Source organism: Telmatherina bonti, assembly GCF_933228915.1.
Source record: "Telmatherina bonti genome assembly, chromosome: 14".
Lineage (NCBI taxonomy): Eukaryota > Metazoa > Chordata > Actinopteri > Atheriniformes > Telmatherinidae > Telmatherina > Telmatherina bonti.
The window spans coordinates 3,277,568-3,421,746 of record NC_136612.1 but is presented as its reverse complement, the minus strand read 5'-3'; the positions used below and the strand labels follow the sequence as shown (position 1 = coordinate 3,421,746).

Genomic DNA, 144,179 nt, shown 5'->3' with positions numbered 1-144,179 from the left:
GAAACATGAACAGATTAACAGATGGAACATGAACAGATTAACAGATGGAACATGAACAGATTGAACAGTTGGAACATGAACAGATGGAACATGAACACATGAACAGATGGAACACGAACAGTTGGAAGAGATGAAACATGAACAGATGGAACAGTTGAAACATGAACAGATGAACAGTTGGAAGATGAACAGATGGAACATGAACAGATAGAACAGTTGAAACATGAACAGATTAACAGATGGAACATGAACAGATTAACAGATGGAAAATGAACAGATGGAACAGTTGGAACATGAACAGATGGAACATGAACACATGAACAGATGGAACACGAACAGTTGGAAGAGTTGAAACATGAACAGATGGAACATGAACAGATTAACAGATGGAACATGAACAGATACACAGATGGAACATGAACAGATGGAAAAGTTGGAACATGAACAGTTGGAACATGAACAGATGGAACATGAACAGATGGAAAATGAACAAATAAAAAGATGGAACATAAACATATGGAACATGAACAGTTGGAACAGATGGAACATGAACAGATTAACAGATGGAACATGAACAGATGGAACATGAACAAATGAAAAGATGGAACATAAACATATGGAACATGAACAGAATAACAGATGGAACATGACTAGATGAACAGATGGAAAATGAACAGATGGAACATGGACAGATGAACCGATGGAACATGAACAGATGGAACAGTTGGAACATGAACAGATGAACAGATGAACAGATGGAAAATGAACAGATGGAACATTTAACAGATGGAAAAGTTGGAACATGAACAGATGAACAGATGGAACATGAACAGATGGAACAGTTGGAACATGAACAGTTGGAACAGTTGGAAAATGAACAGATCGAACATGAACAGATGGAAAAGTTGGAACATGAACAGATGAACAGATGGAACATGAACAGTTGGAATAGTTGGAACATGAACAGATGGAACATGAACAGATGGAACATGAACAAATGAAAAGATGGAACATAAACAGATGGAACATGAACAGATTAACAGATGGAACATGGACAGATGGAACAGTTGGAACATGAACAGATGGAACATGAACACATGAACAGATGGAACACGAACAGTTGGAAGAGATGAAACATGAACAGATGGAACAGTTGAAACATGAACAGATGAACAGCTGGAACATAAAAAGATGGAACATGAACAAATGAACAGATGGAACATAAACAGATGGAACATGAACAGATTAACAGATGGAACATGGACAGATGGAACAGTTGGAACATGAACAGATGGAACATGAACACATGAACAGATGGAACACGAACAGTTGGAAGAGATGAAACATGAACAGATGGAACAGTTGAAACATGAACAGATGAACAGATGGAACATGAACAGATGAACAGCTGGAACATAAACAGATGGAACATGAACAAATGAACAGATGGAACATAAACAGATGGAACATGAACAGATTAACAGATGGAACATGGACAGATGGAACAGTTGGAACATGAACAGATGGAACATGAACACATGAACAGATGGAACACGAACAGTTGGAAGAGATGAAACATGAACAGATGGAACAGTTGAAACATGAACAGATACACAGATTGACCATGAACAGATGGAAAAGTTGGAACATGAACAGATGGAACATGAACAGATGAACAGATGGAACATGAACAGATGGAACATGAACAGATAAAAAGATGGAACATAAACATATGGAACATGAACACATTAACAGATGGAACATGAATAGATGAACAGATGGAACATAAACAGATGGAACATGAACAGATGTAACAGTTGGAACATGAATAGATGGAACAGTTGGAACATGAACAGATGGAACAGTTGAAACATGAACAGATGGAACATGAACAGATGGAACAGTTGGAACATGAACAGATAGAACAGCAGGAACATGAACAGTTGGAACATGAACAGATGGAACATGAACAGATGGAACATGAACAGATGAACAGATGGAACATGAACAGATAGAACAGTTGAAACATGAACAGATAGAACAGCAGGAACATGAACAGTTGGAACATGAACAGATGGAACATGAACAGATGAACAGATGGAACATGAAAATATAGAACAGTTGAAACATGAACAGATGAACAGATGGAACAGTTGGAACATGAACAGATGGAACAGTTGAAACATGAACAGATAGAACAGCAGGAACATGAACAGTTGGAACATGAACAGATGGAACATGAACAGATGAACAGATGGAACATGAACAGATGAACAGATGGAACATGAACAGATGGAACAGTTGAAACATGAACAGATGAACAGATGGAACATGAACAGATGAAAAGATGGAACATGAACAGATAGAACAGTTGAAACATGAACAGATGAACAGATGGAACAGTTGGAACATGAACAGATGGAATATGACCAGATGAAAAGATGGAACATGAACAGATGAACAGATGGAACATGAACAGATGAACAGATGGAACATGAACAGATGAAAAGATGGAACATGAACAGATAGAACAGTTGAAACATGAACAGATGAACAGATAGAACAGTTGAAACATGAACAGATGAACAGATGGAACAGTTGGAACATGAACAGATGGAACATGAACAGATGAACAGATGGAACATGAACAGATGAAAAGATGGAACATGAACAGATAGAACAGTTGAAACATGAACAGATAGAACAGTTGAAACATGAACAGATGAACAGATGGAACAGTTGGAACATGAACAGATGGAACAGTTGGAACATGAACAGATGGAACATGAACAGATGGAACAGTTGAAACATGAACAGATGGAACAGTTGGAACATGAACAGTTGGAAAATGAACAGATGGAACATGAACAGATGGAACAGTTGGAACATGATCCGATGCAACATGAACCGATGAAAAGATGGAACATGAACAGATGACCAGATGGAACATGAACAGATGAACAGTTGGAACATAAAAAGATGGAACATGAACAAATGAACAGATGGAACATAAACAGATGGAACATGAACAGATTAACAGATGGAACATGGACAGATGGAACCGTTGAAACATGGACAGATTAACAGATGGAACAGTTGGAACATGAACAGATGGAACATGAACAGATGAACAGAGGGAACATGAACAGATGAAACAGTTGGAACATGAACAGATGAACAGTTGGAAGATGAAAAGATGGAACATGAACAGATGGAAAAGTTGGAACGTGAACAGATGGAACATGAACAGATAGAACAGTTGAAACATGAACAGATTAACAGATGGAACATGAACAGATTAACAGATGGAACATGAACAGATGGAACAGTTGGAACATGAACAGATGGAACATGAACACATGAACAGATGGAACAGAACAGTTGGAAGAGATGAAACATGAACAGATGGAACAGTTGAAACATGAACAGATGAACAGTTGGAAGATGAACAGATGGAACATGAACAGATGGAAAAGTTGGAACGTGAACAGATGGAACATGAACAGATAGAACAGTTGAAACATGAACAGATTAACAGATGGAACATGAACAGATTAACAGATGGAAAATGAACAGATGGAACAGTTGGAACATGAACAGATGGAACATGAACACATGAACAGATGGAACACGAAAAGTTGGAAGAGTTGAAACATGAACAGATGGAACATGAACAGATGGAAAATGAACAAATAAAAAGATGGAACATAAACATATGGAACATGAACAGTTGGAACAGATGGAACATGAACAGATTAACAGATGGAACATGAAAAGATGAACAGATGGAACATAAACAGATGGAACATGAACAGATGAACAGATGGAACATGAACAGATGGAAAAGTTGGAACATGAACAGATGGAACGTGAACAGATGAACAGATGGAACATGAACAGATGGAACATGAACAAATGAAAAGATGGAACATAAACATATGGAACATGAACAGAATAACAGATGGAACATGACTAGATGAACAGATGGAAAATGAAAAAATGAACAGATGGAACATAAACAGATGGAACATGAACAGATGAACAGATGTAACATGAACAGATGGAACATGGACAGATTAACCGATGGAACATGAACAGATGGAACAGTTTGAACATGAACAGATGAACAGATGAACAGATGGAAAATGAACAGATGGAACATTTAACAGATGGAAAAGTTGGAACATGAACAGATGAACAGATGGAACATGAACAGATGGAACAGTTGGAACATGAACAGTTGGAACAGTTGGAAAATGAACAGATGGAACATGAACAGATGGAAAAGTTGGAACATGAACAGATGAACAGATGGAACATGAACAGTTGGAACAGTTGGAACATGAACAGATGGAACATGAACAGATGGAACATGAACAAATGAAAAGATGGAACATAAACAGATGGAACATGAACAGATGAACAGATGTAACCTGAACAGATTGAAAAGTTGGAACATGAACAGATGGAACATGGACAGATGAACCGATGGAACATGAATAGATGGAACAGTTGGAACATGAACAGATGAACAGATGAACAGATGGAAAATGAACAGATGGAACATGAACCGATGAATGATGGATTATGAACAGGTGAACAGATGGAACATGAACAAATGGAACAGTTGGAACATGAACTGATGGAACATGAGCAGATGAACAGATGGAACATGAACAGTTGGAACATGAACAGTTAAAACATGAACAGATGGAACATGAACAGATGAACAGTTGGAACATGAACAGATGGAACATGAACAGATGGAACAGTTGAAACATGAACAGATGGAACCTGAACAGTTAAAACATGAACAGATGGAACATGAACAGATGAACAGATGGAACATGAATAGTTAAAACATGAACAGATGGAACATGAACAGATGAACAGATGAAACATGAACAGATGGAACAGTTGGAACATGAACAGATGGAACATGAACAGATGAACAGATGGAACATGAACAGATGAACAGTTGGAACATGAACAGATGGAACATGAACAGATGGAACAGTTGAAACATGAACAGATAGAACAGCAGGAACATGAACAGTTGGAACATGAACAGATGGAACATGAACAGATGAACAGATGGAACATGAACAGATGAACAGATGGAACATGAACAGATGGAACAGTTGAAACATGAACAGATGAACAGATGGAACATGAACAGATGAAAAGATGGAACATGAACAGATAGAACAGTTGAAACATGAACAGATGAACAGATGGAACAGTTGGAACATGAACAGATGGAATATGACCAGATGAAAAGATGGAACATGAACAGATGAACAGATGGAACATGAACAGATGAACAGATGGAACATGAACAGATGAAAAGATGGAACATGAACAGATAGAACAGTTGAAACATGAACAGATGAACAGATAGAACAGTTGAAACATGAACAGATGAACAGATGGAACAGTTGGAACATGAACAGATGGAACATGAACAGATGAACAGATGGAACATGAACAGATGAAAAGATGGAACATGAACAGATAGAACAGTTGAAACATGAACAGATAGAACAGTTGAAACATGAACAGATGAACAGATGGAACAGTTGGAACATGAACAGATGGAACAGTTGGAACATGAACAGATGGAACATGAACAGATGGAACAGTTGAAACATGAACAGATGGAACAGTTGGAACATGAACAGTTGGAAAATGAACAGATGGAACATGAACAGATGGAACAGTTGGAACATGATCCGATGCAACATGAACCGATGAAAAGATGGAACATGAACAGATGACCAGATGGAACATGAACAGATGAACAGTTGGAACATAAAAAGATGGAACATGAACAAATGAACAGATGGAACATAAACAGATGGAACATGAACAGATTAACAGATGGAACATGGACAGATGGAACCGTTGAAACATGGACAGATTAACAGATGGAACAGTTGGAACATGAACAGATGGAACATGAACAGATGAACAGAGGGAACATGAACAGATGAAACAGTTGGAACGTGAACAGATGGAACATGAACAGATGGAACAATTGAAACATGAACAGATGAACAGTTGGAAGATGAAAAGATGGAACATGAACAGATGGAAAAGTTGGAACGTGAACAGATGGAACATGAACAGATAGAACAGTTGAAACATGAACAGATTAACAGATGGAACATGAACAGATTAACAGATGGAACATGAACAGATGGAACAGTTGGAACATGAACAGATGGAACATGAACACATGAACAGATGGAACAGAACAGTTGGAAGAGATGAAACATGAACAGATGGAACAGTTGAAACATGAACAGATGAACAGTTGGAAGATGAACAGATGGAACATGAACAGATGGAAAAGTTGGAACGTGAACAGATGGAACATGAACAGATAGAACAGTTGAAACATGAACAGATTAACAGATGGAACATGAACAGATTAACAGATGGAAAATGAACAGATGGAACAGTTGGAACATGAACAGATGGAACATGAACACATGAACAGATGGAACACGAAAAGTTGGAAGAGTTGAAACATGAACAGATGGAACATGAACAGATTAACAGATGGAACATGAACAGATGGAAAATGAACAAATAAAAAGATGGAACATAAACATATGGAACATGAACAGTTGGAACAGATGGAACATGAACAGATTAACAGATGGAACATGAAAAGATGAACAGATGGAACATAAACAGATGGAACATGAACAGATGAACAGATGGAACATGAACAGATGGAAAAGTTGGAACATGAACAGATGGAACGTGAACAGATGAACAGATGGAACATGAACAGATGGAACATGAACAAATGAAAAGATGGAACATAAACATATGGAACATGAACAGAATAACAGATGGAACATGACTAGATGAACAGATGGAAAATGAAAAAATGAACAGATGGAACATAAACAGATGGAACATGAACAGATGAACAGATGTAACATGAACAGATGGAACATGGACAGATTAACCGATGGAACATGAACAGATGGAACAGTTTGAACATGAACAGATGAACAGATGAACAGATGGAAAATGAACAGATGGAACATTTAACAGATGGAAAAGTTGGAACATGAACAGATGAACAGATGGAACATGAACAGATGGAACAGTTGGAACATGAACAGTTGGAACAGTTGGAAAATGAACAGATGGAACATGAACAGATGGAAAAGTTGGAACATGAACAGATGAACAGATGGAACATGAACAGTTGGAACAGTTGGAACATGAACAGATGGAACATGAACAGATGGAACATGAACAAATGAAAAGATGGAACATAAACAGATGGAACATGAACAGATGAACAGATGTAACCTGAACAGATTGAAAAGTTGGAACATGAACAGATGGAACATGGACAGATGAACCGATGGAACATGAATAGATGGAACAGTTGGAACATGAACAGATGAACAGATGAACAGATGGAAAATGAACAGATGGAACATGAACCGATGAATGATGGATTATGAACAGGTGAACAGATGGAACATGAACAAATGGAACAGTTGGAACATGAACTGATGGAACATGAGCAGATGAACAGATGGAACATGAACAGTTGGAACATGAACAGTTAAAACATGAACAGATGGAACATGAACAGATGAACAGTTGGAACATGAACAGATGGAACATGAACAGATGGAACAGTTGAAACATGAACAGATGGAACCTGAACAGTTAAAACATGAACAGATGGAACATGAACAGATGAACAGATGGAACATGAATAGTTAAAACATGAACAGATGGAACATGAACAGATGAACAGATGAAACATGAACAGATGGAACAGTTGGAACATGAACAGATGGAACATGAACAGATGAACAGATGGAACATGAACAGATGAACAGTTGGAACATGAACAGATGGAACATGAACAGATGAACAGATGGAACATGAATAGATAGAACAGTTGGAACATGAACAGATGGAACAGTTGGAACATGAACAGATGAACAGATGGAACATGAACAGATGGAATATGAACAGTTGGAACAGTTGGAACATGAACAGATGGAACAGTTGGAACATGAACAGTTGAAACATGAACAGATGGAACATGAACAGATGAACAGATGAAACATTAACAGATGGAACAGTTGGAACATGAACAGATGGAACATGAACAGATGAACAGATGGAACATGAACAGATGAACAGTTGGAACATGAACAGATGGAACATGAACAGATGAACAGATGGAACATGAACAGATAGAACAGTTGGAAAATGAACAGATGGAACAGTTGGAACATGAACAGATGAACAGATGGAACATGAACAGATAGAACAGTTGGAAAATGAACAGATGGAACAGATGGAACATGAACAGATGGAACATGAACAGTTGGAACAGTTGGAACATGAACAGATGGAACAGTTGGAACATGAACAAATGGAACATGAACAGATAGACAGATGGAACATCAACAGATGGAACATGAACAGTTGGAACAGTTGGAACATGAACAGATGGAACATGAACAGATGAACAGATGGAACAGTTGGAACATGAACAGATGGAACATGAACAGATGAACAGATGGAACATGAACAGATGGAAGAGTTGGAACATGAACAGATGGAACATGAACAGATAAACAGGTGGAACATGAACAGATGAACAGATGGAACATGAACAGATGAACAGATGGAACATGAACAGTTGGAACAGTTGGAACATTAACAGATGGAACATGAACAGATAAACAGATGGAACATGAACAGATAGAACAGTTGGAACATGAACAGATAAACACATGAAACATGAACAGATGGAACAGTTGGAACATGAACAGATGGAACATGAACAGATGAACAGATGGAACATGAACAGATGAACAGTTGGAACATGAACAGATGAACAGATGGAACATGAACAGTTGGAACAGTTGGAACATGAACAGATGGAACAGTTGGAACATGAACAGTTGAAACATGAACAGATGGAACATGAACAGATGAACAGATGAAACATGAACAGATGGAACAGTTGGAACATGAACAGATGGAACATGAACAGATGAACAGATGGAACATGAACAGATGAACAGTTGGAACATGAACAGATGGAACATGAACAGATGAACAGATGGAACATGAACAGATAGAACAGTTGGAACATGAACAGATGGAACAGTTGGAACATGAACAGTTGAAACATGAACAGATGGAACATGAACAGATGAACAGATGAAACATGAACAGATGGAACAGTTGGAACATGAACAGATGGAACAGATGGAACATGAACAGTTGGAACAGTTGGAACATGAACAGATGGAACAGTTGGAACATGAACAGTTGAAACATGAACAGATGGAACATGAACAGATGAACAGATGAAACATGAACAGATGGAACAGTTGGAACATGAACAGATGGAACATGAACAGATGAACAGATGGAACATGAACAGATGAACAGTTGGAACATGAACAGATGGAACATGAACAGATGAACAGATGGAACATGAACAGATAGAACAGTTGGAACATGAACAGATGGAACAGTTGTAACATGAACAGATGAACAGATGGAACATGAACAGATGGAACATGAACAGTTGGAACAGTTGGAACATGAACAGATGGAACAGTTGGAACATGAACAACTGGAACATGAACAGATAAACAGATGGAACATCAACAGATGGAACATGAACAGTTGGAACATGAACAGATGGAACATGAACAGATGAACAGATGGAACATGAACAGATGAACAGATGGAACAGTTGGAACATGAACAGATGGAACATGAACAGATGAACAGATGGAACATGAACAGATGGAACAGTTGGAACATGAACAGATGGAACATGAACAGATAAACAGGTGGAACATGAACAGATGAACAGATGGAACATGAACAGATGAACAGATGGAACATGAACAGTTGGAACAGTTGGAACATGAACAGATGGAACATGAACAGATAAACAGATGGAACATGAACAGATAGAACAGTTGGAACATGAACAGATAAACAGATGGAACATGAACAGATGGAACAGTTGGAACATGAACAGATGGAACATGAACAGATCAACAGATGGAACATGAACAGATGAAACAGTTGGAACGTGAACAGATGGAACATGAACAGATAGAACAATTGAAACATGAACAGATAGAACAATTGAAACATGAACAGATGGAACATGAACACATGAACAGATGGAACACGAACAGTTGGAAGAGATGAAACATGAACAGATGGAACAGTTGAAACATGAACAGATGGAACATGAACAGATTAACAGATGGAACATGAACAGATACACAGATGGAACATGAACAGATGGAAAAGTTGGAACATGAACAGATGGAACATGAAAAGATGGAAAATGAACAAATAAAAACATGGAACATAAACATATGGAACATGAAAAGATGAACAGATGGAACATAAACAGATGGAACATGAACAGATGGAAAAGTTGGAACATGAACAGATGGAACATGAACAGTTGGAACAGATGGAACATGAACAGATTAACAGATGGAACATGAATAGATGAACAGATGGAACATAAACAGATGGAACATGAACAGATGAACAGATGGAACATGAACAGATGGAAAAGTTGGAACATGAACAGATGGAACGTGAACAGATGAACAGATGGAACATGAACAGATGGAACATGAACAAATGAAAAGATGGAACATAAACATATGGAACATGAACAGAATAACAGATGGAACATGAATAGATGAACAGATGGAACATGAAAAAATGAACAGATGGAACATAAACAGATGGAACATGAAAAGATGAACAGATGTATCATGAACAGATGGAAAAGTTGGAACATGAACAGATGGAACATGGACAGATGAACCGATGGAACATGAACAGATGAACAGATGTAACATGAACAGATTGAAAAGTTGGAACATGAACAGATGGAACATGGACAGATGAACCGATCGAACATGAACAGATGGAACAGTTGGAACATGAACAGTATGAACAGTTGGAACATGAACAGATGAACAGATGAACAGATGGAAAATGAACAGATGGAACAGTTGGAACATGAACTGATGGAACATGAGCAGATGAACAGATGGAACATGAACAGTTAAAACATGAACAGATGGAACATGAACAGATGGAACAGTTGAAACATGAACAGATGGAACATGAACAGTTAAAACATGAACAGATGGAACATGAACAGTTAAAACATGAACAGATGGAACATGAAAAGATCAACAGTTGGAACATGAACAGTTGAAAGATGAACAGATGGAACATGAACAGATGAACAGATGAAACATGAATAGATGGAACAGTTGGAACATGAACAGATGGAACATGAACAGATGAACAGATGGAACATGAACAGATGAACAGTTGGAACATGAACAGATGGAACATGAACAGATGAACAGATGGAACATGAACAGATGAACAGATGGAACATGAACAGATGGAACATGAACAGATGAACAGATGGAACATGAACAGATGAACAGATGGAACATGAACAGATAGAACATTTGGAACATGAACAGATGGAACATGAACAGATGAACAGATGGAACATGAACAGATGGAACATGAACAGTTGGAACAGTTGGAACATGAACAGATGGAACAGTTGGAACATGAACAAATGGAACATGAACAGATGAACAGATGGAACATGAACAGTTGGAACAGTTGGAACATGAACAGATGGAACATGAACAGATTAACAGATGGAACAGTTGGAACATGAACAGATGGAACATGAACAGATGAACAGATGGAACATGAACAGATGGAACAGTTGGAACATGAACAGATGGAACATGAACAGATAAACAGGTGGAACATGAACAGATGAACAGATGGAACATGAACAGATGAACAGATGGAACATGAACAGTTGGAACAGTTGGAACATGAACAGATGGAACATGAACAGATGAACAGATGGAACATGAACAGATGGAACATGAAAAGATAAACAGATGGAACATGAACAGATAGAACAGTTGGAACATGAACAGATAAACAGATGGAACATGAACAGATGGAACATGAACAGTTGGAACAGTTGGAACATGAACAGATGGAACAGTTGGAACATGAACAGATGGAACATGATAAGATGAACAGATGGAACATGAACAGATGAAACATTTGGAACGTGAACAGATGGAACATGAACAGATAGAACAATTGAAACATGAACAGATAGAACAATTGAAACATGAACAGATGAACAGATGGAGCATGGACAGATGGAACAGTTGGAACATGAATAGATGGAACAGTTGGAACATGAACAGTTGGAACATGAACAGATGGAACAGATGGAACATGAACAGATGAACAGATGGAACATGAACAGATGGAACATGAACAGATGGAAAATGAACAGATTAACAGACGGAACATGAATAGATGAACAGATGGAACATAAACAGATGGAACATGAACAGATGAACAGATGGAACATGAACAGATGGAAAAGTTGGAACATGAACAGATGGAACGTGAACAGATGAACAGATGGAACATGAATAAATGAAAAGATGGAACATAAATAGATGGAACATGAACAGATTAACAGATGGAACATGAACATACGCACAGATGGAACATGAATAGATAGAACATGAACAGATAAACAGATGGAAGATGAACCAATGGAACATGAATCGATAAACAGATGGAACATGAACAGTTGGAACAGATGGAACATGAACAGATGGAATAATGAATAGATAAACAGATGGAACATGAACAGATGGAACAGATGGAACATGAACAGATGAACAGATGGAACAGTTGGAACATGAACAGATGGAACATGAACAGATGAAACAGTTGGAACATGAATAGATGGAACAGTTGGAACATGAACAGATGGAACATGGACAGATTAACAGATGGAACATGAATAGATGAACAGATGGAACATAAACAGATGGAACATGAAAAGATGAACAGATGGAACATGAATAGATGGAACAGTTGGAACATGAACAGATGGAACGTGAACAGATGAACAGATGGAACATGAACAGATGAACAGATGGAACAGTTGGAACATGAACAGATGGAACATGAACAGATGAACAGATGGAACATGAACAGATGAAACAGTTGGAACGTGAACAGATGGAACATGAACAGATAGAACAATTGAAACATGAACAGATAGAACAATTGAAACATGAACAGATGAACAGATGGAGCATGGACAGATGGAACAGTTGGAACATGAATAGATGGAACAGTTGGAACATGAACAGTTGGAACATGAACAGATGGAACAGATGGAACATGAACAGATGAACAGATGGAACATGAACAGATGGAACATGAACAGATGGAAAATGAACAAATAAAAAGATGGAACATAAACATATGGAACATGAACAGATTAACAGACGGAACATGAATAGATGAACAGATGGAACATAAACAGATGGAACATGAAAAGATGAACAGATGGAACATGAACAGATGGAAAAGTTGGAACATGAACAGATGGAACGTGAACAGATGAACAGATGGAACATGAACAGATGAACAGATGGAACATGAATAGATGAACAGATGGAACATAAACAGATGGAACATGAACAGATGAACAGATGGAACTTGAATAGATGGAACAGTTGGAACATGAACAGATGGAACGTGAACAGATGAACAGATGGAACATGAACAGATGGAACATGAACAAATGAAAAGATGGAACATAAACAGATGGAACATGAACAGATTAACAGATGGAACATGAACAGATGCACAGATGGAACATGAATAGATGGAACATGAACAGATAAACAGATGGAAGATGAACCAATGGAACATGAATCGATAAACAGATGGAACATGAACAGTTGGAACAGATGGAACATGAACAGATGGAATAATGAATAGATAAACAGATGGAACATGAACAGATGGAACAGATGGAACATGAACAGATGAACAGATGGAACAGTTGGAACATGAACAGATGGAACATGAACAGATGAAACAGTTGGAACATGAATAAATGGAACAGTTGGAACATGAACAGATGGAACATGAACAGATGAACAGATGGAACATGAACAGATGAACAGATGGAACATAAACAGATGGAACATGAACAGATGTAACAGTTGGAACATGAATAGATGGAACAGTTGGAACATGAACAGATGGAACATGAACAGATGAACAGATGGAACATGAACAGATGGAACAGTTGGAACATGAACAGATGGAACATGAACAGATGGAACAGGAGGAACATGAACAGTTGGAACATGAACAGATGGAACATGAACAGATGAACGGATGGAACATGAACAGATGAACAGATGGAACATGAACAGATGAACAGATGGAACATGAACAGATAGAACAGTTGAAACATGAACAGATGAACAGATGGAACAGTTGGAACATGAACAGTTGGAACAGTTGGAACATGAACAGATGGAACAGTTGAAACATGAACAGATGGAACAGTTGGAACATGAACAGTTGGAAAATGAACAGATGGAACATGAACAGATGGAACAGATGGAACATGATCCGATGCAACATGAACCGATGAACAGATGGAACATGAACAGATGACCAGATGGAACATGAACAGATGAACAGTTGGAACATAAAAAGATGGAACATGAACAAATGAACAGATGGAACATAAACAGATGGAACATGAACAGATTAACAGATGGAACATGGACAGATGGAACCGTTGAAACATGAACAGATTAACAGATGGAACAGTTGGAACATGAACAGATGGAACATGAACAGATGAACAGATGGAACATGAACAGATGAAACAGTTGGAACGTGAACAGATGGAACATGAACAGATGGAACAATTGAAACATGAACAGATGAACAGTTGGAACATGAACAGATGGAACATGAACAGATGGAAAAGTTGGAACGTGAACAGATGGAACATGAACAGATAGAACAGTTGAAACATGAACAGATTAACAGATGGAACATGAAAAGATTAACAGATGGAACATGAACAGATGGAACAGTTGGAACATGAACAGATGGAACATGAACACATGAACAGATGGAACATGAACAGATGGAAAATGAACAGATGGAACATTTAACAGATGGAAAAGTTGGAACATGAACAGATGAACAGATGAACAGATGGAACAGTTGGAACATGAACAGATGGAACATGAACAGATGGAACAGATGGAACATGAACAGATGAACAGATGGAACAGTTGGAACATGAACAGATGGAACATGAACAGATGAAACAGTTGGAACATGAATAGATGGAACAGTTGGAACATGAACAGATGGAACATGAACAGATGAACAGATGGAACATGAACAGATGAACAGATGGAACATAAACAGATGGAACATGAACAGATGTAACAGTTGGAACATGAATAGATGGAACAGTTGGAACATGAACAGATGGAACATGAACAGATGAACAGATGGAACTTGAACAGATGGAACAGTTGGAACATGAACAGATGGAACATGAACAGATGGAACAGGAGGAACATGAACAGTTGGAACATGAACAGATGGAACATGAACAGATGAACAGATGGAACATGAACAGATGAACAGATGGAACATGAACAGATGGAACATGAACAGATAAACAGATGGAACATGAACAGATAGAACAGTTGGAACATGAACAGATAAACAGATGGAACATGAACAGATGGAACATGAACAGTTGGAACAGTTGGAACATGAACAGATGGAACAGTTGGAACATGAACAGATGGAACATGATAAGATGAACAGATGGAACATGAACAGATGAAACATTTGGAACGTGAACAGATGGAACATGAACAGATAGAACAATTGAAACATGAACAGATAGAACAATTGAAACATGAACAGATGAACAGATGGAGCATGGACAGATGGAACAGTTGGAACATGAATAGATGGAACAGTTGGAACATGAACAGTTGGAACATGAACAGATGGAACAGATGGAACATGAACAGATGAACAGATGGAACATGAACAGATGGAACATGAACAGATGGAAAATGAACAGATTAACAGACGGAACATGAATAGATGAACAGATGGAACATAAACAGATGGAACATGAACAGATGAACAGATGGAACATGAACAGATGGAAAAGTTGGAACATGAACAGATGGAACGTGAACAGATGAACAGATGGAACATGAATAAATGAAAAGATGGAACATAAATAGATGGAACATGAACAGATTAACAGATGGAACATGAACATACGCACAGATGGAACATGAATAGATAGAACATGAATAGATAAACAGATGGAACATGAATAGATGAACAGATGGAACATAAACAGATGGAACATGAACAGATGAACAGATGGAACTTGAATAGATGGAACAGTTGGAACATGAACAGATGGAACGTGAACAGATGAACAGATGGAACATGAACAGATGGAACATGAACAAATGAAAAGATGGAACATAAACAGATGGAACATGAACAGATTAACAGATGGAACATGAACAGATGCACAGATGGAACATGAATAGATGGAACATGAACAGATAAACAGATGGAACATGAACAGTTGGAACAGATGGAACATGAACAGATGGAATAATGAATAGATAAACAGATGGAACATGAACAGATGGAACAGATGGAACATGAACAGATGAACAGATGGAACAGTTGGAACATGAACAGATGGAACATGAACAGATGAAACAGTTGGAACATGAATAGATGGAACAGTTGGAACATGAACAGATGGAACATGAACAGATGAACAGATGGAACATGAACAGATGAACAGATGGAACATAAACAGATGGAACATGAACAGATGTAACAGTTGGAACATGAATAGATGGAACAGTTGGAACATGAACAGATGGAACATGAACAGATGAACAGATGGAACATGAACAGATGGAACAGTTGGAACATGAACAGATGGAACATGAACAGATGGAACAGGAGGAACATGAACAGTTGGAACATGAACAGATGGAACATGAACAGATGAACAGATGGAACATGAACAGATGAACAGATGGAACATGAACAGATGGAACATGAACAGATGAACAGATGGAACATGAACAGATAGAACAGTTGAAACATGAACAGATGAACAGATGGAACAGTTGGAACATGAACAGTTGGAACAGTTGGAACATGAACAGATGGAACATGAACAGATGGAACAGTTGAAACATGAACAGATGGAACAGTTGGAACATGAACAGTTGGAAAATGAACAGATGGAACATGAACAGATGGAACAGATGGAACATGATCCGATGCAACATGAACCGATGAACAGATGGAACATGAACAGATGACCAGATGGAACATGAACAGATGAACAGTTGGAACATAAAAAGATGGAACATGAACAAATGAACAGATGGAACATGAACAGATTAACAGATGGAACATGGACAGATGGAACCGTTGAAACATGAACAGATTAACAGATGGAACAGTTGGAACATGAACAGATGGAACATGAACAGATGAACAGATGGAACATGAACAGATGAAACAGTTGGAACGTGAACAGATGGAACATGAACAGATGGAACAATTGAAACATGAACAGATGAACAGTTGGAACATGAACAGATGGAACATGAACAGATGGAAAAGTTGGAACGTGAACAGATGGAACATGAACAGATAGAACAGTTGAAACATGAACAGATTAACAGATGGAACATGAACAGATTAACAGATGGAACATGAACAGATGGAACAGTTGGAACATGAACAGATGGAACATGAACACATGAACAGATGGAACATGAACAGATGGAAAATGAACAGATGGAACATTTAACAGATGGAAAAGTTGGAACATGAACAGATGAACAGATGGAACAGTTGGAACATGAACAGATGGAACATGAACAGATGGAAAAGTTGGAACATGAACAGATGAACAGATGGAACATGAACAGTTGGAACAGTTGGAACATGAAAAGATGGAACATGAACAGATGGAACATGAACAAATGAAAAGATGGAACATAAACAGATGGAACATGAACAGATGAACAGATGTAACATGAACAGATTGAAAAGTTGGAACATGAACAGATGGAACATGGACAGATGAACCGATGGAACATGAACAGATGGAACAGTTGGAACATGAACAGTATGAACAGTTGGAACATGAACCGATGAAGAGATGGAACATGAACAGGTGAACAGATGGAACATGAACAAATGGAACAGTTGGAACATGAACAGATGGAACATGAACAGTTAAAACATGAACAGATGGAACATGAACAGATGGAACATGAACAGATGGAACAGTTGAAACATGAACAGATGGAACATGAACAGTTAAAACATGAACAGATGGAACATATGGAACATGAACAGTTAAAACATGAACAGATGGAACATGAACAGATGAACAGTTGGAACATGAACAGATGAACAGATGAAACATGAATAGATGGAACAGTTGGAACATGAACAGATGAACAGATGGAACATGAACAGATGAACAGATGGAACATGAACAGATAGAACATCTGGAACATGAACAGATGGAACAGTTGGAACATGAACAGATGAACAGATGGAACATGAACAGTTGGAACAGTTGGAACATGAACAGATGGAACAGTTGGAACATGAACAAATGGAACATGAACAGATGAACAGATGGAACATGAACATTTGGAACAGTTGGAACATGAACAGATGAACAGATGGAACATGAACAGATGGAACATGAACAGATGGAAAATGAACAAATAAAAAGATGGAACATAAACATATGGAACATGAACAGATTAACAGACGGAACATGAATAGATGAACAGATGGAACATAAACAGATGGAACATGAAAAGATGAACAGATGGAACATGAATAGATGAACAGATGGAACATAAACAGATGGAACATGAACAGATGAACAGATGGAACTTGAATAGATGGAACAGTTGGAACATGAACAGATGGAACGTGAACAGATGAACAGATGGAACATGAACAGATGGAACATGAACAAATGAAAAGATGGAACATAAACAGATGGAACATGAACAGATTAACAGATGGAACATGAACAGATGCACAGATGGAACATGAATAGATGGAACATGAACAGATAAACAGATGGAAGATGAACCAATGGAACATGAATCGATAAACAGATGGAACATGAACAGTTGGAACAGATGGAACATGAACAGATGGAATAATGAATAGATAAATAGATGGAACATGAACAGATGGAACAGATGGAACATGAACAGATGAACAGATGAAACAGTTGGAACATGAACAGATGGAACATGAACAGATGAAACAGTTGGAACATGAATAGATGGAACAGTTGGAACATGAACAGATGGAACATGAACAGATGAACAGATGAACAGATGGAACATAAACAGATGGAACATGAACAGATGTAACAGTTGGAACATGAATAGATGGAACAGTTGGAACATGAACAGATGGAACATGAACAGATGAACAGATGGAACATGAACAGATGGAACAGTTGGAACATGAACAGATGGAACATGAACAGATGGAACAGGAGGAACATGAACAGTTGGAACATGAACAGATGGAACATGAACAGATGAACAGATGGAACATGAACAGATGGAACATGAACAGTTGGAACAGTTGGAACATGAACAGATGGAACATGAACAGATAGAACAGTTGAAACATGAACAGATGAACAGATGGAACAGTTGGAACATGAACAGTTGGAACAGTTGAAACATGAACAGATGAACAGATGGAACAGTTGGAACATGAACAGTTGGAACAGATGGAACATGAACAGATGGAACAGTTGAAACATGAACAGATGGAACAGTTGGAACATGAACAGTTGGAAAATGAACAGATGGAACATGAACAGATGGAACAGATGGAACATGATCCGATGCAACATGAACCGATGAACAGATGGAACATGAACAGATGACCAGATGGAACATGAACAGATGAACAGTTGGAACATGAACAGATGGAACAGTTGGAACATGAACAGATGCAACATGAACAGATGAACAGATGGAACATGAACAGATGGAACAGTTGGAACATGAACAGATGGAACATGAACAGATAAACAGGTGGAACATGAACAGATGAACAGATGGAACATGAACAGATGAACAGATGGAACAGTTGGAACATGAACAGATGGAACATGAACAGTTGGAACAGTTGGAACATGAACAGATGGAACATGAACAGATGAACAGATGGAACATGAACAGATGAACAGATGGAACAGTTGGAACATGAACAGATGGAACATGAACAGATGAACAGATGGAACATGAACAGATGGAACAGTTGGAACATGAACAGATGGAACAGTTGGAACATGAACAGATGGAACATGAACAGATAAACAGGTGGAACATGAACAGATGAACAGATGGAACAGTTGGAACATGAACAGATGGAACATGAACAGATAAACAGATGGAACATGAACAGATAGAACAGTTGGAACATGAACAGATAAACAGATGGAACATGAACAGATAGAACAGTTGGAACAGTTGGAACATGAACAGATGGAACATGAACAGATGAACAGATGGAACATGAACAGATGGAACATGAACAGTTGGAACAGTTGGAACATGAACAGATGGAACATGAACAGATAGAACAGTTGAAACATGAACAGATGAACAGATGGAACAGTTGGAACATGAACAGTTGGAACAGTTGAAACATGAACAGATGAACAGATGGAACAGTTGGAACATGAACAGTTGGAACAGATGGAACATGAACAGATGGAACAGTTGAAACATGAACAGATGGAACAGTTGGAACATGAACAGTTGGAAAATGAACAGATGGAACATGAACAGATGGAACAGATGGAACATGATCCGATGCAACATGAACCGATGAACAGATGGAACATGAACAGATGACCAGATGGAACATGAACAGATGAACAGTTGGAACATAAAAAGATGGAACATGAACAAATGAACAGATGGAACATGAACAGATTAACAGATGGAACATGGACAGATGGAACCGTTGAAACATGAACAGATTAACAGATGGAACAGTTGGAACATGAACAGATGGAACATGAACAGATGAACAGATGGAACATGAACAGATGAAACAGTTGGAACGTGAACAGATGGAACATGAACAGATGGAACAATTGAAACATGAACAGATGAACAGTTGGAACATGAACAGATGGAACATGAACAGATGGAAAAGTTGGAACATGAACAGATGGAACATGGACAGATGAACCGATGGAACATGAACAGATGGAACAGTTGGAACATGAACAGTATGAACAGTTGGAACATGAACAGATTAACAGATGGAACATGAACAGATTAACAGATGGAACATGAACAGATGGAACAGTTGGAACATGAACAGATGGAACATGAACACATGAACAGATGGAACATGAACAGATGGAAAATGAACAGATGGAACATTTAACAGATGGAAAAGTTGGAACATGAACAGATGAACAGATGGAACAGTTGGAACATGAACAGATGGAACATGAACAGATGGAAAAGTTGGAACATGAACAGATGAACAGATGGAACATGAACAGTTGGAACAGTTGGAACATGAACAGATGGAACATGAACAGATGGAACATGAACAAATGAAAAGATGGAACATAAACAGATGGAACATGAACAGATGAACAGATGTAACATGAACAGATTGAAAAGTTGGAACATGGCTGTCATGGTTTGCTGTTTGAGTCTGTGCAGGTTGCCATGGGGACTCAAGGCGGAGTCTGGAGCTTCAATTACAACCACCTGGAGCTCATCTTCCTGATTTATCCTGCTATTTAAGGACAAGCTGGAGCTCCAGTCTTTGCCAGATTGTCTCTCTTTACTGCGTGCACGTCAAGACCATTACGGACATCCTCCTGGATCAAGATCATTTTCCTCAGCCAACTTCCCCAACTGCTTGTGCCTGCCTGCTTCTGCCTCAAACCAAGGCCAACCACCACAACCAGAGGCCACCCCCCCCAGCAACCTCCACTATCATCAGAATTCCAATTATCTGAGAAGTTCTTCCCTGGACCAGACCAACAGGATCTGAGTACTAAATAAATACTTCATTTACCTCTTCATCTGTACGTTCTGCTTTTGGGTCCACCCCTCCACCCCGGTCTCTGACCGTGACAATGAACAGATGGAATATGGACAGATGAACCGATGGAACATGAACAGATGGAACAGTTGGAACATGAACAGTATGAACAGTTGGAACATGAACCGATGAAGAGATGGAACATGAACAGGTGAACAGATGGAACATGAACAAATGGAACAGTTGGAACATGAACAGATGGAACATGAACAGTTAAAACATGAACAGATGGAACATGAACAGATGGAACATGAACAGATGGAACAGTTGAAACATGAACAGATGGAACATGAACAGTTAAAACATGAACAGATGGAACATATGGAACATGAACAGTTAAAACATGAACAGATGGAACATGAACAGATGAACAGTTGGAACATGAACAGATGAACAGATGAAACATGAATAGATGGAACAGTTGGAACATGAACAGATGAACAGATGGAACATGAACAGATGAACAGATGGAACATGAACAGATGAACAGATGGAACATGAACAGATAGAACATCTGGAACATGAACAGATGGAACAGTTGGAACATGAACAGATGAACAGATGGAACATGAACAGTTGGAACAGTTGGAACATGAACAGATGGAACAGTTGGAACATGAACAAATGGAACATGAACAGATGAACAGATGGAACATGAACATTTGGAACAGTTGGAACATGAACAGATGGAACATGAACAGATGAACAGATGGTACAGTTGGAACATGAACAGATGGAACATGAACAGATGAACAGATGGAACATGAACAGATGGAACAGTTGGAACATGAACAGATGGAACATGAACAGATAAACAGGTGGAACATGAACAGATGAACAGATGGAACATGAACAGATGAACAGATGGAACATGAACAGTTGGAACAGTTGGAACATGAACAGATGGAACATGAACAGTTGGAACAGTTGGAACATGAACAGATGGAACAGTTGGAACATGAACAAATGGAACATGAACAGATGAACAGATGGAACATGAACAGATGGAACATGAACAGTTGGAACAGTTGGAACATGAACAAATGGAACATGAACAGATGAACAGATGGAACATGAACAGATGGAACATGAACAGATGGAACAGTTGGAACATGAACAAATGGAACATGAACAGATGAACAGATGGAACATGAACAAATGGAACATGAACAGATGAACAGATGGAACATGAACAGATGAACAGATGGAACAGTTGGAACATGAACAGATGGAACATGAACAGATGAACAGATGGAACATGAACAGATGGAACAGTTGGAACATGAACAGATGAACAGATGGAACAGTTGGAACATGAACAGATGGAACATGAACAGATGAACAGATGGAACAGTTGGAACATGAACAGATGGAACATGAACAGATGAACAGATGGAACAGTTGGAACATGAACAGATGGAACATGAACAGATGAACAGATGGAACATGAACAGTTGGAACAGTTGGAACATGAACAGATGGAACATGAACAGATGAACAGATGGAACAGTTGGAACATGAACAGATGGAACATGAACAGATGAACAGATGGAACATGAACAGATAAACAGATGGAACATGAACAGATAGAACAGTTGGAACATGAACAGATAAACAGATGGAACATGAACAGATGAACAGATCGAACATGAACAGATAAACAGATGGAACATGAACAGTTGGAACAGTTGGAACATGAACAGATGGAACATGAACAGATGAACAGATGGAACATGAACAGATGGAACATGAACAGATAAACAGATGGAACATGAACAGATAGAACAGTTGGAACATGAACAGATAAACAGATGGAACATGAACAGATGGAACATGAACAGTTGGAACAGTTGGAACATGAACAGATGGAACATGAACAGATGAACAGATGGAACATGAACAGATGGAACATGAACAGTTGGAACAGTTGGAACATGAACAGATGGAACATGAACAGATGAACAGATGGAACAGTTGGAACATGAACAGATGGAACATGAACAGATGAACAGATGGAACATGAACAGATGGAACAGTTGGAACATGAACAGATAAACAGGTGGAACATGAACAGATGAACAGATGGAACATAAACAGATGAACAGATGGAACAGTTGGAACATGAACAGATGGAACATGAACAGATGAACAGATGGAACATGAACAGATAGAACAGTTGGAACATGAACAGATAAACAGGTGGAACATGAACAGATGAACAGATGGAACATAAACAGATGAACAGATGGAACAGTTGGAACATGAACAGATGGAACATGAACAGTTGGAACAGTTGGAACATGAACAGATGGAACATGAACAGATGAACAGATGGAACATGAACAGATGAACAGATGGAACAGTTGGAACATGAACAGATGGAACATGAACAGATGAACAGATGGAACATGAACAGATGGAACAGTTGGAACATGAACAGATGGAACAGTTGGAACATGAACAGATGGAACATGAACAGATAAACAGGTGGAACATGAACAGATGAACAGATGGAACAGTTGGAACATGAACAGATGGAACATGAACAGATGAACAGATGGAACATGAACAGATAAACAGTTGGAACATGAACAGATGAACAGATGGAACAGTTGGAACATGAACAGATGAAACATGAACAGATGAACAGATGGAACATGAACAGATGGAACAGTTGGAACATGAACAGATGGAACATGAACAGATAAACAGGTGGAACATGAACAGATGAACAGATGGAACATGAACAGATGAACAGATGGAACAGTTGGAACATGAACAGATGGAACATGAACAGATGAACAGATGGAACATGAACAGATAGAACAGTTGGAACATGAACAGATAAACAGTTGGAACATGAACAGATGAACAGATGGAACAGTTGGAACATGGACACATGGAACAGAAATCTTTCTGTGGAACCTGTCTATGTTCTCTGTGGATCAGACCCAGGAACAATTGGAACATGTTAGCGGTCGCTGCAGAGTCATTAAGAAACCTGATAACATCTAAAATGTCTTTGATACAGACTGAAAATGTCAAGAAAAATTACTTAAATTACTTACTAAATTTTTCCATTTATTATCTTCATTATGAAATAAATGTGGATTAATCAACAAATGAAATTAAACCTTTTTTCAAACTGAATTTAATAAATTCAAACTCAGAATTAGAAAATATTGTCTGAAATTAACTTTAGAAAAAAAATCTTTCCCCTAAACAGATGTAGAGACACACACACACCTCCACACACAGCATCGGCTGATAGCTGGCCACTGTCTGCCACCTAGTAGAGGAAAGAGGCCGCTGCTTTGAGCTCCACACTCTGGACACTCCGCTTGTCACAATTTTGCGATTTTGGTGCTTAAAGAGTTTAAATGTGTGAAATTGATTAAATCTGAATTACATTGTATTAATAAAATGACTTAGAGATGGACTTCAAAACATATTTTGTTCACAAAATTGTATTTCCTCCAGTTCCACTCCAATAAAGAACAATACCTTTTTGATTTATGGATTATTTTAACCAATTTTTTCATTAAAATGTACATTCATAAAGACACTAAACTGCTGTTTTGTACTCAAACATTTTTTTCTATCTTGAAAGTTATTTAACTGAAACAACGAGAAATTGACCAGGAACACTATTAGGACCATAATCATTGTTTGTTTTTATGTTTATTTATCTTCAGACGTTATTGTTAATATTTATTTACAGAAAACTCTGTTAAAATAACATTTCCATGTCTTTCTTTCACGAAACGTAGGAGTAAGTGGAGCTGCAGTTCATAACTACGCCTGCAGGGGGGGGTAGGTGAAGCTTCTGTGAAGAATCAGCAGCAGAAGAAGCAGCGTGGTATTTAATATGGGTTAAAACCTGTTTATGTACAGTCTGTGGTTAAAACCTGTTTATACAGTCTGTGGTTAAAACCATAGACTGTATAAAGTCTTTATTATACAGCCTGTGGTTAAAATGCAGACAGGAGACGGGATGGATTTCCACATCAACCTGAAGGTCAATTTCAGAGGAAATTGTAAGAATTTCCTCCTGTCGGGATCAGAGACAAGGAGCTGGGAGTCGATGGAGGCCATGGTAAGTCGGACAAGCCGCATACGGTTCGGTTCGGTTCTGGTGGATCTGGATCGTTTATTCACACCCAGACAGCATGTTTTCTGAGAACAGGTGGAATTCGCTTCTTTGCGGCTTTCAGTTTTCATATTGATCTGAAATCATTTTTTTCCTGCAGTTAAACCTTAAAGTTCTAAAGTCTGTTTCAGACGTAAACAGTCCAAATGGACCGGTTCCGCTCAAGTTGCATACTTGTCTTTATAATTTGGTGGTAAAATTCCTTCTATCTCGGATTTTCTTTTCTGAAGAATTATCGCTTATTTCTCCTCGCTGTGGTGGGCGGGGCTTAGACTCCTCTTGGGCTGTGATTGGCTCCTCTTGGCTGTGATTGGCTCCTCCTGGCTGTGATTGGACAGCCGGTCTGTTTTGCTGTTTTATACAGGAAGTAAGGACACTGCTGCGTTGTGTTGTAGTTTAGTTGATCTGAGCCTCTAATTCCATCCCAGGTCACTCTTCTTTTCTTTGTGAGGGGGAGTTAATAGGTGACTTTCACACCTGCACAGGTAACCAATCAGAAACCTGACGTTCTCAGATCTGGATCTGGACGATGAACTGCTGACATGGAGGACTTCAAGCTGGAGGAGGAGGTTTCAGCTGAAAGCAGCCTGACATCAGAGCAGAATCCTCTGGTTGGACCGCTGCGGGTTTCAGCTGAAAGCAGCCTGACATCAGAGCAGAATCCTCTGGTTGGACCGCTGCGGGTTTCAGCTGAAAGCAGCCTGACATCAGAGCAGAATCCTCTGGTTGGAGCGCTGCAGGTTTCAGCTGAAAGCAGCCTGACATCAGAGCAGAATCCTCTGGTTGGAGCGCTGCAGGTTTCAGCTGAAAGCAGCCTGACATCAGAGCAGAATCCTCTGGTTGGAGCGCTGCAGGTTTCAGCTGAAAGCAGCCTGACATCAGAGCAGAATCCTCTGGTTGGAGCGCTGCAGGTTTCAGCTGAAAGCAGCCTGACATCAGAGCAGAATCCTCTGGTTGGAGCGCTGCAGGTTTCAGCTGAAAGCAGCCTGACATCAGAGCAGAATCCTCTGGTTGGAGCGCTGCAGGTTTCAGCTGAAAGCAGCCTGACATCAGAGCAGAATCCTCTGGTTGGAGCGCTGCAGGTTTCAGCTGAAAGCAGCCTGACATCAGAGCAGAATCCTCTGGTTGCTGCGGGTCTGTATGTAAAACCTTGGTCGAGCTGGCTTGAACTCTGAATTTCCCCTCGGGGATGAATAAAGTATCTTTGATTTGATTTGATTTGAACACCATCAGTACCGTCAGTACAATTGGTACTGGTGTTGACGGTATTGACGGTGTTGACGATACTGACAATAGAGTTGACAGTACTGACAGAATTGACAGTATTGACGGAGTTGACGGTAATTACTAAGGATGCACCGATCCGATACTGGCATCGGATATCGGAGCCGATCCAGGGGAAAATACTGGATCGGGTTCTGCCTAGAAGAGCCGATCCATAGCGTCATTCAGGTGCAGCCACGTTGCGCGTGTTATACGTCACTACTACGTGTATGCTGCTCAGTCACACAACGAAAATATGGAGTGGGCAAAGGGATCAGCTGTGTGGAGATTTTATACTCTTTCTTCGGCAACAAGTCAGACAGCTTCATGTAATATATGTAAAGACGAGGTTTCAAGAGGCGGCGGTAAGCTGGCAAAATATAACACCACCAACTTAATAAAGCATTTGCAAAAGCACCACGTGGAGGAAAGGAGAAAGTTCGGTTAAACAATGACTCAAATGGACACCTTGCAATGACATGACAAGTTACCAGCTAACAGCCGAAAAGCAATAAAGATAACAGAAAGTTGGTGGAATTTATTATCTTGGATTCGCAACCGCTTTCCGTCGTCGACAACATCGGCTTTCGGCGCCTTCTTGACCATTTGGAACCCAGGTACAGCATGCCGTCACGTAAATACATTACTAAAACTGCTTTGCCTGAATATTATGATAAGATCTGCAAAGGCATATCAGATCAGTTAAAGGATGCTAAAGTCGTGAGCTTTACGACAGACATCTAGTCATCAGATGTGTTGCCAATGCCGCTGCTGAGCCTAACTGCACTGGAACGACAGCAGCTGTAACCATCACAGTGCAATGCTAGGTGCTAAAAACTTCAGTGGTTCCCACACGGGAGACTCCATTGCAAATGCGCTGTTGGACATTTTACATCAGTGGAAAATCCCACTTGAAAATGTGCACATTGTGGTGCTGGATAATGCTGCTAACATGAAAAAAGCAATGGAAACCTTGGGAGTGCGTAGCTTGGGCTGTTTTGCACACTCTATGCAACTTGTTGTGAACGAAGGATTATTGTCACAGCGCAGTAATAATGATGCTCTGGCAAAATGTAGGCAGATTGTTGGACATTTCAAACATTCTCCGTTGTCTTACTCACGCCTGCATGACATCCAGCAGCAAATGCAAACACAGCCAAAACGCCTAATACAGGATGTAAAAACAAGGTGGAACAGCACCTATTACATGATACAGAGCCTTTTGGAGCAAAAACGCGTTCTCAGTGCCTGTGTTGCTGACCATGACCTGCCTGCAACCCTGACTGCTGTCCAGTGGGCCTTGCTGGAAAAAACAGTGACTGTTCTGGCATCATTTGAAGATCTAACAAGGAAGATCAGCTCCTCTGCTGCATCAGTAGCTGATGTCATCCCAGCTGTCACTGTCCTCAAACGTCTGTTGGCTAAAGAAGAAGATACAGACGCTGGGATGAAAACCATGAAAACCAATTTACTGCAAGCAGTGACCAGTCGCTTCAGTTCTGTGGAGGATGAACCACTCTACGCAACTTTGTTGGATCCCCGCTATAAAGACAGGTACGAATATAAAAGCACTATTTTACTTAGGCACAAACAACATGTGTTATAGAAAATATTTACCACTCGTGAAAAATGTGATTCATGTATAATTTTGTTCATAATTGTGTTTCAGATATTTCACAAGGGCAGATTCTGTCAACAAGGCGAAGGATGCACTGACCACAGAACTAGAAGAAGAGAGACGTGTCATGTGTGAAGAGGGGTCAGAAGGAGAGCCCCCTGAAAAGATGACTCGTGTTGCTTCCACAGCTGCAGAACCTGATATTTCTGCAGCGTCACCAGCAGTTCAACGAAAGAGCAGCTTCTTAATGGAGTTTGAACAAATTCTGGAAGAGAATGAAGATCCTGAAGCACCAAGCATCACAAGCTCAACTGTCCATCTACAGACTGAAAAAACTGTGAACACTACACTGCATACGAGTACTGGGAAAACCACAAGGAGAGATTTCCTGCTTTTGCTGATGCTGCCACAAAATATCTGTGTGCCCCCTGTACCAGTGTTGAAAGTGAGAGGCTGTTCAGCACCATCGCCAACATCTTGGATGAGAAAAGAAATAGACTCACTGCAGAAAGGATGGAAAGGCTTGCCTTCTTGAACAAGATCATGTTATTAGTACTTAACTGAGGGGAAGCATTGCACAATGTTCTGGTCTGCACTAAATGCTTATTTTGTTTGTTGGTCAAATAACATTTGAACAGTTTTCATTTTGACCTTGACTATGCTGCTTTTGTTTATATTTGGTTTATTTAATGTTTTTTTTACTGGTTTGATTTGTGTAAGTTTGAGTTTGGTAACATTTGAGTAAGTTGTTTATTTATCCTGACCGAATGCTGCAGAATGCACGTTTTTTTACACTGCCTTTTTTTTTTAATACGAGCACATAAATGGTAACAGTGTTTCAACTTTCATCTTTATGGTAAATGCTGCTGTTTTTTTAAATGCAAAAATGTTTACAATGTTTGCAATTTTTTTTTACCTTTCTGCAGCACCTTATGCAGCATGGCAAATTTTTTCTATTTAAAATATTGCCACTTTGTCTGATGCTGTTGCAGTTAGTTGAAAAATAAATAGTTCAGAAGTTGTTTGGATCTGTTTTAGCTGATTGATTTCCAATATCTGCAAATATTGGGTATCGGCAGGTATCCACAGCTCAAATATCCTTATCGGTATCGGGACTGAAAAAGCTGGATTGGTGCATCCCTAGTAATTACGGTACTGACGTGCTGACGTGCTGACGTGTTGACGTGCTGACGGTACTGACGTGTTGACGTGCTGACGGTACTGACGTGCTGACGGTACTGACGTGCTGACGGTACTGACGTGCTGACGTGCTGACGGTGCTGACGGTACTGACGTGCTGACGGTACTGACGTGCTGACGGTACTGACGTGTTGACGTGCTGACGGTGCTGACGGTACTGACGTGCTGACGGTACTGACGTGTTGACGTGCTGACGGTACTGACGGTACTGACGTGCTGACGGTACTGACGGTGCTGACGGTACTGACGTGTTGACGGTACTGACGTGTTGACGTGCTGACGGTACTGACGTGTTGACGTGCTGACGGTACTGACGTGTTGACGGTACTGACGTGTTGACGGTACTGACGTGCTGACGGTACTGACGTGCTGACGGTACTGACGTGCTGACGGTACTGACGTGTTGACGTGCTGACGGTACTGACGTGCTGACGGTACTGACGTGTTGACGGTACTGACGTGTTGACGGTACTGACGTGCTGACGGTACTGACGTGTTGACGGTACTGACGTGTTGACGTGCTGACGGTACTGACGTGTTGACGGTACTGACGTGCTGACGGTACTGACGGTACTGACGTGTTGACGGTACTGACGTGTTGACGGTACTGACGTGTTGACGTGCTGACGGTACTGACGTGCTGACGGTACTGACGTGTTGACGGTACTGACGTGTTGACGGTACTGACGTGCTGACGGTACTGACGTGTTGACGGTACTGACGGTACTGACGTGTTGACGGTACTGACGGCACTGACGTGTTGACGGTACTGACGTGCTGACGTGTTGACGTGTTGACGGTACTGACGTGTTGACGTGCTGACGGTACTGACGTGTTGACGTGCTGACGGTACTGACGTGTTGACGGTACTGACGTGTTGACGGTACTGACGTGCTGACGGTACTGACGTGCTGACGGTACTGACGTGCTGACGGTACTGACGTGTTGACGGTACTGACGTGTTGACGGTACTGACGTGTTGACGGTACTGACGTGCTGACGTGTTGACGTGCTGACGGTACTGACGTGCTGACGTGCTGACGTGTTGACGGTACTGACGTGTTGACGGTACTGACGTGTTGACGGTACTGACGTGTTGACGGTACTGACGTGCTGACGTGTTGACGTGCTGACGGTACTGACGTGCTGACGTGTTGACGGTACTGACGTGTTGACGTGCTGACTTGTTGACGGTACTGACGTGCTGACGGTACTGACGTGTTGACGGTACTGACGTGCTGACGGTACTGACGGTACTGACGTGTTGACGGTACTGACGTGTTGACGGTACTGACGTGTTGACGTGCTGACGGTACTGACGTGCTGACGGTACTGACGTGTTGACGGTACTGACGTGTTGACGGTACTGACGTGCTGACGGTACTGACGTGTTGACGGTACTGACGGTACTGACGTGTTGACGGTACTGACGGCACTGACGTGTTGACGGTACTGACGTGCTGACGTGTTGACGTGTTGACGGTACTGACGTGTTGACGTGCTGACGGTACTGACGTGTTGACGTGCTGACGGTACTGACGTGTTGACGTGCTGACGGTACTGACGTGTTGACGGTACTGACGTGTTGACGGTACTGACGTGCTGACGGTACTGACGTGCTGACGGTACTGACGTGCTGACGGTACTGACGTGTTGACGGTACTGACGTGTTGACGGTACTGACGTGCTGACGTGTTGACGTGCTGACGGTACTGACGTGCTGACGTGCTGACGTGTTGACGGTACTGACGTGTTGACGGTACTGACGTGTTGACGGTACTGACGTGCTGACGTGTTGACGGTACTGACGTGTTGACGGTACTGACGGCACTGACGTGTTGACGGTACTGACGTGCTGACGTGTTGACGTGTTGACGGTACTGACGTGTTGACGTGCTGACGGTACTGACGTGTTGACGTGCTGACGGTACTGACGTGTTGACGGTACTGACGTGTTGACGGTACTGACGTGCTGACGGTACTGACGTGCTGACGGTACTGACGTGCTGACGTGCTGACGTGTTGACGGTACTGACGTGTTGACGGTACTGACGTGTTGACGGTACTGACGTGTTGACGGTACTGACGTGTTGACGTGCTGACGGTACTGACGTGCTGACGGTACTGACGTGTTGACGGTACTGACGTGTTGACGGTACTGACGTGCTGACGGTACTGACGGTACTGACGTGCTGACGGTACTGACGTGTTGACGGTGCTGACGTGTTGACGGTACTGACGGTGCTGACGTGTTGACGGTGCTGACGTGTTGACTGTACTGACGTGTTGACGGTACTGACGTGTTGACGGTACTGACGTGTTGACGGTACTGACGTGTTGACGGTGCTGACGTGCTGACGGTACTGACGGTGCTGACGTGCTGACGGTACTGACGTGCTGACGGTACTGACGTGCTGACGGTGTTGACGGTACTGACGTGTTGACGGTACTGACGTGTTGACGGTACTGACGTGCTGACGTGTTGACGTGTTGACGGTACTGACGTGTTGACGGTACTGACGTGCTGACGGTACTGACGTGCTGACGTGTTGACGGTACTGACGTGCTGACGGTACTGACGTACTGACGTGCTGACGGTACTGACGTGCTGACGGTACTGACGTGCTGACTTGTTGACGGTACTGACGTGTTGACGGTACTGACGTGTTGACGGTACTGACGTGTTGACGGTACTGACGTGTTGACGGTACTGACGTGCTGACGGTACTGACGTGCTGACGTGTTGACGGTACTGACGTGTTGACGGTACTGACGTGTTGACGTGTTGACGGTACTGACGTGTTGACGGTACTGACGGTACTGACGTGTTGACGGTACTGACGGTACTGACGTGTTGACGTGTTGACGGTACTGACGTGTTGACGGTACTGACGGTACTGACATGTTGACGGTACTGACGTGTTGCCGTGCTGACGGTACTGACGGTACTGACGTGTTGACGGTACTGACGTGTTGACGGTACTGACGTGTTGACGTGCTGACGGTACTGACGTGTTGACGTGCTGACGGTACTGACGTGTTGACGTGCTGACGTGTTGACGTGCTGACGTGTTGACGGTACTGACGTAATGACGGTACTGACGTGTTGACGGTACTGACGTGCTGACGTGTTGACGGTGCTGACGGTACTGACGTGCTGACGGTACTGACGTGCTGACGTTACTGACGTGCTGACGTTACTGACGTGCTGACGGTACTGACGTGTTGACGGTACTGACGTGCTGACGGTACTGACATGTTGACGGTACTGACGTGCTGACGTTACTGACGTGCTGACGGTACTGACGTGTTGACGGTACTGACGTGCTGACGGTACTGACATGTTGACGGTACTGACGTGTTGACTTGTTGACGGTACTGACGTGTTGACGGTGCCGACGGTACTGACGTGTTGACGGTACTGACGTGTTGACGGTACTGACGTGTTGACGGTACTGACGTGCTGACGGTACTGACGTGCTGACGGTACTGACGTGCTGACGGTACTGACGTGCTGACGTGTTGACGGTACTGACGTGTTGACGGTACTGACGTGTTGACGGTACTGACGTGTTGACGGTACTGACGTGTTGACGTGTTGACGGTACTGACGTGTTGACGGTACTGACGTGTTGACGTGCTGACGGTACTGACGTGCTGACGTGCTGACGGTACTGACGTGCTGACGTGTTGACGGTACTGACGTGCTGACGTGTTGACGGTACTGACGTGCTGACGGTACTGACGTGCTGACGTGTTGACGGTACTGACGTGCTGACGGTACTGACGTGCTGACTTGTTGACGGTACTGACGTGTTGACGGTACTGACGTGTTGACGGTACTGACGTGCTGACTTGTTGACGGTACTGACGTGTTGACGGTACTGACGTGTTGACGGTACTGACGTGCTGACGGTACTGACGTGTTGACGGTACTGACGTGCTGACGGTACTGACGTGTTGACGTGCTGACGGTACTGACGTGTTGACGTGCTGACGGTACTGACGTGTTGACTTGTTGACGGTACTGACGTGCTGACGTGTTGACGGTACTGACGTGCTGACGGTACTGACGTGTTGACGGTACTGACGTGCTGACGGTACTGACGTGCTGACGGTACTGACGTGCTGACGGTACTGACGTGTTGACGGTACTGACGTGCTGACGGTACTGACGTGTTGACTTGTTGACGGTACTGACGTGTTGACGGTACTGACGTGCTGACGGTACTGACGTGTTGACGGTACTGACGTGCTGACGGTACTGACGTGTTGACGTGCTGACGGTACTGACGTGTTGACTTGTTGACGGTACTGACGTGCTGACGTGTTGACGGTACTGACGTGCTGACGGTACTGACGTGTTGACGGTACTGACGTGCTGACGGTACTGACGTGCTGACGGTACTGACGTGTTGACGGTACTGACGTGCTGACGGTACTGACGTGTTGACAGTACTGACGTGTTGACGGTACTGACGTGCTGACGGTACTGACGTGCTGACGGTACTGACGTGCTGACGTGTTGACGGTACTGACGTGCTGACGGTACTGACGTGTTGACGGTACTGACGTGCTGACGGTACTGACGTGTTGACGGTACTGACGTGTTGACGGTACTGACGTGTTGACGTACTGACGGTACTGACGTGTTGACGTACTGACGTGTTGACGTACTGACGTGTTGACGGTACTGACGTGTTGACGTGCTGACGGTACTGACGTGTTGACGGTACTGACGGTACTGACGTGTTGACGTACTGACGGTACTGACGTGGTGACGTGCTGACGGTACTGACGGTACTGACGTACTGACGGTACTGACGTGTTGACGTACTGACGTTACTGACGTGTTGACGGTACTGACGTGTTGACGTACTGACGGTACTGACGTGTTGACGTAGTGACGGTACTGACGTGTTGACGTACTGACGTGTTGACGTACTGACGGTACTGACGTGTTGACGTACTGACCGTACTGACGGTACTGACGTGTTGACGTGCTGACGGTACTGACGTGTTGACGGTACTGACGTGTTGACGGTACTGACGTGCTGACGGTACTGACATGTTGACGGTACTGACGTGTTGACGTGTTGACGGTACTGACGTGTTGACGGTACTGACGTGCTGACGGTACTGACGTGTTGACGTGTTGACGGTACTGACGTGTTGACGGTACTGACGTGCTGACGGTACTGACGTGTTGACGTGTTGACGGTACTGACGTGTTGACGGTACTGACGTGCTGACGGTACTGACGTGTTGACGGTACTGACGTACTGACGTGTTGACGGTACTGACGTGTTGACGGTACTGACGTGTTGACATGCTGACGGTACTGACGTGTCGACGGTACTGACGTACTGACGTACTGACGTGCTGACGGTACTGACGTGTTGACTTGCTGACGGTACTGACGTGTTGACGGTACTGACGTACTGACGTGTTGACGGTACTGACGTGTTGACGGTACTGACGTGCTGACGTGTTGACGGTACTGACGTGCTGACGGTACTGACGTGTTGACGGTACTGACGTGTTGACGTGTTGACGGTACTGACGTGTTGACGGTACTGACGTGTTGACGTGCTGACGGTACTGACGTGTTGACGTGCTGACGTGTTGACGGTACTGACGTAATGACGGTACTGACGTGTTGACGGTACTGACGTGCTGACGTGTTGACGGTGCTGACGGTACTGACGTGCTGACGGTACTGACGTGTTGACGGTACTGACGTGCTGATGTTACTGACGTGCTGACGGTACTGACGTGCTGACGGTACTGACGTGTTGACGTGTTGACGGTACTGACGTGTTGACGGTACTGACGTGCTGACGGTACTGACGTGTTGACGTGTTGACGGTACTGACGTGTTGACGGTACTGACGTGCTGACGGTACTGACGTGCTGACGGTGCTGACGTACTGACGTGTTGACGGTACTGACGTGTTGACGGTACTGACGTGTTGACGTGCTGACGGTACTGACGTGTCGACGGTACTGACGTACTGACGTGCTGACGGTACTGACGTGTTGACGTGCTGACGGTACTGACGTGTTGACGGTACTGACGTACTGACGTGTTGACGGTACTGACGGTACTGACGTGTTGACGTGCTGACGGTACTGACGTGTTGACGGTACTGACGTGCTGACGTGTTGACGGTACTGACGTGCTGACGGTACTGACGTGTTGACGGTACTGACGTGTTGACGGTACTGACGTGTTGACGTGTTGACGGTACTGACGTGTTGACGGTACTGACGTGTTGACGTGCTGACGGTACTGACGTGTTGACGTGCTGACGTGTTGACGGTACTGACGTAATGACGGTACTGACGTGTTGACGGTACTGACGTGCTGACGTGTTGACGGTGCTGACGGTACTGACGTGCTGACGGTACTGACGTGTTGACTTGTTGACGGTACTGACGTGTTGACGGTACTGACGTGTTGACGTGCTGACGGTACTGACGTGCTGACGTGTTGACGGTACTGACGTGTTGACGGTACTGACGTGCTGACGGTACTGACGTGCTGACGGTACTGACGTGTTGACTTGTTGACGGTACTGACGTGTTGACGGTGCTGACGGTACTGACGTGTTGACGGTACTGACGTGTTGACGGTACTGACGTGCTGACGGTACTGACGTGTTGACGGTACTGACGTGCTGACGGTACTGACGTGCTGACGTGTTGACGGTACTGACGTGCTGACGGTACTGACGTGCTGACGGTACTGACGTGCTGACGTGTTGACGGTACTGACGTGCTGACGGTACTGACGTGTTGACGGTACTGACGTGCTGACTTGTTGACGGTACTGACGTGTTGACGGTACTGACGTGTTGACGTACTGACGGTACTGACGTGTTGACGGTACTGACGTGTTGACGTGCTGACGGTACTGACGTGTTGACGGTACTGACGTGTTGACGTACTGACGGTACTGACGTGTTGACGTACTGACGTGTTGACGTACTGACGTGTTGACGGTACTGACGTGTTGACGTGCTGACGGTACTGACGTGTTGACGGTACTGACGTGTTGACGGTACTGACGGTACTGACGTGTTGACGTACTGACGGTACTGACGTGTTGACGTGCTGACGGTACTGACGGTACTGACGTACTGACGGTACTGACGTGTTGACGGTACTGACGTGTTGACGGTACTGACGTGCTGACGGTACTGACGTGTTGACGTGCTGACGGTACTGACGTGTTGACGGTACTGACGTGTTGACGTGCTGACGTGTTGACGTGCTGACGGTACTGACGTGTTGACGGTACTGACGTGTTGACGGTACTGACGTGTTGACGTGTTGACGGTACTGACGTGTTGACGTGCTGACGGTACTGACGTGCTGACGGTACTGACGTGTTGACGGTACTGACGTGTTGACGTGTTGACGGTACTGACGTGTTGACGTGCTGACGGTACTGACGTGTTGACGGTACTGACGTGTTGACGTGTTGACGGTACTGACGTGTTGACGTGCTGACGGTACTGACGTGTTGACGGTACTGACGTGTTGACGGTACTGACGGTACTGACGTGCTGACGGTACTGACGTGTTGACGGTACTGACGTGTTGACGGTACTGATGGTACTGACGTGTTGTCGGTACTGACGTGCTGACGGTACTGACGTGCTGACTGTACTGACGTGTTGACGGTACTGACGTGTTGACGGTACTGACGTGCTGAAGGTACTGACGTGCTGAAGGTACTGACGTGCTGAAGGTACTGACGTGTTGACGGTGCTGACGTGTTGACGGTGCTGACGGTGCTGACGTGCTGACGGTACTGACGTGTTGACGGTACTGACGTGCTGACGGTACTGACGTGTTGACGGTACTGACGTGTTGACGGTACTGACGTGTTGACGTGTTGACGGTACTGACGTGTTGACGGTACTGACGTGTTGACGGTACTGACGTGTTGACGTACTGACGGTACTGACGTGTTGACGTACTGACGGTACTGACGTGTTGACGTACTGACGGTACTGACGTGTTGACGGTACTGACGTGTTGACGGTACTGACGTGTTGACGTGCTGACGATACTGACGTGTTGACGGTACTGACGTGTTGACGGTACTGACGTGCTGACGGTACTGACGTGTTGACGGTACTGACGTGTTGACGGTACTGACGTACTGACGTGTTGACGGTACTGACGTGTTGACGTGTTGACGGTACTGACGTGCTGACGGTACTGACGTGTTGACGGTACTGACGTGTTGACGTGTTGACGGTACTGACGTGTTGACGGTACTGACGTGCTGACGGTACTGACGTGTTGACGGTACTGACGTGCTGACGGTACTGACGTGTTGACGGTACTGACGTACTGACGTGTTGACGGTACTGACGTGTTGACGTGCTGACGGTACTGACGTGTTGACTGTACTGACGTACTGACGTGTTGACGGTACTGACGTACTGACGTGTTGACGGTACTGACGTGTTGACGGTACTGACGTACTGACGTGTTGACGGTACTGACGTGTTGACGGTACTGACGTGTTGACGTGCTGACGGTACTGACGTGTTGACGGTACTGACGTGTTGACGGTACTGACGTGCTGACGGTACTGACGTGTTGACGGTACTGACGTGTTGACGTGCTGACGGTACTGACGTGTTGACGGTACTGACGTGTTGACGGTACTGACGTGTTGACGGTACTGACGTGTTGACGGTGCTGACGTGTTGACGTGCTGACGGTACTGACGGTACTGACGTACTGACGGTACTGACGGTACTGACGTGTTGACGTGCTGACGGTACTGACGTGTTGACGGTACTGACGTGCTGACGGTACTGACGTGTTGACGGTACTGACGTGTTGACGGTACTGACGTACTGACGTGTTGACGGTACTGACGTGTTGACGTGTTGACGGTACTGACGTGCTGACGGTACTGACGTGTTGACGGTACTGACGTGCTGACGGTACTGACGTGTTGACGGTACTGACGTGTTGACGTGCTGACGGTACTGACGTGTTGACGGTACTGACGTGTTGACGGTACTGACGTGTTGACGGTACTGACGTGTTGACGGTGCTGACGGTACTGACGTGTTGACGGTACTGACGTGTTGACGGTACTGACGTGTTGACGGTACTGACGTGCTGACGGTACTGACGTGTTGACGGTACTGACGTGTTGACGGTACTGACGTGTTGACGTGCTGACGGTACTGACGTGTTGACGGTACTGACGTGTTGACGGTACTGACGTGCTGACTGTACTGACGTGTTGACGGTACTGACGTGTTGACGTGTTGACGGTACTGACGTGTTGACGTGCTGACGGTACTGACGTGCTGACGGTACTGACGTGCTGACGGTACTGACGTGCTGACGGTACTGACGTGTTGACGGTACTGACGTGCTGACGGTGCTGACGTGTTGACGGTGCTGACGTGTTGACGGTGCTGACGGTACTGACGTGCTGAAGGTACTGACGTGCTGACTGTACTGACGTGTTGACGGTACTGACGTGCTGAAGGTACTGACGTGTTGACGGTGCTGACGTGTTGACGGTGCTGACGGTACTGACGGTGCTGACGTGCTGACGGTACTGACGTGTTGACGGTGCTGACGTGTTGACGGTACTGGCGTGTTGACGTGTTGACGGTACTGACGTGCTGACGGTACTGACGTGTTGACGTGTTGACGGTACTGACGTGCTGACGGTACTGACGTACTGACGTACTGACGTGTTGACGGTACTGACGTGTTGACGGTACTGATGTGCTGACGGTACTGACGTGTTGACGGTACTGACGTGTTGACGGTACTGATGTGCTGACGGTACTGATGTGCTGACGGTACTGACGTGTTGACGGTACTGACGTGTTGACGGTACTGACGTGTTGACTTGTTGACGGTACTGACGTGTTGACGGTACTGACGTGCTGACGGTACTGACGTGTTGACGGTACTGACGTGTTGACGGTACTGACGTACTGACGTGTTGACGGTACTGACGTGTTGACGGTACTGACGTGCTGACGGTACTGACGTGTTGACGTGCTGACGGTACTGGCGTGTTGACGGTACTGACGTACTGACGGTACTGACGTGTTGACGGTACTGACGTGCTGACGGTACTGACGTGTTGACGTGTTGACGGTACTGACGTGTTGACGGTACTGACGTGCTGACGGTACTGACGTGTTGACAGTACTGACGTGTTGACGGTACTGACGTGTTGACGTGCTGACGGTACTGACGTGTTGACGGTACTGACGGTACTGACGTGTTGACGGTACTGACGTGCTGACGGTGCTGACGTGTTGACGGTGCTGACGTGTTGACGGTGCTGACGGTACTGACGGTGCTGACGTGTTGACGGTACTGACGTGCTGACGGTACTGACGTGCTGACGGTACTGACGTGTTGACGGTGCTGACGTGTTGACGGTACTGACGGTGCTGACGTGTTGACGGTGCTGACGTGTTGACTGTACTGACGTGTTGACGGTACTGACGTGTTGACGGTACTGACGTGTTGACGGTACTGACGTGTTGACGGTGCTGACGTGCTGACGGTACTGACGGTGCTGACGTGTTGACGGTGCTGACGTGTTGACGGTACTGACGTGTTGACGGTACTGACGTGTTGACGGTGCTGACGTGTTGACGGTGCTGACGTGTTGACTGTACTGACGTGTTGACGGTACTGACGTGTTGACGGTACTGACGTGTTGACGGTACTGACGTGTTGACGGTGCTGACGTGTTGACTGTACTGACGTGTTGACGGTACTGACGTGTTGACGGTACTGACGTGTTGACGGTGCTGACGTGTTGACTGTACTGACGTGTTGACGGTACTGACGTGTTGACGGTACTGACGTGTTGACGGTGCTGACGTGTTGACGGTGCTGACGTGCTGACGGTACTGACGGTGCTGACGGTACTGACGTGTTGACGGTACTGACGTGTTGACGGTGCTGACGTGCTGACGGTACTGACGGTGCTGACGTGTTGACGGTACTGACGTGTTGACGGTGCTGACGTGTTGACGGTGCTGACGTGTTGACGGTGCTGACGTGTTGACTGTACTGACGTGTTGACGGTGCTGACGTGTTGACGGTGCTGACGTGTTGACGGTGCTGACGTGTTGACGGTGCTGACGTGTTGACGGTACTGACGTGTTGACGGTACTGACGTGTTGACGGTACTGACGTGTTGACGGTGCTGACGTGCTGACGGTACTGACGGTGCTGACGTGTTGACGGTGCTGACGTGTTGACGTGTTGACGGTACTGACGTGTTGACGGTGCTGACGTGTTGACGGTGCTGACGTGTTGACTGTACTGACGTGTTGACGGTACTGACGTGTTGACGGTACTGACGTGTTGACGGTGCTGACGTGCTGACGGTACTGACGGTGCTGACGTGTTGACGGTGCTGACGTGTTGACGGTACTGACGTGTTGACGGTACTGACGTGTTGACGGTGCTGACGTGTTGACGGTGCTGACGTGTTGACTGTACTGACGTGTTGACGGTACTGACGTGTTGACGGTACTGACGTGTTGACGGTGCTGACGTGCTGACGGTACTGACGGTGCTGACGTGTTGACGGTGCTGACGTGTTGACGGTACTGACGGTACTGACGGTACTGACGTGCTGACGGTACTGACGGTATTGACGGTGTTTACTATACTTACGGTATTGACGGCATTTACAGGAGGTCATGGCTCAGACCTGTGCTTGAGAGCAGGGTATTGGTGTCTGCATGTAAACAGCAGCAGAGTGCAGAAGCTGAGGCTAGCGAGGGTTTTGGGGAGAAAGCCAAGCTCGAAGACCCTCTTCTGTCGTTAAAATCTCCTATTTGGGAGAACTTTGGCTTTCAGGTGAAGTGTGTAAATGCAGCTACAAGTGGATGAGGTGAAAGCAGTCTTCTGGTCTTGTGCCAAGCTGGGCTCTAGACCCCCCGTACTCCCACCCCTCCATACCCCCAGTTTTACTGTCAATAGAAAACATGATGTGTGGATTAAAATATTTGTACGGATTATTTTTCTCCCTCCTGCAGGATATTTCCGTGCAGATGATGCTGTCTATTAGAGACATTTCTGACACATTTTCAGTCATTTAAGAATCTTTATTGGAGCATTTCCTACAAGCAGTTTCTCTTCCTGTTTGTACCAAAGTAAAGTAGTTTGATGTTTTACTGCATGGAAAAAGCAGCGAAGCGTGACCGTAAAGCCTTACAGGTGCTGAAGCTGCTGTGTTGTCTGCAGGTGAAGCGGTCCTTCGGCCTCAGCAGCCTTCAGCTGACCTACTTCGATGAGGAGAATGAGGAGGTAAGACACTCATCTCCTGCAGTTTGATGTTCCCAGTGAAGTCATCTCATCAGGCCACACCCACATCACCCATTCTGATCCCGATCCGAGTCTGTTTACTGGGAATGTCGCTTCGTTAGGGGAAACTGGAATGCATGCAACAAATTCTGATCTAAGAAGTGATTCGGTCCACCTACAAACACAGGTTTCGGTCCGTTTCAAGCGCACCAAATACAGGAAGCGGATTACAAACCAAGTCCCTTCTTGCATGTGGCGTAGCGTTGCATTGTGGGTAAATCCATAGCGATGGCGTTAAGGGTCCTCTGCCTCATCTGGTGTTCATACTGCGTCCATTGTTGCAGTGGATTTCTGCTGTATACTTGCATAAGACACAATAAAAACCCAAAACAGCCATAGTTTGGTCTCCATGGACGTGTCCGAGCACTCAGAGACTATCATGTGTCCCATGAACGCCGTAACAGAAGAGCATCAGTACATCAGCCCCAAATAGATTTCTAAAATGAGTTTTTATATTGGTTTACCAAGAAGCAGCATCATGAATGTGTTCCCTACGTAACATGTAACATGTCGCACGTAACAGGTAACACCTAACATGTAACACATGCAACACGTAACATGTAACACAAACAACATGTAACACGTAACATGGAACACTAAACACGTAACATGTAACACGTAACATGGAACACTAAACACGTAACATGTAACACGTAACATGGAACACTAAACATGTAATATGGAACACGTAACATGGAACACGTTACAGGTAACATGTAACACATAACTAGTAACACGTAACACTAACACGTTACACGTAACACGTGGCGGTCCATGTTAGAGTCATATATGACAGAATGCAGGTTTTTTGGTTGCAAGCGATATGAGTGTTGGACTGTCAGTTTCAGATTGGGCTTTTTTCCCTTTGTCCTGCAGGTGTCCATTAACAGCCAAGGTAAGTCAGCAATGTGCAGTCATCACGTCCATGTTGGGCTCCGTCCTCTTAAACATGCCTGCTTTGTGTTGCACAGCTGAATACGAGGAGGCTCTGAAGGTAAGCTGATGGCACTTTCACTCCTTTTAGTTCACATCTCACCCCACGTTGACCTCCATCCACCCATTGTCCTGTAAGTGGTGTGTTACGGTTTAGCAGGAAGCAGACGTAGCCTTCCTCCCTGACAGCTCAGCTGTCCTCTTAGTTCTGTCCTTCAGTGCAGGCTGACTTGTGTCCAATCCTTACTGGTTTGTTCAGAGTGCAGCAAGGCAGGGCAACCGACTGCACATGAACATCTGCGAGACCAGAGGACAGCCGGCACGAGGCTCTGCCACCAAGACCAGCGTGACTGAACCGAAGAGGGGCTTCAGACCCCCGCAGCACTGTCCCACTCTGGCTCAGGTGGTCAGCCGGAAGGTCCAGGCTGCAGTACCGGAGCAGAGCTTGGTGAGATCCCAGGATTTCACACCTGAAAACATGCAGTTACTAGATGTTGCCATGACGATGTGACGTGCCTTATGAACAGACATTTTGGTGTTAAAACACATAAACTTCTTCTACAACCTGATCTGCAAAAACTCTGGATGTAAAACCAGATCCCATCAGGACATCTGTTCTTCCCATAGAGACAAACATCGTGTCACATGATGGAGATCAGAGCAGACAGAATCTGATGCAGCAGCACATCTGTAAGAAGCAGTTGTACACGTACATGTTTAGCATTCTGTAGCATCCCCTCTTCCCAGATGTGGAAGCTGCCCACGCCATCGGCACTAATGCAACCCCATCCCATCAGAGATGCAGGCTGATAACAAGCTGGATGCTCCCTCTCCTCTTTAGTCTGCAGGACACGCCGTCCATGCTGTCCACAAACTATTCCACATCTTCATCCAGGTTTCCACTCAGAACATTTTAAATGAGCTTTGGTCCAGAGAAGACGGCGTGTTTCTGGATCCTCTTCACATATGATGGAGCTTTAACCTGCATGAACTGGGTTCACACTGGTTTCTGGAAGCTTCCTGGGTCCATGCACTGGTTTCCAGTAGAGAATCATGGTATAATGCAGAAGCTCACCAGCATCCAGCCTTTTCCCCATTATACAGAGACTCCTCCAGAATCTTGTGATGATTTTCTCCAAAGTAGATGGAGGATCTTCAAAGTCTAAATAACATGAATGTCTCCAGCCTGTCTCAGACTGGTCAACATCTGTCCAGCTTTTCATCTGACAGACTCTGAAACATACCGATTACCCGTTGGTTACCAGTTTAATTGGTTATGTTACCGACCTGTTTCCAGTTAACCCAGACATGTTACCGACCAGTTTCCAGTTAACCCAGACATGTTACTGACCTGTTCCCACTTAACCCAGACATGTTACTGACCAGTTTCCAGTTAACCCGGTCATTTTACCAACCTGTTCCCAGTTAACCCAGACATGTTACCGATCAGTTTCCAGTTAACCCAGACATGTTACCGACCTGTTCCCAGTTAACCCAGACATGTTACCGATCAGTTTCCAGTTAACCCAGACATGTTACCGACCTGTTTCCAGTTAACCCAGACATGTTACCGACCAGTTTCCAGTTAACCCAGACATGTTACCGACCTGTTTCCAGTTAACCCAGACATGTTACCGACCAGTTTCCACTTAACCCAGACATGTTACTGACCAGTTTCCAGTTAACCCGGTCATTTTACCAACCTGTTTCCAGTTAACCCAGACATGTTACCGATCAGTTTCCAGTTAACCCGGACATTTTACCGACCAGTTTCCAATTAACCCAGAAATGTTACCGACCAGTTTCCAGTTAACCCAGACATGTTACCGACCAGTTTCCAGTTAACCCAGACATGTTACCGACCAGTTTCCAGTTAACCCAGACATTTTACCGACCAGTTCCCAGTTAACCCAGACATGTTACCGACCAGTTTCCAGTTAACCCAGACATGTTACCGACCAGTTTCCAGTTAACCCAGACATGTTACCGACCAGTTTCCAGTTAACCCAGACATGTTACTGACCTGTTCCCACTTAACCCAGACATGTTACCGACCTGTTCCCACTTAACCCAGACATGTTACCGACCTGTTCCCAGTTAACCCAGACATGTTACTGACCAGTTTCCAGTTAACCCAGACATGTTACTGACCAGTTTCCAGTTAACCCAGACATGTTACTGACCTGTTCCCACTTAACCCAGACATGTTACTGACCAGTTTCCAGTTAACGCAGACATGTTACTGACCAGTTTCCAGTTAACGCAGACATGTTACTGACCAGTTTCCAGTTAACCCAGACGTTACTGACCTGTTCCCACTTAACCCAGACATGTTACCGACCTGTTCCCACTTAACCCAGACATGTTACTGACCAGTTCCCAGTTAACCCAGACATGTTACTGACCTGTTCCCAGTTAACCCAGACATGTTACCGACCTGTTCCCAGTTAACCCAGACATGTTACTGACCAGTTCCCACTTAACCCAGACATGTTACTGACCAGTTTCCAGTTAACCCAGACATGTTACTGACCTGTTCCCACTTAACCCAGACATGTTACCGACCAGTTTCCAGTTAACCCAGACATGTTACCGACCAGTTTCCAGTTAACCCAGACATGTTACTGACCAGTTTCCAGTTAACCCAGACGTTACTGACCTGTTCCCACTTAACCCAGACATGTTACCGACCTGTTCCCACTTAACCCAGACATGTTACTGACCAGTTCCCAGTTAACCCAGACATGTTACCGACCTGTTCCCAGTTAACCCAGACATGTTACCGACCTGTTCCCAGTTAACCCAGACATGTTACTGACCAGTTTCCAGTTAACCCAGACATGTTACCGACCAGTTTCCAGTTAACCCAGACATGTTACCGACCAGTTTCCGGTTAACCCAGACATGTTACCGACCAGTTTCCAGTTAACCCAGACATGTTACCGACCTGTTTCCAGTTAACCCAGACATGTTACCGACCAGTTTCCACTTAACCCAGACATGTTACTGACCAGTTTCCAGTTAACCCGGTCATTTTACCAACCTGTTTCCAGTTAACCCAGACATGTTACCGATCAGTTTCCAGTTAACCCGGACATTTTACCGACCAGTTTCCAATTAACCCAGAAATGTTACCGACCAGTTTCCAGTTAACCCAGACATGTTACCGACCAGTTTCCAGTTAACCCAGACATGTTACCGACCAGTTTCCAGTTAACCCGGACATTTTACCGACCAGTTCCCAGTTAACCCAGACATGTTACCGACCAGTTTCCAGTTAACCCAGACATGTTACCGACCAGTTTCCAGTTAACCCAGACATGTTACCGACCAGTTTCCAGTTAACCCAGACATGTTACTGACCTGTTCCCACTTAACCCAGACATGTTACCGACCAGTTTCCAGTTAACCCAGACATGTTACTGACCAGTTTCCAGTTAACCCAGACATGTTACCGACCAGTTTCCAGTTAACCCAGACATGTTACCGACCAGTTTCCAGTTAACCCAGACATGTTACCGACCTGTTCCCACTTAACCCAGACATGTTACCGACCTGTTCCCACTTAACCCAGACATGTTACCGACCTGTTCCCACTTAACCCAGACATGTTACCGACCTGTTCCCACTTAACCCAGACATGTTACCGACCTGTTCCCAGTTAACCCAGACATGTTACTGACCAGTTTCCAGTTAACCCAGACATGTTACTGACCAGTTTCCAGTTAACCCAGACATGTTACTGACCTGTTCCCACTTAACCCAGACATGTTACTGACCAGTTTCCAGTTAACCCAGACATGTTACTGACCAGTTTCCAGTTAACGTAGACATGTTACTGACCAGTTTCCAGTTAACGCAGACGTTACTGACCTGTTCCCACTTAACCCAGACATGTTACCGACCTGTTCCCACTTAACCCAGACATGTTACTGACCTGTTCCCAGTTAACCCAGACATGTTACCGACCTGTTCCCAGTTAACCCAGACATGTTACTGACCAGTTCCCAGTTAACCCAGACATGTTACTGACCTGTTCCCACTTAACCCAGACATGTTACCGACCAGTTTCCAGTTAACCCAGACATGTTACTGACCAGTTTCCAGTTAACGCAGACATGTTACCGACCAGTTTCCAGTTAACCCAGACATGTTACTGACCTGTTCCCACTTAACCCAGACATGTTACTGACCAGTTTCCAGTTAACCCAGACATGTTACTGACCTGTTCCCACTTAACCCAGACATGTTACTGACCAGTTTCCAGTTAACCCAGACATGTTACCGACCAGTTTCCAGTTAACCCAGACATGTTACTGACCTGTTCCCACTTAACCCAGACATGTTACTGACCAGTTTCCAGTTAACCCAGACATGTTACTGACCTGTTCCCACTTAACCCAGACATGTTACTGACCAGTTTCCAGTTAACGCAGACATGTTACCGACCAGTTTCCAGTTAACCCAGACATGTTACTGACCTGTTCCCACTTAACACAGACATGTTACTGACCAGTTTCCAGTTAACCCAGACATGTTACCGACCAGTTTCCAGTTAACCCAGACATGTTACCGACCAGTTTCCGGTTAACCCAGACATGTTACTGACCTGTTCCCACTTAACCCAGACATGTTACCGACCAGTTTCCAGTTAACCCAGACATGTTACTGACCAGTTTCCAGTTAACCCAGACATGTTACCGACCAGTTTCCAGTTAACCCAGACATGTTACTGACCTTTTCCCACTTAACCCAGACATGTTACCGACCAGTTTCCAGTTAACCCAGGCATGTTACCGACCAGTTTCCAGTTAACCCAGACATGTTACCGACCAGTTTCCGGTTAACCCAGACATGTTACTGACCTGTTCCCACTTAACCCAGACATGTTACTGACCAGTCTCCAGTTAACCCAGACATGTTACTGACCAGTTTCCAGTTAACGCAGACATGTTACCGACCAGTTTCCAGTTAACCCAGACATGTTACTGACCTGTTCCCACTTAACCCAGACATGTTACCGACCAGTTTCCAGTTAACCCAGACATGTTACCGACCAGTTTCCAGTTAACCCAGACATGTTACTGACCTGTTCCCACTTAACCCAGACATGTTACTGACCAGTTTCCAGTTAACCCAGACATGTTACTGACCTGTTCCCACTTAACCCAGACATGTTACTGACCAGTTTCCAGTTAACGCAGACATGTTACCGACCAGTTTCCAGTTAACCCAGACATGTTACTGACCTGTTCCCACTTAACCCAGACATGTTACCGACCAGTTTCCAGTTAACCCAGACATGTTACCGACCAGTTTCCAGTTAACCCAGACATGTTACCGACCAGTTTCCAGTTAACCCAGACATGTTACTGACCTGTTCCCACTTAACCCAGACATGTTACCGACCAGTTTCCAGTTAACCCAGACATGTTACCGACCTGTTTCCAGTTAACCCAGACATGTTACCGACCAGTTTCCACTTAACCCAGACATGTTACTGACCAGTTTCCAGTTAACCCGGTCATTTTACCAACCTGTTTCCAGTTAACCCAGACATGTTACCGATCAGTTTCCAGTTAACCCGGACATTTTACCGACCAGTTTCCAATTAACCCAGAAATGTTACCGACCAGTTTCCAGTTAACCCAGACATGTTACCGACCAGTTTCCAGTTAACCCAGACATGTTACCGACCAGTTTCCAGTTAACCCAGACATTTTACCGACCAGTTCCCAGTTAACCCAGACATGTTACCGACCTGTTCCCAGTTAACCCAGACATGTTACCGACCAGTTTCCAGTTAACCCAGACATGTTACCGACCAGTTTCCAGTTAACCCAGACATGTTACTGACCTGTTCCCACTTAACCCAGACATGTTACCGACCAGTTTCCAGTTAACCCAGACATGTTACTGACCAGTTTCCAGTTAACCCAGACATGTTACCGACCAGTTTCCAGTTAACCCAGACATGTTACCGACCAGTTTCCAGTTAACCCAGACATGTTACCGACCTGTTCCCAGTTAACCCAGACATGTTACCGACCTGTTCCCACTTAACCCAGACATGTTACCGACCTGTTCCCACTTAACCCAGACATGTTACCGACCTGTTCCCACTTAACCCAGACATGTTACCGACCTGTTCCCAGTTAACCCAGACATGTTACTGACCAGTTTCCAGTTAACCCAGACATGTTACTGACCAGTTTCCAGTTAACCCAGACATGTTACTGACCTGTTCCCACTTAACCCAGACATGTTACTGACCAGTTTCCAGTTAACGCAGACATGTTACTGACCAGTTTCCAGTTAACGCAGACATGTTACTGACCAGTTTCCAGTTAACGCAGACGTTACTGACCTGTTCCCACTTAACCCAGACATGTTACCGACCTGTTCCCACTTAACCCAGACATGTTACTGACCAGTTCCCAGTTAACCCAGACATGTTACTGACCTGTTCCCAGTTAACCCAGACATGTTACCGACCTGTTCCCAGTTAACCCAGACATGTTACTGACCAGTTCCCAGTTAACCCAGACATGTTACTGACCTGTTCCCACTTAACCCAGACATGTTACCGACCAGTTTCCAGTTAACCCAGACATGTTACTGACCAGTTTCCAGTTAACGCAGACATGTTACCGACCAGTTTCCAGTTAACCCAGACATGTTACTGACCTGTTCCCACTTAACCCAGACATGTTACTGACCAGTTTCCAGTTAACCCAGACATGTTACTGACCTGTTCCCACTTAACCCAGACATGTTACCGACCAGTTTCCAGTTAACCCAGACATGTTACCGACCAGTTTCCAGTTAACCCAGACATGTTACTGACCTGTTCCCACTTAACCCAGACATGTTACTGACCAGTTTCCAGTTAACCCAGACATGTTACTGACCTGTTCCCACTTAACCCAGACATGTTACTGACCAGTTTCCAGTTAACGCAGACATGTTACCGACCAGTTTCCAGTTAACCCAGACATGTTACTGACCTGTTCCCACTTAACACAGACATGTTACTGACCAGTTTCCAGTTAACCCAGACATGTTACCGACCAGTTTCCAGTTAACCCAGACATGTTACCGACCAGTTTCCGGTTAACCCAGACATGTTACCGACCAGTTTCCAGTTAACCCAGACATGTTACCGACCTGTTTCCAGTTAACCCAGACATGTTACCGACCAGTTTCCACTTAACCCAGACATGTTACTGACCAGTTTCCAGTTAACCCGGTCATTTTACCAACCTGTTTCCAGTTAACCCAGACATGTTACCGATCAGTTTCCAGTTAACCCGGACATTTTACCGACCAGTTTCCAATTAACCCAGAAATGTTACCGACCAGTTTCCAGTTAACCCAGACATGTTACCGACCAGTTTCCAGTTAACCCAGACATGTTACCGACCAGTTTCCAGTTAACCCGGACATTTTACCGACCAGTTCCCAGTTAACCCAGACATGTTACCGACCAGTTTCCAGTTAACCCAGACATGTTACCGACCAGTTTCCAGTTAACCCAGACATGTTACCGACCAGTTTCCAGTTAACCCAGACATGTTACTGACCTGTTCCCACTTAACCCAGACATGTTACCGACCAGTTTCCAGTTAACCCAGACATGTTACTGACCAGTTTCCAGTTAACCCAGACATGTTACCGACCAGTTTCCAGTTAACCCAGACATGTTACCGACCAGTTTCCAGTTAACCCAGACATGTTACCGACCTGTTCCCACTTAACCCAGACATGTTACCGACCTGTTCCCACTTAACCCAGACATGTTACCGACCTGTTCCCACTTAACCCAGACATGTTACCGACCTGTTCCCACTTAACCCAGACATGTTACCGACCTGTTCCCAGTTAACCCAGACATGTTACTGACCAGTTTCCAGTTAACCCAGACATGTTACTGACCAGTTTCCAGTTAACCCAGACATGTTACTGACCTGTTCCCACTTAACCCAGACATGTTACTGACCAGTTTCCAGTTAACCCAGACATGTTACTGACCAGTTTCCAGTTAACGCAGACATGTTACTGACCAGTTTCCAGTTAACGCAGACGTTACTGACCTGTTCCCACTTAACCCAGACATGTTACCGACCTGTTCCCACTTAACCCAGACATGTTACTGACCAGTTCCCAGTTAACCCAGACATGTTACTGACCTGTTCCCAGTTAACCCAGACATGTTACCGACCTGTTCCCAGTTAACCCAGACATGTTACTGACCAGTTCCCAGTTAACCCAGACATGTTACTGACCTGTTCCCACTTAACCCAGACATGTTACCGACCAGTTTCCAGTTAACCCAGACATGTTACTGACCAGTTTCCAGTTAACGCAGACATGTTACCGACCAGTTTCCAGTTAACCCAGACATGTTACTGACCTGTTCCCACTTAACCCAGACATGTTACTGACCAGTTTCCAGTTAACCCAGACATGTTACTGACCTGTTCCCACTTAACCCAGACATGTTACTGACCAGTTTCCAGTTAACCCAGACATGTTACCGACCAGTTTCCAGTTAACCCAGACATGTTACTGACCTGTTCCCACTTAACCCAGACATGTTACTGACCAGTTTCCAGTTAACCCAGACATGTTACTGACCTGTTCCCACTTAACCCAGACATGTTACTGACCAGTTTCCAGTTAACGCAGACATGTTACCGACCAGTTTCCAGTTAACCCAGACATGTTACTGACCTGTTCCCACTTAACACAGACATGTTACCGACCAGTTTCCAGTTAACCCAGACATGTTACCGACCAGTTTCCAGTTAACCCAGACATGTTACCGACCAGTTTCCGGTTAACCCAGACATGTTACTGACCTGTTCCCACTTAACCCAGACATGTTACCGACCAGTTTCCAGTTAACCCAGACATGTTACTGACCAGTTTCCAGTTAACCCAGACATGTTACCGACCAGTTTCCAGTTAACCCAGACATGTTACTGACCTGTTCCCACTTAACCCAGACATGTTACCGACCAGTTTCCAGTTAACCCAGACATGTTACCGACCAGTTTCCAGTTAACCCAGACATGTTACCGACCAGTTTCCGGTTAACCCAGACATGTTACTGACCTGTTCCCACTTAACCCAGACATGTTACTGACCAGTCTCCAGTTAACCCAGACATGTTACTGACCAGTTTCCAGTTAACGCAGACATGTTACCGACCAGTTTCCAGTTAACCCAGACATGTTACTGACCTGTTCCCACTTAACCCAGACATGTTACCGACCAGTTTCCAGTTAACCCAGACATGTTACCGACCAGTTTCCAGTTAACCCAGACATGTTACTGACCTGTTCCCACTTAACCCAGACATGTTACTGACCAGTTTCCAGTTAACCCAGACATGTTACTGACCTGTTCCCACTTAACCCAGACATGTTACTGACCAGTTTCCAGTTAACGCAGACATGTTACCGACCAGTTTCCAGTTAACCCAGACATGTTACTGACCTGTTCCCACTTAACCCAGACATGTTACCGACCAGTTTCCAGTTAACCCAGACATGTTACCGACCAGTTTCCAGTTAACCCAGACATGTTACCGACCAGTTTCCAGTTAACCCAGACATGTTACTGACCTGTTCCCACTTAACCCAGACATGTTACCGACCAGTTTCCAGTTAACCCAGACATGTTACCGACCAGTTTCCAGTTAACCCAGACATGTTACCGACCAGTTTCCGGTTAACCCAGACATGTTACTGACCTGTTCCCACTTAACCCAGACATGTTACCGACCAGTTTCCAGTTAACCCAGACATGTTACCGACCAGTTTCCAGTTAACCCAGACATGTTACCGACCAGTTTCCAGTTAACCCAGACATGTTACTGACCTGTTCCCACTTAACCCAGACATGTTACTGACCTGTTCCCACTTAACCCAGACATGTTACCGACCAGTTTCCAGTTAACCCAGACATGTTACCGACCAGTTTCCAGTTAACCCAGACATGTTACCGACCAGTTTCCAGTTAACCCAGACATGTTACCGACCAGTTTCCGGTTAACCCAGACATGTTACCGACCAGTTTCCGGTTAACCCAGACATGTTACTGACCTGTTCCCACTTAACCCAGACATGTTACTGACCAGTTTCCAGTTAACCCAGACATGTTACTGACCAGTTTCCAGTTAACCCAGACATGTTACTGACCAGTTTCCAGTTAACCCAGACATGTTACCGACCAGTTTCCAGTTAACCCAGACATGTTACTGACCTGTTCCCACTTAACCCAGACATGTTACCGACCAGTTTCCAGTTAACCCAGACATGTTACCGACCAGTTTCCAGTTAACCCAGACATGTTACCGACCAGTTTCCGGTTAACCCAGACATGTTACTGACCTGTTCCCACTTAACCCAGACATGTTACTGACCAGTCTCCAGTTAACCCAGACATGTTACTGACCAGTTTCCAGTTAACGCAGACATGTTACCGACCAGTTTCCAGTTAACCCAGACATGTTACTGACCTGTTCCCACTTAACCCAGACATGTTACCGACCAGTTTCCAGTTAACCCAGACATGTTACCGACCAGTTTCCAGTTAACCCAGACATGTTACTGACCTGTTCCCACTTAACCCAGACATGTTACTGACCAGTTTCCAGTTAACCCAGACATGTTACTGACCTGTTCCCACTTAACCCAGACATGTTACCGACCAGTTTCCAGTTAACCCAGACATGTTACCGACCAGTTTCCAGTTAACCCAGACATGTTACCGACCAGTTTCCAGTTAACCCAGACATGTTACTGACCTGTTCCCACTTAACCCAGACATGTTACCGACCAGTTTCCAGTTAACCCAGACATGTTACCGACCAGTTTCCAGTTAACCCAGACATGTTACCGACCAGTTTCCGGTTAACCCAGACATGTTACTGACCTGTTCCCACTTAACCCAGACATGTTACCGACCAGTTTCCAGTTAACCCAGACATGTTACCGACCAGTTTCCAGTTAACCCAGACATGTTACCGACCAGTTTCCAGTTAACCCAGACATGTTACTGACCTGTTCCCACTTAACCCAGACATGTTACTGACCTGTTCCCACTTAACCCAGACATGTTACCGACCAGTTTCCAGTTAACCCAGACATGTTACCGACCAGTTTCCAGTTAACCCAGACATGTTACCGACCAGTTTCCAGTTAACCCAGACATGTTACCGACCAGTTTCCAGTTAACCCAGACATGTTACCGACCAGTTTCCGGTTAACCCAGACATGTTACTGACCTGTTCCCACTTAACCCAGACATGTTACTGACCAGTTTCCAGTTAACCCAGACATGTTACTGACCAGTTTCCAGTTAACCCAGACATGTTACCGACCTGTTCCCAGTTAACCCAGACATGTTACTGACCAGTTCCCAGTTAACCCAGACATGTTACTGACCTGTTCCCACTTAACCCAGACCTGTTACCGACCTGTTCCCACTTAACCCAGACATGTTACTGACCAGTTTCCAGTTAACCCAGACATGTTACTGACCAGTTTCCAGTTAACCCAGACATGTTACTGACCAGTTTCCAGTTAACCCAGACATGTTACCGACCAGTTTCCAGTTAACCCAGACATGTTACTGACCTGTTCCCACTTAACCCAGACATGTTACTGACCAGTTTCCAGTTAACCCAGACATGTTACCGACCAGTTTCCAGTTAACCCAGACATGTTACCGACCTGTTCCCACTTAACCCAGACATGTTACCGACCAGTTCCCAGTTAACCTAGACATGTTACCGACCAGTTTCCAGTTAACCCAGACATGTTACTGACCAGTTTCCAGTTAACCCAGACATGTTACTGACCAGTTTCCAGTTAACCCAGACATGTTACCGACCCGTTTCCAGTTAACCCAGACATGTTACCTACCTGTTCCCACTTAACCCAGACATGTTACCGACCAGTTTCCAGTTAACCCAGACATGTTACCGACCTGTTCCCAGTTAACCCAGACATGTTACCGACCTGTTCCCAGTTAACCCAGACATGTTACTGACCAGTTCCCAGTTAACCCAGACATGTTACCGACCAGTTTCCAGTTTACCCAGACATGTTACCGACCAGTTTCCAGTTAACCCAGACATGTTACCGACCCGTTTCCAGTTAACCCAGACATGTTACCTACCTGTTCCCACTTAACCCAGACATGTTACCGACCAGTTTCCAGTTAACCCAGACATGTTACCGACCTGTTCCCAGTTAACCCAGACATGTTACCGACCTGTTCCCAGTTAACCCAGACATGTTACTGACCAGTTCCCAGTTAACCCAGACATGTTACCGACCAGTTTCCAGTTTACCCAGACATGTTACCGACCAGTTTCCAGTTAACCCAGACATGTTACCGACCTGTTCCCAGTTAACCCAGACATGTTACCGACCTGTTCCCAGTTAACCCAGACATGTTACTGACCAGTTCCCAGTTAACCCAGACATGTTACCGACCAGTTTCCAGTTAACCCAGACATGTTACCGACCTGTTCCCACTTAACCCAGACATGTTACCGACCAGTTTCCAGTTAACCCAGACATGTTACCGACCAGTTTCCAGTTAACCCAGACATGTTACCGACCAGTTTCCAGTTAACCCAGACATGTTACCGACCAGTTTCCGGTTAACCCAGACATGTTACTGACCTGTTCCCACTTAACCCAGACATGTTACTGACCAGTTTCCAGTTAACCCAGACATGTTACTGACCAGTTTCCAGTTAACCCAGACATGTTACTGACCTGTTCCCACTTAACCCAGACCTGTTACCGACCTGTTCCCACTTAACCCAGACATGTTACTGACCAGTTTCCAGTTAACCCAGACATGTTACTGACCAGTTTCCAGTTAACCCAGACATGTTACCGACCAGTTTCCAGTTAACCCAGACATGTTACTGACCTGTTCCCACTTAACCCAGACATGTTACTGACCAGTTTCCAGTTAACCCAGACATGTTACCGACCAGTTTCCAGTTAACCCAGACATGTTACCGACCTGTTCCCACTTAACCCAGACATGTTACCGACCAGTTCCCAGTTAACCTAGACATGTTACCGACCAGTTTCCAGTTAACCCAGACATGTTACTGACCAGTTTCCAGTTAACCCAGACATGTTACTGACCAGTTTCCAGTTAACCCAGACATGTTACCGACCCGTTTCCAGTTAACCCAGACATGTTACCTACCTGTTCCCACTTAACCCAGACATGTTACCGACCAGTTTCCAGTTAACCCAGACATGTTACCGACCTGTTCCCAGTTAACCCAGACATGTTACCGACCTGTTCCCAGTTAACCCAGACATGTTACTGACCAGTTCCCAGTTAACCCAGACATGTTACCGACCAGTTTCCAGTTTACCCAGACATGTTACCGACCAGTTTCCAGTTAACCCAGACATGTTACCGACCTGTTCCCAGTTAACCCAGACATGTTACCGACCTGTTCCCAGTTAACCCAGACATGTTACCGACCTGTTCCCAGTTAACCCAGACATGTTACTGACCAGTTCCCAGTTAACCCAGACATGTTACCGACCAGTTTCCAGTTAACCCAGACATGTTACCGACCTGTTCCCACTTAACCCAGACATGTTACCGACCAGTTTCCAGTTAACCCAGACATGTTACCGACCTGTTCCCAGTTAACCCAGACATGTTACCGACCTGTTCCCAGTTAACCCAGACATGTTACTGACCAGTTCCCAGTTAACCCAGACATGTTACCGACCAGTTTCCAGTTTACCCAGACATGTTACCGACCAGTTTCCAGTTAACCCAGACATGTTACTGACCTGTTCCCACTTAACCCAGACATGTTACCGACCAGTTTCCAGTTAACCCAGACATGTTACCGACCAGTTTCCAGTTAACCCAGACATGTTACCGACCAGTTTCCGGTTAACCCAGACATGTTACTGACCTGTTCCCACTTAACCCAGACATGTTACCGACCAGTTTCCAGTTAACCCAGACATGTTACCGACCAGTTTCCAGTTAACCCAGACATGTTACCGACCAGTTTCCAGTTAACCCAGACATGTTACTGACCTGTTCCCACTTAACCCAGACATGTTACTGACCTGTTCCCACTTAACCCAGACATGTTACCGACCAGTTTCCAGTTAACCCAGACATGTTACCGACCAGTTTCCAGTTAACCCAGACATGTTACCGACCAGTTTCCAGTTAACCCAGACATGTTACCGACCAGTTTCCAGTTAACCCAGACATGTTACCGACCAGTTTCCGGTTAACCCAGACATGTTACTGACCTGTTCCCACTTAACCCAGACATGTTACTGACCAGTTTCCAGTTAACCCAGACATGTTACTGACCAGTTTCCAGTTAACCCAGACATGTTACCGACCTGTTCCCAGTTAACCCAGACATGTTACTGACCAGTTCCCAGTTAACCCAGACATGTTACTGACCTGTTCCCACTTAACCCAGACCTGTTACCGACCTGTTCCCACTTAACCCAGACATGTTACTGACCAGTTTCCAGTTAACCCAGACATGTTACTGACCAGTTTCCAGTTAACCCAGACATGTTACTGACCAGTTTCCAGTTAACCCAGACATGTTACCGACCAGTTTCCAGTTAACCCAGACATGTTACTGACCTGTTCCCACTTAACCCAGACATGTTACTGACCAGTTTCCAGTTAACCCAGACATGTTACCGACCAGTTTCCAGTTAACCCAGACATGTTACCGACCTGTTCCCACTTAACCCAGACATGTTACCGACCAGTTCCCAGTTAACCTAGACATGTTACCGACCAGTTTCCAGTTAACCCAGACATGTTACTGACCAGTTTCCAGTTAACCCAGACATGTTACTGACCAGTTTCCAGTTAACCCAGACATGTTACCGACCCGTTTCCAGTTAACCCAGACATGTTACCTACCTGTTCCCACTTAACCCAGACATGTTACCGACCAGTTTCCAGTTAACCCAGACATGTTACCGACCTGTTCCCAGTTAACCCAGACATGTTACCGACCTGTTCCCAGTTAACCCAGACATGTTACTGACCAGTTCCCAGTTAACCCAGACATGTTACCGACCAGTTTCCAGTTTACCCAGACATGTTACCGACCAGTTTCCAGTTAACCCAGACATGTTACCGACCCGTTTCCAGTTAACCCAGACATGTTACCTACCTGTTCCCACTTAACCCAGACATGTTACCGACCAGTTTCCAGTTAACCCAGACATGTTACCGACCTGTTCCCAGTTAACCCAGACATGTTACCGACCTGTTCCCAGTTAACCCAGACATGTTACTGACCAGTTCCCAGTTAACCCAGACATGTTACCGACCAGTTTCCAGTTTACCCAGACATGTTACCGACCAGTTTCCAGTTAACCCAGACATGTTACCGACCTGTTCCCAGTTAACCCAGACATGTTACCGACCTGTTCCCAGTTAACCCAGACATGTTACTGACCAGTTCCCAGTTAACCCAGACATGTTACCGACCAGTTTCCAGTTAACCCAGACATGTTACCGACCTGTTCCCACTTAACCCAGACATGTTACCGACCAGTTTCCAGTTAACCCAGACATGTTACCGACCAGTTTCCAGTTAACCCAGACATGTTACCGACCAGTTTCCAGTTAACCCAGACATGTTACCGACCAGTTTCCGGTTAACCCAGACATGTTACTGACCTGTTCCCACTTAACCCAGACATGTTACTGACCAGTTTCCAGTTAACCCAGACATGTTACTGACCAGTTTCCAGTTAACCCAGACATGTTACTGACCTGTTCCCACTTAACCCAGACCTGTTACCGACCTGTTCCCACTTAACCCAGACATGTTACTGACCAGTTTCCAGTTAACCCAGACATGTTACTGACCAGTTTCCAGTTAACCCAGACATGTTACCGACCAGTTTCCAGTTAACCCAGACATGTTACTGACCTGTTCCCACTTAACCCAGACATGTTACTGACCAGTTTCCAGTTAACCCAGACATGTTACCGACCAGTTTCCAGTTAACCCAGACATGTTACCGACCTGTTCCCACTTAACCCAGACATGTTACCGACCAGTTCCCAGTTAACCTAGACATGTTACCGACCAGTTTCCAGTTAACCCAGACATGTTACTGACCAGTTTCCAGTTAACCCAGACATGTTACTGACCAGTTTCCAGTTAACCCAGACATGTTACCGACCCGTTTCCAGTTAACCCAGACATGTTACCTACCTGTTCCCACTTAACCCAGACATGTTACCGACCAGTTTCCAGTTAACCCAGACATGTTACCGACCTGTTCCCAGTTAACCCAGACATGTTACCGACCTGTTCCCAGTTAACCCAGACATGTTACTGACCAGTTCCCAGTTAACCCAGACATGTTACCGACCAGTTTCCAGTTTACCCAGACATGTTACCGACCAGTTTCCAGTTAACCCAGACATGTTACCGACCTGTTCCCAGTTAACCCAGACATGTTACCGACCTGTTCCCAGTTAACCCAGACATGTTACCGACCTGTTCCCAGTTAACCCAGACATGTTACTGACCAGTTCCCAGTTAACCCAGACATGTTACCGACCAGTTTCCAGTTAACCCAGACATGTTACCGACCTGTTCCCACTTAACCCAGACATGTTACCGACCAGTTTCCAGTTAACCCAGACATGTTACCGACCTGTTCCCAGTTAACCCAGACATGTTACCGACCTGTTCCCAGTTAACCCAGACATGTTACTGACCAGTTCCCAGTTAACCCAGACATGTTACCGACCAGTTTCCAGTTTACCCAGACATGTTACCGACCAGTTTCCAGTTAACCCAGACATGTTACCGACCTGTTCCCAGTTAACCCAGACATGTTACCGACCTGTTCCCAGTTAACCCAGACATGTTACCGACCAGTTTCCAGTTTACCCGTTCATGTTCCCTCCATGTTTCTGCATGAGACGGTAAAGCGTGTCATCATGTGACGTGACGTTTATCTTCAGCTGGGAAGGTGTTGCGTTGTCTACGGCGACATGGCTTTTAGCAACGAGTTAACATGCTAGTATGATGAGCTAACACTGACAATGATGTCACATTTCTAAATCTACCGTTTATACAGATTAATTTTCATTTCTACTTTCATTCAGTTTAACTTGAAAGAAGCAAGAGGGAGTAAAGAAGAGGACAAAACTCCTCCGGCCTGGTTCACCTCGTACATGGAGAAGGTGAGAAGACCCTGATCAGACTTACCTCCATCATCATGTCTGCAAATCGGCTGAAAATAAGCTTCCAGGCTTCTCGGTTATTCTGTGGAGACACCAGCCAGGAGTCGGGCTCAGAAGCCTCAGGCTGTGTCTGAACGTCCACGCTGTCCCCCCACACAGCTCTTTGTTGCTTATATTCAGTAAAAAGTCATGTGTACTTTTATACTAGTTACTATACAGCCATTTTATCCCTTTTTACCCGCTTTGATGTTTGCACCACTCACACTTTTAAGCGCCTGCCTGCAATGCATTGTGGTCCAAGTGACCATTGATGCTCTGGCATTGCACGGCCTGGTTCCTCCTGGCATGGCCTGGTTAATCCTGGCACGGGACTAATTGTGTCCTCCAGCAACTCAACTTTATTTATATAGCGTCAAATCACGGCAAAGCCATCTCAAGACGCTTTACAGACAGAGGGGAAAACATAATGAAGGCCAATTCATAACAGCCTATATAAGGAAACCAACAGATTGAGTTGAGTCCAACTCAGTCTCCCATCCTGAGCAAGCACACTGGCGACAGACAACAACAGGAACTGCTACTCCCGGCCAGGGAGACCTGCTGAGACAGGAGACATACATGTTAATGATGCTACACTGTTATTGGGGGGGGGATAAAAGAAAGAGATAAAGAGAAAGAGGCTCCGTGTATCAGGAAATGTCCCAGCCGGGAGCAAGCAGTTGTTTTAATTGTAATTCATGTAGAACTTTATTTGTACTGATCAGCTTATTGATCAGCAGTGTGAACATTATAACATACATTAATCTATCAAGAATACTTTATTCATCCCCGAGAGGAAATTCTAGGTTCCAGTACAACCCGTCCCAGTTCTGATAGACACAGAACAAGAGTACATCAAATCACAGAACCGGCCAGCCTGAGGCCTCGCCGCCACCTTTATCCGCCTCGCCGCCACCTTTATCCGCCCGCCTCGCCGCCACCTTTATCCGCCTCGCCACCACCTTTATCCGCCTCGCCTCCACCTTTATCCGCCTCGCCACCACCTTTATCCGCCTCGCCACCACCTTTATCCGCCTCGCCACCACCTTTATCCGCCTCGCCACCACCTTTATCCGCCTCGCCACCACCTTTATCCGCCTCGCCGCCACCTTTATCCGCCTCGCCGCCACCTTTATCCGCCTCGCCGCCACCTTTATCCGCCTCGCCGCCACCTTTATCCGCCTCGCCGCCACCTTTATCCGCCTCGCCGCCACCTTTATCCGCCTCGCCGCCACCTTTATCCGCCTCGCCGCCACCTTTATCCGCCTCGCCGCCACCTTTATCCGCCTCGCCGCCACCTTTATCCGCCTCGCCGCCACCTTTATCCGCCTCGCCGCCACCTTTATCTGCCTCGCCTCCACCTTTACCCGCCTCGCCGCCACCTTTATCTGCCTCGCCACCACCTTTATCCGCCTCGCCGCCACCTTTATCCGCCTCGCCGCCACCTTTATCCGCCTCGCCGCCACCTTTATCTGCCTCGCCACCACCTTTATCCGCCTCGCCACCACCTTTATCCGCCTCGCCACCACCTTTATCCGCCTCGCCACCACCTTTTTCCACCTCGCGCCACCACCTTTATCCGCCTCGCGCCACCACCTTTATCCGCCTCGCCGCCACCTTTATCCGCCTCGCGCCGCCACCTTTATCCGCCTCGCGCCGCCACCTTTATCCGCCTCGCGCCGCCACCTTTATCCGCCTCGCGCCGCCACCTTTATCCGCCTCGCCACCACCTTTATCCGCCTCGCCGCCACCTTTATCCGCCTCGCCTCCCCCTTTATCCGCCCGCCTCGCTGCCACCTTTATCCGCCTCGCCACCACCTTTATCCGCCTCGCGCCACCACCTTTATCCGCCTCGCGCCGCCACCTTTATCCGCCTCGCGCCGCCACCTTTATCCGCCTCGCGCCGCCACCTTTATCCGCCTCGCGCCGCCACCTTTATCCGCCTCGCGCCGCCACCTTTATCCGCCTCGCCGCCACCTTTATCCGCCTCGCGCCGCCACCTTTATCCGCCTCGCGCCGCCACCTTTATCCGCCTCGCGCCGCCACCTTTATCCGCCTCGCGCCGCCACCTTTATCCGCCTCGCGCCACCACCTTTATCCGCCTCGCGCCGCCACCTTTATCCGCCTCGCGCCGCCACCTTTATCCGCCTCGCGCCGCCACCTTTATCCGCCTCGCTGCCACCTTTATCCGCCTCGCGCCGCCACCTTTATCCGCCTCGCGCCACCACCTTTATCCGCCTCGCGCCGCCACCTTTATCCGCCTCGCGCCGCCACCTTTATCCGCCTCGCGCCGCCACCTTTATCCGCCGCCACCTTTATCCGCCTCGCGCCGCCACCTTTATCCGCCTCGCGCCGCCACCTTTATCTGCCTCGCGCCGCCACCTTTATCCGCCTCGCGCCACCACCTTTATCCGCCTCGCGCCACCACCTTTATCCGCCTCGCCGCCGCCTTTATCTGCCTCGCGCCGCCACCTTTATCCGCCTCGCGCCGCCACCTTTATCCGCCTCGCGCCGCCACCTTTATCCGCCTCGCGCCACCACCTTTATCCGCCTCGCCGCCGCCTTTATCCGCCTCGCGCCACCACCTTTATCCGCCTCGCCGCCGCCTTTATCCGCCTCGCGCCACCACCTTTATCCGCCTCGCGCCACCGCCTTTATCCGCCTCGCCGCCGCCTTTATCCGCCTCGCGCCACCACCTTTATCCGCCTCGCCGCCACCTTTATCCGCCTCGCCGCCACCTTTATCCGCCTCGCCGCCACCTTTATCCGCCGCCCCGGCTTTATCCGGCGTCGCCTTTCAGCAGACAAGAACAGAGGCACAGGAATCTGGGTAGAGGGTAAAAACGGGTACCACCAGACCGTGGCTCATGGGCAGTCTGGAGAGACAGAACACACCCCATGTACACATAAGCATGAATTCATACAATCGACAAGACAGAGTCGAGCAGGCGGTGAGTCAGGCCGTGTGCGGACCACAGCCAGGTGCCACAGTCCATGTGGATACGGGGACGTGGTGGGCAGAGCGGCAGTGAACATCACATTCCTTTCCCAGGGGTCATGCCGGCCCCATGGCCTTCAGGGAGCCCAATCCAGATAAGATGGATTATTTGGGTTTCAGGCCAGGAAAATATTTTGCTCCCAACTTTGACTGGTCTCACTGGCAGCTCCAAACATCCTGGTGGTGGGGGGTCAATTTCCAGCCATTCGAGCTGACATCCACTCCATGCTGGAATCGATTCAGTGGACCAGCTCTAGAACTAGCACCAGTTTGGACCAGGTTGGCATCCTGTTTGCGATCCATCTTGGTCAACGCTTGAGTCTGTGCACCGCCCGCTCTGTAAAGTCCGCCTGTCCACCGTCGCTAAAAGCAAGAGAAGAAACATGTAGAACTACCTTGTTCCACGACAGAACATGTTCTACTGGTTGACGTTCTTTAATATAATTAATAATATATATGTTGTTGTAAATTGTGATTTTCAAATATCAAATATTTATTTTTCCTCATTTCTGCAGATAATTTTTGTTCTATTCTATTCTATACTATTCTATTCTACAGTCATTTAGACGCTTTTATCCAAAGCGACTTACATCAGAGTGAGAACAACACAAGCAGGAAATCAAACAGTAGAGGACATGGTAGGAAGGTGCTGGTGGACTGGGTCCTTCCATGAGGCTACAGGCTTTTGTTTTGGTTTTGGTTTTTTTTGTTTACTTCCTTTCCACCCCATAATACCACCTATGTTAAAATGCAAAGAATCAATATCATAAAGTTTGTTGCAAAGAACTGGGCTAAGTTCTCCAACTTTCCAATAAATATAGTTATACTATGTGTTGAAGTTCTCCTTGAAGAGCTGAGTCTTCAGCACATTAAAAGTAGACAGGGACTCTGCAGAGCGGACAGAGTTTGGGAGATCATTCCACCATCGTGGAACAACAGAGGAAAAGAGTCTGGCTGGTGATTTAGTCCCACGTTGTGGTGGTAACACGAGGCGTCTTTCACTGGTGGAACGTAGCTGTGGAGAGGGAGTGTAGGTCTGGATTAGGGAGTGAAGGTAGACGGGAGACGTTTCAGTTATTGTTTTGTAAACCAGAAGCAAAGCTTTAAATGTGATGCGTGCTGCAACCGGAAGCCAGTGAAGAGCGATTAGCAGTGGAGTGACATGAACCCGTTTGGGTTGGTTGAAAACCAGACGTGCTGCAGCGTTCTGGATCATCTGCAGAGGTTTAACCAGCATGCAGGCAGACCTGCCAGTAGGGAACTGCAGTAATCCATGTGTGAGATGACCAGAACCTGAACCAGAAGCTGAGTCATGTGTTCTGTCAGGTACGTCTGATTCTCTTGATGTTGTAGAGAGCATATCGGCAGGTACGGGCAACCGAGGCAACATGGACCTTAAAGGTCAACTGGTCATCCACCATGACATCCAGATTCCAGGCAGCAAGCGTAGGAACAAGTGTTATAGAGTCAAGCTTCACACTTAATTGTGGATGTAAGGAAGGATTGGCTGGGCAGAACATGAGCTCTGTCTTGGACAGATTGAGCTGACAGTGGCGAGTCTTCATCCATGCAGAGATATCAGCAAGGCAAGCTGATATTCTCATTGAACTGGTGAAATTTAGTACATGTGACGGCTTTAGAAAGGACACGTCTGAGAAAAACCCCGTAAAGTGTCCGCGAACACCTGGAGTGTTCGGGTGCAGTGACCGTCTGCTCTTCTTCTCCTCAGTTTAAGGACCAAGTGGTTCGCGAGGCGGTGGAGAAGATATGTCGGGAGTTCTCCGGCCAGTGCTGCATCCATAAACCAGTGGGAGGAGGAGCAGGAGGTGGCAAGGTGGAGGCGATGAGAGGAGCAGAGACCCATCAGGGCTCTGAGATGTCTTCCTCCACCCTGCCTGGAGCTCCCACCTCCTGTACGCCTCCCTGCTCCTCCTGCAGGGGGCAGACCACCGGAGGAGGCTACCAGTGCAGGTAGCAGCACCTCATCAGGCCTGATCACATTTATCATGTGGATCAATGCTGTTCATCATTGATCTGTGGACATATGAAGACATGTAGACGTAGATCATGTTTATACTCACATGTCTACATTTTGCATCCGCTTACTTTGTCTTCTCTTCTGTGTCCTCCTCCCCGTGTCCTCCTCCCCCCCCCGTCCTCCCCGTGTCCTCCTCCCCATGTCCTCCTCCCCCATCCCTCCCCCCCCCCCAGCGTCTGTACGTCCTGTACTCTGTGTGAGCCCTGCAGCTTCTCCCATGATCCCAGCCACAGCCTGGTGAGGGCCAGGACTCCGCTGTCCATCCCGGAACATGGATCCCCGGCTCCAGACCACAGCAGGTGTTCATGCTGACTCAGCGTTTCTTTCCATCCATCCAGCATGTCAGAGTAATGGCTGCATTGATTATAGAAAGCCAGCGAGCTGTGATGGATGTTTCATATCACACATAGAAAACTGTACCTACAGCAAGTTCAGCTCTCTCTCTCTCTTTTCTTTATTAATCCACACCTGAAGGAGGTGTTCGGGGTGCAGATGTGGGATTTTGGGACAGTTTGTCAGCAGTGCTTTCTAGTGGGAGCAAAACTATTCTAACCAGATTACTGAAGATGTTCCCAGATGTCCTGTAATCTGGCACATATGCTCTGGTCATGCATGACCATTGCTTTTAAAGCCATACTCCAGGTGTTTTTATTAGTCCTTCTCCACTGCTGGACGTGCAGCCACATCTATACAGCTGCTACGTCCCTGAGAAAACCAGGCTCCGCCTTAACATGCTAGGTACAGTGAACCTGGATGGAAAGTTAGTGAGATGGAGGGTCAGAGTACTACATACTACTACTACGACATAGATCTGGGTATGTTTCATCTCTCTGTTTCTAGATTCTACAGAAGAGGTGACCGCAGCTTCCGGAAGGCAGAGAAGCAGCGGCTAAAGGCAGAAAAACGCTTACTGAAGGCTGAGGTCAAAGAGATCCGGAAACAGCTGAGGATGGAGAGGCGGGGCATACAGTGGAGCTCCTCCCACACAGACGGCAGCTCGCCCCCCGTCCTCCTGCAGCCTCGAGCCACACAGCACAACAGCCCTGAGTAGGTCTCGAATGTCTGGCGATAAGACCAGGACGTCACAGGAGCATGAACTCATTCTGTTTCTTGTCCAGGCGTCCAAAGTGTCCCTGTCCTCTGGTGGTTCCTGCCATGACGGCTGCTTTCCTGGATGAAAACCTCCCTGATGGAACCAAACTACGTCCTGGAACCAAGTTTATCAAGTACTGGAAGCTGAGGAACACTGGATCCATCAGCTGGAGCTCTGATACCAAGGTAACCATGATGATGACAGAGATGGTGGAGGAAACTGTCCGCACCATGCAACATTATTCTAAGTATGTTGTTTCTCTTCATTCTTCTTACATAATCATTGGGAATATGGTCTATTACCCCTTAAGATCAGACCTCCCTCAGGTCTTGATCCTTCATCATAGGAACTGTAGTGTGTAACTGTGATGGATATCTTACCCTTAAGGTGATCTACAGAAGTTTTCTGTACCATGGTCTGGCTGAAAACTGAATTCTGATTGGCTGCAGGGTCTCCATTCAAAAGTGTTGTAGGACACCTGTAGAAAAGCTCTGGTCAATTAAACTGATTTCTCTGAATTATTGCGCTGGCTCAAACGTTAGTTAGTAACCATGGCAACGGTTACCAGCGTCGATCTGGAGACACACCAAACCACTTCTGTGACGGGGCATTGCTGTGAAAGTAGCCTGCAGGCTTATTGGGCTCCGCCAGTCCAGGAGGGACGAGAATGGAGAAACATTTTGTCGTCCTGCAACGTCCCAACCAGCAGTGGTCCAAGTCCACAGGCCTTAAATCTCCATCCTTCAAATGCCACTAGGATGCATATGTTGATATCTCCATCAAATTTCACCATTAATGTTGCATTTGATCGTAAATCTCCTGACTTTCTGACTTTATCTCTGGATAATATTTATAAAGAGCTGGTTACTATGGCAACATGTCACAATGAAAGATAATCAATAGTTCACTCAGCCGCTTATTGTGAAAAACTTGTGATTTTAATGGTCAAAAACAACATTAAAGTATTAATAGAATGAACATTTCTTTAGTAAGGGACCATGGTCTAGGCGAGATAATAGCCTTCAAGTGTCCATCATCAGATTTATATGGACTTCGAATGAGCAACACAAATGCCTCTATGTTGTCTATTAATTTCTGATAATGGACACCTCGTTGGGCACTATCCCGTACTTATATCACTTTACTTAGGAGGTTTATAATCTACTCCAACATGTAGCGTTTATTCAGATGCTGTATGGTCTGCTGGAGGTTTAAAGTTGAACTGCAATCCTACATGAAGGACCATCTGGAAGCTTCTTAGACAGACTATCTGCAAATAAGACATTGACTTGTCTTACTGCAGCTCAAATTCATGTGGGGGAACCTGGGGACCGGATCTGGGGACCGCTGGAGAGAAGTGTCTGTTCCCTTGCTCCAACCAGGACAGGTAGGTTCCTGACGTTTTGTCTTTGGGGAAGCATCCTAAACGTCCTTCCTCACGTGGACCTGACTGCTCCCTGGTTTTGTCCAGGTGGGCATAGTGAGTGTCGCGCTATGTACTCCAGCTGTTGAGGGTTCCTACACTTCCCATTGGCGCCTGGCCCATGATGGAGAGCAGTTTGGACCCAGGGTGTGGTGCAGCATTGTGGTAGACCCTTTGGCACCGGCTCCCATGTTGGCTGATGGGATATTGGTGTCACCCTGTGTTACACCGCAGGTATGACGATGATGGTTTGGACAGAAACCTGGAAACATTTCATTGCCATGATGTTCCATGTGTGTGCCAGCAGGGGAAAAACCCAGCAGTGAAAGAGGGAAAAAGCTCTGCTGGAGAACAGCCTCTAATGTCTGAGGACCAGGAAGAGTTCTACATCCCCTCGGTAGACCTGCTCACTGCCCAGGTATCCCACATCACCTGCAGTTAGTGTAGTCTGTAAACACTAAACCACCAAACCTAATCTATTAAATCCTCAAACCTCAAACACTCAATCAACAAACCTAAACCACTAAATCACCAAACCTAAACTACTAAATCACCAAACTTAAACCATTAAATCTCCAAATTTAAACCACTAAATCACTAAACCTAAACTACTAAATGGCAAAACTTAAACTGCAAAAACACCACACCTAAACTACTAAATCACCAAACATAATCTATTAAATCACCAAACCTAAACGATTAAGTCACAAAACTTAAACTACTAAATCACAGAACCTAAACAACTAAATGACCAAACTTAAACCTCTAAATCACAAAATTTAAATTACTAAAACACCAAACCTAAACTACTAAATCACCAAACTTAAACCACTAAATCACTAAACTTAAACTACTAAAATATCAAACCTAAACTAGTAAATCACCAAACTTAAACTATTAAATCACCAAACCTCAAACACTCAATCACCAAAACTAAACGATTAAGTCACCAAACTTAAACTACGAAATCACCAAACTCAAACCACTAAATCACTAAACTTAAACCACTAAATCACTAAACTTAAACCACTAAATCACAGAACATAAACTACTAAATGACCAAACTTAAACTACTAAATCACCAAACTTAAACCAACTCACTAAAATTAAACTACTAAATCACCAAATTAAAAACTCTAAAGCACTACACTTAAACTACTAAATCACCTAACCTAAACTACTAAATGACCAAACTTAAACCAATAAGTCACAAAATTTAAATCACTAAATCACTAAAATTAAACTACTAAATCACCAAACTTAAACTACTAAAACACCAAACTTAAACTACTAAATCACCAAACTTAAACTACTAAAACACCAAACCTAAACCACTAAGTCACCAAACTTAAACCACTAAATCACTAAACTTATACCACTAAATCACTAAACCTAAACTACTAAATCACTGAACTTAAACTACTCAATCACCAAACTTAAACTACTAAAACACCAAACCTAAACGACTAAGTCACCAAACTTAAACCACTAAATCACTAAATTTAAATTACTAAATCACCAAAGCTAAACTACTAAATCACAGAACCTAAACTACTAAATGACCAAACTTAAACTAATAAAAAACCAAACTTAAACTACTAAATCACCAAACTTAAACCACTAAATCACTAGATTTGAACTACTAAATCACCAAACTTAAACTACTAAAGCTCCAAACTTAAACCACTAAATCACTAAACCTAAACCACTAAATCACTAAAATTAAACTACTAAATCACCAAACTTAAACCACTAATTCACTAAACTTAAACTACTAAATCACAGAACCTAAACTACTAGATCACCAAACTTAAATTTCTAAATCACCAAACCTCAAACACTCAATCACCAAACCTACATTACTAAGTCACCAAACTTAAACCACTAAATCACTAAACTTAAACCACTAAATCACTAAACTTAAACCACTATATCACCAAACTCAAACCACTAAATCACTAAACTTAAACTACTAAAACACCAAACTTGAACTACTAAATCACCAAACTTAAACCACTAAAACACTAAATTTAAACCACTAAATCACCAACCTTAAACTACTAAATCACAGAAACTAAACTACTAAATGACCAAACTGAAACTACTAAAACACAAAACCTAAACTACTAAATCACCAAATCTAAACTAATAAATCACCAAACCTAAACCACTAATATCACCAAACCTAATTTACTAAACCACCAGACCTAATCTATTAAATCCGTAAACCTCAAACACTCAATCACCAAACTTAAACCACTAAATCACTAAACTTACACCACTAAATCACCAAACTTAAAGTACTAAATCACCAAACCTAAACTTCTGAATGCCTAAACCTAACCTAATATATCACCAAACCTAATCTACTCAATCCCCAAACCTCAAACACTCAATCACCAAACCTAACCTACTAAGTCACCAATTTCAACCACTAAATCACTAAACTTAAACTACTAAATCACATAAGCTAAACTACTATATGACCAAACTTAAACTACTAAAACATCAAACTTAAACCACTAAATCACCAAACTCAAATCACTAAATCACTAAACTTAAACTACTAAAACACCAAACTTGAACTACTAAATCACCAAACTTAAACCACTAAAACACTAAATTTAAACCGCTAAATCACTAAACTTAAACTACTAAATCACAGAACCTAAACTACTAAATGACCAAACTTAAACTACTAAAACACCAAACCTAAGCTACTAAATCACCAAACCTAATCTATTAAATCCCCAAACCTCAAACTTAAATACTTAAATCACCAAACTTAAACTACTAATTCACCAAACTTAAACCACTAAATCACCAAAACTAATTGACTAAACCACCAAACCTAATCTATAAAATCCATAAACCTCAAATACTCAATCACCGAACCTAAACGACTCAATCACCAAACCCAAACGATTAAGTCACCAAACTTAAACTACTAAAACACCAAACTTAAACTACTAAATCACAGAAACTAAACTGCTAAATGACCAAACCTAAACTTCTAAATCACCAAACCTAATCTATTAAATCCCCAAACGTCAAACACTCAATCACCAAACCTAAACTACTAAGTCACCAAACCTAAACTACTAAATCACCAAACTTAAACCACTAAATCACTTAAATTAAACTACTCAATCACAGAACCTTAATTTCTAAATGACCAAACTTAAACTACTAATTCACCAAACTTAAACCACTAAATCACTAAATGTAAACTACTAAAGCACCAAACTTAATCTATTAAATCACCAAACTTAAACCACTAAATCACTAAACCTAAACTAATAAATCACCAAACTTAAACCACTAAATCACCAAACCTGAACTTCTAAATCACCAAACCTAATCTATTAAATCCCCAAACCTCAAACACTCAATCACCAAACCTAAACTACTAAGTCACCAAACTTAAACCACTAAATCACCAAACTTAAACCACTAAATCACTAAAATTAAACTACTAAATCACAGAACCTAAATTACTAAATGACCAAACTTAAACTACTAAAGCACCAAACTTAAACTACTAAATCACCAAACTTAAACCACTAAATCACTAAACCTAAACTAATAAATCACCAAACGTAAACCACTAAATCACCAAACCTGAACTTCTAAATCACCAAACCTAATCTATTAAATCCCCAAACGTCAAACACTCAATCACCAAACCTAAACTACTAAGTCACCAAACTTAAACCACTAAATCACCAAACTTAAACCACTAAATCACTAAAATTAAACTACTCAATCACAGAACCTTAATTTCTAAATGACCAAACTTAAACTACTAAAACATCAAACTTAAACTACTAAGTCACCAAACTTAAACCACTAAATCACTAAACTTATACCACTAAATCACTAAACCTAAACCACTAAATCACTAAACTTAAACTACTAAATCACTGAACTTAAACTACTCAATCACCAAACCTAAACGACTAAGTCACCAAACTTAAACCACTAAATCACTAAATTTAAATTACTAAATCACCAAAGCTAAACTACTAAATCACAGAACCTAAATTACTAAATGACCAAACTTAAACTACTAAAACATCAAACTTAAACTACTAAGTCACCAAACTTAAACCACTAACTCACTAAACTTAAACCACTCAATCACCAAACTTAAACTACTAAAACACCAAACCTAAACCACTAAGTCACCAAACTTAAACCACTAAATCACTAAACTTATACCACTAAATCACTAAACCTAAACCACTAAATCACTAAACTTAAACTACTAAATCACTGAACTTAAACTACTCAATCACCAAACCTAAACGACTAAGTCACCAAACTTAAACCACTAAATCACTAAATTTAAATTACTAAATCACCAAAGCTAAACTACTAAATCACAGAACCTAAACTACTAAATGACCAAACTTAAACTAATAAAAAACCAAACTTAAACTACTAAATCACCAAACTTAAACCACTAAATCACTAGATTTGAACTACTAAATCACCAAACTTAAACTACTAAAGCTCCAAACTTAAACCACTAAATCACTAAACCTAAACTAATAAATCACCAAACTTATACCACTAAATCACTAAACTTAAACCACTAAATCACTAAAATTAAACTACTAAATCACCAAACTTAAACCACTAATTCACTAAACTTAAACTACTAAATCACAGAACCTAAACTACTAGATCACCAAACTTAAATTTCTAAATCACCAAACCTCAAACACTCAATCACCAAACCTACATTACTAAGTCACCAAACTTAAACCACTAAATCACTAAACTTAAACCACTAAATCACTAAACTTAAACCACTATATCACCAAACTTAAACCACTAAATCACTAAACCTAAACTATTAAATCACCAAACTTAAACCACTAAATCACCAAACCTAATTCCATACAGACATACAGATTCAGTTATGATTTTGTCTGGATGAAATCCATACAAATTGAAAATGTTGGTTAAACTTGGGTGCAGTCAGTGGTATCTCTGGAAGATGTCCTTTAGAACGAACAAGGATTTATTTCCTTATTTTTTATTGTATCAGCAAAATTTCGTTGTTTTTTTTTTGTTTGTTTTTTTTAATTTTTTTTATTCTTTTCAAAAGTCATTAAACAGACGCTTTTATCCAAAGCGACAGCTGTAAATCTAAATCTGTTTACAAGTTTTCTTTTCCCCTGTGGAGATGGTGGATGGCCAATATCTAACACCTGACATATTTAATCTTAAAATAGTTTAAATTCTCACTTGCTTGTTGTTCTTTCCTCAGGATCTTTTGTCTTTCGAGCTGCTGGACATCAACATTGTTCAAGAGTTGGAGTGTGTCCCAAACAACACACCTGCTGGTAAGATTACTTTGAACACTGGTTTTTGGGTTCTGAAACCTTGACTCAATGGGAGTTCTGGCTCTGAGACAAAAGAGTAGAATGTTTATAAGGAACACATCCATCTTAATGTTGCAACAGCCTTAAAACATTCCTACTCACCTGGATAAAGACTTTGTCAAGTCTCTGACACTGAAATGATTAAATCTGCAAAACAAGACGGCTGAATCAGTGATGCTGCTAAATGCTTAGAAGAAGTGACTGGAAAATTAATGCCTGTTGTTCAGCATCTACACATGGAGTTCCCCAAGGCTCATTGGTGGGCCCATAATTGTTCAGCCTCTATACATGGAGTTCCCCAAGGCTCTGTGGTGGGCTCCTTATTGTTCAGCATCTACACATGGAGTTCCCCAAGGCTCATTGGTGGACTCCTGTTTGTTTAGCCTCTACGCATGAAGTTCCCCAAAGCTCATTGGTGGACTCCTTATTGTTTAGCCTCTACACATGGAGTTCCCTAAGGCTCCATGGTGGGCTCCTAATTGTTCAGTCTCTACATATGGAGTTCCCCAAGGTTCCGTGGGGGGCTCCTTATTGTTCAGCCTCTACACATGGAGTTCCCTAAGACGTAGTGGTGAGCTCCTTATTGTTCAACATCTACACATGAAGTTCCCCAAGGCTCATTGGTGGGCTCATTATTGTTCAGCCTCTATGCATGGAGTTCCCCAAGGCTCTGTGGTGGGCTCCTTATTGTTCAACATCTACGCATGGAGTTCCCCAAGGCTCATTGGTGGGCTCCTTATTGTTCAGCATCTACACATGGAGTTCCCCCAGGGCTCATTGGTGGACTCCTGTTTGTTTAGCCGCTACGCATGGAGTTCCCCAAAACTCATTGGTGGACTCCTTATTGTTCAGCCTCTATGCATGGAGTTCCCCAAGACTCATTGGTGGGCTCCTTATTGTTCAAACTCTACACATGGAGTTCCCTAAGCTCATTGGTGGGCTCCTTATTGTTCAGCCTCTACACATGGAGTTCCCTAAGGCGTAGTGGTGGGCTCCTTATTGTTCAGCCTCTACACATGGAGTTCCCTAAGGCGTAGTGGTGGGCTCCTTATTGTTCAACATCTACACATGGAGTTCCCTAGGCTCTTTGGTAGGCTCCTTATTGTTCAGCCTCTATACATGGAGTTCCTAAGGCTCTGTGGTGGGCTCCTTATTGTTCAGCATCTTCAAGCTTCTTGTAGCTCTGATCGTGAACAGAAACCAAATATAAGGATGGTGTTGAAACAGAAATGTGTTCATTCAACAGCAATGTTGACTCTTGTCTATCCATTGTGTGTAATTACAGTGTTTTTACAACATCCTGGGAAAGAAAGTTGGTTTAAGATGGCTAACTGTGACCCTCTGAAAAAGACCAAAGTTTGGGTAAATTAGCCTTTTTTTTCTTCGTCCAGATGTAACTCCCTGCATATCCCCTCTGCCCCAAGATGGCCCCCCGCTGGACACCTGCAGCCCTTCCCTGGGTCTAATCCAGGAAGAGGCTGAAGTCATTAACAGCATCATGGGTAATGGCATTTCCTCTGTGCTTTTAGAGAGCTGGAAAGTTAATTATTGTTCTTGAAAGAAAATACCTTTTCCAGCTCTATGGATCTGGAACATCTACAGACAGATGCATGTTTATCCCAGATGTTAACATTGCAAGTTGGTTTATCAAATTAGCCATATTTATTCATTTATTTGTGAAGAAATAAATGTAATGCTAAACATTATAAGTATTTGGAGCAAAAAGTAACTTTTTGATATTTGTTTTTATTTTTTAATTAATTAGGTTTTTTATTTTTTGGTTTTATTTTTTTACTTTAGTTGTCTGTTTTTTCTCTTTTCTGTTTTATTTCTTTCTGCTTGTTAAAATCCTGTAAAACACATGATTTAGTTAAAAGCAGGCGGAAACCTCCGGTGGTTAGAAGTAAAGCCTATGCGGAAGTGTATAAAACTGCAGTTCCCCATTCATCCACTAGGGGCTCCAAAACAGAGCAAATCCCCATAGACTCCCATGTTAAAAAGACCAACTTCACAGCAGCAATAAACATGTTTACAGCAGAAATAAACATGTTTACAGCAGAAATAAACATGTTTACAGCAGAAATAAACATGTTTACAGCGGAAATAAACATGTTCACAGCAGGAATAAACATGTTTACAGCAGAAATAAACATGTTTACAGCAGGAATGAACATGTTTACAGCAGGAATAAACATGTTTACAGCAGGAATGAACATGTTTACAGCAGGAATAAACATGTTTACAGCCTGGTAAAAACATTTTAGGTTTATAGCTCAGGTTTACCTTCATGACAACTGTGGGTGGAGTGAAATTTTTTCTAACTCGCCCGTTTAAAAGTAATTTAATCTCGAAGTTCTGCATATTTAGAGGCGGATCCTTTTGATTGACAGGTACCCGATCTCCCGCTTCAAGTCAGACGAATGTAGAACAACCGTGGTTTTTAGCCGGTTAACAACGTGACTTAGCTTTAGCCCACTTACCTCCGTTAGCTGGTTAGCTCCTGTTATCTCTGGGTTAGCTCGGTTAGCTCTTAGCTAAAGAAAGCTCGGAGTTCGCTCGATGTCAATCATCCACCATGACGCTCACAGCCCCCCTCTCAGCTCCACCTCTTTGCTCCACCTCTTTGCTCCACCTCTTTGCCCATATTTGTATTTTCCGGGTGAGACGACACGCATGTTGCTGCCAAGATGGTGATGGTAGGAACCGCCCACCGAGCTTCAATTCAGCTCATCAAAAACCTACGGGTGACATCACAGAGGCTCCGCCCCCTCTTTAATGTATTTACCTGGATTATTTGTCGGATTTATTCCCAGAGTTAATGTTGGACGTTATAATTCCAGTTATCTATGAAGGCCTGGAAGTTGTTCCGGCTTATTCAACGTGTAATGGGAATGCTGGTGCTCAGACTGGAAGGGTCTGGAAACCACTTCTTCTGAAAACATGTGTCCTCAATGCTGTCCTCAGATGTCCCTGGTGCAGAGGGATGTGGAGCTGAAGGGGACAGGGTCCCAGCTCAGGAGGACGGGAAGCATGGTGATGATGTGGCCCTGGGGGGGGGGCCGCCCCACACCCCCCTGCAGGAGGCTTCTTCAAAGACAAGCAAAGGTCAGTTAGATCCAGTTCTAGGTCTGAAGAGGGGTCATGTCCTGTGAGTGGAGCAGCTCAGAGGAGACGTACAACAAAGAGTCTGAGGTGGGATTTGAACCCACGACCCAGTGCATCACAGCCGCTGTACCCCCGTCCTCTGATGAAGCCTGGTAGACACCCAGCAGCACCTGCTGGAGATGACGTAACGCTCTTCCTCCTCTTGGCTTGCAGTGATGGAGCAGGGGTCTCCGTCCTCCTACCCCCGCGTCATGAGTCCAACCGGGAAAACGGCGAAGACGCCGGACACCGCCCCCCGGCTATCCCTCCCCTCCGCGCTGGCAGCCCCCCAGTCGCTGGCCCTCGCACCCGCCCCCCTTCGGCAGGCAGCCGAAGCCTCCACGGAGAACACAGGTGATGGAGCGAACTGGGAATAGTCAGGACCAATTTACATCCCCAACATGGTCAGATCCTATTCCAGTAGAAGCTCAGTAAATTGACTGGTTTACCGGGTAACAGCCGGTTTAACTAGGAACAGGTCGGTGATGTGACTGGTTTAACTGGGAACAGCCAGTTTAACTGGGAACAGGTCGTTGATGTGACTGGTTTAACTGGGAACAGCCAGTTTAACTGGGAACAGGTCGTTGATGTGACTGGTTTAACTGGGAACAGCCGGTTTAACTAGGAACAGGTCGGTGATGTGACTGGTTTAACGGGGAACAGCCAGTTTAACTAGGAACAGGTTGGTGATGTGACTGGTTTAACGGGGAACAGCCGGTTTAACTAGGAACAGGTCGGTGATGTGACTGGTTTAACTGGGAACAGCCAGTTTAACTGGGAACAGGTCGTTGATGTGACTGGTTTAACTGGGAACAGCCGGTTTAACTAGGAACAGGTCGGTGATGTGACTGGTTTAACGGGGAACAGCCAGTTTAACTAGGAACAGGTTGGTGATGTGACTGGTTTAACTGGGAACAGCCAGTTTAACTGGGAACAGGTCGTTGATGTGACTGGTTTAACTGGGAACAGCCGGTTTAACTAGGAACAGGTCGGTGATGTGACTGGTTTAACTGGGAACAGGTCAGTGATGTGACTGGTTTAACTTGGAACTAGTTGGTAATGTGTCTGGTTTAACTGTAAACTGGTTGGTAATGTGACTGGTTTAACTGGAAACAGGTAGGTAAAGTGACTGGTTTAACTGGAAACAGTTCAGTAAAGTGACTGGTTTAACTGGAAACAGATGGGTAAAGTGACTGTTTTAACTGGGAACAGCCGGTTTAACTACGAACAGGTCAGTGATGTGACTGGTTTAACGGGGAACAGCCAGTTTAACTAGGAACAGGTCAGTGATGTGACTGGTTTAACAGGGAAAAGCCGGTTTAACTAGGAACAGGTCGTTGATCTGACTGGTTTAACAGGAAACAGCCGGTTTAACTGGGAACAGGTCAGTGATGTGACTGGTTTAACGGGGAACAGCCGGTTTAACTGGGAACAGGTCAGTGATGTGACTGGTTTAACGGGGAACAGCCGGTTTAACTAGGAACAGGTCAGTGATGTGACTGGTTTAACTGGGAACAGGTCGGTGATCTGACTGGTTTAACGGGGAACAGCCGGTTTAACTAGGAGCAGGTCGGTGATGTGACTGGTTTAACGGGGAACAGCCGGTTTAACTAGGAACAGGTCGGTGATGTGACTGGTTTTACAGGGAACAGCCGGTTTAACTAGGAACAGGTCGGTGATGTGACTGGTTTAACTGGGAACAGGTCGTTGATGTGACTGGTTTAACGGGGAACAGCCAGTTTAACTATGAACAGGTCGGTGATGTGACTGGTTTAACGGGGAACAGCCGGTTTAACTAGGAACAGGTCGGTGATCTGACTGGTTTAACTGGAAACAGCCAGTTTAACTAGGAACAGGTCGGTGATGTGACTGGTTTAACGGGGAACAGCCGGTTTAACTAGGAACAGGTCGGTGATGTGACTGGTTTAACTGGAAACAGCCAGTTTAACTAGGAACAGGTCGGTGATGTGACTGGTTTAACGGGGAACAGCCGGTTTAACTAGGAACAGGTCGGTGATGTGACTGGTTTAACGGGGAACAGCCAGTTTAACTAGGAACAGGTCGGTGATGTGACTGGTTTAACTGGGAACAGCCGGTTTAACTAGGAACAGGTCGGTGATGTGACTGGTTTAACGGGAAACAGACAGTTTAACTAGGAACAGGTCGGTGATCTGACTGGTTTAACTGGAAACAGCCAGTTTAACTAGGAACAGGTCGGTGATGTGACTGGTTTAACGGGGAACAGCCAGTTTAACTAGGAACAGGTCAGTGATCTGACTGGTTTAACGGGGAACAGCCGGTTTGACTAGGAACAGGTCGGTGATGTGACTGGTTTAACGGGAAACAGACAGTTTAACTAGGAACAGGTCGGTGATCTGACTGGTTTAACTGGAAACAGCCGGTTTAAATAGGTACAGGTCGGTGATGTGACTGGTTTAACTGGAAACAGCCGGTTTAACTAGGAACAGGTCGGTGATGTGACTGGCTTAACTCGAAACAGCCGGTTTAACTAGGAACAGGTCGGTGATGTGACTGGTTTAACGGGGAACAGCCGGTTTAACTAGGAACAGGTCGGTGATGTGACTGGTTTAACTGGGAACAGCCGGTTTAACTGGGAACAGGTCGTTGATGTGACTGGTTTAACTGGGAACAGCCGGTTTAACTAGGAACAGGTCGGTGATGTGACTGGTTTAACGGGGAACAGCCAGTTTAACTAGGAACATGTTGGTGATGTGACTGGTTTAACTGGGAACAGCCAGTTTAACTGGGAACAGGTCGTTGATGTGACTGGTTTAACTGGGAACAGCCGGTTTAACTAGGAACAGGTCGGTGATGTGACTGGTTTAACTGGGAACAGGTCAGTGATGTGACTGGTTTAACTTGGAACTAGTTGGTAATGTGTCTGGTTTAACTGTAAACTGGTTGGTAATGTGACTGGTTTAACTGGAAACAGGTAGGTAAAGTGACTGGTTTAACTGGAAACAGTTCAGTAAAGTGACTGGTTTAACTGGAAACAGTTCAGTAAAGTGACTGGTTTAACTGGAAACAGATGGGTAAAGTGACTGTTTTAACTGGGAACAGCCGGTTTAACTAGGAACAGGTCAGTGATGTGACTGGTTTAACAGGGAAAAGCCGGTTTAACTAGGAACAGGTCGTTGATCTGACTGGTTTAACAGGAAACAGCCGGTTTAACTGGGAACAGGTCAGTGATGTGACTGGTTTAACGGGGAACAGCCGGTTTAACTGGGAACAGGTCAGTGATGTGACTGGTTTAACGGGGAACAGCCGGTTTAACTAGGAACAGGTCAGTGATGTGACTGGTTTAACTGGGAACAGGTCGGTGATCTGACTGGTTTAACGGGGAACAGCCGGTTTAACTAGGAGCAGGTCGGTGATGTGACTGGTTTAACGGGGAACAGCCGGTTTAACTAGGAACAGGTCGGTGATGTGACTGGTTTTACAGGGAACAGCCGGTTTAACTAGGAACAGGTCGGTGATGTGACTGGTTTAACTGGGAACAGGTCGTTGATGTGACTGGTTTAACGGGGAACAACCAGTTTAACTATGAACAGGTCGGTGATGTGACTGGTTTAACGGGGAACAGCCGGTTTAACTAGGAACAGGTCGGTGATCTGACTGGTTTAACTGGAAACAGCCAGTTTAACTAGGAACAGGTCGGTGATGTGACTGGTTTAACGGGGAACAGCCGGTTTAACTAGGAACAGGTCGGTGATGTGACTGGTTTAACTGGAAACAGCCAGTTTAACTAGGAACAGGTCGGTGATGTGACTGGTTTAACAGGGAACAGCCGGTTTAACTAGGAACAGGTCGGTGATGTGACTGGTTTAACGGGGAACAGCCAGTTTAACTAGGAACAGGTCGGTGATGTGACTGGTTTAACTGGGAACAGCCGGTTTAACTAGGAACAGGTCGGTGATGTGACTGGTTTAACGGGAAACAGACAGTTTAACTAGGAACAGGTCGGTGATCTGACTGGTTTAACTGGAAACAGCCAGTTTAACTAGGAACAGGTCGGTGATGTGACTGGTTTAACGGGGAACAGCCAGTTTAACTAGGAACAGGTCAGTGATCTGACTGGTTTAACGGGGAACAGCCGGTTTGACTAGGAACAGGTCGGTGATGTGACTGGTTTAACGGGAAACAGACAGTTTAACTAGGAACAGGTCGGTGATCTGACTGGTTTAACTGGAAACAGCCGGTTTAAATAGGTACAGGTCGGTGATGTGACTGGTTTAACTGGAAACAGCCGGTTTAACTAGGAACAGGTCGGTGATGTGACTGGCTTAACTCGAAACAGCCGGTTTAACTAGGAACAGGTCGGTGATGTGACTGGTTTAACGGGGAACAGCCGGTTTAACTAGGAACAGGTCGGTGATGTGACTGGTTTAACTGGGAACAGCCGGTTTAACTGGGAACAGGTCGTTGATGTGACTGGTTTAACTGGGAACAGCCGGTTTAACTAGGAACAGGTCGGTGATGTGACTGGTTTGACGGGGAACAGCCAGTTTAACTAGGAACATGTTGGTGATGTGACTGGTTTAACTGGGAACAGCCAGTTTAACTGGGAACAGGTCGTTGATGTGACTGGTTTAACTGGGAACAGCCGGTTTAACTAGGAACAGGTCGGTGATGTGACTGGTTTAACTGGGAACAGGTCAGTGATGTGACTGGTTTAACTTGGAACTAGTTGGTAATGTGTCTGGTTTAACTGTAAACTGGTTGGTAATGTGACTGGTTTAACTGGAAACAGGTAGGTAAAGTGACTGGTTTAACTGGAAACAGTTCAGTAAAGTGACTGGTTTAACTGGAAACAGATGGGTAAAGTGACTGTTTTAACTGGGAACAGCCGGTTTAACTACGAACAGGTCAGTGATGTGACTGGTTTAACGGGGAACAGCCAGTTTAACTAGGAACAGGTCAGTGATGTGACTGGTTTAACAGGGAAAAGCCGGTTTAACTAGGAACAGGTCGTTGATCTGACTGGTTTAACAGGAAACAGCCGGTTTAACTGGGAACAGGTCAGTGATGTGACTGGTTTAACGGGGAACAGCCGGTTTAACTGGGAACAGGTCAGTGATGTGACTGGTTTAACGGGGAACAGCCGGTTTAACTAGGAACAGGTCAGTGATGTGACTGGTTTAACTGGGAACAGGTCGGTGATCTGACTGGTTTAACGGGGAACAGCCGGTTTAACTAGGAGCAGGTCGGTGATGTGACTGGTTTAACGGGGAACAGCCGGTTTAACTAGGAACAGGTCGGTGATGTGACTGGTTTTACAGGGAACAGCCGGTTTAACTAGGAACAGGTCGGTGATGTGACTGGTTTAACTAGGAACAGGTCGTTGATGTGACTGGTTTAACGGGGAACAGCCAGTTTAACTATGAACAGGTCGGTGATGTGACTGGTTTAACGGGGAACAGCCGGTTTAACTAGGAACAGGTCGGTGATGTGACTGGTTTAACAGGAAACAGACAGTTTAACTAGGAACAGGTCGGTGATCTGACTGGTTTAACTGGAAACAGCCAGTTTAACTAGGAACAGGTCGGTGATGTGACTGGTTTAACGGGGAACAGCCGGTTTAACTAGGAACAGGTCGGTGATGTGACTGGTTTAACTGGAAACAGCCAGTTTAACTAGGAACAGGTCGGTGATGTGACTGGTTTAACGGGGAACAGCCGGTTTAACTAGGAACAGGTCGGTGATGTGACTGGTTTAACTGGGAACAGCCGGTTTAACTAGGAACAGGTCGGTGATGTGACTGGTTTAACGGGAAACAGACAGTTTAACTAGGAACAGGTCGGTGATCTGACTGGTTTAACTGGAAACAGCCAGTTTAACTAGGAACAGGTCGGTGATGTGACTGGTTTAACGGGGAACAGCCAGTTTAACTAGGAACAGGTCGGTGATGTGACTGGTTTAACGGGGAACAGCCGGTTTGACTAGGAACAGGTCGGTGATGTGACTGGTTTAACGGGAAACAGACAGTTTAACTAGGAACAGGTCGGTGATCTGACTGGTTTAACTGGAAACAGCCGGTTTAAATAGGTACAGGTCGGTGATGTGACTGGTTTAACTGGAAAAAGCTGGTTTAACTAGGAACAGGTCGGTGATGTGACTGGCTTAACTCGAAACAGCCGGTTTAACTAGGAACAGGTCGGTGATGTGACTGGTTTAACTGGAAACAGCCGGTTTAACTAGGAACAGGTCGGTGATGTGACTGGTTTAACGGGAAACAGACAGTTTAACTAGGAACAGGTCGGTGATGTGACTGGTTTAACTGGAAACAGCCGGTTTAACTAGGAACAGGTCGGTGATGTGACTGGTTTAACTCGAAACAGCCGGTTTAACTAGGAACAGGTCGGTGATGTGACTGGCTTAACTCGAAACAGCCGGTTTAACTAGGAACAGGTCGGTGATGTGACTGGTTTAACTGGAAACAGCCGGTTTAACTAGGAACAGGTCGGTGATGTGACTGGTTTAACTGGGAACAGCCGGTTTAACTAGGAACAGGTCGGTGATCTGACTGGTTTAACTGGAAACAGCCGGTTTAACTAGGAACAGGTCGGTGATGTGACTGGTTTAACGGGGAACAGCCGGTTTAACTAGGAACAGGTCGTTGATGTGACTGGTTTAACGGGGATCAGCCGGTTTAACTAGGAACAGGTCGGTGATGTGACTGGTTTAGCGGGCAACAGCCGGTTTAACTAGGAACAGGTCGTTGATGTGACTGGTTTAACGGGGAACAGCCGGTTTAACTAGGAACAGGTCAGTGATGTGACTGGTTTAACGGGGAACAGCCGGTTTAACTAGGAACAGGTCGGTGATCTGACTGGTTTAACGGGGAACAGCCGGTTTAACTAGGAACAGGTCGGTGATGTGACTGGTTTAACTGGGAACAGCCGGTTTAACTAGGAACAGGTCGGTGATGTGACTGGTTTAACTGGAAACAGCCGGTTTAACTAGGAACAGGTCGGTGATGTGACTGGTTTAAGTCGAAACAGCCGGTTTAACTAGGAACAGGTCGGTGATGTGACTGGTTTAACTGGAAACAGCCGGTTTAACTAGGAACAGGTCGGTGATGTGACTGGTTTAACTGGAAACAGCCGGTTTAACTGGGAACAGGTCGGTGATGTGACTGGTTTAACTGGAAACAGCCGGTCTAACTGGGAACAGGTCGGTGATGTGACTGGTTTAACGGGGAACAGCCGGTTTAACTGGGAACAGGTCGGTGATGTGACTGGTTTAACGGGGAACAGCCGGTTTAACTAGGAACAGGTCGGTGATGTGACTGGTTTAACGGGGAACAGCCGGTTTAACTAGGAACAGGTCGGTGATGTGACTGGTTTAACTGGGAACAGGTCAGTGATGTGACTGGTTTAACTTCGAACTAGTTGGTAATGTGTCTGGTTTAACTGTAAACTGGTTGGTAATGTGACTGGTTTAACGGGGAACAGCCAGTTTAACTAGGAACAGGTCGGTGATGTGACTGGTTTAACTGGGAACAGCCGGTTTAACTAGGAACAGGTCGGTGATGTGACTGGTTTAACGGGAAACAGACAGTTTAACTAGGAACAGGTCGGTGATGTGACTGGTTTAACTGGAAACAGCCAGTTTAACTAGGAACAGGTCGGTGATGTGACTGGTTTAACGGGGAACAGCCGGTTTAACTAGGAACAGGTCGGTGATGTGACTGGTTTAACGGGAAACAGACAGTTTAACTAGGAACAGGTCGGTGATCTGACTGGTTTAACTGGAAACAGCCGGTTTAACTAGGTACAGGTCGGTGATGTGACTGGTTTAACGGGGAACAGCCGGTTTAACTAGGAACAGGTCGGTGATGTGACTGGCTTAACTCGAAACAGCCGGTTTAACTAGGAACAGGTCGGTGATGTGACTGGCTTAACTCGAAACAGCCGGTTTAACTAGGAACAGGTCGGTGATGTGACTGGTTTAACGGGGAACAGCCGGTTTAACTAGGAACAGGTCGGTGATGTGACTGGTTTAACTGGGAACAGCCGGGTTAACTGGGAACAGGTCGTTGATGTGACTGGTTTAACTGGGAACAGCCGGTTTAACTAGGAACAGGTCGGTGATGTGACTGGTTTAACGGGGAACAGCCAGTTTAACTAGGAACATGTTGGTGATGTGACTGGTTTACCTGGGAACAGCCGGTTTAACTAGGAACAGGTCGGTGATGTGACTGGTTTAACTGGGAACAGGTCAGTGATGTGACTGGTTTAACTTGGAACTAGTTGGTAATGTGTCTGGTTTAACTGTAAACTGGTTGGTAATGTGACTGGTTTAACTGGAAACAGGTAGGTAAAGTGACTGGTTTAACTGGAAACAGTTCAGTAAAGTGACTGGTTTAACTGGAAACAGATGGGTAAAGTGACTGTTTTAACTGGGAACAGCCGGTTTAACTACGAACAGGTCAGTGATGTGACTGGTTTAACGGGGAACAGCCAGTTTAACTAGGAACAGGTCAGTGATGTGACTGGTTTAACAGGGAAAAGCCGGTTTAACTAGGAACAGGTCGTTGATCTGACTGGTTTAACAGGAAACAGCCGGTTTAACTGGGAACAGGTCAGTGATGTGACTGGTTTAACGGGGAACAGCCGGTTTAACTGGGAACAGGTCAGTGATGTGACTGGTTTAACGGGGAACAGCCGGTTTAACTAGGAACAGGTCGGTGATGTGACTGGTTTAACTGGGAACAGGTCGGTGATCTGACTGGTTTAACGGGGAACAGCCGGTTTAACTAGGAGCAGGTCGGTGATGTGACTGGTTTAACGGGGAACAGCCGGTTTAACTAGGAACAGGTCGGTGATGTGACTGGTTTTACAGGGAACAGCCGGTTTAACTAGGAACAGGTCGGTGATGTGACTGGTTTAACTAGGAACAGGTCGTTGATGTGACTGGTTTAACGGGGAACAGCCAGTTTAACTATGAACAGGTCGGTGATGTGACTGGTTTAACGGGGAACAGCCGGTTTAACTAGGAACAGGTCGGTGATGTGACTGGTTTAACAGGAAACAGACAGTTTAACTAGGAACAGGTCGGTGATCTGACTGGTTTAACTGGAAACAGCCAGTTTAACTAGGAACAGGTCGGTGATGTGACTGGTTTAACGGGGAACAGCCGGTTTAACTAGGAACATGTTGGTGATGTGACCGGTTTAACTGGGAACAGCCAGTTTAACTGGGAACAGGTCGTTGATGTGACTGGTTTAACTGGGAACAGCCGGTTTAACTAGGAACAGGTCGGTGATGTGACTGGTTTAACTGGGAACAGGTCAGTGATGTGACTGGTTTAACTTGGAACTAGTTGGTAATGTGTCTGGTTTAACTGTAAACTGGTTGGTAATGTGACTGGTTTAACTGGAAACAGGTAGGTAAAGTGACTGGTTTAACTGGAAACAGTTCAGTAAAGTGACTGGTTTAACTGGAAACAGATGGGTAAAGTGACTGTTTTAACTGGGAACAGCCGGTTTAACTACGAACAGGTCAGTGATGTGACTGGTTTAACGGGGAACAGCCAGTTTAACTAGGAACAGGTCAGTGATGTGACTGGTTTAACAGGGAAAAGCCGGTTTAACTAGGAACAGGTCGTTGATCTGACTGGTTTAACAGGAAACAGCCGGTTTAACTGGGAACAGGTCAGTGATGTGACTGGTTTAACGGGGAACAGCCGGTTTAACTGGGAACAGGTCAGTGATGTGACTGGTTTAACGGGGAACAGCCGGTTTAACTAGGAACAGGTCGGTGATGTGACTGGTTTAACGGGGAACAGCCGGTTTAACTAGGAACAGGTCGGTGATGTGACTGGTTTTACAGGGAACAGCCGGTTTAACTAGGAACAGGTCGGTGATGTGACTGGTTTAACTAGGAACAGGTCGTTGATGTGACTGGTTTAACGGGGAACAGCCAGTTTAACTATGAACAGGTCGGTGATGTGACTGGTTTAACGGGGAACAGCCGGTTTAACTAGGAACAGGTCGGTGATGTGACTGGTTTAACAGGAAACAGACAGTTTAACTAGGAACAGGTCGGTGATCTGACTGGTTTAACTGGAAACAGCCAGTTTAACTAGGAACAGGTCGGTGATGTGACTGGTTTAACGGGGAACAGCCGGTTTAACTAGGAACAGGTCGGTGATGTGACTGGTTTAACTGGAAACAGCCAGTTTAACTAGGAACAGGTCGGTGATGTGACTGGTTTAACGGGGAACAGCCGGTTTAACTAGGAACAGGTCGGTGATGTGACTGGTTTAACTGGGAACAGCCGGTTTAACTAGGAACAGGTCGGTGATGTGACTGGTTTAACGGGAAACAGACAGTTTAACTAGGAACAGGTCGGTGATCTGACTGGTTTAACTGGGAACAGCCGGTTTAACTAGGAACAGGTCGGTGATGTGACTGGTTTAACTGGGAACAGGTCAGTGATGTGACTGGTTTAACTTGGAACTAGTTGGTAATGTGTCTGGTTTAACTGTAAACTGGTTGGTAATGTGACTGGTTTAACTGGAAACAGGTAGGTAAAGTGACTGGTTTAACTGGAAACAGTTCAGTAAAGTGACTGGTTTAACTGGAAACAGATGGGTAAAGTGACTGTTTTAACTGGGAACAGCCGGTTTAACTACGAACAGGTCAGTGATGTGACTGGTTTAACGGGGAACAGCCAGTTTAACTAGGAACAGGTCAGTGATGTGACTGGTTTAACAGGGAAAAGCCGGTTTAACTAGGAACAGGTCGTTGATCTGACTGGTTTAACAGGAAACAGCCGGTTTAACTGGGAACAGGTCAGTGATGTGACTGGTTTAACGGGGAACAGCCGGTTTAACTGGGAACAGGTCAGTGATGTGACTGGTTTAACGGGGAACAGCCGGTTTAACTAGGAACAGGTCAGTGATGTGACTGGTTTAACTGGGAACAGGTCGGTGATCTGACTGGTTTAACGGGGAACAGCCGGTTTAACTAGGAGCAGGTCGGTGATGTGACTGGTTTAACGGGGAACAGCCGGTTTAACTAGGAACAGGTCGGTGATGTGACTGGTTTTACAGGGAACAGCCGGTTTAACTAGGAACAGGTCGGTGATGTGACTGGTTTAACTAGGAACAGGTCGTTGATGTGACTGGTTTAACGGGGAACAGCCAGTTTAACTATGAACAGGTCGGTGATGTGACTGGTTTAACGGGGAACAGCCGGTTTAACTAGGAACAGGTCGGTGATGTGACTGGTTTAACAGGAAACAGACAGTTTAACTAGGAACAGGTCGGTGATCTGACTGGTTTAACTGGAAACAGCCAGTTTAACTAGGAACAGGTCGGTGATGTGACTGGTTTAACGGGGAACAGCCGGTTTAACTAGGAACAGGTCGGTGATGTGACTGGTTTAACTGGAAACAGCCAGTTTAACTAGGAACAGGTCGGTGATGTGACTGGTTTAACTGGGAACAGCCGGTTTAACTAGGAACAGGTCGGTGATGTGACTGGTTTAACTGGGAACAGCCGGTTTAACTAGGAACAGGTCGGTGATGTGACTGGTTTAACGGGAAACAGACAGTTTAACTAGGAACAGGTCGGTGATCTGACTGGTTTAACTGGAAACAGCCAGTTTAACTAGGAACAGGTCGGTGATGTGACTGGTTTAACGGGGAACAGCCAGTTTAACTAGGAACAGGTCGGTGATGTGACTGGTTTAACGGGGAACAGCCGGTTTGACTAGGAACAGGTCGGTGATGTGACTGGTTTAACGGGAAACAGACAGTTTAACTAGGAACAGGTCGGTGATCTGACTGGTTTAACTGGAAACAGCCAGTTTAACTAGGAACAGGTCGGTGATGTGACTGGTTTAACGGGGAACAGCCAGTTTAACTAGGAACAGGTCGGTGATGTGACTGGTTTAACGGGGAACAGCCGGTTTGACTAGGAACAGGTCGGTGATGTGACTGGTTTAACGGGAAACAGACAGTTTAACTAGGAACAGGTCGGTGATCTGACTGGTTTAACTGGAAACAGCCGGTTTAAATAGGTACAGGTCGGTGATGTGACTGGTTTAACTGGAAACAGCTGGTTTAACTAGGAACAGGTCGGTGATGTGACTGGCTTAACTCGAAACAGCCGGTTTAACTAGGAACAGGTCGGTGATGTGACTGGTTTAACTGGAAACAGCCGGTTTAACTAGGAACAGGTCGGTGATGTGACTGGTTTAACGGGAAACAGACAGTTTAACTAGGAACAGGTCGGTGATGTGACTGGTTTAACTGGAAACAGCCGGTTTAACTAGGAACAGGTCGGTGATGTGACTGGTTTAACTCGAAACAGCCGGTTTAACTAGGAACAGGTCGGTGATGTGACTGGCTTAACTCGAAACAGCCGGTTTAACTAGGAACAGGTCGGTGATGTGACTGGTTTAACTGGAAACAGCCGGTTTAACTAGGAACAGGTCGGTGATGTGACTGGTTTAACTGGGAACAGCCGGTTTAACTAGGAACAGGTCGGTGATGTGACTGGTTTAACTGGGAACAGCCGGTTTAACTAGGAACAGGTCGGTGATGTGACTGGTTTAACGGGAAACAGACAGTTTAACTAGGAACAGGTCGGTGATCTGACTGGTTTAACTGGAAACAGCCAGTTTAACTAGGAACAGGTCGGTGATGTGACTGGTTTAACGGGGAACAGCCAGTTTAACTAGGAACAGGTCGGTGATGTGACTGGTTTAACGGGGAACAGCCGGTTTGACTAGGAACAGGTCGGTGATGTGACTGGTTTAACGGGAAACAGACAGTTTAACTAGGAACAGGTCGGTGATCTGACTGGTTTAACTGGAAACAGCCAGTTTAACTAGGAACAGGTCGGTGATGTGACTGGTTTAACGGGGAACAGCCAGTTTAACTAGGAACAGGTCGGTGATGTGACTGGTTTAACGGGGAACAGCCGGTTTGACTAGGAACAGGTCGGTGATGTGACTGGTTTAACGGGAAACAGACAGTTTAACTAGGAACAGGTCGGTGATCTGACTGGTTTAACTGGAAACAGCCGGTTTAAATAGGTACAGGTCGGTGATGTGACTGGTTTAACTGGAAACAGCTGGTTTAACTAGGAACAGGTCGGTGATGTGACTGGCTTAACTCGAAACAGCCGGTTTAACTAGGAACAGGTCGGTGATGTGACTGGTTTAACTGGAAACAGCCGGTTTAACTAGGAACAGGTCGGTGATGTGAGTGGTTTAACGGGAAACAGACAGTTTAACTAGGAACAGGTCGGTGATGTGACTGGTTTAACTGGAAACAGCCGGTTTAACTAGGAACAGGTCGGTGATGTGACTGGTTTAACTCGAAACAGCCGGTTTAACTAGGAACAGGTCGGTGATGTGACTGGCTTAACTCGAAACAGCCGGTTTAACTAGGAACAGGTCGGTGATGTGACTGGTTTAACTGGAAACAGCCGGTTTAACTAGGAACAGGTCGGTGATGTGACTGGTTTAACTGGGAACAGCCGGTTTAACTAGGAACAGGTCGGTGATGTGACTGGTTTAACTGGGAACAGCCGGTTTAACTAGGAACAGGTCGGTGATGTGACTGGTTTAACGGGAAACAGACAGTTTAACTAGGAACAGGTCGGTGATCTGACTGGTTTAACTGGAAACAGCCAGTTTAACTAGGAACAGGTCGGTGATGTGACTGGTTTAACGGGGAACAGCCAGTTTAACTAGGAACAGGTCGGTGATGTGACTGGTTTAACGGGGAACAGCCGGTTTGACTAGGAACAGGTCGGTGATGTGACTGGTTTAACGGGAAACAGACAGTTTAACTAGGAACAGGTCGGTGATCTGACTGGTTTAACTGGAAACAGCCAGTTTAACTAGGAACAGGTCGGTGATGTGACTGGTTTAACGGGGAACAGCCAGTTTAACTAGGAACAGGTCGGTGATGTGACTGGTTTAACGGGGAACAGCCGGTTTGACTAGGAACAGGTCGGTGATGTGACTGGTTTAACGGGAAACAGACAGTTTAACTAGGAACAGGTCGGTGATCTGACTGGTTTAACTGGAAACAGCCGGTTTAAATAGGTACAGGTCGGTGATGTGACTGGTTTAACTCGAAACAGCCGGTTTAACTAGGAACAGGTCGGTGATGTGACTGGTTTAACGGGGAACAGCCAGTTTAACTAGGAACAGGTCGGTGATGTGACTGGTTTAACGGGGAACAGCCGGTTTGACTAGGAACAGGTCGGTGATGTGACTGGTTTAACGGGAAACAGACAGTTTAACTAGGAACAGGTCGGTGATCTGACTGGTTTAACTGGAAACAGCCAGTTTAACTAGGAACAGGTCGGTGATGTGACTGGTTTAACGGGGAACAGCCAGTTTAACTAGGAACAGGTCGGTGATGTGACTGGTTTAACGGGGAACAGCCGGTTTGACTAGGAACAGGTCGGTGATGTGACTGGTTTAACGGGAAACAGACAGTTTAACTAGGAACAGGTCGGTGATCTGACTGGTTTAACTGGAAACAGCCGGTTTAAATAGGTACAGGTCGGTGATGTGACTGGTTTAACTCGAAACAGCCGGTTTAACTAGGAACAGGTCGGTGATGTGACTGGCTTAACTCGAAACAGCCGGTTTAACTAGGAACAGGTCGGTGATGTGACTGGTTTAACTGGAAACAGCCGGTTTAACTAGGAACAGGTCGGTGATGTGACTGGTTTAACTGGGAACAGCCGGTTTAACTAGGAACAGGTCGGTGATGTGACTGGTTTAACTGGAAACAGCCGGTTTAACTAGGAACAGGTCGGTGATGTGACTGGTTTAACGGGGAACAGCCGGTTTAACTAGGAACAGGTCGTTGATGTGACTGGTTTAACGGGGATCAGCCGGTTTAACTAGGAACAGGTCGGTGATGTGACTGGTTTAACGGGGAACAGCCGGTTTAACTAGGAACAGGTCGTTGATGTGACTGGTTTAACGGGGAACAGCCGGTTTAACTAGGAACAGGTCAGTGATGTGACTGGTTTAACGGGGAACAGCCGGTTTAACTAGGAACAGGTCGGTGATCTGACTGGTTTAACGGGGAACAGCCGGTTTAACTAGGAACAGGTCGGTGATGTGACTGGTTTAACTGGGAACAGCCGGTTTAACTAGGAACAGGTCGGTGATGTGACTGGTTTAACTGGAAACAGCCGGTTTAACTAGGAACAGGTCGGTGATGTGACTGGTTTAAGTCGAAACAGCCGGTTTAACTAGGAACAGGTCGGTGATGTGACTGGTTTAACTGGAAACAGCCGGTTTAACTAGGAACAGGTCGGTGATGTGACTGGTTTAACTGGAAACAGCCGGTTTAACTGGGAACAGGTCGGTGATGTGACTGGTTTAACTGGAAACAGCCGGTTTAACTGGGAACAGGTCGGTGATGTGACTGGTTTAACGGGGAACAGCCGGTTTAACTGGGAACAGGTCGGTGATGTGACTGGTTTAACGGGGAACAGCCGGTTTAACTAGGAACAGGTCGGTGATGTGACTGGTTTAACTGGGAACAGGTCAGTGATGTGACTGGTTTAACTTGGAACTAGTTGGTAATGTGTCTGGTTTAACTGTAAACTGGTTGGTAATGTGACTGGTTTAACGGGGAACAGCCAGTTTAACTGGGAACAGGTCGGTGATGTGACTGGTTTAACTGGGAACAGCCGGTTTAACTAGGAACAGGTCGGTGATGTGACTGGTTTAACGGGAAACAGACAGTTTAACTAGGAACAGGTCGGTGATGTGACTGGTTTAACTGGAAACAGCCAGTTTAACTAGGAACAGGTCGGTGATGTGACTGGTTTAACGGGGAACAGCCAGTTTAACTAGGAACAGGTCGGTGATGTGACTGGTTTAACGGGGAACAGCCGGTTTAACTAGGAACAGGTCGGTGATGTGACTGGTTTAACGGGAAACAGACAGTTTAACTAGGAACAGGTCGGTGATCTGACTGGTTTAACTGGAAACAGCCGGTTTAACTAGTTACAGGTCGGTGATGTGACTGGTTTAACGGGGAACAGCCGGTTTAACTAGGAACAGGTCGGTGATGTGACTGGCTTAACTCGAAACAGCCGGTTTAACTAGGGACAGGTCGGTGATGTGACTGGCTTAACTCGAAACAGCCGGTTTAACTAGGAACAGGTCGGTGATGTGACTGGTTTAACGGGGAACAGCCGGTTTAACTAGGAACAGGTCGGTGATGTGACTGGTTTAACTGGGAACAGCCGGTTTAACTGGGAACAGGTCGTTGATGTGACTGGTTTAACTGGGAACAGCCGGTTTAACTAGGAACAGGTCGGTGATGTGACTGGTTTAACGGGGAACAGCCAGTTTAACTAGGAACATGTTGGTGATGTGACTGGTTTTACAGGGAACAGCCGGTTTAACTAGGAACAGGTCGGTGATGTGACTGGTTTAACTAGGAACAGGTCGTTGATGTGACTGGTTTAACGGGGAACAGCCAGTTTAACTATGAACAGGTCGGTGATGTGACTGGTTTAACGGGGAACAGCCGGTTTAACTAGGAACAGGTCGGTGATGTGACTGGTTTAACAGGAAACAGACAGTTTAACTAGGAACAGGTCGGTGATCTGACTGGTTTAACTGGAAACAGCCAGTTTAACTAGGAACAGGTCGGTGATGTGACTGGTTTAACGGGGAACAGCCGGTTTAACTAGGAACAGGTCGGTGATGTGACTGGTTTAACTGGAAACAGCCAGTTTAACTAGGAACAGGTCGGTGATGTGACTGGTTTAACGGGGAACAGCCGGTTTAACTAGGAACAGGTCGGTGATGTGACTGGTTTAACTGGGAACAGCCGGTTTAACTAGGAACAGGTTGGTGATGTGACTGGTTTAACGGGAAACAGACAGTTTAACTAGGAACAGGTCGGTGATCTGACTGGTTTAACTGGAAACAGCCAGTTTAACTAGAAACAGGTCGGTGATGTGACTGGTTTAACGGGGAACAGCCAGTTTAACTAGGAACAGGTCGGTGATGTGACTGGTTTAACGGGGAACAGCCGGTTTGACTAGGAACAGGTCGGTGATGTGACTGGTTTAACGGGAAACAGACAGTTTAACTAGGAACAGGTCGGTGATCTGACTGGTTTAACTGGAAACAGCCGGTTTAAATAGGTACAGGTCGGTGATGTGACTGGTTTAACTGGAAACAGCTGGATATAACTAGGAACAGGTCGGTGATGTGACTGGCTTAACTCGAAACAGCCGGTTTAACTAGGAACAGGTCGGTGATGTGACTGGTTTAACTGGAAACAGCCGGTTTAACTAGGAACAGGTCGGTGATGTGACTGGTTTAACGGGAAACAGACAGTTTAACTAGGAACAGGTCGGTGATGTGACTGGTTTAACTGGAAACAGCCGGTTTAACTAGGAACAGGTCGGTGATGTGACTGGTTTAACTCGAAACAGCCGGTTTAACTAGGAACAGGTCGGTGATGTGACTGGCTTAACTCGAAACAGCCGGTTTAACTAGGAACAGGTCGGTGATGTGACTGGTTTAACTGGAAACAGCCGGTTTAACTAGGAACAGGTCGGTGATGTGACTGGTTTAACTGGGAACAGCCGGTTTAACTAGGAACAGGTCGGTGATGTGACTGGTTTAACTGGAAACAGCCGGTTTAACTAGGAACAGGTCGGTGATGTGACTGGTTTAACGGGGAACAGCCGGTTTAACTAGGAACAGGTCGTTGATGTGACTGGTTTAACGGGGATCAGCCGGTTTAACTAGGAACAGGTCGGTGATGTGACTGGTTTAACGGGGAACAGCCGGTTTAACTAGGAACAGGTCGTTGATGTGACTGGTTTAACGGGGAACAGCCGGTTTAACTAGGAACAGGTCAGTGATGTGACTGGTTTAACGGGGAACAGCCGGTTTAACTAGGAACAGGTCGGTGATCTGACTGGTTTAACGGGGAACAGCCGGTTTAACTAGGAACAGGTCGGTGATGTGACTGGTTTAACTGGGAACAGCCGGTTTAACTAGGAACAGGTCGGTGATGTGACTGGTTTAACTGGAAACAGCCGGTTTAACTAGGAACAGGTCGGTGATGTGACTGGTTTAAGTCGAAACAGCCGGTTTAACTAGGAACAGGTCGGTGATGTGACTGGTTTAACTGGAAACAGCCGGTTTAACTAGGAACAGGTCGGTGATGTGACTGGTTTAACTGGAAACAGCCGGTTTAACTGGGAACAGGTCGGTGATGTGAATGGTTTAACTGGAAACAGCCGGTTTAACTGGGAACAGGTCGGTGATGTGACTGGTTTAACGGGGAACAGCCGGTTTAACTGGGAACAGGTCGGTGATGTGACTGGTTTAACGGGGAACAGCCGGTTTAACTAGGAACAGGTCGGTGATGTGACTGGTTTAACTGGGAACAGGTCAGTGATGTGACTGGTTTAACTTGGAACTAGTTGGTAATGTGTCTGGTTTAACTGTAAACTGGTTGGTAATGTGGCTGGTTTAACGGGGAACAGCCAGTTTAACTAGGAACAGGTCGGTGATGTGACTGGTTTAACTGGGAACAGCCGGTTTAACTAGGAACAGGTCGGTGATGTGACTGGTTTAACGGGAAACAGACAGTTTAACTAGGAACAGGTCGGTGATGTGACTGGTTTAACTGGAAACAGCCAGTTTAACTAGGAACAGGTCGGTGATGTGACTGGTTTAACGGGGAACAGCCAGTTTAACTAGGAACAGGTCGGTGATGTGACTGGTTTAACGGGGAACAGCCGGTTTAACTAGGAACAGGTCGGTGATGTGACTGGTTTAACGGGAAACAGACAGTTTAACTAGGAACAGGTCGGTGATCTGACTGGTTTAACTGGAAACAGCCGGTTTAACTAGGTACAGGTCGGTGATGTGACTGGTTTAACGGGGAACAGCCGGTTTAACTAGGAACAGGTCGGTGATCTGACTGGTTTAACGGGGAACAGCCGGTTTAACTAGGAACAGGTCGGTGATGTGACTGGTTTAACTGGAAACAGCCGGTTTAGCTAGGAACAGGTCGGTGATGTGACTGGTTTAACTGGAAACAGCCGGTTTAACTAGGAACAGGTCGGTGATGTGACTGGCTTAACTCGAAACAGCCGGTTTAACTAGGAACAGGTCGGTGATGTGACTGGTTTAACTGGAAACAGCCGGTTTAACTAGGAACAGGTCGGTGATGTGACTGGTTTAACTGGGAACAGCTGGTTTAACTAGGAACAGGTCGGTGATGTGACTGGTTTAACTGGAAACAGCCGGTTTAACTAGGAACAGGTCGGTGATGTGACTGGTTTAACGGGGAACAGCCGGTTTAACTAGGAACAGGTCGTTGATGTGACTGGTTTATCGGGGAACAGCCGGTTTAACTAGGAACAGGTCGGTGATGTGACTGGTTTAACGGGGAACAGCCGGTTTAACTAGGAACAGGTCGTTGATGTGACTGGTTTAACGGGGAACAGCCGGTTTAACTAGGAACAGGTCGGTGATGTGACTGGTTTAACGGGGAACAGCCGGTTTAACTAGGAACAGGTCGGTGATGTGACTGGTTTAACTGGGAACAGCTGGTTTAACTAGGAACAGGTCGGTGATGTGACTGGTTTAACTGGAAACAGCCGGTTTAACTAGGAACAGGTCGGTGATGTGACTGGTTTAACGGGGAACAGCCGGTTTAACTAGGAACAGGTCGTTGATGTGACTGGTTTATCGGGGAACAGCCGGTTTAACTAGGAACAGGTCGGTGATGTGACTGGTTTAACGGGGAACAGCCGGTTTAACTAGGAACAGGTCGTTGATGTGACTGGTTTAACGGGGAACAGCCGGTTTAACTAGGAACAGGTCGGTGATGTGACTGGTTTAACGGGGAACAGCCGGTTTAACTAGGAACAGGTCGGTGATGTGACTGGTTTAACGGGAAACAGCCGGTTTAACTGGGAACAGGTCGGTGATGTGACTGGTTTAACGGGGAACAGCCGGTTTAACTAGGAACAGGTCGTTGATGTGACTGGTTTAACGGGGAACAGCCGGTTTAACTAGGAACAGGTCGGTGATGTGACTGGTTTAACGGGGAACAGCCGGTTTAACTAGGAAAAGGTCGGTGATGTGACTGGTTTAACGGGGAACAGCCGGTTTAACTAGGAACAGGTCGGTGATGTGACTGGTTTAACGGGGAACAGCCGGTTTAACTAGGAACAGGTCGGTGATGTGACTGGTTTAACGGGGAACAGCCGGTTTAACTAGGAACAGGTCGGTGATGTGACTGGTTTAACTGGGAACAGCCGGTTTAACTAGGAACAGGTCGGTGATGTGACTGGTTTAACTGGAAACAGCCGGTTTAACTAGGAACAGGTCGGTGATGTGACTGGTTTAACTGGAAACAGCCGGTTTAACTAGGAACAGGTCGGTGATGTGACTGGTTTAACTGGAAACAGCCGGTTTAACTAGGAACAGGTTGGTGATGTGACTGGTTTAACGGGGAACAGCCGGTTTAACTAGGAACAGGTCGGTGATGTGACTGGTTTAACTGGGAACAGGTCAGTGATGTGACTGGTTTAACTTGGAACTAGTTGGTAATGTGTCTGGTTTAACTGTAAACTGGTTGGTAATGTGACTGGTTTAACGGGGAACAGCCAGTTTAACTAGGAACAGGTCGGTGATGTGACTGGTTTAACTGGGAACAGCCGGTTTAACTAGGAACAGGTCGGTGATGTGACTGGTTTAACGGGGAACAGCCAGTTTAACTAGGAACAGGTCGGTGATGTGACTGGTTTAACTGGGAACAGGTCGGTGATGTGACTGGTTTAACGGGAAACAGCCGGTTTAACTAGGAACAGGTCGGTGATCTGACTGGTTTAACTGGAAACAGCCAGTTTAACTAGGAACAGGTCGGTGATGTGACTGGTTTAACGGGGAACAGCCAGTTTAACTAGGAACAGGTCGGTGATCTGACTGGTTTAACGGGGAACAGCCGGTTTAACTAGGAACAGGTCGGTGATGTGACTGGTTTAACTGGAAACAGCCGGTTTAACTAGGAACAGGTCGGTGATGTGACTGGTTTAACTGGAAACAGCCGGTTTAACTAGGAACAGGTCGGTGATGTGACTGGCTTAACTCGAAACAGCCGGTTTAACTAGGAACAGGTCGGTGATGTGACTGGTTTAACTGGAAACAGCCGGTTTAACTAGGAACAGGTCGGTGATGTGACTGGTTTAACTGGGAACAGCCGGTTTAACTAGGAACAGGTCGGTGATGTGACTGGTTTAACGGGGAACAGCCGGTTTAACTAGGAACAGGTCGGTGATGTGACTGGTTTAACTGGAAACAGCCGTTTTAACTAGGAACAGGTCGGTGATGTGACTGGTTTAACGGGGAACAGCCAGTTTAACTAGGAACAGGTCGGTGATCTGACTGGTTTAATGGGGAACAGCCGGTTTAACTAGGAACAGGTCGGTGATGTGACTGGTTTAACTGGAAACAGCCGGTTTAACTAGGAACAGGTCGGTGATGTGACTGGTTTAACGGGGAACAGCCGGTTTAACTAGGAACAGGTCGGTGATGTGACTGGTTTAACTGGGAACAGCCGGTTTAACTAGGAACAGGTCGGTGATGTGACTGGTTTAACTGGGAACAGCCGGTTTAACTAGGAACAGGTCGGTGATGTGACTGGTTTAACTGGAAACAGCCGGTTTAACTAGGAACAGGTCGGTGATGTGACTGGTTTAACTGGAAACAGCCGGTTTAACTAGGAACAGGTTGGTGATGTGACTGGTTTAACGGGGAACAGCCGGTTTAACTAGGAACAGGTCGGTGATGTGGCTGGTTTAACTGGGAACAGGTCAGTGATGTGACTGGTTTAACTTGGAACTAGTTGGTAATGTCTCTGGTTTAACTGTAAACTGGTTGGTAATGTGACTGGTTTAACGGGGAACAGCCAGTTTAACTAGGAACAGGTCGGTGATGTGACTGGTTTAACTGGGAACAGCCAGTTTAACTAGGAACAGGTCGGTGATGTGACTGGTTTAACGGGGAACAGCCAGTTTAACTAGGAACAGGTCGGTGATGTGACTGGTTTAACTGGGAACAGGTCGGTTATGTGACTGGTTTAACGGGAAACAGACAGTTTAACTAGGAACAGGTCGGTGATCTGACTGGTTTAACTGGAAACAGCCAGTTTAACTAGGAACAGGTCGGTGATGTGACTGGTTTAACGGGGAACAGCCAGTTTAACTAGGAACAGGTCGGTGATCTGACTGGTTTAACGGGAAACAGCCGGTTTAACTAGGAACAGGTCGGTGATGTGACTGGTTTAACTGGAAACAGCCGGTTTAACTAGGAACAGGTCGGTGATGTGACTGGTTTAACTGGAAACAGCCGGTTTAACTAGGAACAGGTCGGTGATGTGACTGGCTTAACTCGAAACAGCCGGTTTAACTAGGAACAGGTCGGTGATGTGACTGGTTTAACTGGAAACAGCCGGTTTAACTAGGAACAGGTCGGTGATGTGACTGGTTTAACTGGGAACAGCCGGTTTAACTAGGAACAGGTCGGTGATGTGACTGGTTTAACTGGAAACAGCCGTTTTAACTAGGAACAGGTCGGTGATGTGACTGGTTTAACGGGTAACAGCCGGTTTAACTAGGAACAGGTCGGTGATGTGACTGGTTTAACGGGGAACAGGTCGTTGATGTGACTGGTTTAACGGGGAACAGCCAGTTTAACTAGGAACAGGTCGGTGATCTGACTGGTTTAACGGGAAACAGACAGTTTAACTAGGAACAGGTCGGTGATCTGACTGGTTTAACTGGAAACAGCCGGTTTAACTAGGTACAGGTCGGTGATGTGACTGGTTTAACGGGGAACAGCCGGTTTAACTAGGAACAGGTCGGTGATCTGACTGGTTTAACGGGGAACAGCCGGTTTAACTAGGAACAGGTCGGTGATGTGACTGGTTTAACTGGAAACAGCCGGTTTAGCTAGGAACAGGTCGGTGATGTGACTGGTTTAACTGGAAACAGCCGGTTTAACTAGGAACAGGTCGGTGATGTGACTGGCTTAACTCGAAACAGCCGGTTTAACTAGGAACAGGTCGGTGATGTGACTGGTTTAACTGGAAACAGCCGGTTTAACTAGGAACAGGTCGGTGATGTGACTGGTTTAACTGGGAACAGCCGGTTTAACTAGGAACAGGTCGGTGATGTGACTGGTTTAACTGGAAACAGCCGGTTTAACTAGGAACAGGTCGGTGATGTGACTGGTTTAACGGGGAACAGCCGGTTTAACTAGGAACAGGTCGTTGATGTGACTGGTTTATCGGGGAACAGCCGGTTTAACTAGGAACAGGTCGGTGATGTGACTGGTTTAACGGGGAACAGCCGGTTTAACTAGGAACAGGTCGTTGATGTGACTGGTTTAACGGGGAACAGCCGGTTTAACTAGGAACAGGTCGGTGATGTGACTGGTTTAACGGGGAACAGCCGGTTTAACTAGGAACAGGTCGGTGATGTGACTGGTTTAACGGGAAACAGCCGGTTTAACTGGGAACAGGTCGGTGATGTGACTGGTTTAACGGGGAACAGCCGGTTTAACTAGGAACAGGTCGTTGATGTGACTGGTTTAACGGGGAACAGCCGGTTTAACTAGGAACAGGTCGGTGATGTGACTGGTTTAACGGGGAACAGCCGGTTTAACTAGGAAAAGGTCGGTGATGTGACTGGTTTAACGGGGAACAGCCGGTTTAACTAGGAACAGGTCGGTGATGTGACTGGTTTAACGGGGAACAGCCGGTTTAACTAGGAACAGGTCGGTGATGTGACTGGTTTAACGGGGAACAGCCGGTTTAACTAGGAACAGGTCGGTGATGTGACTGGTTTAACTGGGAACAGCCGGTTTAACTAGGAACAGGTCGGTGATGTGACTGGTTTAACTGGAAACAGCCGGTTTAACTAGGAACAGGTCGGTGATGTGACTGGTTTAACTGGAAACAGCCGGTTTAACTAGGAACAGGTCGGTGATGTGACTGGTTTAACTGGAAACAGCCGGTTTAACTAGGAACAGGTTGGTGATGTGACTGGTTTAACGGGGAACAGCCGGTTTAACTAGGAACAGGTCGGTGATGTGACTGGTTTAACTGGGAACAGGTCAGTGATGTGACTGGTTTAACTTGGAACTAGTTGGTAATGTGTCTGGTTTAACTGTAAACTGGTTGGTAATGTGACTGGTTTAACGGGGAACAGCCAGTTTAACTAGGAACAGGTCGGTGATGTGACTGGTTTAACTGGGAACAGCCGGTTTAACTAGGAACAGGTCGGTGATGTGACTGGTTTAACGGGGAACAGCCAGTTTAACTAGGAACAGGTCGGTGATGTGACTGGTTTAACTGGGAACAGGTCGGTGATGTGACTGGTTTAACGGGAAACAGCCGGTTTAACTAGGAACAGGTCGGTGATCTGACTGGTTTAACTGGAAACAGCCAGTTTAACTAGGAACAGGTCGGTGATGTGACTGGTTTAACGGGAAACAGCCAGTTTAACTAGGAACAGGTCGGTGATCTGACTGGTTTAACGGGGAACAGCTGGTTTAACTAGGAACAGGTCGGTGATGTGACTGGTTTAACTGGAAACAGCCGGTTTAACTAGGAACAGGTCGGTGATGTGACTGGTTTAACTGGAAACAGCCGGTTTAACTAGGAACAGGTCGGTGATGTGACTGGCTTAACTCGAAACAGCCGGTTTAACTAGGAACAGGTCGGTGATGTGACTGGTTTAACTGGAAACAGCCGGTTTAACTAGGAACAGGTCGGTGATGTGACTGGTTTAACTGGGAACAGCCGGTTTAACTAGGAACAGGTCGGTGATGTGACTGGTTTAACGGGGAACAGCCGGTTTAACTAGGAACAGGTCGGTGATGTGACTGGTTTAACTGGAAACAGCCGTTTTAACTAGGAACAGGTCGGTGATGTGACTGGTTTAACGGGGAACAGCCAGTTTAACTAGGAACAGGTCGGTGATCTGACTGGTTTAATGGGGAACAGCCGGTTTAACTAGGAACAGGTCGGTGATGTGACTGGTTTAACTGGAAACAGCCGGTTTAACTAGGAACAGGTCGGTGATGTGACTGGTTTAACTGGAAACAGCCGGTTTAACTAGGAACAGGTCGGTGATGTGACTGGTTTAACGGGGAACAGCCGGTTTAACTAGGAACAGGTCGGTGATGTGACTGGTTTAACGGGGAACAGCCGGTTTAACTAGGAACAGGTCGGTGATGTGACTGGTTTAACGGGGAACAGCCGGTTTAACTAGGAACAGGTCGGTGATGTGACTGGTTTAACTGGGAACAGCCGGTTTAACTAGGAACAGGTCGGTGATGTGACTGGTTTAACTGGGAACAGCCGGTTTAACTAGGAACAGGTCGGTGATGTGACTGGTTTAACTGGAAACAGCCGGTTTAACTAGGAACAGGTCGGTGATGTGACTGGTTTAACTGGAAACAGCCGGTTTAACTAGGAACAGGTTGGTGATGTGACTGGTTTAACGGGGAACAGCCGGTTTAACTAGGAACAGGTCGGTGATGTGACTGGTTTAACTGGGAACAGGTCAGTGATGTGACTGGTTTAACTTGGAACTAGTTGGTAATGTCTCTGGTTTAACTGTAAACTGGTTGGTAATGTGACTGGTTTAACGGGGAACAGCCAGTTTAACTAGGAACAGGTCGGTGATGTGACTGGTTTAACGGGGAACAGCCGGTTTAACTAGGAGCAGGTCGGTGATGTGACTAGTTTAACGGGGAACAGCCGGTTTAACTAGGAACAGGTCGGTGATGTGACTGGTTTAACGGGGAACAGCCGGTTTAACTGGGAACAGGTCGGTGATGTGACTGGTTTAACGGGGAACAGGTCGGTTATGTGACTGGTTTAACGGGAAACAGACAGTTTAACTAGGAACAGGTCGGTGATCTGACTGGTTTAACTGGAAACAGCCAGTTTAACTAGGAACAGGTCGGTGATATGACTGGTTTAACGGGGAACAGCCAGTTTAACTAGGAACAGGTCGGTGATGTGACTGGTTTAACGGGGAACAGCCGGTTTAACTAGGAACAGGTCGGTGATGTGACTGGCTTAACTCGAAACAGCCGGTTTAACTAGGAACAGGTCGGTGATGTGACTGGTTTAACTGGAAACAGCCGGTTTAACTAGGAACAGATCGGTGATGTGACTGGTTTAACTGGGAACAGCCGGTTTAACTAGGAACAGGTCGGTGATGTGACTGGTTTAACTGGAAACAGCCGGTTTAACTAGGAACAGGTCGGCGATGTGACTGGTTTAACGGGGAACAGCCGGTTTAACTAGGAACAGGTCGTTGATGTGACTGGTTTAACGGGGAACAGGTCGTTGATGTGACTGGTTTAACGGGGAACAGCCAGTTTAACTAGGAACAGGTCGGTGATCTGACTGGTTTAACGGGGATCAGCCGGTTTAACTAGGAACAGGTCTGTGATGTGACTGGTTTAACGGGAAACAGACAGTTTAACTAGGAACAGGTCGGTGATCTGACTGGTTTAACTGGAAACAGCCGGTTTAAATAGGTACAGGTCGGTGATGTGACTGGTTTAACTGGAAACAGCCGGTTTAACTAGGAACAGGTCGGTGATGTGACTGGCTTAACTCGAAACAGCCGGTTTAACTAGGAACAGGTTGGTGATGTGACTGGTTTAACGGGGAACAGCCGGTTTAACTAGGAACAGGTCGGTGATGTGACTGGTTTAACTGGGAACAGCCAGTTTAACTGGGAACAGGTCGTTGATGTGACTGGTTTAACGGGGAACAGGTCGGTTATGTGACTGGTTTAACGGGAAACAGACAGTTTAACTAGGAACAGGTCGGTGATCTGACTGGTTTAACTGGAAACAGCCAGTTTAACTAGGAACAGGTCGGTGATATGACTGGTTTAACGGGGAACAGCCAGTTTAACTAGGAACAGGTCGGTGATGTGACTGGTTTAACGGGGAACAGCCGGTTTAACTAGGAACAGGTCGGTGATGTGACTGGCTTAACTCGAAACAGCCGGTTTAACTAGGAACAGGTCGGTGATGTGACTGGTTTAACTGGGAACAGCCGGTTTAACTAGGAACAGGTCGGTGATGTGACTGGTTTAACTGGAAACAGCCGGTTTAACTAGGAACAGGTCGGCGATGTGACTGGTTTAACGGGGAACAGCCGGTTTAACTAGGAACAGGTCGTTGATGTGACTGGTTTAACGGGGAACAGGTCGTTGATGTGACTGGTTTAACGGGGAACAGCCAGTTTAACTAGGAACAGGTCGGTGATCTGACTGGTTTAACGGGGATCAGCCGGTTTAACTAGGAACAGGTCTGTGATGTGACTGGTTTAACGGGAAACAGACAGTTTAACTAGGAACAGGTCGGTGATCTGACTGGTTTAACTGGAAACAGCCGGTTTAAATAGGTACAGGTCGGTGATGTGACTGGTTTAACTGGAAACAGCCGGTTTAACTAGGAACAGGTCGGTGATGTGACTGGCTTAACTCGAAACAGCCGGTTTAACTAGGAACAGGTCAGTGATGTGACTGGTTTAACGGGGAACAGCCGGTTTAACTAGGAACAGGTCGGTGATGTGACTGGTTTAACTGGGAACAGCCAGTTTAACTGGGAACAGGTCGTTGATGTGACTGGTTTAACTGGGAACAGGTCGTTGATGTGACTGGTTTAACTGGGAACAGCCAGTTTAACTATGAACAGGTCGGTGATGTGACTGGTTTAACGGGGAACAGCCGGTTTAACTAGGAACAGGTCGGTGATGTGACTGGTTTAACGGGGAACAGCCAGTTTAACTAGGAACAGGTTGGTGATGTGACTGGTTTAACTGGGAACAGCCAGTTTAACTGGGAACAGGTCGTTGATGTGACTGGTTTAACTGGGAACAGCCGGTTTAACTAGGAACAGGTCGGTGATGTGACTGGTTTAACTGGGAACAGGTCAGTGATGTGACTGGTTTAACTTGGAACTAGTTGGTAATGTGTCTGGTTTAACTGTAAACTGGTTGGTAATGTGACTGGTTTAACTGGAAACAGGTAGGTAAAGTGACTGGTTTAACTGGAAACAGTTCAGTAAAGTGACTGGTTTAACTGGAAACAGATGGGTAAAGTGACTGTTTTAACTGGGAACAGCCGGTTTAACTACGAACAGGTCAGTGATGTGACTGGTTTAACGGGGAACAGCCAGTTTAACTAGGAACAGGTCAGTGATGTGACTGATTTAACAGGGAAAAGCCGGTTTAACTAGGAACAGGTCAGTGATGTGACTGGTTTAACGGGGAACAGCCGGTTTAACTAGGAACAGGTCGGTGATGTGACTGGTTTAACTAGGAACAGGTCGATGATCTGACTGGTTTAACAGGGAACAGCCGGTTTAACTAGGAACAGGTCGGTGATGTGACTGGTTTAACTGGGAACAGCCGGTTTAACTGGGAACAGGTCAGTGATGTGACTGGTTTAACGGGGAACAGCCGGTTTAACTAGGAGCAGGTCGGTGATGTGACTAGTTTAACGGGGAACAGCCGGTTTAACTAGGAACAGGTCGGTGATGTGACTGGTTTAACGGGGAACAGCCGGTTTAACTGGGAACAGGTCGTTGATGTGACTGGTTTAACGGGGAACAGCCGGTTTAACTGGGAACAGGTCGGTGATGTGACTGGTTTAACGGGGAACAGGTCGGTTATGTGACTGGTTTAACGGGAAACAGACAGTTTAACTAGGAACAGGTCGGTGATCTGACTGGTTTAACTGGAAACAGCCAGTTTAACTAGGAACAGGTCGGTGATGTGACTGGTTTAACGGGGAACAGCCAGTTTAACTAGGTACAGGTCGGTGATGTGACTGGTTTAACGGGGAACAGCCGGTTTAACTAGGAACAGGTCGGTGATGTGACTGGCTTAACTCGAAACAGCCGGTTTAACTAGGAACAGGTCGGTGATGTGACTGGTTTAACTGGAAACAGCCGGTTTAACTAGGAACAGATCGGTGATGTGACTGGTTTAACTGGGAACAGCCGGTTTAACTAGGAACAGGTCGGTGATGTGACTGGTTTAACTGGAAACAGCCGGTTTAACTAGGAACAGGTCGGCGATGTGACTGGTTTAACGGGGAACAGCCGGTTTAACTAGGAACAGGTCGTTGATGTGACTGGTTTAACGGGGAACAGGTCGTTGATGTGACTGGTTTAACGGGGAACAGCCAGTTTAACTAGGAACAGGTCGGTGATCTGACTGGTTTAACGGGGATCAGCCGGTTTAACTAGGAAGAGGTCGGTGATGTGACTGGTTTAACGGGAAACAGACAGTTTAACTAGGAACAGGTCGGTGATCTGACTGGTTTAACTGGAAACAGCCGGTTTAAATAGGTACAGGTCGGTGATGTGACTGGTTTAACTGGAAACAGCCGGTTTAACTAGGAACAGGTCGGTGATGTGACTGGCTTAACTCGAAACAGCCGGTTTAACTAGGAACAGGTCGGTGATGTGACTGGTTTAACGGGGAACAGCCGGTTTAACTAGGAACAGGTCGGTGATGTGACTGGTTTAACTGGGAACAGCCAGTTTAACTGGGAACAGGTCGTTGATGTGACTGGTTTAACTGGGAACAGGTCGTTGATGTGACTGGTTTAACTGGGAACAGCCAGTTTAACTATGAACAGGTCGGTGATGTGACTGGTTTAACTGGGAACAGCCGGTTTAACTAGGAACAGGTCGGTGATGTGACTGGTTTAACGGGGAACAGCCAGTTTAACTAGGAACAGGTTGGTGATGTGACTGGTTTAACTGGGAACAGCCAGTTTAACTGGGAACAGGTCGTTGATGTGACTGGTTTAACTGGGAACAGCCGGTTTAACTAGGAACAGGTCGGTGATGTGACTGGTTTAACTGGGAACAGGTCAGTGATGTGACTGGTTTAACTTGGAACTAGTCGGTAATGTGTCTGGTTTAACTGTAAACTGGTTGGTAATGTGACTGGTTTAACTGGAAACAGGTAGGTAAAGTGACTGGTTTAACTGGAAACAGTTCAGTAAAGTGACTGGTTTAACTGGAAACAGATGGGTAAAGTGACTGTTTTAACTGGGAACAGCCGGTTTAACTACGAACAGGTCAGTGATGTGACTGGTTTAACGGGGAACAGCCAGTTTAACTAGGAACAGGTCAGTGATGTGACTGATTTAACAGGGAAAAGCCGGTTTAACTAGGAACAGGTCGTTGATCTGACTGGTTTAACAGGAAACAGCCGGTTTAACTGGGAACAGGTCGGTGATGTGACTGGTTTAACGGGAAACAGCCGGTTTAACTGGGAACATGTCAGTGATGTGACTGGTTTAACGGGGAACAGCCGGTTTAACTAGGAACAGGTCAGTGATGTGACTGGTTTAACTGGGAACAGGTCGGTGATCTGACTGGTTTAACGGGGAACAGCCGGTTTAACTAGGAGCAGGTCGGTGATGTGACTGGTTTAACGGGGAACAGCCGGTTTAACTAGGAACAGGTCGGTGATGTGACTGGTTTTACAGGGAACAGCCGGTTTAACTAGGAACAGGTCGGTGATGTGACTGGTTTAACTGGGAACAGGTCGTTGATGTGACTGGTTTAACGGGGAACAGCCAGTTTAACTATGAACAGGTCGGTGATGTGACTGGTTTAACGGGGAACAGCCGGTTTAACTAGGAAAAGGTCGGTGATGTGACTGGTTTAACAGGAAACAGACAGTTTAACTAGGAACAGGTCGGTGATCTGACTGGTTTAACTGGAAACAGCCAGTTTAACTAGGAACAGGTCGGTGATGTGACTGGTTTAACGGGGAACAGCCGGTTTAACTAGGAACAGGTCGGTGATGTGACTGGTTTAACTGGAAACAGCCAGTTTAACTAGGAACAGGTCGGTGATGTGACTGGTTTAACGGGGAACAGCCGGTTTAACTAGGAACAGGTCGGTGATGTGACTGGTTTAACTGGGAACAGCCGGTTTAACTAGGAACAGGTCGGTGATGTGACTGGTTTAACGGGAAACAGACAGTTTAACTAGGAACAGGTCGGTGATCTGACTGGTTTAACTGGAAACAGCCAGTTTAACTAGGAACAGGTCGGTGATGTGACTGGTTTAACGGGGAACAGCCAGTTTAACTAGGAACAGGTCGGTGATCTGACTGGTTTAACGGGGAACAGCCGGTTTGACTAGGAACAGGTCGGTGATGTGACTGGTTTAACGGGAAACAGACAGTTTAACTAGGAACAGGTCGGTGATCTGACTGGTTTAACTGGAAACAGCCGGTTTAAATAGGTACAGGTCGGTGATGTGACTGGTTTAACTGGAAACAGCCGGTTTAACTAGGAACAGGTCGGTGATGTGACTGGCTTAACTCGAAACAGCCGGTTTAACTAGGAACAGGTCGGTGATGTGACTGGTTTAACTGGAAACAGCCGGTTTAACTAGGAACAGGTCGGTGATGTGACTGGTTTAACGGGAAACAGACAGTTTAACTAGGAACAGGTCGGTGATGTGACTGGTTTAACTGGAAACAGCCGGTTTAACTAGGAACAGGTCGGTGATGTGACTGGTTTAACTGGAAACAGCCGGTTTAACTAGGAACAGGTCGGTGATGTGACTGGCTTAACTCGAAACAGCCGGTTTAACTAGGAACAGGTCGGTGATGTGACTGGTTTAACTGGAAACAGCCGGTTTAACTAGGAACAGGTCGGTGATGTGACTGGTTTAACTGGGAACAGCCGGTTTAACTAGGAACAGGTCGGTGATGTGACTGGTTTAACTGGAAACAGCCGGTTTAACTAGGAACAGGTCGGTGATGTGACTGGTTTAACAGGGAACAGCCGGTTTAACTAGGAACAGGTCGTTGATGTGACTGGTTTAACGGGGATCAGCCGGTTTAACTAGGAACAGGTCGGTGATGTGACTGGTTTAACGGGGAACAGCCGGTTTAACTAGGAACAGGTCGGTGATGTGACTGGTTTAACGGGGAACAGCCGGTTTAACTAGGAACAGGTCGTTGATGTGACTGGTTTAACGGGGAACAGCCGGTTTAACTAGGAAAAGGTCAGTGATGTGACTGGTTTAACGGGGAACAGCCGGTTTAACTGGGAACAGGTCGGTGATCTGACTGGTTTAACGGGGAACAGCCGGTTTAACTAGGAACAGGTCGGTGATGTGACTGGTTTAACTGGGAACAGCCGGTTTAACTAGGAACAGGTCGGTGATGTGACTGGTTTAACTGGAAACAGCCGGTTTAACTAGGAACAGGTCGGTGATGTGACTGGTTTAAGTCGAAACAGCCGGTTTAACTAGGAACAGGTCGGTGATGTGACTGGTTTAACTGGAAACAGCCGGTTTAACTAGGAACAGGTCGGTGATGTGACTGGTTTAACTGGAAACAGCCGGTTTAACTGGGAACAGGTCGGTGATGTGACTGGTTTAACTGGAAACAGCCGGTTTAACTAGGAACAGGTCGGTGATGTGACTGGTTTAACGGGGAACAGCCGGTTTAACTGGGAACAGGTCGGTGATGTGACTGGTTTAACGGGGAACAGCCGGTTTAACTAGGAACAGGTCGGTGATGTGACTGGTTTAACTGGGAACAGGTCAGTGATGTGACTGGTTTAACTTGGAACTAGTTGGTAATGTGTCTGGTTTAACTGTAAACTGGTTGGTAATGTGACTGGTTTAACGGGGAACAGCCAGTTTAACTAGGAACAGGTCGGTGATGTGACTGGTTTAACTGGGAACAGCCGGTTTAACTAGGAACAGGTCGGTGATGTGACTGGTTTAACGGGAAACAGACAGTTTAACTAGGAACAGGTCGGTGATCTGACTGGTTTAACTGGAAACAGCCAGTTTAACTAGGAACAGGTCGGTGATGTGACTGGTTTAACTGGGAACAGTTTAACTAGGAACAGGTCGGTGATCTGACTGGTTTAACGGGGAACAGCCGGTTTAACTAGGAACAGGTCGGTGATGTGACTGGTTTAACGGGAAACAGAGAGTTTAACTAGGAACAGGTCGGTGATCTGACTGGTTTAACTGGAAACAGCCGGTTTAACTAGGTACAGGTCGGTGATGTGACTGGTTTAACGGGGAACAGCCGGTTTAACTAGGAACAGGTCGTTGATGTGACTGGTTTAACGGGGAACAGCCGGTTTAACTAGGAACAGGTCGGTGATGTGACTGGTTTAACGGGGAACAGCCGGTTTAACTAGGAACAGGTCGTTGATGTGACTGGTTTAACGGGGAACAGCCGGTTTAACTAGGAACAGGTCGGTGATGTGACTGGTTTAACGGGGAACAGCCGGTTTAACTAGGAACAGGTCGTTGATGTGACTGGTTTAACGGGGAACAGCCGGTTTAACTAGGAACAGGTCGGTGATGTGACTGGTTTAACGGGGAACAGCCGGTTTAACTAGGAACAGGTCGGTGATGTGACTGGTTTAACGGGGAACAGCCGGTTTAACTAGGAACAGGTCGGTGATGTGACTGGTTTAACGGGGAACAGCCGGTTTAACTAGGAACAGGTCGGTGATGTGACTGGTTTAACGGGGAACAGCCGGTTTAACTAGGAACAGGTCGGTGATGTGACTGGTTTAACTGGGAACAGCCGGTTTAACTAGGAACAGGTCGGTGATGTGACTGGTTTAACGGGGAACAGCCAGTTTAACTAGGAACAGGTCGGTGATGTGACTAGTTTAACTGGGAACAGGTCGGTGATGTGACTGGTTTAACGGGAAACAGACAGTTTAACTAGGAACAGGTCGGTGATCTGACTGGTTTAACTGGAAACAGCCAGTTTAACTAGGAACAGGTCGGTGATGTGACTGGTTTAACGGGGAACAGCCAGTTTAACTAGGAACAGGTCGGTGATCTGACTGGTTTAACGGGGAACAGCCGGTTTAACTAGGAACAGGTCGGTGATGTGACTGGTTTAACGGGGAACAGCCGGTTTAACTAGGAACAGGTCGGTGATGTGACTGGTTTAACTGGAAACAGCCGGTTTAACTAGGAACAGGTCGGTGATGTGACTGGTTTAACTGGAAACAGCCGGTTTAACTAGGAACAGGTCGGTGATGTGACTGGCTTAACTCGAAACAGCCGGTTTAACTAGGAACAGGTCGGTGATGTGACTGGTTTAACGGGGAACAGCCGGTTTAACTAGGAACAGGTCGTTGATGTGACTGGTTTAACGGGGAACAGGTCGTTGATGTGACTGGTTTAACGGGGAACAGCCAGTTTAACTAGGAACAGGTCGGTGATCTGACTGGTTTAACGGGGAACAGCCGGTTTAACTAGGAACAGGTCGGTGATGTGACTGGCTTAACTGGAAACAGCCGTTTTAACTAGGAACAGGTCGGTGATGTGACTGGTTTAACGGGGAACAGCCGGTTTAACTAGGAACAGGTCGTTGATGTGACTGGTTTAACGGGGAACAGGTCGTTGATGTGACTGGTTTAACGGGGAACAGCCAGTTTAACTAGGAACAGGTCGGTGATCTGACTGGTTTAACGGGGAACAGCCGGTTTAACTAGGAACAGGTCGGTGATGTGACTGGTTTAACAGGGAACAGCCGGTTTAACTAGGAACAGGTCGGTGATGTGACTGGTTTAACAGGGAACAGCCGGTTTAACTAGGAACAGGTCGGTGATGTGACTGGTTTAACGGGGAACAGCCGGTTTAACTAGGAACAGGTCAGTGATGTGACTGGTTTAACGGGGAACAGCCGGTTTAACTAGGAACAGGTCGGTGATGTGACTGGATTAACTAGGAACTGGTCGGTGATCTGACTGGTTTAACAGGGAACAGCCGGTTTAACTAGGAACAGGTCGGTGATGTGACTGGTTTAACTGGGAACAGCCGGTTTAACTGGGAACAGGTCGGTGATGTGACTGGTTTGACGGGGAACAGCCGGTTTAACTAGGAACAGGTCAGTGATGTGACTGGTTTAACGGGGAACAGCCGGTTTAACTAGGAACAGGTCGGTGATGTGACTGGTTTGACTAGGAACAGGTCGATGATCTGACTGGTTTAACAGGGAACAGCCGGTTTAACTAGGAACAGGTCGGTGATGTGACTGGTTTAACTGGGAACAGCCGGTTTAACTGGGAACAGGTCAGTGATGTGACTGGTTTAACGGGGAACAGCCGGTTTAACTAGGAGCAGGTCGGTGATGTGACTAGTTTAACGGGGAACAGCCGGTTTAACTAGGAACAGGTCGGTGATGTGACTGGTTTAACAGGGAACAGCCGGTTTAACTGGGAACAGGTCGTTGATGTGACTGGTTTAACGGGGAACAGCCGGTTTAACTGGGAACAGGTCGGTGATGTGACTGGTTTAACTAGGAACAGGTCGGTGATGTGACTGGTTTAACGGGAAACAGACAGTTTAACTAGGAACAGGTCGGTGATCTGACTGGTTTAACTGGAAACAGCCAGTTTAACTAGGAACAGGTCGGTGATGTGACTGGTTTAACGGGGAACAGCCAGTTTAACTAGGAACAGGTCGGTGATGTGACTGGTTTAACGGGGAACAGCCGGTTTAACTAGGAACAGGTCAGTGATGCTACTGGCTTAACTCGAAACAGCCGGTTTAACTAGGAACAGGTCGGTGATGTGACTGGTTTAACTGGAAACAGCCGGTTTAACTAGGAACAGGTCGGTGATGTGACTGGTTTAACTGGGAACAGCCGGTTTAACTAGGAACAGGTCGGTGATGTGACTGGTTTAACTGGAAACAGCCGGTTTAACTAGGAACAGGTCGGCGATGTGACTGGTTTAACGGGGAACAGCCGGTTTAACTAGGAACAGGTCGTTGATGTGACTGGTTTAACGGGGAACAGGTCGTTGATGTGACTGGTTTAACGGGGAACAGCCAGTTTAACTAGGAAAAGGTCGGTGATCTGACTGGTTTAACGGGGAACAGCCGGTTTAACTAGGAACAGGTCGGTGATGTGACTGGTTTAACAGGGAACAGCCGGTTTAACTAGGAACAGGTCGGTGATGTGACTGGTTTAACAGGGAACAGCCGGTTTAACTAGGAACAGGTCGGTGATGTGACTGGTTTAACGGGGAACAGCCGGTTTAACTAGGAACAGGTCAGTGATGTGACTGGTTTAACGGGGAACAGCCGGTTTAACTAGGAACAGGTCGGTGATGTGACTGGTTTAACTAGGAACTGGTCGGTGATCTGACTGGTTTAACAGGGAACAGCCGGTTTAACTAGGAACAGGTCGGTGATGTGACTGGTTTAACTGGGAACAGCCGGTTTAACTGGGAACAGGTCGGTGATGTGACTGGTTTAACGGGGAACAGCCGGTTTAACTAGGAACAGGTCAGTGATGTGACTGGTTTAACGGGGAACAGCCGGTTTAACTAGGAACAGGTCGGTGATGTGACTGGTTTAACTAGGAACAGGTCGATGATCTGACTGGTTTAACAGGGAACAGCCGGTTTAACTGGGAACAGGTCGGTGATGTGACTGGTTTAACGGGGAACAGCCGGTTTAACTAGGAACAGGTCGGTGATGTGACTGGTTTAACTGGGAACAGCCGGTTTAACTGGGAACAGGTCAGTGATGTGACTGGTTTAACGGGGAACAGCCGGTTTAACTAGGAGCAGGTCGGTGATGTGACTAGTTTAACGTGGAACAGCCGGTTTAACTAGGAACAGGTCGGTGATGTGACTGGTTTAACGGGGAACAGCCGGTTTAACTGGGAACAGGTCGTTGATGTGACTGGTTTAACGGGGAACAGCCGGTTTAACTGGGAACAGGTCGGTGATGTGACTGGTTTAACGGGGAACAGCCGGTTTAACTAGGAACAGGTCGGTGATGTGACTGGTTTAACTGGAAACAGCCGGTTTAACTAGAAACAGGTCAGTGATGTGACTGGTTTAACGGGGAACAGCCAGTTTAACTGGGAACAGGTTGTTGATGTGACTGGTTTAACTGGGAACAGGTCGTTGATGTGACTGGTTTAACTGGGAACAGCCAGTTTAACTATGAACAGGTCAGTGATGTGACTGGTTTAACGGGGAACAGCCGGTTTAACTAGGAACAGGTCGGTGATGTGACTGGTTTAACTAGGAACAGGTCGATGATCTGACTGGTTTAACAGGGAACAGCCGGTTTAACTGGGAACAGGTCGGTGATGTGACTGGTTTAACGGGGAACAGCCGGTTTAACTAGGAACAGGTCGGTGATGTGACTGGTTTAACTGGGAACAGCCGGTTTAACTGGGAACAGGTCAGTGATGTGACTGGTTTAACGGGGAACAGCCGGTTTAACTAGGAGCAGGTCGGTGATGTGACTAGTTTAACGTGGAACAGCCGGTTTAACTAGGAACAGGTCGGTGATGTGACTGGTTTAACGGGGAACAGCCGGTTTAACTGGGAACAGGTCGTTGATGTGACTGGTTTAACGGGGAACAGCCGGTTTAACTGGGAACAGGGCGGTGATGTGACTGGTTTAACGGGGAACAGCCGGTTTAACTAGGAACAGGTCGGTGATGTGACTGGTTTAACTGGAAACAGCCGGTTTAACTAGAAACAGGTCAGTGATGTGACTGGTTTAACGGGGAACAGCCAGTTTAACTGGGAACAGGTCGTTGATGTGACTGGTTTAACTGGGAACAGGTCGTTGATGTGACTGGTTTAACTGGGAACAGCCAGTTTAACTATGAACAGGTCGGTGATGTGACTGGTTTAACGGGGAACAGCCGGTTTAACTAGGAACAGGTCGGTGTTGTGACTGGTTTAACGGGAAACAGCCAGTTTAACTAGGAACAGGTCGGTGATGTGACTGGTTTAACAGGGAACAGCCGGTTTAACTAGGAACAGGTCGGTGATGTGACTGGTTTAACGGGAAACAGACAGTTTAACTAGGAACAGGTCGGTGATGTGACTGGTTTAACTGGAAACAGCCAGTTTAACGAGGAACAGGTCGTTGATGTGACTGGTTTAACGGGTAACAGCCGGTTTAACTAGGTACAGGTCGGTGATGTGACTGGTTTAACGGGGAACAGCCGGTTTAACTAGGAACAGGTCGGTGATCTGACTGGTTTAACGGGGAACAGCCGGTTTAACTAGGAACAGGTCGGTGATGTGACTGGTTTAACTGGAAACAGCCGGTTTAACTAGGAACAGGTCGGTGATGTGACTGGTTTAACTGGAAACAGCCGGTTTAACTAGGAACAGGTCGGTGATGGGACTGGCTTAACTCGAAACAGCCGGTTTAACTAGGAACAGGTCGGTGATGTGACTGGTTTAACTGGAAACAGCCGGTTTAACTAGGAACAGGTCGGTGATGTGACTGGTTTAACTGGAAACAGCCGGTTTAACTGGGAACAGGTCGGTGATGTGACTGGTTTAACGGGGAACAGCCGGTTTAACTGGGAACAGGTCGGTGATGTGACTGGTTTAACGGGGAACAGCCGGTTTAACTAGGAACAGGTCGGTGATGTGACTGGTTTAACGGGGAACAGGTCAGTGATGTGACTGGTTTAACTTGGAACTAGTTGGTAATGTGTCTGGTTTAACTGTAAACTGGTTGGTAATGTGACTGGTTTAACTGGAAACAGGTAGGTAAAGTGACTGGTTTAACTGGAAACAGTTCAGTAAAGTGACTGGTTTAACTGGAAACATATGGGTAAAGTGACTGTTTTAACTGGGAACAGCCGGTTTAACTACTAACAGGTCGGTAATGTGACTGGTTTAACGGGGAACAGCCGGTTTAACTAGGAACAGGTCGGTGATGTGACTGGTTTACCTGGGAACAGGTCAGTGATGTGACTGGTTTAACGGGGAACAGCCGGTTTAACTAGGAACAGGTCGGTGATGTGACTGGTTTAACAGGGAACAGCCGGTTTAACTAGGAACAGGTCGGTGATGTGACTGGTTTAACTGGGAAAAGGTCAGTGATGTGACTGGTTTAACGGGGAACAGCCGGTTTAACTAGGTACAGGTCGGTGATGTGACTGGTTTAACGGGGAACAGCCGGTTTAACTAGGAACAGGTCGGTGATCTGACTGGTTTAACGGGGAACAGCCGGTTTAACTAGGAACAGGTCGGTGATGTGACTGGTTTAACTGGAAACAGCCGGTTTAACTAGGAACAGGTCGGTGATGTGACTGGTTTAACTGGAAACAGCCGGTTTAACTAGGAACAGGTCGGTGATGGGACTGGCTTAACTCGAAACAGCCGGTTTAACTAGGAACAGGTCGGTGATGTGACTGGTTTAACGGGGAACAGCCGGTTTAACTAGGAACAGGTCGGTGATGTGACTGGTTTAACGGGGAACAGCCGGTTTAACTAGGAGCAGGTCGGTGATGTGACTAGTTTAACGGGGAACAGCCGGTTTAACTAGGAACAGGTCGGTGATGTGACTGGTTTAACGGGGAACAGCCGGTTTAACTGGGAACAGGTCGTTGATGTGACTGGTTTAACGGGGAACAGCCGGTTTAACTGGGAACAGGTCGGTGATGTGACTGGTTTATCGGGGAACAGCCGGTTTAACTAGGAACAGGTCGGTGATGTGACTGGTTTAACTGGAAACAGCCGGTTTAACTAGAAACAGGTCAGTGATGTGACTGGTTTAACGGGGAACAGCCAGTTTAACTGGGAACAGGTCGTTGATGTGACTGGTTTAACTGGGAACAGGTCGTTGATGTGACTGGTTTAACGGGGAACAGCCAGTTTAACTATGAACAGGTCGGTGATGTGACTGGTTTAACGGGGAACAGCCGGTTTAACTAGGAACAGGTCGGTGTTGTGACTGGTTTAACGGGAAACAGCCAGTTTAACTAGGAACAGGTCGGTGATGTGACTGGTTTAACTGGGAACAGCCGGTTTAACTAGGAACAGGTCGGTGATGTGACTGGTTTAACGGGAAACAGACAGTTTAACTAGGAACAGGTCGGTGATCTGACTGGTTTAACTGGAAACAGCCAGTTTAACGAGGAACAGGTCGGTGATGTGACTGGTTTAACGGGGAACAGCCGGTTTAACTAGGAACAGGTCGGTGATCTGACTGGTTTAACGGGGAACAGCCGGTTTAACTAGGAGCAGGTCGGTGATGTGACTGGTTTAACTGGAAACAGCCGGTTTAACTAGGAACAGGTCGGTGATGTGACTGGTTTAACTGGAAACAGCCGGTTTAACTAGGAACAGGTCGGTGATGGGACTGGCTTAACTCGAAACAGCCGGTTTAACTAGGAACAGGTCGGTGATGTGACTGGTTTAACTGGAAACAGCCGGTTTAACTAGGAACAGGTTGGTGATGTGACTGGTTTAACTGGGAACAGCCGGTTTAACTAGGAACAGGTCGGTGATGTGACTGGTTTAACTGGAAACAGCCGGTTTAACTAGGAACAGGTTGGTGATGTGACTGGTTTAACTGGAAACAGCCGGTTTAACTAGGAACAGGTCGGTGATGTGACTGGTTTATCTGGAAACAGCCGGTTTAACTGGGAACAGGTCGGTGATGTGACTGGTTTAACGGGGAACAGCCGGTTTAACTGGGAACAGGTCGGTGATGTGACTGGTTTAACGGGGAACAGCCGGTTTAACTAGGAACAGGTCGGTGATGTGACTGGTTTAACTGGGAACAGGTCAGTGATGTGACTGGTTTAACTTGGAACTAGTTGGTAATGTGTCTGGTTTAACTGTAAACTGGTTGGTAATGTGACTGGTTTAACTGGAAACAGGTAGGTAAAGTGACTGGTTTAACTGGAAACAGTTCAGTAAAGTGACTGGTTTAACTGGAAACATATGGGTAAAGTGACTGTTTTAACTGGGAACAGCCGGTTTAACTACTAACAGGTCGGTAATGTGACTGGTTTAACGGGGAACAGCCGGTTTAACTAGGAACAGGTCGGTGATGTGACTGGTTTACCTGGGAACAGGTCAGTGATGTGACTGGTTTAACGGGGAACAGCCGGTTTAACTAGGAACAGGTCGGTGATGTGACTGGTTTAACAGGGAACAGCCGGTTTAACTAGGAACAGGTCGGTGATGTGAATGGTTTAACAGGGAACAGCCGGTTTAACTAGGAACAGGTCGGTGATGTGACTGGTTTACCTGGGAACAGGTCAGTGATGTGACTGGTTTAACGGGGAACAGCCGGTTTAACTAGGAACAGGTCGGTGATGTGACTGGTTTAACAGGGAACAGCCGGTTTAACTAGGAGCAGGTCGGTGATCTGACTGGTTTAACAGGAAACAGCCGGTTTAACTAGGAACAGGTCGGTGATGTGACTGGTTTAACTGGGAACAAGTCAGTGATGTGACTGGTTTAACGGGGAACAGCCGGTTTAACTGGGAACATGTCGTTGATGTGACTGGTTTAACGGGGAACAGCCAGTTTAACTAGGAACAGGTCAGTGATCTGACTGGTTTAAGGGGAACAGCCGGTTTAACTAGGAACAGGTCGGTGATGTGACTGGTTTAACGGGGAACAGCCGGTTTAACTAGGAACAGGTCGGTGATGTGACTGGTTTAACAGGGAACAGCCAGTTTAACTAGGAACAGGTCGGTGATGTGACTGGTTTAACAGGGAACAGCCAGTTTAACTAGGAACAGGTCGGTGATGTGACTGGTTTAACAGGGAACAGCCAGTTTAACTAGGAACAGGTCGGTGATGTGACTGGTTTAACAGGGAACAGCCGGTTTAACTAGGAACAGGTCGGTGATGTGACTGGTTTAACTGGGAACAGGTCAGTGATGTGACTGGTTTAACGGGGAACAGACAGTTTAACTAGGAACAGGTCGGTGATCTGACTGGTTTAACTGGAAACAGCCAGTTTAACGAGGAACAGGTCGGTGATGTGACTGGTTTAACGGGGAACAGCCGGTTTAACTAGGTACAGGTCGGTGATGTGACTGGTTTAACGGGGAACAGCCGGTTTAACTAGGAACAGGTCGGTGATCTGACTGGTTTAACGGGGAACAGCCGGTTTAACTAGGAACAGGTCGGTGATGTGACTGGTTTAACTGGAAACAGCCGGTTTAACTAGGAACAGGTCGGTGATGTGACTGGTTTAACTGGAAACAGCCGGTTTAACTAGGAACAGGTCGGTGATGGGACTGGCTTAACTCGAAACAGCCGGTTTAACTAGGAACAGGTCGGTGATGTGACTGGTTTAACTGGAAACAGCCGGTTTAACTGGGAACAGGTCGGTGATGTGACTGGTTTAACTTGGAACTAGTTGGTAATGTGTCTGGTTTAACTGTAAACTGGTTGGTAATGTGACTGGTTTAACTGGAAACAGGTAGGTAAAGTGACTGGTTTAACTGGAAACAGTTCAGTAAAGTGACTGGTTTAACTGGAAACATATGGGTAAAGTGACTGTTTTAACTGGGAACAGCCGGTTTAACTACGAACAGGTCGGTGATGTGACTGGTTTAACGGGGAACAGCCAGTTTAACTAGGAACAGGTCGGTGATGTGACTGGTTTAACTGGGAACAGGTCAGTGATGTGACTGGTTTAACGGGGAACAGCCGGTTTAACTAGGAACAGGTCGGTGATCTGACTGGTTTAATGGGGAACAGCTGGTTTAACTAGGAACAGGTCGGTGATGTGACTGGTTTAACAGGAAACAGCCGGTTTAACTAGGAACAGGTCGGTGATGTGACTGGTTTAACTGGGAACAGGTCAGTGATGTGACTAGTTTAACGGGGAACAGCCGGTTTAACTAGGAACAGGTCGGTGATGTGACTGGTTTAACTAGGAACAGGTCGGTGATCTGACTGGTTTAACAGGGAACAGCCGGTTTAACTAGGAACAGGTCGGTGATGTGACTGGTTTAACTGGGAACAGCCGGTTTAACTGGGAACAGGTCGGTGATGTGACTTGTTTAACGGGGAACAGCCGGTTTAACTAGGAACAGGTCGGTGATGTGACTGGTTTAACAGGGAACAGCCGGTGTAACTAGGAACAGGTCGGTGATGTGACTTGTTTATCGGGGAACAGCCGGTTTAACTAGGAACAGGTCGGTGATGTGACTGGTTTAACGGGGAACAGCCGGTTTAACTAGGAACAGGTCGTGATGTGACTGGTTTAACAGGGAACAGCCAGTTTAAGTAGGAACATGTCGGTGATGTGACTGGTTTAACGGGGAACAGCCGGTTTAACTAGGAACAGGTCGGTGATGTGACTGGTTTAACGGGGAACAGCCGGTTTAACTAGGAACAGGTCGGTGATGTGACTGGTTTAACGGGAAACAGACAGTTTAACTAGGAACAGGTCGGTGATGTGACTGGTTTAACGGGGATCAGCCGGTTTAACTAGGAACAGGTCGGTGATGTGACTGGTTTAACGGGGAACAGACAGTTTAACTAGGAACAGGTCGTTGATGTGACTGGTTTAACTGGAAACAGCCGTTTTAACTAGGAACAGGTCGGTGATGTGACTGGTTTAACGGGGAACAGCCGGTTTAACTAGGAACAGGTCGGTGATGTGACTGGTTTAACGGGGAACAGACAGTTTAACTAGGAACAGGTCGGTGATGTGACTGGTTTAACTGGAAACAGCCGGTTTAACTGGGAACAGGTCGTTGATGTGACTGGTTTAACTGGAAACAGCCGTTTTAACTAGGAACAGGTCGGTGATGTGACTGGTTTAACGGGGAACAGCCGGTTTAACTAGGAACAGGTCGGTGATGTGACTGGTTTAACAGGGAACAGCCGGTGTAACTAGGAACAGGTCGGTGATGTGACTTGTTTAACGGGGAACAGCCGGTTTAACTAGGAACAGGTCGGTGATGTGACTGGTTTAACGGGGAACAGCCGGTTTAACTAGGAACAGGTCGTGATGTGACTGGTTTAACAGGGAACAGCCAGTTTAAGTAGGAACATGTTGGTGATGTGACTGGTTTAACGGGGAACAGCCGGTTTAACTAGGAACAGGTCGGTGATGTGACTGGTTTAACGGGGAACAGCCGGTTTAACTAGGAACAGGTCGGTGATGTGACTGGTTTAACGGGAAACAGACAGTTTAACTAGGAACAGGTCGGTGATGTGACTGGTTTAACTAGGAACAGACAGTTTAACTAGGAACAGGTCGTTGATGTGACTGGTTTAACTGGAAACAGCCGTTTTAACTAGGAACAGGTCGGTGATGTGGCTGGTTTAACGGGGAACAGCCGGTTTAACTAGGAACAGGTCGGTGATGTGACTGGTTTAACGGTGAACAGCCGGTTTAACTAGGAACAGGTCGGTGATGTGACTGGTTTAACTGGAAACAGCCGGTTTAACTAGGAACAGGTCGGTGATGTGACTGGTTTAACTGGGAACAGCCGGTTTAAATAGGAACAGGTCGGTGATGTGACTGGCTTAACTGGAAACAGCCGGTTTAACTAGGAACAGGTCGGTGATGTGACTGGTTTAACTGGAAACAGCCGGTTTAACTAGGAACAGGTCGGTGATGTGACTGGTTTAACTGGGAACAGGTCAGTGATGTGACTGGTTTAACGGGGAACAGCCGGTTTAACTAGGAACAGGTCGGTGATGTGACTGGTTTAACTGGGAACAGCCGGTTTAACTAGGAACAGGTCGGTGATGTGACTGGTTTAACTCGAAACAGCCGGTTTAACTAGGAACAGGTCGGTGATGTGACTGGCTTAACTCGAAACAGCCGGTTTAACTAGGAACAGGTCGGTGATGTGACTGGTTTAACTGGAAACAGCCGGTTTAACTAGGAACAGGTCGGTGATGTGACTGGTTTAACTGGGAACAGGTCAGTGATGTGACTGGTTTAACGGGGAACAGCCGGTTTAACTAGGAACAGGTCGGTGATGTGACTGGTTTAACTGGGAACAGCCGGTTTAACTAGGAACAGGTCGGTGTTGTGACTGGTTTAACGGGGAACAGCCGGTTTAACTAGGAACAGGTCAGTGATGTGACTGGTTTAACGGGGAACAGCCGGTTTAACTAGGAACAGGTCAGTGATGTGACTGGTTTAACGGGGAACAGCCGGTTTAACTAGGAACAGGTCGGTGATGTGACTGGTTTAACGGGGAACAGCCGGTTTAACTAGGAACAGGTCGGTGATGTGACTGGTTTAACTGGAAACAGCCGGTTTTACTAGGAACAGGTCGGTGATGTGACTGGTTTAACTGGAAACAGCCGGTTTAACTAGGAACAGGTCGGTGATGTGACTGGTTTAACTGGAAACAGCCGGTTTAACTGGGAACAGGTCGGTGATGTGACTGGTTTAACGGGGAACAGCCGGTTTAACTGGGAACAGGTCGGTGATGTGACTGGTTTAACGGGGAACAGCCGGTTTAACTAGGAACAGGTCGGTGATGTGACTGGTTTAACAGGGAACAGCCAGTTTAACTAGGAACAGGTCGGTGATGTGACTGGTTTAACAGGGAACAGCCAGTTTAACTAGGAACAGGTCGGTGATGTGACTGGTTTAACAGGGAACAGCCAGTTTAACTAGGAACAGGTCGGTGATGTGACTGGTTTAACAGGGAACAGCCGGTTTAACTAGGAACAGGTCGGTGATGTGACTGGTTTAACTGGGAACAGGTCAGTGATGTGACTGGTTTAACGGGGAACAGACAGTTTAACTAGGAACAGGTCGGTGATCTGACTGGTTTAACTGGAAACAGCCAGTTTAACGAGGAACAGGTCGGTGATGTGACTGGTTTAACGGGGAACAGCCGGTTTAACTAGGTACAGGTCGGTGATGTGACTGGTTTAACGGGGAACAGCCGGTTTAACTAGGAACAGGTCGGTGATCTGACTGGTTTAACGGGGAACAGCCGGTTTAACTAGGAACAGGTCGGTGATGTGACTGGTTTAACTGGAAACAGCCGGTTTAACTAGGAACAGGTCGGTGATGTGACTGGTTTAACTGGAAACAGCCGGTTTAACTAGGAACAGGTCGGTGATGGGACTGGCTTAACTCGAAACAGCCGGTTTAACTAGGAACAGGTCGGTGATGTGACTGGTTTAACTGGAAACAGCCGGTTTAACTAGGAACAGGTCGGTGATGTGACTGGTTTAACTGGAAACAGCCGGTTTAACTGGGAACAGGTCGGTGATGTGACTGGTTTAACTTGGAACTAGTTGGTAATGTGTCTGGTTTAACTGTAAACTGGTTGGTAATGTGACTGGTTTAACTGGAAACAGGTAGGTAAAGTGACTGGTTTAACTGGAAACAGTTCAGTAAAGTGACTGGTTTAACTGGAAACATATGGGTAAAGTGACTGTTTTAACTGGGAACAGCCGGTTTAACTACGAACAGGTCGGTGATGTGACTGGTTTAACGGGGAACAGCCAGTTTAACTAGGAACAGGTCGGTGATGTGACTGGTTTAACTGGGAACAGGTCAGTGATGTGACTGGTTTAACGGGGAACAGCCGGTTTAACTAGGAACAGGTCGGTGATCTGACTGGTTTAATGGGGAACAGCCGGTTTAACTAGGAACAGGTCGGTGATGTGACTGGTTTAACAGGAAACAGCCGGTTTAACTAGGAACAGGTCGGTGATGTGACTGGTTTAACTGGGAACAGGTCAGTGATGTGACTAGTTTAACGGGGAACAGCCGGTTTAACTAGGAACAGGTCGGTGATGTGACTGGTTTAACTAGGAACAGGTCGGTGATCTGACTGGTTTAACAGGGAACAGCCGGTTTAACTAGGAACAGGTCGGTGATGTGACTGGTTTAACTGGGAACAGCCGGTTTAACTGGGAACAGGTCGGTGATGTGACTTGTTTAACGGGGAACAGCCGGTTTAACTAGGAACAGGTCGGTGATGTGACTGGTTTAACAGGGAACAGCCGGTGTAACTAGGAACAGGTCGGTGATGTGACTTGTTTATCGGGGAACAGCCGGTTTAACTAGGAACAGGTCGGTGATGTGACTGGTTTAACGGGGAACAGCCGGTTTAACTAGGAACAGGTCGTGATGTGACTGGTTTAACAGGGAACAGCCAGTTTAAGTAGGAACATGTCGGTGATGTGACTGGTTTAACGGGGAACAGCCGGTTTAACTAGGAACAGGTCGGTGATGTGACTGGTTTAACGGGGAACAGCCGGTTTAACTAGGAACAGGTCGGTGATGTGACTGGTTTAACGGGAAACAGACAGTTTAACTAGGAACAGGTCGGTGATGTGACTGGTTTAACGGGGATCAGCCGGTTTAACTAGGAACAGGTCGTTGATGTGACTGGTTTAACTGGAAACAGCCGTTTTAACTAGGAACAGGTCGGTGATGTGACTGGTTTAACGGGGAACAGCCGGTTTAACTAGGAACAGGTCGGTGATGTGACTGGTTTAACGGGGAACAGACAGTTTAACTAGGAACAGGTCGGTGATGTGACTGGTTTAACTGGAAACAGCCGGTTTAACTGGGAACAGGTCGTTGATGTGACTGGTTTAACTGGAAACAGCCGTTTTAACTAGGAACAGGTCGGTGATGTGACTGGTTTAACGGGGAACAGCCGGTTTAACTAGGAACAGGTCGGTGATGTGACTGGTTTAACAGGGAACAGCCGGTGTAACTAGGAACAGGTCGGTGATGTGACTTGTTTAACGGGGAACAGCCGGTTTAACTAGGAACAGGTCGGTGATGTGACTGGTTTAACGGGGAACAGCCGGTTTAACTAGGAACAGGTCGTGATGTGACTGGTTTAACAGGGAACAGCCAGTTTAAGTAGGAACATGTCGGTGATGTGACTGGTTTAACGGGGAACAGCCGGTTTAACTAGGAACAGGTCGGTGATGTGACTGGTTTAACGGGGAACAGCCGGTTTAACTAGGAACAGGTCGGTGATGTGACTGGTTTAACGGGAAACAGACAGTTTAACTAGGAACAGGTCGGTGATGTGACTGGTTTAACGGGGAACAGACAGTTTAACTAGGAACAGGTCGTTGATGTGACTGGTTTAACTGGAAACAGCCGTTTTAACTAGGAACAGGTCGGTGATGTGGCTGGTTTAACGGGGAACAGCCGGTTTAACTAGGAACAGGTCGGTGATGTGACTGGTTTAACGGGGAACAGCCGGTTTAACTAGGAACAGGTCGGTGATGTGACTGGTTTAACGGTGAACAGCCGGTTTAACTAGGAACAGGTCGGTGATGTGACTGGTTTAACTGGAAACAGCCGGTTTAACTAGGAACAGGTCGGTGATGTGACTGGTTTAACTGGGAACAGCCGGTTTAAATAGGAACAGGTCGGTGATGTGACTGGCTTAACTGGAAACAGCCGGTTTAACTAGGAACAGGTCGGTGATGTGACTGGTTTAACTGGAAACAGCCGGTTTAACTAGGAACAGGTCGGTGATGTGACTGGTTTAACTGGGAACAGGTCAGTGATGTGACTGGTTTAACGGGGAACAGCCGGTTTAACTAGGAACAGGTCGGTGATGTGACTGGTTTAACTGGGAACAGCCGGTTTAACTAGGAACAGGTCGGTGATGTGACTGGTTTAACTCGAAACAGCCGGTTTAACTAGGAACAGGTCGGTGATGTGACTGGCTTAACTCGAAACAGCCGGTTTAACTAGGAACAGGTCGGTGATGTGACTGGTTTAACTGGAAACAGCCGGTTTAACTAGGAACAGGTCGGTGATGTGACTGGTTTAACTGGGAACAGGTCAGTGATGTGACTGGTTTAACGGGGAACAGCCGGTTTAACTAGGAACAGGTCGGTGATGTGACTGGTTTAACTGGGAACAGCCGGTTTAACTAGGAACAGGTCGGTGTTGTGACTGGTTTAACGGGGAACAGCCGGTTTAACTAGGAACAGGTCAGTGATGTGACTGGTTTAACGGGGAACAGCCGGTTTAACTAGGAACAGGTCAGTGATGTGACTGGTTTAACGGGGAACAGCCGGTTTAACTAGGAACAGGTCGGTGATGTGACTGGTTTAACGGGGAACAGCCGGTTTAACTAGGAACAGGTCGGTGATGTGACTGGTTTAACTGGAAACAGCCGGTTTTACTAGGAACAGGTCGGTGATGTGACTGGTTTAACTGGAAACAGCCGGTTTAACTAGGAACAGGTCGGTGATGTGACTGGTTTAACTGGAAACAGCCGGTTTAACTGGGAACAGGTCGGTGATGTGACTGGTTTAACGGGGAACAGCCGGTTTAACTGGGAACAGGTCGGTGATGTGACTGGTTTAACGGGGAACAGCCGGTTTAACTAGGAACAGGTCGGTGATGTGACTGGTTTAACTGGGAACAGGTCAGTGATGTGACTGGTTTAACGGGGAACAGCCGGTTTAACTAGGAACAGGTCGGTGATGTGACTGGTTTAACTAGGAACAGGTCAGTGATGTGACTGGTTTAACGGGGAACAGCCGGTTTAACTAGGAACAGGTCGGTGATGTGACTGGTTTAACTAGGAAGATGTCGGTGATCTGACTGGTTTAACAGGGAACAGCCGGTTTAACTAGGAACAGGTCGGTGATGTGACTGGTTTAACAGGGAACAGCCGGTTTAACTAGGAACACGTCGTGATGTGACTGGTTTAACAGGGAACAGCCGGTTTAAGTAGGAACATGTCGGTGATGTGACTGGTTTAACGGGGAACAGCCGGTTTAACTAGGAACAGGTCGGTGATGTGACTGGTTTAACTGGGAACAGCCGGTTTAACTAGGAACAGGTCGGTGATGTGACTGGTTTAACGGGGATCAGCCGGTTTAACTAGGAACAGGTCGGTGATGTGACTGGTTTAACGGGGAACAGCCGGTTTAACTAGGAACAGGTCGGTGATGTGACTGGTTTAACGGGGAACAGCCGGTTTAACTGGGAACAGGTCGGTGATGTGACTGGTTTAACGGGGAACAGCCGGTTTAACTAGGAACAGGTCGGTGATGTGACTGGTTTAACGGGGAACAGCCGGTTTAACTAGGAACAGGTCGGTGATGTGACTGGTTTAACGGGGAACAGACAGTTTAACTAGGAACAGGTCGGTGATGTGACTGGTTTAACTGGGAACAGCCGGTTTAACTGGGAACAGGTCGGTGATGTGACTGGTTTAACTGGGAACAGCCGGTTTAACTAGGAACAGGTCGGTGATGTGACTGGTTTAACTGGGAACAGCCGGTTTAACTAGGAACAGGTCGGTGATGTGACTGGTTTAACGGGGAACAGCCGGTTTAACTGGGAACAGGTCGGTGATGTGACTGGTTTAACTGGGAACAGCCGGTTTAACTGGGAACAGGTCGGTGATGTGACTGGTTTAACAGGGAACAGCCGGTTTAACTAGGAACAGGTCAGTAACGTGACAAGTATGAAAATAGCATTTCAGAGAGGCAGTCTCTCAGCATTGGGATGTTTTTTTCTGGAAGAAGGTTGCAGGTCTTCAGTGTGGCTTGGACGGATTCCTCAGCTTTCAGCACAGGAAGATCAAAAGAAAATGCACATTATTGTTGGTTATCAGTTGGAGTTTCTTTTGTAACTTAAGTCTTAATTGAGCAGTAGTATATGTTTAGTCACAGTCACAACAGCAATACAATGTCCAGTTGAATTCACAACATCAACAAAGTATAGTAAAATGAAGAGAAGAAATATTAATTCATTTTCTGAACCACTTAATCCAACAAAGGGTGGCGGGGAAGCTGGAGCCTATCCCAGCAGTCTGTGGGTTAAAGGCAGGAACACCCTGGACAGCTCGCCAGTCCATCGCAGGGACACACAGAAAAACAACCACTCACACTCACTCCTAGGGGCGATTTAGAGTAACCAGTTAACCTAACATCATGTCTTTGGATGGTGGGAGGAAGCCGGAGAACCCGGAGAGAACCCACGCATACACAAGGAGAACATGCAAACTCCGCACAGAAAGGCCACTCCTGTATCTTCAGAATATGTGTTAGTCTGTCCATTTTGTATAATTCCTCCACTATTCAGCCATTGCTCCTTTGTAGGTGGGTCGGCTTTGTACCAGTCTCTAGTAATGAGTTTTCTTGCTAACAGGACCTTTACTAGATATATGTCCTCACCTTGGATGTCCTCTTCTGTCAGGTTTCCTAGGTATAGCACCAGTCCTGTTCTGGGGACCTCATAACCTAACACTGCCTTCTATACTTTCCAAACTTCTTCCCAATATACTCCAAGTTTTTGGTATTTCCAGAATATGTGTGCGTGGTCCGCCCCTTCCTGACCACACAGCCTCCAACACACCTTCTGTTCTGGCGCGTTCCTCCCTTTTGTCTGTGGGGTTATGAAACCCAGATGTTCTTCCTGCTGAACTCTCTCCACGTTCTTAATGCAGTGGTTGAATGTTGCGCCACAGTGAACTGCTCTTCCTCATTTCAGTTTCTAATTCTCTTTCCCACTTTTCTTTGGTATACAGTGTTGAGTTCACCTACATTTTAACTAAGCCTGGTAGAGTGCCGAGATCACCCTATTCATCTTCCCTTTACATGCATCAATTAGCATCTTTATTACTCCATTCTGCCCGATACTCTCATCTGTTTTTATCACTCTAACATTATAATCTCTAGTCTGTAGATATCTGAAATGATCAATCAGTTGGAGTTTATACGATTATTTTATTATTTCACTGATCTATAAATCAGTTATTTACAAACTGTTTTATTCCAACCTGTCAATAAATCAGAAGCTCTCTGTGTGAGCAGTCTGTCTCGTTTGCAGATCCAGGATCCAGATTGCTTTTAGAGAAACATTCTGTGGACAAATAAGTCCAAGTTTGAATGAAATGAAAGTTTGAAGCATCCTGGTTTGGACCTGCTATCAGGTCAAGCACACTGCTGCTAATGCTAACATGCTAACGATGATCTGAAAGGATGATTGTTTTCTCTGTTTCCTCATGTGAAGCTGATCAGACCCGCACAACCAAGTCTGAGTCCAGAGAGGCCAAACCAGAGAAGGAGAAGAGAGACGGGAAGCGAAGCCGCTCCTCTTCCTCTTCTTCAGAGGATTACATCATCATCCTCCCTGACTGCTTTGATACCAGTCGGCCGCTGGGGGAGTCCATGTACAGGTATGATGTGTGCCCGTCTGCTCGCTCATCCTGGGACTGTCACTGGGCTTCTTCAAAGTCTTCAAAGCTTCCATCTCTTCATCCAGGCTCATCAATGTCATGTAGTCTTATTTTCTTTCCTGAGAGATGGCCCTTAGCTTGATCCACTCAGAAAACACGGCCCGACATAAGTCTGCGACCAGTTTCATGTCTTACATTACTGACGTGTGTCAGCCTCAGAAAATCGAGTTAAACATCACAATCACAACTTGATTCCATGTTGTCTGTGCTTTGCTGATGGTGCGTTCAAGTTGTCTCAGAATTGTGAGCGGCTGAGCGTGGGGAGCGTCATCACCATGTGGTCGGAGTTCCAGCTGCCCCAACTCAGAAAAAAGGACACCTGCCTCCAAACAGGCAGTTTGAGGCCATCTTGTTGTGTAAACATGTTGTATGAAATCACAAACCCATCGTGAAAATGTTACCTTGACAACACCAGACAATTCAGGGTGATTGGGATTAATACCAGACATTCATGCCATTTTTTACAAACAACCCGAACAACGTAACGATTAATAACAGCCACGCTGTTTCCAGGACAACCTCAACGGACATTAAGATATAAAAAATTTGACAATGATAGATGACAGGAAGTCCTGCAGCCGCCTTTAGATCTGGAGTTCCCTGCTTGGAATTCCAAGGTCACCTCAGAATTCCAAGTTCCGAGGACAACTGGAATAAATAAAGAAAAGAATGTGCTTTAAATGTTTCTGGTAATGTGTTTAAAACTTATTTCATAATGTTCCTAAAAGGTCTCTAAAAAGTGTTGAATTGAACGTCCTGAAACCTGCAGGAACCCTGGTAAAACTCTTCTTCTGCTGCCCTGCAGCTCTGCTCTGTCCCGGCCGGGGGACTCCCCCTCAGACCCAGATGGTCCTGCGTCTGACCGCGCGGCCGGCACCACGGAGAAGGAGCCAGATGTGACGGCCGAAGCTCCACGAATGGACACGTGTCCCAGTGACATGCTGTGCACGTCTCAGACGCTGGACGATGAACCTCTGATCCCTGAGGTGGTGGCTCCGCCCATCGCCACCTTCACACCGAGGTCAGGACTGACGTCTGTTCAAGACCAAAAAAAAACTTTGCAGAAATAACAGAAATGATTATGACCTTTAGAAGGAAAAAGTTTGACTTTCATTCATCAAAACCAGAGAATTCCCCAAAAACTCAGGTTTAATAACAGCAGAATGTCGTCCAGCCATGTTTTATACCCTGTAGGTCAGTCATCTTACCGTCTGAGCTGATGGTGGGTCTGATGGATGATTCATCCAGTCATGTTTTATACCCTGTAGGTCAGTCATCTTACCGTCTGAGCTGATGGTGGGTCTGATGGATGATTCATCCAGTCATGTTTTATACCCTGTAGGTCAGTCATCTTACCGTCTGAGCTGGTGGTGGGTCTGATGGATGATTCATCCAGTCATGTTTTATTCCCTGTAGGTCAGTCATCTTACCGTCTGAGCTGGTGGTGGGTCTGATGGATGATTCATCCAGTCATGTTTTATTCCCTGTAGGTCAGTCATCTTACCGTCTGAGCTGATGGTGGGTCTGATGGATGATTCATCCAGTCATGTTTTATACCCTGTAGGTCAGTCATCTTACCGTCTGAGCTGATGGTGGGTCTGATGGATGATTCATCCAGTCATGTTTTATACCCTGTAGGTCAGTCATCTTACCGTCTGAGCTGGTGGTGGGTCTGATGGATGATTCATCCAGTCATGTTTTATACCCTGTAGGTCAGTCATCTTACCGTCTGAGCTGATGGTGGGTCTGATGGATGATTCATCCAGTCATGTTTTATACCCTGTAGGTCAGTCATCTTACCGTCTGAGCTGATGGTGGGTCTGATGGATGATTCATCCAGTCATGTTTTATTCCCTGTAGGTCAGTCATCTTACCGTCTGAGCTGATGGTGGGTCTGATGGATGATTCATCCAGTCATGTTTTATACCCTGTAGGTCAGTCATCTTACCGTCTGAGCTGGTGGTGGGTCTGATGGATGATTCATCCAGTCATGTTTTATTCTCTGTAGGTCAGTCATCTTACCGTCTGAGCTGATGGTGGGTCTGATGGATGATTCATCCAGTCATGTTTTATTCCCAGTATAAGATCAGTCATTTTACCGTTTGAGCTGATGGTGGGTCTGATGGATGATCTGTGGAAATGTTGCCTTCTCCGGCTGCTGGAAATAAACATGATGTCTAAATGTTCAGGCTGGAGAGCAGCCAGGATGTGGAAGCTTCCAGCGCTGCAGGAGGAGCAGACCACTCGGGTTCAGACCTCTACAAAACTGGTGAAGGTGAACACACTTCTCTCTTACTGGCCGGCGGGGTGTTGTCTCATGGGACAACTGGGGCCAGATGACACGTTGTCCATAATTATGTCTTTTTCTTCTCCTACAGCCTCTGGACCTGATCAGGCAGAGACAGGTGATGCTGAAGCTGCTGTGGACACAGAGGACAACAATCCAGATGACCCCAGGTCACACATATCCTAAAGTATTTATTGTAGAAATGGGATTAAATCTGTAGGGGTTTTGGATCAGATGGAGACGTCTCAAAACATTTCTGTAATTCAGTATTCCAGTCTGGAAGTTACAAATCCCTGGACTAGTTATACTGCATTACTCTGAGACAGGATGCTCCTAATCTAACATCATCTAACATCATGTCCCTGCTTTCCTCCTCCAGTGACCCAGGCATCAGCAGTGGCCTGGTGAAAGGAGCTCTGTCAGTGGCTGCCTCTGCCTACAAAGCCCTGTTCACCGGACAGAGTCCCGCTCAGGTCTGACACGGTTCCAACTTCACACTTAAAGGCTGTGAGAAACTAACCAAGCTAAACCAGTATTACCTTAGTAGTTAGTGACTATATATAAGTTACCTAGCAGCATGTTAGCATCCAGTAGTTAACAAGTTAACTAGCAGCATGTTAACATTCAGAGACCAGCAACAAGTTAACTAGCAGCATGTTAACATTCAGAAACCAGCAACAAGTTAACTAGCAGCATGTTAACATTCAGAGACCAGCAACAAGTTAACTAGCAGCATGTTAACATTCAGAAACCAGCAACAAGTTAACTAGCAGCATGTTAACATTCAGAAACCAGCAACAAGTTAACTAGCAGCATGTTAACATTCAGAAACCAGCAACAAGTTAACTAGCAGCATGTTAACATTCAGAGACCAGCAACAAGTTAACTAGCAGCATGTTAACATTCAGAGACCAGCAACAAGTTAACTAGCAGCATGTTAACATTCAGAAACCAGCAACAAGTTAACTAGCAGCATGTTAACATTCAGAGACCAGCAACAAGTTAACTAGCAGCATGTTAACATTCAGAAACCAGCAACAAGTTAACTAGCAGCATGTTAACATTCAGAGACCAGCAACAAGTTAACTAGCAGCATGTTAACATTCAGAAACCAGCAACAAGTTAACTAGCAGCATGTTAACATTCAGAAACCAGCAACAAGTTAACTAGCAGCATGTTAACATTCAGAAACCAGCAACAAGTTAACTAGCAGCATGTTAACATTCAGAGACCAGCAACAAGTTAACTAGCAGCATGTTAACATTCAGAAACCAGCAACAAGTTAACTAGCAGCATGTTAACATTCAGAGACCAGCAACAAGTTAACTAGCAGCATGTTAACATTCAGAGACCAGCAACAAGTTAACTAGCAGCATGTTAACATTCAGAAACCAGCAACAAGTTAACTAGCAGCATGTTAACATTCAGAGACCAGCAACAAGTTAACTAGCAGCATGTTAACATTCAGAAACCAGCAACAAGTTAACTAGCAGCATGTTAACATTCAGAAACCAGCAACAAGTTAACTAGCAGCATGTTAACATTCAGAAACTAGCAACAAGTTAACTAGCAGCATGTTAACATTCAGAAACCAGCAACAAGTTAACTAGCAGCATGTTAACATTCAGAGACCAGCAACAAGTTAACTAGCAGCATGTTAACATTCAGAAACCAGCAACAAGTTAACTAGCAGCATGTTAACATTCAGAAACCAGCAACAAGTTAACTAGCAGCATGTTAACATTCAGAGACCAGCAACAAGTTAACTAGCAGCATGTTAACATTCAGAGACCAGCAACAAGTTAACTAGCAGCATGTTAACATTCAGAAACCAGCAACAAGTTAACTAGCAGCATGTTAACATTCAGAGACCAGCAACAAGTTAACTAGCAGCATGTTAACATTCAGAAACCAGCAACAAGTTAACTAGCAGCATGTTAACATTCAGAGACCAGCAACAAGTTAACTAGCAGCATGTTAGCACTCAGTGGTTAAAAAGCAGCATGTTAACATTCAGGGACCAGCAACAAGTTAACTAGCAGTAGGTGAGTATATAACCTGTAACCAGTAAACCAAGCAGCATGTTCGTGTACAGCAGCAGATTAGTGTTTAGTAACTATCAACAGGTTAGCGTAAAGTGACTATCAGCAGGTTAGTTAACAGTGACTAGCAGGATATTTGTGTACAGTAAGTAGCAGCAGGTTAGCATATAATGACTAGCAGCATGTTTTTCTACAGTGACTAGCAGCAGGTTAGTTAAAAGTGACTAGCAGCATGTTTTTGAACAGCAACTAGCAGCTGGTTAGTTAACAGTAACTAGCAGCAGGTTAGCATAAAGTGACTAGCAGTAGGTTAGTTAACCGTAATCAGCAGCAGGTTAGCTTACAGTGACTGGAAGCAGGTTAGTTAACAGTAACTAGCAGCAGGTTAGTTAACCGTAACTAGCAGCAGCTTAGCCTACAGTGACTGGCAGCAGGTTAGTTAACAGTAACTAGCGGCAGGTCAGTTAACAGTAACTAGCAAGTTAGTTAGCCTACAGTAACTAGCAGGTTAGTTAGCCTACAGTAACTAGCAGCAAGTTAGCCTACAGTAACTAGCAGCAGGTTAGCGTACAGTGACTAGCAGCAGGTTATCCTACAGTAACTAGCAGCAGGTCAGTTAACAGTAACTAGCAAGTTAGTTAGCCTACAGTAACTAGCAGGTTAGTTAGCCTACAGTAACTAGCAGCAAGTTAGCCTACAGTAACTAGCAGCAGGTTAGTTAACAGTAACTAGCAGCAGGTTAACGTACAATGACTAGCAGCAAGTTAGCCTACAGTAACTAGCAGCAGGTTAGTTAACAGTAACTAGCAGCAGGTTAACGTACAATGACTAGCAGCAGGTAATCCTACAGTGACTAGCATCAGGTTATCCTACAGTGACTAGCATCAGGTTAGACTACAGTGACTAGCAGCAGATTAGTTAACAGTAACTAGCAGCAATGTAGCCTACAGTGGCTAGCAGCAGATTAGTTAACAGTAACTAGCAGCAATGTAGCCTACAGTGACTGGCATCAGGTTAGACTACAGTGACTAGCAGCAGATTAGTTAACAGTAACTAGCAGCAATGTAGCCTACAGTGGCTAGCAGCAGATTAGTTAACAGTAACTAGCAGCAATGTAGCCTACAGTGACTAGCATCAGGTTAGACTACAGTGACTAGCAGCAGATTAGTTAACAGTAACTAGCAGCAATGTAGCCTACAGTGGCTAGCAGCAGATTAGTTAACAGTAACTAGCAGCAATGTAGCCTACAGTGGCTAGCAGCAGATTAGTTAACAGTAACTAGCAGCAATGTAGCCTACAGTGGCTAGCAGCAGGTTATTTAGCAGTAACTAGCAGCAGTTTAGCGTACAGTGACTCATCTTGTGGACTGATCCTGTCTTGCTGAATGCAGCCCCCAGTGGACTCGTCCACCCAGGATACAATGATGGCCGTGCTGGAGGAGATGGGATTTGGGGACCGTCCTCTGAATCAGCGTCTGCTGAAAAAGCACAACTACAACCTGCTGGATGTGGTAAACGAGCTTGTCCAGATGACCAACAATGACTGGTACTCCACACAGTACTGATGGACCCGAGGAGGAAGGAGAACCACAGAAGAAAGCAACATGCGACGGAGAGAACAGAGGGAAACATTCACGGAGAAACGTCTGTCTTCACCAGTCTCTCTACTTTATTTATATCCATGTAACCTCAGTATGATGGACCAAACCCTCAGACCTGCTGTGGTCCTCCACCAGACCTGATGGACCAAACCCTCAGACCTGCTGTGGTCCTCCACCAGACCTGATGGACCAAACCCTCAGACCTGCTGTGGTCCTCCACCAGACCTGATGGACCAAACCCTCAGACCTGCTGTGGTCCTCCACCAGAACTGGTGGACCAAACCCTCAGACCTGCTGTGGTCCTCCACCAGACCTGATGGACCAAACCCTCAGACCTGCTGTGGTCCTCCACCAGACCTGATGGACCAAACCCTCAGACCTGATCGACCAAACTGTCGGAACTTTTGGTGAAGAACTGGTGACAGACCTTACTGTAGCATCTCCACCTTCATGTGGTTTTAAAGTTGGCTCTTTGAGCACACGCATCACGTTTTGGTGTTTTATCTGCTGCTGTGAGAGGAGTCTGCTTCTGCTGTTTCAGGAGAACAGATGGTGGACGATGATCCTCCAACCCAAACTGGTTCTGATCCTGGAGAGACTTGATGAGAACAAGGAGGTGGTGTCATGGTCCACCACTGCTCAATATCTTCTTTTAAATTATGATTATTTTACATTATAATAATGGTTAGACGGTATAGTTTAACTGGGTATCATGGTGGTGTTGTGGGAAGTTCTCTTTAAAGATGTTTTGGTTTGATTCCCTTAGAAGAGTCGATTCTTACGTCTCGCAATCGGCTTCACATTGAACCTGCTGAAGCAGGTTAACGGGCAGGAAAATGTCCTTCTTTAATCTGCGGTCTTCATCTGGCTCTTTAACAGAATGTAAGTAATAATAAGTTGTATATGTGTAAAGCTTATGAACGTGTCATATAGGTGTTGTAGTGCAGAAAGTGTCCACCAGGGGCAGATTGTATAAAATGGGAAAGTAATGCCGCAGGTCTCAGAAAGTGGAAAACTTCTGATGTGCATTTAGTTGAAAGGTTCGTATTTAAGCCTAGTTTAGTCATTATGACAGGTTCATATGTTAAATATTTTTATTCAGTGTTTGCAGAAAAGCTTCATTAATGTTATAATAGTTATAATTTAATATTTTGTTGGAACTTTTAAAATAATTGAACGTAGAACCACAACAAGCTAAACAACAAGCTCCTGAACGACTCAGCTGGAGACCCAGAACGTTGGTCGTCTCCAGTCAGAATGACTCGCAGGGTGGTGGCATCTTCACTCACGTTTTATTCCTTTACCAGAAATAAGATGACCAACATACATGTGGTATGTAGCCGTTTAGGCTGCATGTATGGAGACATGATCAGTGGTGCATATCTGTGGTTCTGATGCCATCATCAGTCCACACCATGACGGCATGAAGATGTTTCAGCTCCTGAATCAGGGACTGAGGTCAGAACATTGGAAGCTTTCCCAACATGACCATGTGGAGGCAGTAAGGTCATCTGAAACCAGAGGACTCGACTGACTCCAACCTCCAGGGATCCTCTAACAGCTGGACTGCAGCAGTACCGGCTTCGGGACCGAGGTTAGGACTTAGGTCTCCCAGAAGCCAGCGGTGTAGGTGCTCGTCTTGTCATCACATGAACACAGAAAACACGCCACCGTCTGATTTCTGGGGTTTGATGTAAAGATGAAGCTGCTGGACCAACGTTAAGGTTTAGATACAAACAGTGAAGAGTCACAACGTTGGATGGAGATTAAACCAGATCCCATCAGGACATCTGTTCTTCCCATAGAGACAAACATCGTGTCACATGATGGAGATCAGAGCAGACTGAGAATCTGATGCAGCAGCACATCTGTAAGAAGCAGTTGTACACGTACATGTTTAGCATTCTGTAGCATCCCCTCTTCCCAGATGTGGAAGCTGCCCACGCCATCGGCACTAATGCAACCCCATCCCATCAGAGATGATAAAATGTCTGTTTGATCTTCTGACATGATGTTTATGAACCTGATTTTATCTACAGTCTCACAGCTTATCTGGTTATTTTGAGGATGCTTCATCACAGCATGGCTGCATCCTCCTCCTCCTCGGTCTCTGTCGGGTATCTGCAGTAACGTCTGGGCAACATGCACCAGCAGACGTCACAGTAAGATCTCCCTGCAAGTTGTTCACAATTTATAAAACAGTCTTACAGGCTGAAGGTAAATGTCCAGGAGGTCCAGTCCTCCTGGAGGAATCCTGATGATGAGGAGGTTCTTCATCCGCCTCCAGACAGATCCATGAAGTGAGGCTGAACATTCTGGAGGTTAAAAAGTAAACTGCTGATCCCTTTAGACTTACTGTGTTGGTGGCTGAACTTCGCTGTGTTTGTGTTCGTAAGAAAAATATCGTGTTAATCTGCAGTCAGGAAAAGTTCTAATAAACACCTGCTAGATGGTCTGATCCGGTCTGGTTTCTGTTTCATGCTCATCTCACCGTTTGCTTCAGCGTTCAAACTGCTTCTGGGTCAGGAGACACCGGGTCTCATCAGATCCCTCGTTCAGTCTTCCATCCTGAACGACATAGAGACACAAACCTCCACCAGGACCCCAACTGGGGAGGAAAACCTCCACCAGGACCCCAACTGGGGAGGAAAACCTCCACCAGGACCCCAACTGGGGAGGAAAACCTCCACCAGGACCCCAACTGGGGAGGAAAACCTCCACCAGGACCCCAAACGGGGAGGAAAACCTCCACCAGGACCCCAACCGGGGAGGAAAACCTCCACCAGGACCCAACCGGGAAGGAAAACCTCCACCAGGACCCAACCGGGGAGGAAAACCTCCACCAGGACCCCAACTGGGGAGGAAAACCTCCACCAGGACCCCAAACGGGGAGGAAAACCTCCACCAGGACCCCAACTGGGGAGGAAAACCTCCACCAGGACCCCAAACGGGGAGGAAAACCTCCACCAGGACCCCAACCGGGGAGGAAAACCTCCACCAGGACCCAACCGGGAAGGAAAACCTCCACCAGGACCCAACCGGGGAGGAAAACCTCCACCAGGACCCCAACCGGGGAGGAAAACCTCCACCAGGACCCAACCGGGGAGGAAAACCTCCACCAGGACCCAACCGGGGAGGAAAACCTCCACCAGGACCCCAACCGGGGAGGAAAACCTCCACCAGGACCCCAACCGGGGAGGAAAACCTCCACCAGGACCCCAACCGGGGAGGAAAACCTCCACCAGGACCCCAACCGGGGAGGAAAACCTCCACCAGGACCCAACCGGGAAGGAAAACCTCCACCAGGACCCAACCGGGGAGGAAAACCTCCACCAGGACCCAACCGGGGAGGAAAACCTCCACCAGGACCCCAACCGGGGAGGAAAACCTCCACCAGGACCCCAACCGGGGAGGAAAACCTCCACCAGGACCCCAACCGGGGAGGAAAACCTCCACCAGGACCCCAACCGGGGAGGAAAACCTCCACCAGGACCCAACCGGGGAGGAAAACCTCCACCAGGACCCCAACCGGGGAGGAAAACCTCCACCAGGACCCCAACCGGGGAGGAAAACCTCCACCAGGACCCAACCGGAGAGCAGAGGTAGGTCGTAATGATGAAGAGGACAAAACAAACCATACAAATGTCTGAAGGCAGATTGCCTCCACTAATATAAGCCGAGCACAAAGTCACCAAGGCGTAGTGGGAAGGGTTAGATGTCGGACTTGAGCACATCTCACCAGGTCGTCTGAAGTTTTCTTCGCTCGACTGGGGGACGTTTATCTTTTTGCAAATCCTAATTAAAACCAGTTGAATGCTTTTAATTCAAATGTGACCAGCAGTGCAAAGGACCAAACTTTAGAGTTTAAAATAATCTGCACTAATCGGTCCAGAATGTAGGAGGGAAACACATGGTGACCCGGGATCAATGAAATGAAATTGAATGAAAATGAATGAAAAATACTTTATTAATCCCCAAAGGGAAATATTGTAGTATATAATAATAATAACTAGAGGAGGTCTTGTTCCGGAGGCTGATGGCTGCTGGCAGGAATGATCTTCTGTATCTTTCAGTCTTGCATCGGACCTGAAGAAGCCTCTCACTGAACACACTTTGTTGTTTCATCACTGTGTTGTGGAGAGGGTGTGAAGAATCCTCCATCATCTTCATCAGCTTGTGCAGCATTCTTCTTTGGACAATCAGCTCCAGCGGCTCCAGAGTTACTCCAAGCACAGAAGCAGCTTTCTGGATCAGTTTGTTGATTCTCTTCAAGTCTCTGGTTCTGATGCTACTACCCCAGCAGATGCTGCAAAGCTGACTGCACTCTCCACAACAGACTTATAGAAGATATGCAACATGTTGGTGCAGACGTTAAACCATCTCAGCTTCCTTAAGAAGTACAGTCTGCTCTGACCTTTCTTGTAGATGTAGTCAGTGTTGCATTTCCAGTCCAGTTTGTTGTCCAGCTGAACTCCAAGATACTTGTATTCCTCCACCACCTCCACCTCCTCTCCCAGGATGGAAACAGTGCTTTGTTTATTCTTCTTCCTCCTGAAGTCAACAATCATCTCTTTTGTTTTGCTGCTATTTAATATGAGATGATTGTCACCGCACCATTTAACAAACTGACTGACCAGTTCTCTGTACTCTGCTTCTTGTCCATCCCTGATACACCCCACAACTGCAGAGTCATCAGAGTATTTCTGCAGATGACAGGACTCAGAGTTGGACTGGAAGTCTGAGGTGTACAGAGTGAAGAGGAATGGCCAGAGTACAGTTCCTTGTGGTGCACCAGTGGCGTGGTTCTGTAGGCCAGAAGCGCTCTGCTGTGGTCGTTGTCCTTTTTCCAAAAGTCTTTTATGGTTCGAACCGCACGTTCTGCTTCCCCATTGGCTTGTGGATAATGTGGGCTGCTTGTGATGTGTGTGAACTGGTAGTCCTTCGCAAACTGTCTGAACAGCTCTGATGAAAACTGAGGGCCGTTATCGGAAACAATGGTCTCTGGAACTCCATGTCTGGCAAAAGCCTCCTTGACAGCTTTAACAACATCTGCAGCCACAGTGCTTTTGAGCTCTGCAATCTCGATATATCTTGAAAAATAGTCTATAATCAAGGTACTGTTTCTTTGACCATTTGAACAGATCCATACCGACCTTCTGCCATGGATGGTCTGGGACTGGAGTGGGTAGTAATGGTTCACAGCTCTGCATCATGTATTTCTGACAAAGTTTGCATTTGTCTACCATCTGACCAATCAGTGACGTAATGCCAGGCCACCATACAGATTCTTTCACTGTGGCCCTGCATTTTGCAATCCCCTGATGTCCTTCATGCAGACGCTGTAGAATATCAGATCTCAGGGGTGGTGGGATCACCAGTCTTTCTCCTTTCATGAGAAGGCCGTGAGCCAGGTGAAAGTCTGACCTGTGCTGCCAGAATGGTTTGATATCAGGATCCAGCCTACATTTCTCTGGCCAACCTGTGAGACAGTGTTTTGTTACCTTTTTCCACACTTCATCTTCTTTCTGTGCGGACATTATCTCCCCCAGTCTTTTGTCTATAGCTGGGAGGCAGGTTACTACACAGTCTATGAAAACCACTATCTCTTCCTCCAGTTGTAAATATCCTGAAGAGGGTGGACCTTCCAGTGGAGCTCTGGAAAGAGCATCAGCTGTGACAAGGTTCTTTCCTGGAACATGAACAATGTTAAAGGCAAAGCGCAGCAGCCTCAGACGAAATCTGAGAATCCTGGGTGGAAGATCATCCAAGCCTCTTGTGCTCAGCAGAGGAACAAGGGGCTTATGGTCTGTCATGTGAACTGTAGACCTATGAGGTATGATGAGAGTCTTTCGCACGCCCATGTGACTGCTAGCGCCCCCTTTTCAATGTGCGCATAGCGCCTCTCAGTGTCTGTCAGTCCTCTAGAGATGTATGGTCGCCGCAAACCATCTGTCTGTTTCTGTGCAAGTACAACTCCAATTCCATATGGAGAAGCATCGGCAGCAACCCTTGTATCTGCTGCGTTGGAATACTGAGCAAGCACCTCCGGAGATTTTAGCATATCTTTTAAGCTCTGAAAAGCTGTCTCCTGAGGTTCTGCTCATATCCATTCGTTTCTTTCCTTCTGCAGCTCCTTCAATGGCATGCTTATCATGGCCAAACGCGGCATAAACTTTGCAAGATAGTTGGCCATGCCGATGAGACGCCGCATGTCTTCCACACATGTAGGTTGATGGCATCTTCAACCCCAAGTCCATTACGATATGCAAACTGGAATGGGTCCTGAAAGGTGTTTACTTGCTTGTTGAGGTGAGCCAGTAAGAGTCTCTCCAGGACTTTCATGATGTGAGATGTCAGGGCAGCTGGTCTGTAGTCACTTGGTTCAGCTGGTTGTGTTTTTTTAGGCACTGGAACAAGGCAGGAGGTTTTCCACAGCACTGGGACTCTATTTAGTCTCAGACTGGTGTTGAAAAGGTGCTGGAGAATCAGACATAGTTGTTCTGAGCAGGTCTTGAGAACTCTGGGACTGACACCATCTGGACCTGCAGCCTTGTTCTGGTTCAGTTTCTCAAGTTGCTTCTTAACCTGATTGCAGGAGACAAACAAGGTGGAGGTCTCAGGATGTCCTGATGTGGAGGGAGATGAAGCTGTGTTCTGGTCCATGACTGAGCTGCAGGGTGACAGATTGGAGGCGTGACAGGAAAGCAGTGGGCTTATGGAGGGTGTGTGGTCTGTTGGGCTGGAGGTAGGGGGTGAACTGAACCTGTTGAAGAATATGTTCAGCTCATTAGCTCTGTCCAGACCTCCATCAGGCTGGTCCCCCTTTAACTTGAAGCCGGTGATCTTCTTCATTCCAGACCACACATCCCTCAGGTTATTCTGCTGGAGCTGACTTTCTAACTTCTTCCTGTAGTCCTCCTTGCACTTCTTAGTTTGTGTTTTAAGTTGTTTTTGTGTTGCCCTCAATAACTCCCTGTCTCCATCCCTGAAGGCTTTCTTTTTGATGTTCAGCAGCTTTTTCAGGTCACTGGTGATCCAGGGTTTGTTATTGGGGAAGCACCTCACTGTTCTTGTTGGGACGATGCTGTCCACACAGAAGTTTATGTAATCTGTCACACACTCAGTCATGGCGTTGATGTCGTCTCCATGAGGTTCACAGAGGACGTTCCAGTCTGTAGCCTCAAAGCCTCCTCTAAGAGCATCTTCAGCTTCAGCAGACCAGATTTTGATAGTCTTTGTGATGACTGGTTGCTGCTGAACGACGGGCTTGTAGGTGGAGGTGAGAAGAACCAGATTATGGTCAGATCTTCCTAAAGGAGGCAGGGCAGAACAACTGCATACATTATTCATATTTGCATAAAATAAGTCCAAGATCTTATTTTCTCTGGTGGAGCAGCTGGCAAACTGCTGGAATGTTGGTAGAGTTGCAGAGAGGGAGACGTTGTTGAAGTCTCCGGAGATCGCCATGAATGAGTTTGGATGCTGTGTTTGTAGCCGAGCAACGACGGAGCTGATGACGTCACAGGCTGTGTCTGGTGCGGTACCAGGTATTATATAAACCACTACCAGAATAACACAGGTAAACTCTCTGGGTAAATAATATGGACGGAAGCTCACAGCTAACAGTTCCATGTCCCTTGTGCATATCTTCTCCTTGACAGTAACATGTCCAGGATGACACCAACGCTGGTTAACCAGCACTGCAATTCCACCACCCTTTAGCTTTCCGCTGTGTTGTCTACTGCGGTCTGCACGGACCGTTTTAAAGCCTGGTACAGACACATTACAGTCAGGGATGTGTTCATGCAGCCATGTCTCGGTGAAGCACATAATACTGCACTCTCTGTATTCTTTCTGAGACCTTGTTAGCATCTCCAGCTCGTTAGCTAGCGATCTCACATTACCCATTAGGATGGTTGGAAGACATGGTTTAAATCTCCATCGTTTTCTTCGCTTTCTCACTCCCGCTCTGCATCCTCTTCTCTTTCTTTTCAACTCCATCGGAATTTGATGTGTTGTTTCGCTGATAATCATGATTTGGGAGAGTTTAATCAGTTGATCCCGATTGTAAACCAGTCTTTCGTTGCCATGGAGACTCATCATAACAAGCCTTGAAAGAGCCAAAAATATGCAGAAAAATCTTCCTTGCAGCACACCCTCCGAACCGGCATGAAATCCTCAGAAAAAAAAAACCTAATTTGAGAGAAGAGTTTGTACTTTTAAAAATCAAGATAGCAAATCATAGCTACTACAATTTGCTGCCAACAGATGACGCAATCTAGAATGAAATGGTATATAGGGTTTTTATTACTAATACACCAAACACACACTAAAATGGGAAGTATATTAACAAATAAGAATAAAATGCATCTAGAAGAGGGCTACAGCTGTGGGCTAAAGGATTAAATTTGTTAGTCAGGCCCCTCTCCTCACCGCGACCAGGGCCCACGGAACAAAACACATCAACAAAAAAAACACATGCAACTGAAATATAAAGTGTCCCTCGCCAAATCAAATAAACACCAAAAGCAATACAAAGAACCTGCCAGGCACGGAGAAGTCCTGAAGACCGGAATCCTAGGCCTAAACAGCTGGAGCCATCCTCTGGAAATCCTCCATAAAATCATAAACACAAACTCTAGAGGGAACAAATGACGGTCTCATAAATGAGGAAAGAAAATCCGTACAAGAAGATTAAAAGGACAAAACAGCAGTAGAAACGTGGCTGTTGTCTACAATCAGAAAAACAGAAATTAATTAAAAAAATAAACAATTATAAAAAGGTTTACTGGCTGACAAGCAGATTACCTTTTATATTGTTGTCCTGACGGAGGAGTAACCCTCTCCCACACTAGCCTCGTAGTAATTGTAAAAGATTATGTCGTGCCTCGTAGTAATTGCAAGAACAGATTAAGGTCTGAGGGTTGTTGTGATTGCAGGGCAGGCATTATTGCTTTCTTACCATTCATTTTAGACAAAATTTGTGATTTTTTTCTCTTCTTTAGTGTTTTGTTTT

General features: G+C 45.8%; 1 protein-coding gene across 2 annotated transcripts; it reads left to right on the top strand.

The window, feature by feature from the left end:
- The first annotated feature begins 26,167 nt into the window (after positions 1-26,167).
- Positions 26,168-137,525, top strand: nbr1b (NBR1 autophagy cargo receptor b). Of its 2 annotated transcripts, none has more exons than XM_079253491.1 (23): positions 26,168-26,272; positions 42,684-42,746; positions 43,680-43,698; positions 43,775-43,797; positions 43,996-44,184; positions 60,927-61,004; positions 65,770-66,011; positions 66,252-66,377; positions 66,919-67,125; positions 67,197-67,356; positions 68,475-68,558; positions 68,643-68,828; positions 68,902-69,012; positions 73,873-73,948; positions 75,379-75,489; positions 76,952-77,092; positions 77,306-77,485; positions 129,009-129,174; positions 130,040-130,255; positions 131,424-131,509; positions 131,613-131,691; positions 131,901-131,994; positions 134,954-137,525. In XM_079253491.1, the coding sequence occupies exons 1-23, from the start codon at positions 26,171-26,173 to the stop codon at positions 135,125-135,127; spliced, it is 2,913 nt and encodes a 970-aa protein (XP_079109617.1). In that variant the 5' UTR covers positions 26,168-26,170; the 3' UTR covers positions 135,128-137,525. The 2 variants fall into 2 exon arrangements, with proteins under 2 accessions (XP_079109617.1, XP_079109616.1); XM_079253490.1 differs by having other exon boundaries at positions 68,899-69,012.
- The last annotated feature ends 6,654 nt before the right edge of the window (positions 137,526-144,179 follow it).

Bases quoted from the DNA above. Each gene is read 5' to 3' on its own strand.
- nbr1b (XM_079253490.1), top strand. From the start codon at position 26,171: ATGGATTTCCACATCAACCTGAAGGTCAATTTCAGAGGAAATTGTAAG. The intron at 77,486-129,008 runs GTGATGGAGCGA...CCTCATGTGAAG, and splicing joins AGCCTCCACGGAGAACACAG to CTGATCAGACCCGCACAACC. The intron at 131,995-134,953 runs GTCTGACACGGT...TGCTGAATGCAG, and splicing joins CCGGACAGAGTCCCGCTCAG to CCCCCAGTGGACTCGTCCAC.